Consider the following 120,158-nt stretch of genomic DNA (forward strand, 5'->3'; position numbering starts at 1 on the left):
CTAAGCTTTTACTTTTCACCGTCAAAGTGCTTTGAAAGTATGTTTTTGCCTTGAAAGCCAAAGACCACTTCATAAACAAAATGTAGCAGTAAGACTGCATTTTTGAACAGTAAGGCAGTAATAACTCCAGAGTTCCTGCCATCTGTTAAGTAGATGAACAGATATTGCATTCACATGCTTTTACCTAAAAGCATTTCAAATAGTCATGTAATAAAAAGGGAATTTTATTGCACACAATAAACAAACAAAAATGTGATATTGTTCACATACACTGTAAACATTAAGGTGCAAAATTAATGGACAGCAACACTAACAAGACAAGGCACACTACAAGTAAATCATGAAGAAAAAAATAACTATAGCACATCATTAACTGTTTCACAAAAATAAATTAAAAAACATCTTGGTTTCTGCTATGAAACTGCACTGCATCATCAATATCCATGTCTTACTTTTCCACAGGATAGAATGATACTTGCATGGCTTTCTTTTTATTGTGTTACAGTCTCCATTTGTGTAAGATTCTTAAAATAATCCTTCTCAATCCTTCCTGCTCCCTGGAAGACTACAACTTCTATGAAACAGAAAAGCAGTGTGTGCATGAATTAAATAAAAGCCTTTTTAACCGCAAACAAATCAGTTAAGAAAAATCTTTAATCTGTGCTCTTTAATCATAACATTTAAACATGTTTTCAGAGCAAAGCCGCTTTCTTCATCCAAATGTCTGTACCACCCTGTGTCGATCCTGCTAATTAAAACACATTCTTTCCCAGTTCTGAACTGTTTCCAATATTGCTACTGATATTTTGTGTTTGCAGAGCCCCTGCTAGAACTGCTTCCACTATAAAAAATGTTATTCAGAAGTGCCTTTAATACTCCATTTTTTTCACTATTCCAATGATAATAATCCAAATGAGTACTCCACAGCACATTTCACTAAAAGTTTTTAAAAGTGAAGAAATACTTTGCATTCTGTTTGAGGTGAACCCTTTCTCTACATATAATGTGATTTAAGAAGTAGGAAGGAATTAGGAAGCACCTGCAGATGTTCATATATAATACCTACAGTAATGCACATTTAGAATTATGAAAAACATGTATCACGTGTAAGGTTATCCACACATTGTTGTGCAGGGTTTATCAAGCTTTAAAGTAGTTCTGGGACTTTGTAGCGATGGAAGTACAAGAATGGAAAAAGTCTGCAAAAAGACTTTGGAAAAGGCTGAAGTGGCGGAATCAATCAAATGAATTGGCAGTATCCTGAGAAGAAAAACTATTTGAGTTTTCCTGGAGAAAAGGTACTGTAGAGAGTCCTTGAAAAGAGGGAATTTCCAATCTCTGTCTCTAGCAGTGGCTGCTCCTTATTTTTTTCTGTTTTCCCAGCCCATTTTCCCTCTTCCTGACTCACAATAGACCTTTCTCTTTGTTTGTGGTTTTCTGAGACATGTTGCTACAGAGTGGTCCAAAAAATCGCCCGTACTGACTGCAGAAGAGCTGCCTTGAATAGAAAATGAAGGAAGTTTGTTTTGGCACATTTTTGTCTCTCAGCTTGTGTCATGCCTTCTCAGGTACGTTTTCAGAAATTCATCAGTGGTGGAGGAAGAGGGTTTCCTGCTGTATATAAAGCGCTTTTGGATAGAAGGCACAATACAACTGCAATGCATTATTAATAACTGGAAAAATATTTTTAAGATTTCAGCCAGATTCCCTTTGTTTTGTATACTTCAGAGGTCTTATTATTTATTTTCAGAATCTGGAAACTAAAAAGAGTTCTGGAGGACTTGTGAATTAGTAAATAATATTAGAAGCGTTCTTTTTAGTTGCTGATTTTAAACCACGTGATCTGTGTGTCATTGTTAAGTGGCAGGACCTAGGAGGTTTGAATCTGAAAATATGTGGCATCACATGTTTGTGCGCAAAGGTAAACAAAATCCTCTCAAATAATTTACTTAAGAAATGAGAAAGTACAAGCTGCTGTTTTCACCGATGAATTAAGGGACATCATGTTTTTTTTTAGTTTGCTTTGCAGGGCTTATGTCAGTAAATAGTTAATAATTAGAGTCAGATGAAGCATACTGCAAAGTATCCGAGCACTAAGCTTGAGTATTCGAAGTAAATGACTGGTCTCTTTCACTACTGCTACTTACTAAAAGGTAAGGTGTTTTTTTATATAATCATGGCTTTGAAGATATATTGGTAGTGTCAAAAAGTTTACTTTTATAATTCAAAAGATGCAGAAAATAACCACTGGTTTATTGTGATTTAATTCAGAAACTCAGAAATTTTAGCTCCAAATTTTGTTTCTGGGAACTGTTTTTTTTCTGTTGTTTAGAAATTAAGTGTAACATATTTGTTACAAGTATGACAGCTGATAACCTTTTCAGTGGTCCTGTTTGCAACTGAAAAGAAAACAAAATGTTTCTAAATCTACTTAATTTTTTATAAGACTGGTTTAGTTTAAATCAACCAATCACTAAACAGAGCTTTTCTGTTAAAGTATTTTAATTTGTATAAGTGTCAATATGATTTAGGTTAAAGTAACTTAAACAAATTGTATTTCAGCACACACTTTAGTACTTTTATTTATTCACTTAAAGTAAAGATTGTTTTGTAAAACAATTGGAGGACAAAAGACTGTTAAAATGTGTAAGTGCATACTTGTGCTTGTAACAATTTTCTAGGTTTGTATGTCAGTCAAGAAAGAACAATTTTTTAAAGCTCTGAGTTCTAGACATTTTGGGTTATAAAACTGAACTGAACTTGTTGCCATTCATCTCCCTCAGTTTAACAGTTTCACAATATTACAGCATGTGAAACAATTTCATCACGTGTGTTGCAATTCGCTTTGTTAACCATATTGATAACAGCTCCATCTATATAAAGCAGGTGTTGTTTTCCACTAATGTATACCATTTTGAGGAGAAACTAAAAGAAATATGACCCATTCTCTCATATATATATTTGTTCATAAATATCCTTTCATTATCTTTGAAAAATACAAAAGTCGTGTAACAATAAATCATTCAGTGATTTGCAATGAATTGAGATAACAAGTAAAACCTGAAAATAAGCTCAGTAGAAAATGTTCTTGATAAAGAGAGGTTTTTGGCAGCATGAAATTGATTTTTTTCACCTTCTGATCCATGTGTAAACAATTCTGCCATGCAAATGTTCTGTGCTTTGTGTAAAAGTGTAAAGGAATCAAAACTAAACAAATCTTCTGAAAACACAAAGTGCATAAAGGAAAAACATCAGAACACACGGGTAAGCTGTCCTTTTCCAGGGAAACTACACAAACAGGTTTCACTACAGTGCCAAGAGTCAGGAGGTGCAACTAGAGGTGACTCAGATTGGGGTCAGTTCCTGCTCATTTGTCGGTCCATTAGCAGTGTCCGCAGGTCAGCAGTTGCCCTTGCCAAGACCCACCATTTTTTCTTTCATAATTCAAAGGATTTAGATAAGGTTTAAAGTCAGTATTTAAGTATTTAAGGTATGTATTAACTATGCATACTCTAAAATAAAATAAATACTATTTGCATCCTGTGTCCATTTCTGTGTGGGATTGACCTATATTCAGCCTAATTATGCACTTTTAAAGGTATGTAATGGTGTTTGCCTATCACGTTTCATGGACATGAAAGCAGTATAATCCATATAATGGAGAGATATTTGGTCATTATGGTGAATAAATCAAATTGCCTTATGTTTTCAGACCTGAATACCCTTAGTGTCTACTGAATGTGAAACCTTGTTAGCAACACAGATCCATTGCTTTTCTTTAACAGCCTATTATTTCAATAATAATTAAATATTTCAATTAAAGTAATTCACCATTTATCATTTTGAATAAAATTGATATAGTTAGCAACTGACCTAGAATATGTGTTCTGGGATAAAAAAAAAAATTATTAAGGAATCTCCTGGCTTTTGAATAATAAACATACAAGTAGTACTGGGGGAAAAAATGGAAGTCTAGACTGGTTGTCAGAAACAGACGAGAAGCTGAACAGACTCAGTGCAACCGCAGGTTTCATGGGAGAACCTGAGCTCTTCCCATGATGCCTCCCATTGATCACATTGCATTCTTCCTTTTTCTGTTTTTGCAGTTCTATTTAAGATACAAATGCTTCCAAAGGTGAGAAACCTTTGTTATCTCCCAAACAATGGGTTTGGAAAAGTGAATAGCTTTTTGCCAGACTACTGTATGGAATATTTCTGTCACAAACAGTCCTGCCCACTTTCATGGAGACCTGTAATTTTGTTCTTTATCTGTAAAACTACTGATTGCCTTTGTAACGGTTTGTCTGAATGATTAGAAACAATGGAAACCTAACTGGCAATTTGTGGGTTCAAAACCTACAGAAGGTGTGACACTGTTGTTATACCATTGAGCAATGTACTTTACACAAATTGTTCAAGTAAAATATACAGCTGTATAAATAAGAACAAGTGTAAGCTGTTTTGGGATCAGCAGAGTGGTGCAGTGGTTTTTATTGCTGCCTTGCAGTGCTGGGGCCCTGGGCTCAGTTCTGGACCTGGGGTGTTATCTGCATAGAGTTTGTATGTTCTCTCCATGTTTGTGCAAGCTTCCTCCAGGTGCTCTGGTTTCCTCACACAGTGCAAAATTGTCCAGGTAAGTTAATTAGTTTCTGGGAAAACTGACCCTGGTGTGAGTGTGGGTATGCCTCTGTTTGTGTCTGTGTGTCTGCCCTGCAATGGACTGGAGTCCTGTCCAGGGTGTGCCCTACCTTGCTCTTGTTGTTTGCTGGGATAGGCTTTGGATGATGATCAGTCAAATATCTTAGTTAATGAATTAAGTTAATAGAGAAAAAGCAATTAGCCCATCTATCTCATTTAGTTGCTTGTAGCTACAGTAAGTGATCTCACTTAGTTGTTTTGTTCCAGACCCCAAATGCTTCAGATTTTATGTACTTTCAAAATGCCTCACGAAGGTGTAAATAAATCTAATATATAGCATGAAGATGTCACATTGTGAAGTCCATGTAGCACCAACAGCTACAGTAGATGCTGCATGCACTTTACTTGTCTGACATTTACCATTCTAAGATGGTGATACTGACCATGCAGCCACAGTCAATATTTTTTTTTTCAAAGGAGAACATAACATTGCAAATTAATGAGTCCAGCCCTAGAGCAGGTGACATTAATCCCACTAATCTTACATGGGCTGTGATGCACAGCTTTGTTAAACCTAATGACCTAATGTTTTATATTCTTAGTAGGTATTTTGAAGGTGGCACTAGGGAAGAACACGTCGCACAGACATTGACCTCTAGGAAAGAAAATGGGTAGCACTTCAGGACTGGATGGTGAAAAGCTCACCAATAAAGAAAGGATTTGCAACACAGACATGAAGACCAAAACAGCCTGCTGTTCAAAATTAAAGGTACAGCTCTGTGAGAAAATAAACAGGCAATGACATTTATATGATTTCCTGCCAGCAGGGAGAAGCCAAAACAGTGATGCACTTTGTGCTGAACAGCAAGAAATACTCCAGGATTAGACAAACATTCCTCCCTAAAATAATGAATAGAATACCAGTGTTCCCTCGCCTGCAAGAATCAGAACAGCATCTGTCCTCCTGGGGGATCTTGAGGGGGGGGGAGATTAAATAGAGCTGACAACCCAGTATATGATCTCCTGTCACAGCATGAGGAACAGAAAATAAGCCTGTCTCACTATAAGGTTTTTGGAATGTTTTGTTTGTTGTTTCTGCTTTAGCGACATTGTAATTCATCGGTCATGCCAACAAAGTTCTTAGAATATGAATTAAATAAAAATCAACCAATTTTCAACTTTAATGTGCTTTTTCATGGTGAGTGCCATTCCAGAGATCCCAAGCTACAACAGGTCACCGTGAAAATGCAAAAAAGTGAATATACAGAATGAAGGGTAAATGAATATTACAAAAACTAGCAGAGAGACATTAATTCAAATTATTCTGAAAATCTAGAAAAAAAATCTGAAAATCTATATCTAGAATATACAGAATGAAGACCTGCAAGAAGGCCTTCACAAGAAAACGTATTTTACATTAGGAAAAAAATCATCTGAGGCAAGTTGATTTCAATTTTAAAAAGAAAGCTCTTGATGCTTTTAACAAAGCATGATTTTTGACAAAGAATGTTTGATTTGTTTTTATGTGCAAGATGATCTGGCGTTTCATATACAGGATGCTGTGTGGGGAGGCTCACAGCAGAGACACAGGTTCTAGGAAGGTTCCTGACCAAAGACACATCCCGGGACAAGTCTGAGCTCAAGAACAACAATCACCATTAAATCATAAATAATAATCAAAAGGCTAGGCATTATTTCGCCCCCTGTTTCCTAGACACAGAAGCCAAATCATCATTTCTGTCTCCATACCGATGACAGTTGGGGAGCAGAGAGCGCTGAAGAGCAATGTGTGGCCTTTATTTTCACGTCTTGTCCCACTGACCCCCGCCAGCTCAGTAAATAAACCCAAACTGCTTGTTGCGTGTGTGCTTTAATGGTCTTCTCTTGCTGTTTCCTAGATGTTCATTGTGGCACTGTCCTTTGCCTATTTTTCCAAAGCCTTGTCGGGTACATACATGAAGAGCTCCATAACACAGATAGAGAGAAGATTTGACCTCTCAAGTTCCCACATTGGACTCATTGATGGAAGTTTTGAAATGGGTAAAAGGCTTAATTTCTTTTTTTTTTCAGAATGATTTTTTCATAATGTATTTTAAAAAAGACGTACAGCAGGCCGAATCTAAATGACAATAATAAACCCAATCCCCGAGTTATGTAAGACATGACTGTAAATTTGACTTTATGTAAGAACCCCCATAATAAAACTGCTGAGTTAGGGAAACTTTATATATGTAAAAAGCAAGTAAGTATCTTCTGTGGTTGAATAGCGTGGAGTGAGCAGAATGCAGTCTAAATGCCCACCAGGGCACCCTTTTACACTCAATTCTCGCTTTGTTGTTGTGCTTGTGTGGCACTGCCTGTGTGTCACCATCTCACAATTGTTCCCTGAAAATTTTGAGCAACTCATACTACAATCATGTATAATTATTATTATAATTCACAACTTCCAAGAGATATCTCTCACACTCTGCATTGCTAAAACTTTACCTTTGCCACTCCCTTCTCCTCCAAGACAGGACAGGAGTCAATTTCTCAATTTTTCAAAACCAGGCAGCTCTTCAACCTCAAATTCTCCGTGGAAAACAACCGTCTCTCTGTACTTGTATTCTGATGTCATCAACCCTCCCTGGAAGTCTGATTTATTGCAGACACTTCATTTCCAGTTCCTCCCTTCCTCTCTTCTCCCAATCCCACTCACTCTGCTCTCTTCCTTCCCCTCCTTTTTCTTTCCATTTATGGTTAAATGTGCAACCCACTACACCTCTGGCCCCAGTCTATGTTTGTTGTTTTATTTCTCCTCTTTTCCTAATCCTTCTTTTCACTCTCCAGATTGGACACGTGCTCTGCCCTGGTTCCAGGGTGTTTCTTCCACAGCCTTTGCCCTCCCTGGTTCCCTTGCTTGCTGCAGTAGCAGTATAGGCTGCTATGGCGATGAGTCCCCCCCCCCACTTTACACTCCACAGTTGGCATCCTGCTCCCACTCCAGTATGGTTCTCCTGTTCTGAAGTCGCCACACCTTTTCCACCTTCCACCACAGAGTTCCAGTTTCACACAAATTAGGATTTGGTGTCTGCACTGCCACCTGTTCACTGACTAAAATTCCTTCGTTTGCATCGTCGTCATCGTCACTCCACGCTATGGTGTACTTTCTCTAATGGTTTCCTGGGGAACATTACAGATCAACCAACTTGCTTTTTTAGTGTAGCTCGGTGTTCCAGAAATCTGCACCAGGGTTTTTGTGTTTCTGTTAGGGGGTTGTGACAGCTCTGATGGTTGGCCTCAGTCATTCAAGATAACACCAACATATTAAGTACCCTATCCCCTTATATTTTTCATAGCATGTTAAAGTGGGACATGTATATATCTCACTTATCCAGCATTGCAATATCACCTCTTAAGAACATTGTGAGAGGTGTTGCTGGGGTCTGTTAATTTAGCCTTCAACAAAGATTACGCTAAGATGTCATAAAGCAGACTTGCTTTAGCAGCCCCAGTGACTTAACACTATATAATAAAAAACAGGAACAACACCCACAAACAGGATAAAGCAGATCAATGTCTGCTGCATATCAAAAGGACAGAACCTAGAGCAAGACAGAACAGGACAAGAAGTAATTACATATCAGCTTTGAGGTCATATGTAGAAAAGTATGTTTTAGATAAGTTTAGAGTTATCTAAATACTGATTGTACAAGAGTAATATTTAAGTTGTGCACAAAGCCTTGGTTTGGAAGTTGAGGAATTCCTGAATTGCTTGTCTTTATAAGTCGGATGGGTTCACTCATCCTAGTGTTTTTCCCTGGCAGGTAACTTGCTGTTTCTAGCTGTTGTGAGTCACTTTGGAGCCAAACTGCACAGACCCCGGCTGATAGGGGCTGGTTGTCTGGTCATGGCCATTGGATCAGGCCTGACTGGGCTGCCACATTTCTTCATGGGACGGTAAACATGTACATATATACATATTTCCACTGTACACCATTACAGGAGCAGTTTCACAACAGGACTCTGTTAAGTTAAGATTTTGTTGCCTACATCTTAGTTTGAATGTACAACATACAAATCTAAATCTGAATGATCACAAAGTTCTTGAGCCAGCATGGGACAGTCTAAGTGCTGTCGTAAAATGGAATAGGAAAATTTTAGGAAAAGGAGATTTTCTGCAAGCCATTGCTACTATAAATGTATAATTATTCATTAGCATCCAAATTACATAATTCTTATGAAAACTGATCAAATGTCAATTTCTGTTCTTATATATACTTCTTATTACAGCTATACTTATGACACTGTCATCCAAAGTGCAAACAATGAAACCGGCAGCATATCTCCTTGCCTACTGTTCCAAAACCAGTCTGGGACTCTACAGGGGCCTGAGAAACAGCCATTGAACCATAAAGCAGGTGTTGCTGATTTTTTAAATCTTTACATGTAACAAATTATGCATTTTACTGTAATGCCAGGTCTCACCAACAATCAAAGAGTAATTTTAATCACTTCTGCTTCTCTTTGGAAGTGCTACTTGTTTTTTGTCATCTTCACAGGTTGAAAATGCAAAGATTTACAGATTTAAAGATGAACAGAGTCCCACTCCTTTTTAAATTAATTTGCTAAAGCGCTTTCTTACGGAAGCTTATTAGTGCCAAGGAGCGAAAGCAATTATCTCGTTTATACCATACCTTTCTTTTTCCTTGTATTTTTTTCTTAATTGGCTTATTGTGTCATGCCCCACACTCTCCCTTGCAAACACCCTTCCATTCCTGTCACACCCCACACTCTCCCTCACAAACGCTGTTGCATTCCCAAACCCACTGTTTCACAATCACATTCCTAATTGAACCCATCACATTCCCACATGCACTAGATTCCACAAATTCTCACTCTCAAACCAATTATCCTACCACATCCCTTTCCTTTCAGTATTTAAGGTTCCCTCTCACTCCCTTGCTTGCTATTGTGAAGCCTGTGTGCCTGCCCTTCTGAATGATCTCCTGTTATTAACCCTTTGACCTTGCTTTTTGGATTTTGTCTTTGGATTGTCTTTTGGATATCTCCTGTTGCTGGACCCTTTTGCTTTCCTTATCAATGATCCTCTGGATCTTGTCTTTTGGATTGTCCCTTTGCTACTTTATGTTCTGTGGGATTCATGGTCACGCACAAGGATCCTCCTATTCTACTGATGGGTTCCCTGACATATTGCTTATCATGAAGACTAGGCAATGTATCTTCAAGACCTTTAAAGACCAGAAAACTCATTTCCAGACTTTTTTTTTTATTAGTTCTGCTTCCACATCAGTGTTGATGTGGGGAAAACCTACATGTTCAGCCTGTAGGGGTCTCTGTGGCTTTGGGTGTCAAACAGTGAATGTCCAGGACACAGGGACCCTATATCTCAGGGTTGGAAGTCACACTACCCCTACATAGCAATTTGATGTATTTTGAATTTGTTTGTTTTGTTCACTTGAACATTTATAAGCACATCTATTTAAATAAGGTAGTCTTGGCAGGACAGGTGTCCTACAGCCTGGGTAGACATGCACCAGGACATGCACACAAGAAGCTCAATTTATGGATGATAATTGATCTGCCAATTATGTTTTTGAGAGATGGGAGGAAACTACAATAACAGAGAAAAAAAACATGGAAACAAGGGGAGGAGATGCAAGACAGAAAGCCACCCAGTCTGGGATCTTGCCAGGCACCAGATGTGCCAAGGCAGGTGCCCTAACCACTGTGCTATCCTGCTGCTCTACTTTCTATGTGCTTTAAATGAAAATCTGTCAGGTCATCTACATTTGTGTCATGTTTCATGCCACAGCACATGATTCATAAATTAGTGCATCAAATGATGCAGAGTCATGGAAATAAACTGAACAGAACTATTTCTTGAAATCAAGAGAGGCCTTGCCAGAACTGTGCAATTCACAATGTATTTGTATTGAATTATTCAAGGTTATAGCCCCCATACTATAAAATGTCTGTCTGTGCTAACTGGAGGATTCCAGTGGCTGAGAGGTGACTGGAGGTTGAGTCTGAAGTGGGCACCCAGCTTTAGGAGATGTCTGCTGGCGTGGTCCAGATGATGCCTGGAAAATGGGTTTCATCCTCTTCCAGGCGCTGCCCTGGAGGATCGACAGTGCTTGTGGAGACCAAAGACCTGTCGCTCCCACTGGTCTGTCGCGCCTTTGCTCTTGGGTCTGTAACAGCACCAGGAGTGGCACTGGTCATGACAGTTAGTGGTTAGGTTCAGACTCTGAGAGTACACAAACAAGCTGCCACCTCCTGCTGTGAATTTTATCATGGGGGACTCAAGAAGAATCTATAATATTGGGATCATTACTCTGCAGCTCTGAAGTAACCAGATATTACGGGCCAAGTGATCACATCTCACACATTTCTTACATTCTTCTCATTCTTCATGTTCCCAAACGTCTTGAATTGTGATGCCTTGTTTGCGTTTCTCTCACTGTCACTAAATGCAGGGTGTGGCAAAGAAATAGGATCCAACATGTGGGTGTACGTGTTTTTGGGGAATGCATTACGTGGAATTGGAGAAACGCCAATCACACCTCTAGGAATATCGTACATTGATGATTTTGCCAAAGCAGAAAATTCTGCTTTCTACATTGGTACGTTTCTTTGTTAAAGCAAAAATTCTTAAAAATCCAAATTTGCTCTTAATTCTATAAGAGGTATAGTAGATAAGTAATTAAGATGGGAAATATCTTGTTTTATTAGGAAATAGAAAGAAAGCTTCACTTATGTTACTTCATATACTTTAAGGTTTTGTATCAAGAGTCAGTCCATGGTTTTGAGTAAGCTATTGAAATTCAAAACCTCATTGAAAATGTGAGCTTGGATAATTAATGTTGGTGCAGGTTCATATTTTAATTTCTGTTTTTCCAGTACTATTTCTTTAAGTGTAATTCAACTTTCTGAGTTTTTTTTTACAGCTTGTCTACAAACAATTTTTCTTCTCGGCCCTGTGTTTGGTTTCTTGCTTGGATCGCTGTGTGCCAAACTGTATGTTGATATAGGATTTGTGAATCTGGGTAAGAGAATCATCTAATACTCCATTAAGCAAATAAGTGTTGTAGACTATGTGTCCTTCTACTATTAATTGTCACACAAAAAATCTAACTTGTGGGTGTTTGTGATTGATAATTGGCAGTACTAAAGTTTGATGTGTAAAACGACCCATATTTAAAAAAATACAAAAAAGGTCTAGTTGTTACAGTCAGAGCTGTATTTATCAGTGAAAAGTGGTTCTACTACATTAGCACAGGACTTGTGTTTTGTAGTTTCACTTTCGAAACTGAATTGTATTTAGGTACCAACACAAAAACAGATAATTCAGTTGGGTTAATGCCCAAGGAATGTAATTAACTCTATTGAGGAAAAAGGTTTAAATCATTTCCTTTTATAAAAAACTAGACAAAAAGGTACTTAAAAAAGTGGACAAGGACTAAACTATTACAGAACATTTGGATTATTCATCTACTCTAATTCCATTCTAATTTATAGATAACCATTCAAATGCAGATTAGTATTACAACATCCAGTATAAAAAAATATAGTCAGTGTGAAAAATATTAAATGTAATCTGACATAATACATTATTCCTTCATTTATTTTTCCATTATGTGAGTTACTGTAGCAAATTTTAATACATTTAGGGCTGTAGCCTGGAAATATGGTTTCTAGAAATTATTCTATGATGAGCCTTATATACCATGTATAAAAATACTTAAGATTTTTTGTTTTAAATGAGTGTACCATAGTTCTAGCTGCATACTCCTACTGTACATGGCCAGTTTGTCCTTTGTTATGAAAGCCAGGTTAAGAATTGCTCTCCTGTTCTCCTATTAATAATCACAGCATTTCCAAAAATAAAATATTAAGAAATAATGAAAAATCAGTGCATGATAACATACTTATGTAAAAATGACAGCAAATATTAGTATTATAAGGATAGTTATGTCAACGCTATTATCAGTAGTCATGTTGTTTTTTAAAAATAATGTTTATACTTACACCCCTGCTGAGATGCTGTGCGCTGGATAGTAAAAAAAAAACGACTTTCTGCTTTTCTCTTTCCAGACAGTGTGACTATCAGTCCGAGAGATGCCCGCTGGGTTGGCGCTTGGTGGCTGGGGTTTTTCGTGTCATCTGCCATCATGCTGTTCGCTGGCATTCCATTCTGGTTCCTGCCGAAATCATTGCCGAACCCAGAGGAGGAGAAGGAGAATGCTGGGAAGCAGGAGCAAGCAGAGAGCGAGAGTCTTCAGCCGCAAGATGTGAGCGGAGGCAACACATCTGTGAAACTCGTGGATATAGCCAGAGGCAAGGACGCTTTCTTGTTCTTCTCAGACTCTTTTGCTCTTCGTGTTGTGAATAAAAACAACAGCTTTGGCAATGCAGTCCCAATACCTTTAGAAGGCACTGCACTGTGTATTCCTGGTCTCGTGAAGGACATACACAAACTTGCTCATTTTATTTATGATGTGTACGTGAATTTGTACTTAACCAGAATTTGGAAGAATGGCCTTACCCAAGTGTGGAATTGTCTTGAAGTGCATTACTGAAAAGCTTTCAGTTAATTTTGTGTGCCCACAAACTCAGTTTTTTTTGTCCCACATCAGGCTTCCTGCCGTCACTAAAAAAGCTCTTGGGCACTCCAGTCTATTTCGTACTGGTGTGTGGAAGCATTCTGAAATTCAACTCCTTTATTGGATTGATCACTTTTAAACCCAAATACATGGAGCAGCAGTTTGGACAGTCTGCCTCAGGAGCAAACTTCTTCATAGGTAAGTGCTCATCTGCCACACAGATCGTTTCTACTAAACAGTGTTCAATATTTACAGTGGGATGGTGAGCATGCTTTTGGTTTTTTTTAAAATGTACTCGCTCTGAGTTTGTTTTCTGTGTAGTTTTGCATCTTTCTTAACTTGAGATTCCATTGTATGCTGTAAGTCATTTGTATCCTTCACCTTTAAACAGAAAAGGGGTTTTACATTTGTTCCTCTAATGTCTTTTAAACATGCTACTTGTGGTACTGGATGCAATTCTTTTGCCATTTCTCCACGTATCTAATTCAATTTAATTATTTCCACTAGGGTTGCTTAATCTCCCAGCAGTGGCTACTGGGATATTTGTAGGTGGATTAATCATGAAGAAGTTCAAGATGAGTGTAGTTGCTGGTGCTCAGCTCTCTTTTGCAACTTCCTTTACTGCATATCTTCTCTCAGTGACCCAGTTTGGAATAAAATGTGAAAACATCCAGGTAGCTGGACTAACAGTCTCTTACAATGGGTAGGTACCTGTAACAGGAAAGTGTGTGTTTTAAGTATCAAACATTTGATTTTATTTTTACTAGTTTAATTAAAACAATAATTGCAGAGCAGCACTTGATCCTATCATTCATCTAAAAGCTGGAACCTGGAGTTCGAATGGAGAATCCTTTTTAATCTTCTCTTGCAGTAGTATCAGGTAGAGTTGTCCTCAGGCAATGTAGTTGATAATATAATGAAGTCTTCAGCAGTGTATGTATCTGTCACAGGGTCAATCATAAGTCTCAACAAGAAATCTCCCTCATATGAGGTTTGACTTTGACACACACAATGATACAAAGATCAATTCTACTGGGGTAGAGCTCTGATAGTTGGGTTTAGTAACACAGGGTTGCAGTATCAAGACAATCACATGTCAAAAAGAGCTTGACGACACTGTCAGATGAATGAACTACTGCAAATGAACAAAACATAATAAACTGCATGCTTTGTCTGCTTTTGTTTTCTTTTAATTTGGTTGCCCTGACCCGGAAAACAAAGTGCAGATATCTCACATTAATTTCACGCTGACTTTTTTTAACGCATGATTTCCCCCAATAGCACCAGCTAATTTTTTTCTTACTTATTGTTCCCCTGCAGAACCAGCCAGGTCTCAAACAACGACAGGATGTTGCTTTCAGATTGTAACAGAGGTTGCTCCTGCTCCCTGAGGGGCTGGGACCCTGTGTGCTCAGAGAACGAGGTCACATACATGTCTCCATGCCTTGCTGGCTGTAAAAGCTCATCTGGATTTGGAAGAAATATGGTATCTTTTCTAGCTTACAAAAACCACAATATAAATACAGCTGATTAATGTAAGATGTGTTGTAGCCATAAATTGTAAAATCCATTCTGGCGTGTCACGGAAAACAAACTGCAGTACAAAGATCAAAAGGATATGTGCATATTAACTCGCAATGTCCACACATTTTCTTTTTCTGTTTGTTATACATTGTATATCCATTGCACAGTGCCTTGTGATGGATTTTATGATGGCCATAAAACTTGCTTTACAAATTAAAAGTTTGATTGATTGATTGATGTTCCTGCTGCTACAATGTCAACTAACAGCCATAGCCGTATCCTTTTTTAATTAGTGCTAAGCAATCATAGCCAAATGTTCTAATTTCATAAGAACTTAGAGCTGAGTTCAGTAATAACTTTTGTTTGCACTTTATAACATTTATTATTCACTGGTCATGTGGCTAAATGCAATACTGCAATAGCTCTCAGAGTAATTCAGCAAAATCAGTCAGACTTTGCCAAAAACCTGTCTACCAACATCGATTGGTAACTTGGGTCTTAACGAAGATCTCTTGTACAGTACATAAGGAACAATAATCTGAATTAGGGTAAATAAAATGGTGGAGCTATTCAAAAAAGCATGCTGGCATCACATTTGCTTTGATATTTACTTTAATTGCTTATAAAAATGTACGTAATGATTTGATTTGGTTCTCAGTACTACTAATTTAACAAACAGAAAGCCTGGTATTCTAGTGTGGATGTCTCATTGTTAGAATTACTGTTAATATTATTACAATATGTTTTCTGCCTCATGAAATCTTGATTCATGTGATTCTTGGATCTTTTTTATAGGTGTTTCACAACTGCACCTGTGTGGCATCTTTTCCTCCTCCCTCTGGCAATCTGTCCGTTGTCGTGGGCCAGTGTCCCAGGAAAGACGAATGCAAGAGAAGCTTCATCGTCTACATGGCGGTATCCGTCCTCAGCTCCTTCATAAACGCATTGGGGATCACTCCAGGGTACATGGTCATCATCAGGTACAGTAAAGCCTCTCTGGGCTTCACACTCAGGGGTGAACTAACTTGCCTCTTTCAGTTCCTGCCGCCTTATAGAAGGCTGGTTCAACCAGTATTTCATACCTTAACTAATTAATATTTCATTAACTCTGCTTACCTAAATAATGAAGGATCAAGTACACGCATTGTCATCCAGCACAGAATGGTCACTTTGATGCCGTGAATTCAAAAGTTGTGAAAGGAATATATGTAACATAAAAACCCTTGCTGGAGGACACCTAAGTGGGTTACCCAGAAAAAGTGCTTGTCTGAGCTCAGGTTGAGCTCCAAGGCTCAGACATTACCAGTTCAGTCCCAGGTCATGTTACTAGCCAACTGTGACCAGGGTTGCCTGACTGATAGTGTATGACAGGCTGCTGCCACTAGGCTAGGATGGGAATTACTTGGACATGATCGTGTTGCTACTTGCTGAGACTGCGTCTCCTGTGACTTGGCTAGTGCTCGCACTGGCATCACCGAGGTATAATCTCATCCCTGCGATAATGACTCTCGTCAGGCAGGACCAGTGTTGAGGTGGGAGCAAAAAAATGGAACAGCTTCAAGGCCCAGCTTTAATGAAGGCCCGGCAAGGAGTACAAGGAGGACCGATGCCTCACAAATTGAACAATGCATTAAGGGACCAGATCCCCTCAAAGCATAAATTAAACAAGACAAATCCCCCCCCCCAAATGAAAAACATGCACAAGGGTAAATGTAGCATTGGCTCTGCTGGGCGATACTGTGTTGCAACACTTAAAATGAGTCTATAGGTGGACATGTCCACCTGTCTCATTCTAAATTGGGGATGGGGCACCAGTAGCTGCCAGAATCTTAAAACTGTAGGGAATTACAAATTGGGTGGGATTTTAAAAAATGTAACCCTAAAAATATGCTTGTGGGTCACATTTTGCAGGCTTTTCAGTAATTCTATTGGTATCATTATAATTGTGCTCTGATTAATACACATAGCTTTCATTTCAAACTCAATAGCTTAAACTTTTCTTTCAGGTTAAGGCTCACATACAGTTAAAGCAGAAAGAAAGAAGAACTCACTGAGCCCAACAGTGGCATTTTCTGAATTGCAGCTGTTGCTTAATACTGTTACTTTACATTGGATACTCCAGTTTTTAGTTGTGTATAATTTACTGCATTCAAATGTGAAATAACATGTTTATAACAATTTTTGCTTTGGCGTATTGTAAAGTTCCTTACAGGGTGTGTCATGAAAGGTGCAATATAAAAACAAAACTTTCAAATATTCTCCCCTTTGCCACATAGTACTGCACCCAAAAAAATTACTTGTTCTTCTTGTAAAATAAAGATTGTTATGCTTCTGTTAAAGAAGACAGGTGGTATACAGGTTTATTAAATGTCATGACAAACCCATAACATAGTATAGTAGTATTTAGTAGTTTGATGATAATTACTACTTAATGTAAATCTTTTGAATGTTTGCTGTTTTGCAACATTTTAAGAGCTTTGGGTGGTGCTTTGGGTTTTTTGTACACTTTGGATACATACGATAAAATGTGTTTCTTAAAAGTTATTGAAATGTGCTGTCATCCTTCAGGTGTATAATGCCAGAGCTGAAGTCCTTGGCTTTAGGAATCCAGACACTAATGATAAGAACTCTGGGTAAGAGACATTCCTCTCTATTCATCTATATTCTGTAATCATAACTACCTAAAATATCATGCTTTCTAGGGTTACGTAATACAGACACTTGGTGATACTTCTTTTCATAACATGGATTGATGGCTAAAATATTAATATTTATTATCATAGATGTTAATGTTAATTTAATTAGTATTTTGACAGGGACACTATTTAATCATTGCAGAGTTTTTTTCTTTAATATTACCATTGAGTAAGAAATCAGGCTTGTCATGTTAAGAATATAAGAACAAAAGGAAGTGTTTAAACCAATGAGATACTAGGATGGGAAGGCACTGATTGATCCAAGAATGTCACGCAGGACATTTACGCAAGAGTTAGGAGATCAGCTTCCCTTTGTATAAAGTAATACCCTCATAGTCTTATCTGAGGCTGTTATTTGTTATTTTTTTAATCTTTTGAAGAGAGCAGCTTTTGTGTCTTTTCTATAAGATGGTAAATAAAAAAAAAAACAGATTTAATTCAAGACTTGACAAATACCTGTTAGATGAAGAGCAATGCAGGCAAGTACAAATGGCAAAAACAAATGGATATACTGTACAGGAGGATGAGAAACAACATACTTGAAGAGGCTTCTTATGAAAAGTAAAATTCTAGGGGATATAGTTAAAAGCATACAGTAGGACTTAAATTAAGGGATGTTATGTTTATGGAATTGTGGCATTGCAGCACTGGGACCCTGGGTTCAATTCCAGATCGGGAATGCTATCTGCATGGAGTTTGTATGTTCCCCCTGTGTTCGCGTGGGTTTCCCCTGGGTGCTCTGCTATCCTCTGATAGTTCAAAAACATATGGCTTCTGGGAAAGCTGGCCTGGTGTGAGGGTGGGCCTGCCTGTTTATGGCTGTGTGTGTCCTGCAATGGACTGGTGTCCAGTCAGTAGGTCCTGCCTGGCACCTATTTCTTGCTGGATGGGTGGATGGGTGTCTTTTAAAATTGTCTAAAGGATTAGTCAGTAAGGCCTCATTTAGAGTATTATATATAATGTTGGTCGCTACATTATAAAAAAGATTTTGCTGCTCTGGAATCAATCCAGGCTTCAGGGAATATCCTGCACTGACAGGATGAAGGACAGTTTAGTCTTGAACAGAGAAGACGATCATGTAACCTGGTACGAGTATTCAAAATCCCAAAGGCATTGAAAAAATCAACTCAGTTCATTTCTGCAGAATTCACATTGTTACACGGTACAAAACAGAAGGATCAAGCAAAAACTACATGAAAGCACATTTAAAACCAGGAACAGCCCCTAATTCTTTATCTCAAGGATTGTGAGGGTATAGAACAAGCTACCCAGCTGTATTTTAAGCCAAGAGCATTGACTCTTTAAAGGTACAACTGAATGAGATCCTTGGATTACTTAATTTCTAATTACCAAAAGGGCTAGACAGGCCAAACTTATAGCCATTTTTATGTTCTTAATTATTGTATACCACAATCTAGAAAAATTGAATAAAAGAAGAGCAGTGGTCCTAGCACAGATCCCTGTGGTCTCTATTGATACCTTCACCCCATTTCGAGTATTTAACCCTAATCTGCACTCTCTGTTCTCTGCTCATCAGTTTTCAACCCAAGCATGCACAATACCTTGAATGCCTTAAGAACTAATTTTTCTCCAGGATGCTACTCTCACACCCTTCTTGCATTCATAAAAGGTGTCTATTGAAATGACTGTTTAATCAGCTGTTTTTGGCACTATCAACACAACTCAAATACCAAATGCCGAACGTTTTTATGAAATCACATAACTGAAGAAGATTGTTTTGTATTCCAGGAAACAATAGTACTCAAACAACTAATACTCCTATTTGCACACTGTTTAAAACCTAAATAGCATTATACTGTATATGTGCCCACTGAGTGATTGAGTTGAAAGAGAATGTTGCATTTCTGATTCTTCACTGTCCTTCACTGTCTCACCCACAGGGGGTATCCCAGCACCTGTGTATTTCGGAGCACTGATAGACTCCACCTGTTTAAAATGGGGAATTAAGAAATGTGGAGGGAGGGGAGCTTGCCGGATGTATAACTCCAACATGTACAGGTAAAAACCTCCACAGGCTTGCTGTCCCTGCAGAGCCAAGAGCTTGATTGATCAAAGCTGAAAAGAGCTCTAGTTTAATGATGCAGGATTTGGTGTGCAAATCTGTATGGATGGTTATATGGATGGCACAGTGGCAAGCAGGTTAGTGCTGTACTGTGCTGGTGCCAGGGTATGCACAGCTCTTGGCTTCTACACTCTGCATGTTCTTCCTGTGTCCACAGAGGTCCAGACACTCAGATGACAGCTGCTAGGTCAAAGACATGCAGCCCTGGTCAACTGTATGGCATCATACTTTGTGTGTTTGTCTTTCCATGGGTTTCTAGCTATTCAGTGTGTATCCTACAAAGCACATACTGATTTCAGCACTGGCATACTGTGACCCCGTCTTAAATTGGTTATTTAAAATGTATGTATGTATTTACAGCAATTCTGTCAAAAAGCATGTTCGTTTAATAAATGAAGCATTAATGTGCCCCCCTAAGGAAAGGTTCCTGAAATGCTGATGTTAATTAATGCCAAAAGAAGCAGAATTAAGGAAGCACTAACTAACCGTATACATCTTCTTAATGTCTCCTTCAAAACAGGCACGTATTCCTGGGACTGATAGTAAGTTTGAGTGGATTATCCTATTTTTTCACAATTGCAGAGATAGTGCTGCTGAGAAAGCAGTTTGGAAAGAAGAGGTTAAAAATAAGGGACACCGATAATATCAGGCGAGCAGAGATGGAGTTTGTGAATATGGATAACAAGATTCTGAGCTATGAAAACAAACTGTCTGACTGCCAGCACAAAGACACGAAGGCTAAAGACGGAGTTCAAGGACAGAGCACAGATACCGAGAACAACACAGCACCATGACAAAAGAGCTCTGAACTCACATTTCAAATCCTTCAAACAATTTTACACATTTTACCACAAAGTGTGCTAAGGAAAATGCTATTTTAAAAATGTTTTTTTTCTTTTTCAAATTATAAGAATACGTACAAAAATAAAGGATTTTCAGATGATTTCCAGTTTAGTGTGTTGTATATTTTACATAATCTTATGAGGCACTTTATCAAAAAAACAAGTAATGCCTGCAAGAAAAAGATCAGGTCAGTTCCTGCCTATCATTGCTGAAATTCAAGTAGCAAAGACCAAAGATTTTCAGGAGGTATTCTTGCAGACATGGAATCTGGAATCTGGCATTTTTTTTACTACAGTTCTGTAGTGCAGTGATGGTTTGATAAAAAATAAGAAACTGCAGAACTGGACGTTAGTTCTTTCAGGGCTTCAGGTAATTGATGAAGAAGGTAAATGAGTAAGAAGACATGCTCTGAAGCCAACTGTTGTTTTGAGCCAACCTTTTCCTTTCTAGAATGAATTTTTAAAATATCAGACAAAACATTTGGATATAAAACATCTTCAGAATACTGCCAAATTGAGAAGGTGAAGATTGTATTCTTCAAACAGAGTCTGAAGTGTCTTTGTAGTGCTCCACATTTTTCTGTTTAAACAATAATAAAAATTCTGCTACAAATGGTCGTTCTTCAGTAAAATTCATAGTGGCACTGTGAGAGAGAGATGCCAGTTAATTAGAAAACTCAGTAAATTGATCAGTCAGTTGATATTAATTATTAAGTAGCACTCAGAGGAAGAGAACTGAAATTCCATATAATAATAATAATAATAATTATTGCATTAGGACTCACATAAACTGCAGGGTGAGCGCCCCCCGCTGGCCCCACTAACACCTCTTCCAGCAGCAACCTTAGCTTTCCCAGGAGTGGGAAGGAGTTTGGGGCAGAAATAGACTAAATTGACTGATTTACCTTCAGGTAAAGAATGAGTGAGTTTAAGATCAGGATTGACCTCAATGTTGGTTTGTTTTTATGGGAGGTGCACTGGGAACATTTACTTGTTATAACTTTCTGAAAAGGTGTAAAAGTAAAATGACTAAAGGTCATTGAACAGTGATTGGTGAAGATGTGCAACTGGGTCTAATTGAATAGTCTAAGTCCTGGATGTGTTAGAGTTAGAATAAAGTAAAATTAAGAATTGGGGGATGCTGAGTTAATAAATGTCACGACCGCCAGCCAGCCCAGATCAACCCACAAAAGAGCTAACCAGTGCCAGCAGCAGGTTAATAATAACAAGCGCTGCTGCACGTGTTAACCCATCACCACATGCCCTACCGTGAGGCAAGCAGCGCCATTTAAACCATCCAAACCCATTTACCGTTGCTCGGTATTGAGTCTTCTCCTAGAGCTATTCCTCGCCTTTGTTTGTACCTCGCTTGCGATAATTCTCCCGCTTTCTGAACTACCCTTTAGCCCCTCTACCTTGAACCTCGCCTACTGCTTTGGATTGTACGCCTGTCTCTGTATCCCCTGGATTTCGAACTACCTTTCACCTTTCGACCACAATCTCGCCTGATGTTTCAGATTAAATACCTGTTTCGATACCTACCCGCTCCTGCGCCTGAATAGGATCCGCATACCTCCTAATTGGGGATTCCTTACAATAAAGGTGAATACGCCAGTGCCTGGTGGGTAATGAAGATGGCAAGTAAAGAATACAGACAAGGAAGGCTGTGCAGTCTGTCCAGCACTGAAGTGCAGCACATAGCTGATTGATGGCTGACAATGATTATCTTCCAGCAGCCTCAGATAACCACAGGTGTTGAATATTGAATATTAGATAGGTCAAAATGTGAGAGCCCAAAACAGAATTTAGTCAGCACAGCAAACTTAACATTCCTCCTCTTACAGTTTCATGAGGAGTTTAATCACCAAGCATTCAGGGCCTAGGTTTCATTGTAGTGTCCCTGGTCGCTGGCTTAGAAATTCTGGTCCAAAGGGAAGAAAGCCACCTACTGGGTCAACTTTGTTTATAGCAGGAACCTGGATTTCCTTGAGACCTAGTGAGATAAAGCTGCAAGCTGGTAGTTGCTGTTTTTAAATGCAAAATCTAATGTGCTGTTACACTTGATAAACAGATGGCCATTACCTTTAATTGTATAGTATATGGATTAACCAATTTAAGTAAAAGATTAAAATAAAAGTGTTCCGAGCTTAATGCTACAGATTATCTTCTTTGGTAGCATAATTGAAGGCTTGCCTGAAGTTAGAATAAATTAAACAAGCAGTGGATTGATGCTGTCCATAATTGCAGATGATAACAAGACATTTACATATGAGTGGCTTTCTCATTATTAGAGGTGTGATGACTTCATGTTTCTCATTTCCTAGATCATGATATTCAAGCTGTAAAGTAGCCCACTTTATTCACATGGCTGGCCTCCAAAGTCAAGGTTCAGAGTTTAAGCCTCAAACTTCCAATTACAAGGAGCTCTTCTCCTCTTGACATCCCAGCTATTGTGTGCTTTGCTAAAAATAACATCCTCTCCAACTGCTGTGATGTCTGGACACAGTATAGCAATCATCATTTTGTTTTTGCATAATAACAAAACAAGTATCATTTATTTAAAGGATTAGCTTTTGTAAAAGGATCATTAGCACAGTCCAGTCACTGAGTCAGAAACAGCTTCACTCCTAAATAAGCTTCAGTAGTTTGGTCAAGTTCTAAATACGATTTCAGTAGTTTGGTTCGATCCTAATGAATATGATAGAGGGGATGACATGTGTGGAGGGTATTTGGTATAACCCACCTAGCTAAAAGAATGGTAGCCTAGCTGTGAGGATAAGGCTGCCTGAACCCATCCTCACTATTGCAAGGAATGAACTAGGGAGCTGCTGCAAGGGTATATGGAGTGGTGGGAGGGGTGTGTGAGATGTGAGAAGGCAAGTCCGGGGTGTGATACTGTATATACATGCACAGGAGAGAGGACGTGATTAAGATTAGGATCTAACTTTCCTCCCATACCCCGGTTACAAACTCCACATCAGGAGAGGGTTTGGACACGTAGTGCACACAATGTTTTCAGGGATTTGGGCCTTCTGTTGCTGTGTTAAGGAGTCCAGCCATATTACAAAATGTGTTATATTCAGCAAGTAGTATCTAAACTATATTTACCAAACAAATTGATTTGTGTCAATCAAGTAAATGGTCCATTTTCAGAATAATAATAATACAAAAAAAATTGTGGTTACTTAGGTAATTTTCCAAGCCCATTAGTTTTTGTTCCCCCTTTTTATGTTTTAAAGAAGATCAATCACTTGAAAATAGTTTTTGTGTTGTTTTCTGATTTATATCTCCTGTCTTGTCAAAGGCAAAGTGATAAGTCTCTTACCTATCACTTTCTTTTTTATCCCACTTTGATTTTAGTAATTGAGTGTCCAAATATATTGGAACTCCTTACATCCATAAAAGCTTATTATATTCTGTACAGTTTAAATAAATAGATCAGAAGTAAATGGCATCTCAAAGAGGCATTTTCTAATTGCTGTATTTTGGGATTGTTTTATACCTCAACCTGCCTGAATTGCAGCAGTAAAACCGAGGTGAAAATCAGTCTGCAGCCTCTCCAAATCAGACACGTCCAGGCATATCCAACTACCTCCCCTCCCAGAGATTGCTGGTTGTTAAAAGCTGCAGGCCAGTACAGAGTTGCTGTCTGTGATGCTTTCATCAAACAGTTTCATCAGCAGCAGGCTCTGTATCTCTTTATTTACATAGTGGCTCATGTTTTTTAAAATGAAGCCCCTTTTATTATAGCCAAGAAAAAATACTCTATTTTACTGGAATAATGTACAGTAGATCTCTATAATAATTGACTTTGTATATGTAATATTAAACATAAGAATGCTCACAAATGAGAAAAGGCACTTTACCACATTTAGCACATTTCATAGTTAGTAGTTTTATTAATCCAAGCATGCGATCCATTTTGGAAAATGAATAGTATACTATATTCACTCACAATACAATTCTATGCCTTTGAATTCCTTCCTGTATGTTCAATTTTTAAATGTGTTTTTAAAAATAAACAACCTTTTCCACACTATCCAATAGGAGGGATGTCAAGGGCTGATCAAGGTTAAATGTAATCATTACAGAATGTCCTGTCATCGAGCAAAGTACTTTGGATGGCAGTTAACTTGCACAGCATAATGTCCAGGAGATTTGCTTTGGAATGACTTGTCATTGCTGGAGAAAAACTGCACATTGGAACTTTGTCACCAAGCCTTAATCTCATAGGCCACTTATGACATGCAAGGTCAAACAAACAGTCTGAGCAAGCTCACAATCTCATACATGTGGAAAGAGAAATTGTCATTTTCACAGGAATTGTAAAGCATATATATTGAACAAATAGTAGAATTGTTGAGAAAATTCTTTGTATAATCAGCAAATTTTACAATGAAACCATTTATTCCATATTTATTTATTTCAAATGCCATATTCATGATTTAAGACAGGGTTCATTATTTATACAAGGAATCGAACTGTGAGACCTGCTCAACAAATTATATTTTACTTGTAATAAAAACGTTTTGAAAAATAAAGTTAGGCCATTTTTAAAACACATGAAACAATGAACATGACGCAGTGGACTTAAGTTAATTGAAAATTAATTGCTTTTTTTAACCAAACGTGGCAAAATGCTACTGTATTTAAGAACTTCAAAGTCTATTTGCTATTTAGCTATGTTATTTACTGAGCCAATTACATACTGTGTATGTGACACTGTAACCCCCGTTACACTGTCAAAGTTCAGAATTGTTGTTATAAAAAAGTAAATTACATCTGTCATCACAAAAGATGCACTCTTGGGTATTAACCGTTAGCTATCGTATTTGGAAAAGAAACAAAGCATTTTAAGGCCAAAATCTTCTCGTATGTACAGTATGTATTTTTACTGGGACTCTACTGGGAATTTTTACCACGTGGAATTATTATGCTCATTTGGAAAGAAGGGAATGACTGTAACGGAACAGTTCTTTCCAGACCCTATGCAGACGACACAATCCGGGATGGAGTGAGGAAACACTGGGGAAAAAGTCATGCAGGAATACGGGGATGAAAACAGGGGGGGTTTCCTTGGTACACTGGTGTTCAGGGGGGGTGAGTCCGGGGCAAACAATCCAGTAGAAATCCAAAGGGGTAATCCAAACACGAGCAAAATCCAAAGCCGGGGGGTCCATCCAAGAACAGACAAGGTAAAAACATGAACCGGGTCGGAACCGGCGGAAGGGGAACAGGAACAGAGAATAAAACCTTAACGGGACCAGGCACTTCCAGGTCCCGGACTCCCACGATACGGAGATCAGATGCAGAGCTCGGATTGTCGTCAAAAGCGCCTGGCTTTTAAGGTGGACTGGGAACGGGCTGAAACAGGGGACAGGTGCAGAAAATCAAGTCTGAAGTAAAAGGGCCGGAGCGCCTTTAAGGAGGAGGGACTATAATCGTGACAATGACATCAACTGCTAATGGTTAATTATTATTGTAGTTTAGGCAGGGAAAGGGCTTAAAATTGTAAACTTGAAACCCAGCCAACAAGTGATCATTCTCCTGACTGGCACTCACAAAAGGTAAAGTTTCTTTTGGATTAACAAGACAAGGTATGGAATGCAAATCCTAAATTTTAATTATAACTGACATTTTAATTATATTAATTTGCTTAGCTTTAGGTATGAAAGCCAATGCAAAAATAAAACATAAACAGTAAACAATCAACTTAAAGTTTCAGGCTTTCTAAAATGTGGAAAGATATAGAAATACCGTTACTAAGAGGAAAGTAAAGGTTATAGTACAATTGTACTATTTATAATGTTTTTATTGTGCTAATATGTGATTTTAGATAGAGCTAGTGATTTAACATGATCTGAATATGGTGTATTCTTATGCTGTGCTGGAAATGGAACAATATAACAATTTATTGGCTGAAATGTAAATATTCACTGTACCTACCTCCCTGTCAAGCTACGTAGCTGGTAGGATAATAGACACAGAGATGTATCACACAATGCTTATGGCTTAGTATGTTCTTTACAGAAATCTTTAGAAAAGTGTTTATTAAAGTAAAAATACCAACAAACAGGAAACTGAGAAGTACAGGCATCCTAAGTTACACTGTGGGAAGAAGATGGTAGAATCAGACAGAAAATGTTACAAGCTAAGACGGATTTTGAAAGTTGATGAATTCCTGGGATTTCATCCCCCCCCCCCCCTACCTTTCTCACTCCCTCCCCACACTCCAGTGAAAAGAGACTTGCAACAAACAGCGATCCAGCAATCCACTAACTGGAGCACCATGACTGCAGAGGCCATTCCTTGTGGCTTTTCAGCACCATTGCCTGTAACAGACTGTGGGAAAGGATCTGGAGCCTCAAAGACAAGAAAATGCTGCACTCCTACTCTGAAGGTACTCCAGGAGTAAGAAATACATTTTAGCTGTCATCCACAGATACGTTTTTTTCTGTTAAAAACAATCTCATTTAACAAAAAGCATTGATTCTATATACAGTACATATTGAATTCCCATGGCAATGGATTCTTACTGTTATATTTCTTTGAAGTATTCTCAACATGTGATGTTTGTCTATCTGAATTGAAATATAAATAGTACAGTTCAGAAAATTAATAAATGACTGCACCATATGGTAGATATTTGTGTCACAGTTTAATTAAAATATGAGTATATAGTTAATGGTTTTCATATTTTTAAATTTATTGTTTGGTCCAGGTTTAGTTTAAGTTTGCCAAAATGCTTTTGGTCTACAGGGGATTTTAGAAAGAGTTGGGGGGGGGGGGGGGGCGATATATTTATAAATTAGTTGGAATCAGGTGGCTGGAAACTTAAGCAATGTTGTTGTCTGTGAGAAGGATATCATTCAGCTCCCAGACTGTTGCGAGCTACTTGTGGGTCTCATATACTGAGGAGTAAAGGCAGTAGAGCCCTATGTTTGTGAGGGAGGAGGGTAACACAGAGTTACTGTATGTTGCTGCTGTTGATGTACTGACATTCTTCCATGAATCATCTAATGCAAATGTACAAGTAATAGGTTTATTCCATGCTGAAAAGAGAAGGAAGAAAACACAACGTTTCAGCTGTGGAGCCTTCTTCAGGTGTGTGAAGAAGAACCTAAAGACACACACCTGAAGAAGGCTCCACGGCCGAAACTTTGTATTTTCTTTCTTTTCTTTTCAGCATGGAAAAAACCTGTTGCTTGTTCCTTTGCAGCCTACGCATGCTGATGCAGCTCCCACCTGAACTCATGCAAATGTAGTTGAATTAATGACCTACCTCTTTCAAACACAACATTAATATTTTCTTTGATTCAGTAGGCAACTCGCAATTTTTTATGCATACATTAGCTGTTTACACATAGTGGAACATGAAAACTTATTCACACAGAATTCTTGTAGCTGTACTTCTTGATTATTATACCAAGTACAAGTGCATTGAGTGGAAGTGTATATTTCCAAGTTTACAGTTGGAAATTCTTTACCCATAGTATTGTGAGAGTATGGAATAAGCTACCCAGCCATATTGTTGAGGCCAGTACCTTTGGTCATGTCACGTGACAGCTGTTTGAGATCCTAGGATCAGTTGACTATTAAGTACCAAAAGGCTAGACATGCTGGATGGCCTCCTCTCATTTGTAACAATTCTTATGAACACTGCATTGCACCATTCATTCCATCCAGAATGACTGAATGCTTTCATTGGATAATGGTATCCATCTGTTCCAGGTGAAAGGCAATGGTGTGTTCACAGCAGCCTTGACCTCTGCTTCAAATACAAATACTCTCAACCTTTAATCGGTACAAACGGCACGGCTTTCAGAATAAATATAAGAAAAAAACACATTATGTCATTCAGTTAGTCTACACTTTTCAAAGGCAGCAAAGATTTTGTTTGGCACTTTTTCAAAACAGTAACAGCAGTAGTCCTGTTGTAATTGGAAGCTTAAGAATTTTCCAATATATTTAGCAGTGTTTGGAAAAGTACCTGTAAGACAACTTGACAGCTTGACTTAATAATCCAGTGTTGTACAGCCAGAATAATTGAACTAACTGATTAAAGAGCTAGCAGTAATAATATTCAGCATGCAAAGTCAATTTCCAGTCCCCGTGCCTGGAATTTTCTCTTCAATCCATTCCCTGGCTTGCACTGTTCAATTTGAAAGCATGGCACAGATGAACTCTGTGGGACTTGTAACAAACCCTAACACTTTAACAGGACTTACAAACGTGTCTTTCTGCTGCCTGTCTTCTGCACCCATGCAGTGTTTCTGAGCTCTGCAAGTGTCCTGTGCATCCCTAGCACCCGAAATGAAAAAGCAATATCACACATATCTGTTTTCTTCTCAGATGTTCTTGGCAGCTCTAGCTTTATCCTACTTTTGCAAATCCTTATCTGCAAGCTACACCAAAAGTACCATCACTCAGATAGAAAGAAGATTTGAGATTCCAAGCTCCGTCGTTGGCATTATTGATGGGAGTTTTGAAATGGGTAGGTACGATTAAAAAGCACAGTGCTTTGCTTTATGTATGTTTTGTTTTCAAATCAGCATGACGGTTTTGACTATGTTCTTACCGATCTTTATGTTTAAGGGAACCTGCTGGTGATATCTGTTGTAAGCTACTTTGGAGCAAAGTTTCACAGACCAAAGCTAATTGGAGCAGGATGCCTGCTCATGTCCATGGGGACACTGCTCATGGCACTGCCACACTTTCTCATGGGACGGTACGTTTGCACATTGAAAATGACCTTTTAGTCTTCACACGTCTTGTTAGCACGCAAGATAGATGTAGGAAAATCCTAGAAGGAATACTAGCCCTATTTGAAGACGGTTGTGCTCTGGAATAAAACAGAAAAACAAGTGAACTCATCAGGAGTGCATTTCCAAGAAGCTGTGTTAAAAATTTCTGGGAGCTTCTACACAAAATTGCACATGCTGTGCAGAGTTTATCATTTCCACCCAGTTCAGGAATTTCTGATTTCCCAATCTTGATGCAGTGAGAATTATGCTATGAACCTGACAGGAGTAATAGTCCAACATGAAATCAGGAATCAGATCGTAAATTGAGGAAGAGTCTTACTGTAGTTGTGTAGGATGGTTATTAAAAAAAGGAAAATCTGTGTGTTGCTATATGCAATGTTGGCAGTTGACAGGTGGCAGTCTTCCTGCTGGTGTAGGATTTCCAAACTGTTGCCTCAGTATGGTGACAGGGTACACTTTTTGCTGCATGATGCTCTGTTCTTAGATATTATAATGAGGTCCTGAATCGTTAAAGATCAAGTTGCACAGCTTGAAAGAGCAGTAGTGTTAACCACTTTGTCCTGGCTCAATTCCATTCTAGGCTTGCAGAATCTGGCCATGCTAAAAGATACCTCTAAATTCAACTGGCAAAGCAATTCCTAATTTCTCTGCCTGTTCTGCTTTATAGTGTGACTGCCAGTGCAGAAAAGCTGCTCACCCATGTGGATTCTGCACATTGGGGTGAATGAAGTGATTCCAATAAAGTGTATAAAGTACTCTGGGATATGAGGTGGTACAGAAATGTAAAGAAATATTAATCTGAACTGAAAGGTGTTTTTTATACAGCTACCATTATGAGTCTGTTGTATCCACTTCACCTGTTCCTAACATCACGATGCTCACTCCATGTTCAAAAGACTCCAGTCCTTCGTTAGCCCAGGATGTCCTCCAACAGTCAGTAACTGGTAAGATGTTGAAAATATTAGTAATAGTGATAATAATGCACTTAATCAAACATGACTCTATACACAGGAACAAGTCAAGGTTAATTCCACACTGAACAGTAAAATAAAAAAGAAACAATGTTTTAGGTGTTGGGGCTTCTTCAGATGTGGAGTTAGGGTTAGTGCATGCACGAAGAAGGCCCAGCATCCAAATTGTTATGTTTCATATTTCAGTGTGAAATCAACCTTTATGTGTTCTTCCTCACTTACAATCTTTATTTGTTCCTTTACAGTTCCCCACGTGATCTGGATCATTTTAAACACTGTTTCTTTCCTTACTGGGCCTCCAAACTCAGGAAGGATTTCACTAATATTTGTATTTAACATTTTTTGGATTTGATGAAACCAAGAGACTCACATGAGCAAACAAAACACAGATTTGCGCCATGCTGCATTATAATCTGCATTTTGTCCTGTGTCCAGCATCGTGACTAATACTGGTAGTATAGTAGTGTGCATGCTTGGAGCTTGCATTCCTACACATGCCCATTACTCAGAACCTGAACCAGAAGTAAACCTATTATTCCAAATGACTGGTTGCAAGAAATCAACATTCCTGCATCTTGATGAGTCATAAATCTATAATCCATCCATCATAATCTCAACCTATGCCAAAACATTTGTCATACAGATTGTATAGTTATAGAGTGATATTATTTTTGTGCTTTGGCAATGTCTTAAACAATTTCTTAAAGTCTTACATTTCTGAAACTCCTTGATAGCTTTCAGTCATGCTGACATTACTGCTTTTCTCTCCTGACAAGTTGCTTAAATATACAACCTGACAAATAACCACATAGGAACATGTAACGGGTTTATTCCATGCTGAAAAGAAAAGAAAAGAAACACAACGTTTCGGCTGTGGAGACTTCTTCAGGTATTTCTTCAGGTGAAGAAGAAGGCTGAAGAAGGCACACCTGAAGAAGGCTCCACAGCCGAAACGTTGTGTTTCTTTTCTTTTTGGCAGGGAGTAAACCCGTTACATGTTCCTTTGTAGCCTACGCATGCTGACGCAGCTCCCTACATGAACTACAATAACCACATTTGTGAACAATAATAGCCTCACAAATCAAGTTTTATCTCTATAAGGAGTATTCTAATGTTGATACTTAGCCCGGTTTTCGTACAATATTTTGAAGCATTTTGTTTGTGTTCAGCTTGTGAAAAAGAGCAGAGATCTTCAATGTGGGTGCTCGTACTGCTTGGGAACATGTTGAGAGGAGTTGGAGAGGCTACTACAGGACCGCTGGGTATTTCATTCATTGATGATTTCGCCAGGCCAGAAAACTCAGCTTTTTACATTGGTAAGTCTAACACAATTGAGCTTATATTGATTCATAATCTTCTCAGTCTGATCTGAGCTCTGGTTTGAATTCATATTGGTCTTAGGTTGTCTCCATACCATTGCTGTGATTGGTCCTATCTTTGGTTTCACTCTGGGATCGTTCTGCGCCAGACTGTATGTGGACATTGGCTTTGTCAACCTAGGTAAGATACTTAACTATGAGAGAATGCAAAATCGTACAGTCACATATCACAATAGCACATCGCATAATGGAAAATTAGCTCGATTTGTATAAGGAAATGTCTGTTTTAAAAAACAAAAATTCATATCTGTGCCAAAACATGTTAGTTGACTGTAATAGTACACTATAGTGACATTCAATCAGACTTGAACAGTAGATCAAAGCTGATTTCCTACCTATCCCTTTCTGTGAGAGAAGGGTATTAAAAATGAAACATTAACATTATATTAATATTAGAAGTACAATGTCTGCATCAGTGCAAAGTAGAGTATTTAATGTGCAATATCTGTAGAATATATGCCCGGTTCTAAAAGAAACATTCATTTTGTATTTGCGTTTCTCTATTGCATTTTTGCATAATTTGGGGAGCATTAGTGTCATTAGTATCTCTAAATCAGAATGCTGCAAGTGCAAATCATTTTGCTCTGACGTATTTCTTCTTTGTGCCCAAATTTCAGGTTTGCAAAAAAAACATGGTTCATATTGTTTTGCATATCTTAACTTTTGCTGATAGATCATTCTAACCTTAGCCCATGGATTGCAATCTGAAACTACAGGAAGTGCTTTCCTTTGGAGCTAAGTAGCGTTGCATTTGTAAATGTACATGTCACAGTGAGGTGACCCCTCAAACAAGAATTATATCCTGCCTCGTAACGAATATGCCACCTAGCAGTACAAATATGGTTCTAGGGCCCCTCTACATTACCACAGGTTCTGTTCATCTCCCAGAATCACCAATGCACACAAAGACCACCAACAAGCATTAGTATGATATAAGTGTCCTTTTTATTTTCTAAGTATATCAGCATTTACTATCACCCCAAGACAAAGAGTACAGCATTCACAGCAACAAAATTATATTTCCAAGTGTCATAATGAGTTCCTCAGGGTCAGATGTCCTTTCAGGACGAGAAGAGGGCATTAGAAAGTCTTGGTGGTACAGAGTAGACAGCATTGCATAGGGGAGGGATGCCACACAGTCCAATTCCCCCAGTCTCCGTTTGGACCAGATCAGGAGTCCTCCTTTAGGCTGTACTACGTTTCCTTTGGTTCGGTATCGACTCACCAGGCTGGTTTCTTTGCTTCTTGCCTCCAAGTATTGAACGTCTCTGCACAGCACCTCTGTTCCATGGCCAAAGTCTCCTTTGGTCTGCAGCTCCTGGACCGATCTCCTCTGTGGTCTCGCAGGCTGTGGCTTTCCTTGCGCCTCCTGTCTTGTGTCGAGGGGCTCATCAGGATGTCATGTCCCTGATGTCATGGGCACTTATCCTTTCTTTGTTTGCTTTACTGCTCCCCTCCTCTGCCCAAGGTCTGATTCAGCTGGCTCAGCAACCCCTTGTACCTCCATGCGTCAGTACCTAATTGCTTCCTGGACGACCTGGGTGTGTCCATTGTTACTAATTGTTCCCTGCTCTACTGTCACATTGACATGATCCTGGCCATCAACACAACCCGATTTATCACAGCATGGTACTGCATCAATGGCCCACATCCTGCGACATACAGTGTACAGGTGACAACACATCCTGAGTCACATTGAAAGTGCATAGAGCAGAAGCTGGTGAATTTCTACTTGTGCTCACCCCAGAGACTGTGACTATCACTCTGAAGGACATGCGCTGGGTTGGGGCATGGTGGCTGGGATTCATAGTGGCCGGTGGACTCACCCTGCTTACTGCTCTGCCCTACTGGTTCCTGCCAAGATCTCTGCCAGAGGAGGGGGGAAGCAGAGAGACGTATGACAGCCCTGAAGAACAGTCCCACCGGCAGGCTGTTCAGACACACATCAAAACCAGGATAAAGGAAATAGCAAAAGGTAATGTGTTCCTAGAGAGCACTGGTAAAAACTGATTTTAATATTGGCAGCACGGTGATCATTTGTGTTGTGGTTTTATAGGTCTTGAGTACGGGATTCTGGCTAGGGGCAAATTCTGTGTGAAGTTTGCGCATTCTCCCACTTCACTTTATTTTTGTCCGGGTGCTCCAGTTTCTCCCCAGTCTAAAGATGTAGTGTTGAGGATAACTGGCATCTCTAAATTATACCCACTTGAATATTTGTATATGTGCCCTGTGCTCTTGGGGGTGATTTGATGTTCCCTCCAATGTACAGAAAAACCTAGCTCCTTGTGCCTGCTAGGTTAGACCCCACAACGCACCCTCTAAGAACAAAGCATTTACTGAAAATACAAAAGAAAAAACAAGGACACAACAATGTACAGAAGGTTATGGATAGTTGAATAAAATAGAAACCTGAAGATGCCCAAATGCATTTGTCAAAGTATGAAATTAAGGTTTTCTACCCTACTATCTTGTAGTATTTTTATTTTCAAATGACCAAAAACGATTATATTTTATTGGGTTGTGGTCCTCAGCAAATTTAGAGTATATTCTCTGCCTACCGTGACTTTGTTCAATACAAATTGCACAAGCAACAAAAAACTCTCTAGAAGAAAAAAAAAAAACATTGTATAAATATTGTGAAAAAAGCCTTATGTCCTTCATATTTTCATATGTTATTTTTACATTTTTACAGGTTTTTTGCCATCTTTGAAACGTCTGCTTACCAACAAAATATATGTCCTCTATGTGATTTCCAGTATTCTTATGTTCAATGGTTTTGTCATCATATTGACATACACACCAAAATACCTTGAGCAGCAGTTTGGACAAAGCGCATCCACTGCAAACTTTCTCATAGGTAAGGTTAATTATTTCAATTGTGTAACATAAGATCTAGACTGCAAACTACAAGACTACAAGAAGCTTATATTTGAAAAATTATACTGAGGTACGAAAGAAATGGAACACTTGGGAATAATGGATTTAACTTAATGGAAATTAAATTCAACTTTTTTAATGTAACCTTTTTTAATGAGAGACATTCCTGGGAAAGCTAAGGTTGCTGCTGGAAGAAGTGTTAGTGGGACCAGTAGAGAGCGCTCACCTGTCAGTCTCTGAGGTTGGTGTGGGTTGGTTGAGATGTAAAACTGACATTCTGACCCTCCTTGGTCATTAGAAATCCCAGGTCGTTTCCCAAAAAAGGTAGGGTTGTCAACTCCAGTGTCCTGGCCAATTATGGCCCGCCCATCTAGGAATTGGCTTCATCACTCTGTTCTCCTCTCCACTGATAGTTGATGTGTGAGGAGTGTTCTGGCACATTTTGGCGGCCATTGTATCATCCAGGTGGGGGCTACACATTGGCAGTGGTGGAGGGGAGTCCCCATTACTCGTAAAGTGTCCAGAAAAGTGCTATACAAGTGTAAGGAATTATGAATAATTCTTAGTAGTGTTAAAGGAGATTCCTCACTACATTGTCACAGTTCCACCCCCTACCTGTCAGCAAAACAGTGACCACTATATATCCTTCCATCAGGTCTGCCAAGTTAAAGCAGAATTTATCAGTGAACAAAATAATAAATGATGTACTAATTTAGCATGCTGTATTTTCAAGCCCTGAGAGAATTTAGCAATAAGATTGCCATGTTCTGTCAACCAAGCCGTCCGAAATGCATTTGTAAAATTCTTGATTCTTGTTTTTTGGAGGGGTTACTACTATGCCGTCTGTGTCTCTTGGGATTTTCATCAGTGGAATCATCATGAAACGATTTAAATTAGACATGGAAGGAGCTGCAAAGGTGGCTTTCTGGACATCCATTTGCGGCTACCTGTGCACCCTGCCTTACTTTGCTCTTACCTGTGAGAACTCGAACATTGCCGGGCTGACTGTTTCTTACGAAGGGTGAGGACGATAGGTTTCAGAAAACTTAATTTTAGCTACTTACATTTTCTGACATGGGATGGCACAGTGGCTAGCATTGCTGCCTTGCAGCACTGGGGCCCTGGGTTCAATTCTGGACCTATAATCCCATTTGCATGGAATTCATATGTTTTCCCCATGTTTGTGGGGGTTTCCTCCAATTGCTCTAGTTTCCTCCCACAGTCCAAAGACATACTGGTAGGTAATTTGGTGTGTGGGAAGATTGGCTCTTGTGTATGTGTCGGTGTCCGTGTGTGCCCTCTGATGGACAGGTGTCTCGTCCAGGGTGTATCCTGCCTTGCACTCATTGCTGGGATAGGCTCCAGCTCTCCCACGACCCTGTAATGGAAGGGCCGCTTGGAAAATGGATGGATGAATTCTCTGATGAGTTTAGTGACAGATAAGCCAAGCAGACCCCCTGAGAGGGTACTTCTATAGAAAAAACATTTCTCTTTCTCAAGGGTTATGATGGATGATTGTAGACTGTGTAATATAATACTTGTTATTCAGTTTCAGAACAGCACACAAAGACATCATTTAACAATGCTTTGACATGATTTCACATTTTGTACAGTTTTTAGTTAAATATTGCCCTGCTATATACAGTATATAGATTCTGGATGAGGTGAAAAATACTTTTTCGACAATTTAGGATGAGCTTTTGTCTTGTTTTCCAGGTCAGAGCGAATCAAGAGCAAAGATGGCAGTCTTCTGTCTCTGTGTAATTCTGCCTGTGCTTGTTCGCAAAACCAGTGGGACCCAGTGTGCGGAGAGAATGGATTAACCTACATCTCTCCATGTTTGGCTGGCTGTAACTCCACCAGTGGAACTGGAAAAAACACAGTGAGCTTCCTCAGCGTTACTCTACATTCCCCCTTGAGTAACCTTATCTTGTTGACACTGTGCTTTGTTTTGGCATTGACGAGAACTTGAAATATATTTAATACTGAATTTATGTTTGAAATGGGCCCCGGTGAGCTCTGTTGGTAGAGAATGAGACCCATAATCTAAGGGCAGTGGGTTCGTGTCCCATGTCGGGCGCCAGGTCATCCATGTTGGAGGTTAACCCTGTCCTGTAAAAAACGAATGCTAGGGTAACAGCAACGGAATTGCTGCCACTACATGCCAGAAGGCATAATGGGCAAACATCCATCCATATTTGAAATAACAAGTGATGTTTAAAAGTTTCTATAACATTTACCATTAGATATTTACCACACATGTTCCGTTTTGCACTCTAGGCACTAATTTCATTAATCCTGTCATACCTTTGTAGTGTAAAGGCAGAAATGAACTGTAACTGCTGTGGGGCTATAGGGATTCCACAGGAAGGAGACTCGCTCTCCTGCATATTCTTCTGTCTTTGCCCTTTTTGAGTTTCACCCTCAGTTTGGAATTACCAGTAGTTTCTTTACATCTCAGCTCACAGCCATGGTATGACCATCGATCCTGACCACCCAATGTTATTCAATCCTAGACGTTCCATGGATGCAGCTGCATTGAAGGCGTTGGAGCCATAACAGGGCATTTCTCTGCAGTTCTAGGACAATGTCCAAGAGAAGATAAGTGCACTATGATGTTCACCATCTTCCTTGCTCTGCAGTCACTGAGTTTCTTCATCTACTGCCTGGGAAGCACTCCTCTTTTCATTATAGTCCTCAGGTACTGTATGGTAAAACTCCTAGAGACATAAATAAATACTGTACATAGATTTTGTGTTTTTAGCCTACAGATTTAAAGTGACAAAGCCTATGAAGATAGATAGATAAGACTTTATTGATCCCGAAGGGAAATTGATGAAGTGCATACAATAAAATATTTATATACAGTACATACATTAAATTTCTTTTAGGACTGGCCCTGAGTTTTTATAAAGTATTTCTGAAAATTGGCTCTTTTTATTGAGTAAGGTTTTTCAATGTTAATGGATATTGTGTCATTTATGGACAGGTGTGTGGAACCAGAGCTAAAGGCACTCTCTGTGGGAATTTACATGTTGGCTCTCAGAGTACTTGGTAAGCGAAATATTCAGTTATTGCATAATGCTCAGGTGCAATTCCGATGAAAGAAACCTGGAATCAAACAAAGTGGTTATGTTATCTTATTTTTTTTGCTCACTTTGAAAACAAGAATTTCAAACATTTGAAAATGGCAAAATCTGCAAAAGAATAGAAGACCATCATGTTTAAAACAAGAAAAGACCATTCAGCCCATCTAGCCAGTTTGGTAGTTATTAGTTAATTGATCCAAGCATCTCAGTCAGCTGTTTCTTGAGTCATGGTATGGGCTTCAACATGGCTGGGCAACGTCTTCTCCCTCCACCTGTTACATAAAGCAGTGTCTCTTTTTCTTGTTTTTTGGTGCACTTCATTGCAGTCTCCAATTTACTCTCTTTAGTTCGTTTTTCACTGCTCATTCTTGAGAAAATGGTTGGGCTGACTTTTGTCAGTACTTTTGAGGATTCTGGACATCAGGTCCCCTCATAGTCTTGTATGTTCAAGACTAAAAAGATTCAGTTACTTTAGCCTGTCAGTGTAGCCTGTAGTTGCTGAACATTTTGACAGTTATTTATGTATGTATCTGAACAAAAGCGTTCATTCGTGTGATTTCAGCTTTCATTTATACATATATGTATACAGTATAATGTGATGGTACATACAATAATGCAAGGTTTATTAGAGGATGCTTATTTTGGGCAAGGGTCATGAGAAGCTTTGTTCCCTCATAATGTTTCCAGAAGACCTTATAAGATGGCTTTCAGTTTAACAAAGTTCTTCTGTAGACTATTTAGAAAGTGCCTTAGTGTGTGTAAGGGGGTGGTAGATGCATCTGCTTTGTTTTTGATAAGGCCGGCTGGCAAACTGGGAATATGGCCTGCCAATACAGCAGAGCATGTAGGGTATATTTTTCTTCTGTCTGATGGCTGGTAAAGAGACTAGCCACTTGAACCCAGGGCCCCAACTCTGCAAGCCAACAATGCCAATCACTGACCCACCATGCTGTCCTAATAGATACACGTCATGTGTAAATGTCACTATCCAGAGGACTGTATATGTAGTCAGAGAGCAGTGTAGATATGAATGAATAATGTCTTTAGGTAATTACAGAAAAAAAATATTAAAATGCGGAACTGGAAGACACCCAACCACAGTGGTAAGAGAATCTCCATACCCAGATGTGAAAGAAAGCTCTGTGTTTAACCACAAATAGACAGGCTCCTCGCGGGTCCTGATTTGTTAGGGTCCTTCAGGAAATGGCCTGCTTTTAAAGGATTGTTTCTATTTGGGCTGTACTACCTCTGACACATTAAACAGTAAGTGACAGAAAAAGTGGGTGGGTCGAAGAAGTCTGCCTGTACAGTACATTCTCACTGTGTGCTGTCTGCAGTTGGCACCTGATAGCTGATGTGTGAAAAAAAAACACAATTAGATTAGCGCTGCTGAAAGCAGGATGGGATTCATCAGTCAGGGCTCATCTCTGCTCTCGGGAACACAGCGCCCCCTGTAGCCTCCCAGACTTTTGCAGGCATATAGTATTGACAGTGGGGGTAGTGTCTCCCAATCCACACTGAAGCCCCAGTACGGGGTCTGTGATGTGTTAAAGAAGAAGTGGGAATATCAGAGGAGTCCACTCTCTCCCTTCTGTGAGGTGGCTGCGGGCTATTCCAAGTCAGAAGGGTATAAACAGAATTAACTGGCAATTTATTGTATATATAAAAGAGTTTTCAGCTTTCTCACTCCTCTTTTTCTGTTTTCCATCCATTCTGGCAGGTGGAATCCCTGCTCCGATTTACTTCGGAGCCCTCATTGACTCCACATGTGTCAAATGGGGAATCAGGAAGTGTGGCGGGAAAGGAGCGTGTAGGATGTACGATATCGAAACCTTCAGGTATCCTGGCTTCCTTTCGCACAACGAGCTGCACACAGTGCTGCAGTTAGTAAAAGGTCTCACTGAAATTGTTTTAAGAGCCTACAATCCATCCAATATCCTTTAAACAAAGCACCGCTTTGCTGTATTCTAGGACTGGCTAAAATAGTACTGTAAACAGCTCTTCATATTTCATAAAAATACCTTTGTAGTGTAAAGGCAGAAATATAAATTATTTTTAAATAGAAGTCAAAATATTTTTTTTCCAACAACTGTATCTGTGCCAATGACAGATGTGTTCTGATGTTCCGCTTTTTCAAAAGTAATGCATAACAATGTAATGATACTAAATGGTTCTTGCCTAGGTGAGAGTCAGTTTCAGTATCAAGTATGTCTACTCCTTCCACCAACGTCAGCAGTTCTCTAAACACATTCAAAGACGTAGCAGTAATGACACTTTTTGTACATCAGATAAAAGAAGTGTTAGAATGCTGGACACAATCAGCATGTTACACACTTTATTGGTAATTTTAGTTACGAATGTGTACCTGTTAATTTGTCTGCATTTATGAATATTTTTATAGGTTTTTGACCTACAGTATGTGACATACTGTATCTTTTTTTACGTGCATTATAATTTATATTGCAAAGGAACAAGTAATAGGTTTATTCCATGCTGAAAAAAAGAAGAAAGAAAACACAACGTTTTGACCATGGAGCCTTCTCATTTACTCAGGTGCTCACACCTGAAGAAGGCTCCATGGCTGAAACGTTGTGTTTTCTTTCTTCTTTTTTCATCATGGAATAAACGTATTACTTGTTCCTTGCAGCCTCCGCATGCTGACGCAGCTACCCACCTGAACTACTTAATATTTAAATGTCAACTATTAAGGAAAAGCCAACAGTGAAAAAAAGTATGCTTCTATATTGTCCATTTTGGTCTCAAACAATAACATACAGAAAACACATGAGAAAATGTCAGGTCTCAGGCTTTTGATAAACTGTAACCATGATAGAACACTATCAGCAAGTCTGAAGAGTAAAAGTTACAAAAGTGTGTTGGTACTATTATAATACATTTTCACCAAAATTGCAGTTTGATCATGAGATTATTATCAGAAAGATATCAAAGTTGCCATCTGGCCCCCGATTAACCAGACACATTGGGGCAGATGAGGAACATTACACATTAATTCCAAACTGAAACAAATTAACATCCAAGCTAAGCAGAATCACATTGCGGGTTAGATTTCTTTTTGTCAACCAAATTGTTCCCCTGATCAGGTAGTCTGAAAAGGTCATCCTTAGTACAGCCCACTTGCAAAGAGCCTGTACAAATTATGAGGATATACAAATTAAAAGAGGGAAAGCTCCAGAAGGTGCTCTATGAATCATTGCCAGCAGCTATATCAGATGCAACTCACAAGTGGCAACCCACTGAAGCTCAGCAGGTGTGAGCCTGGCCAGTACCTGGATGGGAGACCTCCTGGGAAAAACTAAGGTTACTGCTGGAAGAGGTGTTAGTTTGGCCAATAGGAGGTGCTCACCCTGTGATCTGTGTAGGTCCTAATGCCCCATTATAGTGAATGGGACACTATACTGTAAAAAGGTGCTGTCCTTCAGATGAGATGTAAAACTGTGTTTATGACTCTCTGTGGTCATTAAAACTTCCAGGGCACTTGGTAAGGGTGTTACCCCAATGTCCTGGCCAAATTTGGCCTTTACCAATCATGGCCTCCTAGTAATCCCCATGTATGAACTGGCTCCATCACTCTCCCCTGACAGCTGATGTGTGGTGAGCATACTGGTGCACTATGGGTGCTGTTGCATCATCCAGGTGGATGCTATAGATTGGTGGTGGTGGAAGGGAGCCCCCATTACCTGTAAAGCACTTTGAGTGGAGTCTCCAGGAAAATGCTATATTAGTCTAAGCAATTATTATTATTATTATTATTATTATTATGCAAAGGAACAAGTAATAGGTTTATTCCATGCTGAAAAAAAGAAGAAAGAGAACACAACGTTTCGGCCGTGGAGCCTTCTTCAGGTGTGAGAGAGACAGGGCAGTAGGCAAAGGTAAAGTAGCGGGAGAACAAAGGTTGGGAGGGAGGAGGAGTGAGAGACCGCCTCTCACTCCTCCTCCCTCCCAACCTTTGTTCTCCCGCTACTTTACCTTTGCCTACTGCCCTGTCTCTCTCACACCTGAAGAAGGCTCCACGGCCGAAACGTTGTGTTCTCTTTCTTCTTTTTTTCAGCATGGAATAAACCTATTACTTGTTCCTTTGCAGCCTACGCATGCTGACGCAGCTACCCACCTGAATTATTATTATTATTATTATTATTATTATTATTACAAAAGAGCGATAAAATTTAGATATAACCCAGATTCTCTTATCTAGCGGAGAGGTGACCAACCTTCTTGAGCTAAAGGTGTCTGGTTGATTTGGAGGCAAGTTTACAATCCAAAGAGATATTACTTTAAATGTCATTCCCTGTTTTAGTCAAAATACATTCAGTTCGGACTTCATAATGCATGTGAACGTATTGTCTTTAAATATCTCATTTGTTACTTTAATGTTTTTCATTATTTCTTTATGCTGAACAGTTAATATAAACTGTTAGCAAATTAACTACTTATCTTGCACTTTTCGGCAGGTTTCTCTTCCTGGGCCTGGTTTTGAGTCTCCGTGGAGTGGGATACATTCTGTTCTGGATCACCATCCTTCAGATGAAGAAACAGGGCAGAAAGGACAAACGACTCACAGAAGAGGTGGAGTTAAAGTTGAAGCAGAGTTCTAATGACAAAATTGACAAGGAAGAAAATAATAGTGTTGACCCAGAGTAAAAAAAAAAACTGTCAGGTACCCGAAAGACACTACAACACTGGAATGCTTGTCACTGATCTTTGTCACCCACCATTGCAAAGACTCATATATTCAAATAAATGGTTGGTAATTTGCTAAACCATTAAATGGAATATCTCAGTAGTGCTTACTCAGTTCATAATACAAGGCAATTTCAATAATTTACTTCTCTAAATAATTTATTTACGTATTTGTTTTGTGTGTGTCAGGATGTAGACTAGACAGGTAAAACATATTCTTTATTATGCAAGTACCTCAGAGAGTTTTGTTTAATGTGTGGTCAACACAGCATTAAATAAATAAGTCTACCACTAGGGAGCAGCAGAAGAACAAATTACTGGTTTTCCTGACGTGCTAAGTTCCATTTAACAATGAATTGTCCATATTATGGTATGAGCTTTCTCACCCACTGTAGATACTTTTGGCGAGTCAGTGTAGCGAACTTCTATCAGTTTGTTGAGACTATAGGTGAATTAATGCTAATCTAATACATGTACTCAATACTTTCCCAACACAAAACAATTACACTTTTGGGTGCCATTAGTGTAAAAACACATGTGAAAAGTGTTTTCTCTCAAGAAAAACAAACCTCCATTTTGAACTGGAGATCCTCATCTGATTTTATTTTGGATTTACCGTATGTGCTTTAAAAGGCAGAAGGACATGAGGAGGTAGGTTGCTGATGTTATTGGCACGTGTTTTAAAACTAAGAAGAGTCCAGATTCTTCTGTAGAAGGAATTCAATGAATCAATGACCATAATCAGAGTCTAAAAATTGGTGTGAAGCCTTAACAGCTCTGTAGAAGCATTGTTTCATACCACTGGGTCCCCTGGAGGTTTCTAATGAATGGAATCATTGTAAGGTTGTGAAGAACTGACATAAAAAGGCTAGATACTGTATTTAAAATGAAGTTCAGTATTAAAATTGTATGTATCTGGGATCCTGAATGACTCAACATGTAAAGACACAGGCCTGGGCTCTGTTGCTGTCTTGTCCTTCTCACAGTGATGGTTTTTAATAAAAATATTTTTTTTGGCATGTTGGTATATAAAGGGCTCATTTGTTCAGGGTGAAACACAGTGAGCCAAGCGAGGGCAGAGCCTGGAAACAGCTTGGTTACAAACCACAGCGTTCACTGTCACTAATGAGTGACAGCGGACAACTCCCTCGGTCTGGTTTCCGCCCTGAAGGAGAAGACCCCCTAATGAGGACGCACCTCGTTCGGCCCGGAGACAGACACACCTTGAAGTCTCTGGACGTGAACTTTGAGCAAACAGTATCACCCCAGCCTTGCATTGTACCCCAGCCTGTGCCCAAAATGCAGTGAGCCAGACAGTAATTATTATTACTGTCATTGGGTGGGACAGTGGCATATAGGAAATCGTAGCCCTGGGTACCTTCTGTGTGGAGTGTGCATGTTCAGTTGGGTCTTCCCCAGATAATCCACTTTCCTCCCACTTCACAAAGATATCCTGATTAGTGTATTGACTGGTAAAATGTGTCCTGATGTTAAGATCTTGTACTGTATGCGTTTAAAGTTACTAATGCCTAAAAAGCTTATTCAGCACCCGTGTTGCCATATTTAGATAGGAACCGGGTATTTCCCAAATAAAATATTATTATGCTATCCAAATCTATTCTAAATTTTAAATGTCTGTGTTTATTACAACTCAAAGGTTAATTGACACTCCCAAGGAAAAATGAGCTATCTAAATCCTCATAGAAAAAGAGATTAATGAGTGACTGAATAGGTCTCATTCACAGGTTCTATTAATTAAAATTACTGGCAATGCTTTCTTTGTCCATGTAACAAAGCCTAAGAGAGTAGCTGCAGATGTCATTTAGGTGTAACAGGTGCGTTTCCCATTATGTCCGTTTAATTATGCTTTATATTATCAGTGATAGCACATACTGTAAACAGTGAAAATATGTGAGGGGGAGGACTTCGGTGGATTTCTTGTTAGGCTAGACCTCCTACACAACAGAATACACATACAGACCATTCCTTATTGTTTATTAATAACAAATGTACATTGCTGAGATAATTAATTTAGAGGATAAAACAAAAGCTTTTATGTTACAAGAACACTTCTTTAATTTCACAGAAAGGAGGTTTTAATATGAAACTGTGTCAAACAAATGGTGTTTTGATAACGCTTCTGTTTGTGGGCAAGTTTAACTCCCTCCTGTGATATATTAATTAACACAGCAACAGGTCTCTGACCCAATATATTTGATCAAATTGAGTACATCTGATGTATCCAACGTACAGATTGCATTTAATTTTCTTGACCAGGGTAAGACGCTCTTATTTCAGCACACTCAATGTGATATTTTCCTTTTTAAAAATATGGAGAGTTCAATAGTTTCACGGACACTGATTAGCACTAATCTCAGACTATATTGTGTTACTATTGCTTACTAAGGTAGAAAGTCCAAGATTAGTGCAAATCAGGGTTCTTGAAACCAATAAGGACTTAATCTGAATCAGTTTCCTTTTTTTGTTTCTTTCTATATATAATAACATTTCTTAAAGGTAATTTTTGCTTCATGTTGTCTAAAGATAACCAAAAATAAAAATACCATTCTATATTTTTTATAAATCAAACTGTCAGATGTGTTGTTGTGATCAAAAGTTGCCACCATTTTAAAGCCATAACATTGTAAGAATACAAGCTTGGAATACAAGAATACAATACTTAGCCAATTTTATGTGATATCTTTTTAGAATTAAATACTCTATATACATGAACTTAATTAATTTGTTTACAACAAAATCACTTTAATTATGTGCTTATTTTTTATTTTAATTAACTTTTGTGGTGTGTTCATGATTTCCTAAAAGTACTACATCTAAAAAAAAGTGCTACAAATTTAGTAAAATAGCATTGTGAAAATACTAAATTAAGTTTCAGTTCTAATGTGAAAGCTTTTCAATTTTTGTCTTTGTTTTTAAGCTTTTTTCATAACACCTCATTCATAGTTAAATAGATTTTAAAATATAATAAATGCTTGTGTGAGCGTAGTACAGTAATATTACTAAGAAGAAACTCTTGATCTTCTCTTTCTTGTAACTCTAAGGAAAGTAATGTAAAAGACATTAAAATGTCCCAAATGATATTATATATTATATTTTAAATTTACTTTAGATGTGTATATTATAAATTGTTTTGAGCTGGAAATGACAAATTCTCAAAATAGGCATTTCCACAGTGCTGTCATTTGTTTTTATAAAAACCATTTCAAAATGTGCCTGGTAAGCTGAATGCTCTTTAGAAAGCATGTTTTTTGATAAAAGTGGAAAAAAAAACATTTACTCAGAGCCAAACTAAGAGCAATTATTGATAAGCCACATGATTTACTATTGTAAATAGTTCCTATGACATCTGAATAAAATAATATATGAAGGAAAATTATTAAGTGCTGTCATTAGTAAACAAGCCCACTCAACACATGCATAAGCTATGTACAATAGAGGCAACCCATTTAGTTTTTTTTACCTTTTTATTTAATTAATGCCATCCTCCTCTTAGACACTTGTGATGGTAATGATAAATCTCAACAGTCCATTGTAATGAACATGATTTCAATAAAGCTGTGGAATACCAAAATTAATAACAGGATGTTATGGAAAAGTAGATTTCAGATTTTAAGTTGGAGCCTCCTCAAACACACTGTCACTCACAAATATGCATAGACACACACAGAATCACAGTTAAACACAATCTGGGGATACATTCATCTCTCGCGGTGTCATAGGTATGTTCTATGGCAATGTCACTTCCACTCGCGCCTATATTTATTTAATCGGTGCTAGACAAGCCGCTATTAACACCTCTTATATCGGTTTATGAGATCTTAGATACCACCGCAAAAAAAAGTGTTGCAGCTATTTATCAAACGTACAGTACCTTGAAAAACCCCCCTTACAGTGATTTGCTTTACGTTGATTTACATAAGATGTAAATGAATTTAATGGACGGTCAGTATTGTAATTGTTTATAATTCAGAAAAATGGGACATCATTGGAGGGAGGAACATACTTTTCAAGGCACTGTACGGTATGTATATGTAGCGGAGCTAGTTTGGGCACGGTGACGTCAACGCTCTCCCTGCGCGTAGCAGGGACCTCAGCCGCCTGGGCTGATGGACGTCTCCTTTAGCTCATGCGGCCGGTTCCCTGTTGCGTTACCCCGGAGACCTGGGTTCGCGCCCTAGGTGTTGCGGAACTGGCGGGGTGAAGCGGCAGGGCAGGAGCCCATGTGGAACAGTGACGGTCGCATACAGTGCCTATAGAAAGTTTACTGACCCTTCCCAAACTAACACATTTTGTAGTCTAACAGCCAAAAATCAAGACACATTAAATCTGAATTTATTTTACCTTTATTTACACACTGTAACACACAACCTCCAACTGAAAAACAGATGCTCAACCATTCTAAAAAATTAGCCTCTGGCTGTGTTAAATTATAGTGATTCACTAATTATTCAGAATTGGTTTCGGAAACTTTTTCAATTTTTCTTCTCAAAACTCTTTTCCAAAATTCAGCTGTCACTGTAAGTCTCTCCTGCTAGGCAGTGCATCCCAAAGGGAATAGTCACCTATGAGCAATAAGAAGATATCAAAAGACCACCAGAATAAAGCTGTGGAAAGTCACAGAGCAGCAGATGGATATAAAAAGATTTCAAAGGCCTTAAATATCCCTTGGAGCACAGGCATCCCTTGGAGCAAGATCATCATGATGAAGCGAAAGGCATTTGGCACCATCAAGACCCTAATTGGGTCAGTTCGTCCCTCCAAAATGGATGACTAAGCAAGCAAGAGACTAATCACAGAAGGCACCGAGAATCTAGTGGCAACTTTGAAGGACTTTCAGGCCTTCATATCAATGACTGGTCAATGTACAGTATACATGTCACAACTGTGGGCTGTATGGAAGGGTAGCAAGCAGCTACTCAAAAATGTCCACATCAATTGTCGTTTGAGGTACAGCATGCAACACAACACTGTGAAGATTCTGAAGCCACATGGAAAAAAGGTTTGTGGCCTGAAACTTTTTAGCCTAAATGCAAAATATTGCATATGTTTGGCAAAAACCCAATACAGCACATCACCCACAGAACTCCATCTCTACTGTAAAGCATGATGGAGGCACCATTCTGCTATGGAGGTGTTTCTCTACAGCAATGACTGCGCACTGGTCAGGATTGAAGGGAAACTGGAAGGAGCAAAATACAGATGGATTCTTGAAGAAAATCTGCGTCCCTCTGAAGGGAAGCTGAAAGTTGGAAGGACATTTACCTTTCAACATGACAATGCACCCAGACAGCCAAAGGAACAGTGGAGGTGCTAAAGCACTAGAAAGGTAAAAACGCCCTCATGTTGCCCAGTCAGAGCCCTGACATCAGTTCTATTGAAAACCTGTGAAATTGTGTAAACTTTGCAATCCATTAATGGTCCCTCACAATATGACTGAACTTGATCAGTTCTTAACTGAGGAATGGGGAAACATTGTCAGATGTAGGTGTGCTACATTGGTACAATACTGCACATACCTATCCAAACAAAATTATGGAGGTATTTCAAGAAAATGGTGCTCCCATCAAATACTACCCCAGAGCTCTGCACATATATACTGTATCTAACCCATTTGTCTATGATTTTATTTGTAATTACTTTTCGGAATGCTTGAGCACTTGTTTTTCGCTTGAAAGTTATGTATTACAGTGTGTTAATAAAGGTACAATACAATTCTGATTTCAGGCTGTTATGCCTCAAAATACAGTATCTTACTTTGGAAAGAGTGTGTAGAATTTCTATAAGCATTGTAGCTTATTTGGATTGGGCTGACTCATTGGCTTTTGTAGAAAGCTGTAATTCAACACCAGCATTGTAAGCAACACAGAAATTAAATAGCTCAACAAAAAAACTAGACAGGACAAATGACCCCTCTATTTGAGTGCTGGTTTATGATATGCAATGATAATAGACAAATTAGATTCCACCTTGGAATTAACCCATCATCTACAGTATGCCTTCAGTAATATTACATTCTTATTTCCTTGTTTTGAAAACTAATTCTGACCAAATAAATATTTCACCTTTGTAAATATTTCAGTCATTAACCATGATTGGATTCAGTAACACTTTTTAATTGATTTGTCATATGGTATATTTTTTGGCACAAGATAGTGTTACAGAATTTCCCAAAAAAATAAAGTGAAGAGGAAATGTGAATGTGTATATAACTATTTTTGGCATAGGATTAAGTGTAGTAATGACTTAATGAAATTTTAAATAGTTAAAATACAAAGGTTTCATTAAATAATTGTATGTGATAAAGATAACAGGTTTTCCAACACTGCAGTGTATAAAATGCTTTTTTTCTCTAAATCCCACAATGGAAAAATCAAACTGAAAGTAAAGTGCACCTTATTGTGAAAGGTTTTAAGTAAGGCTTTGAAAACTGACAACTGTTGAACACAAACAGACAAAATGCATGACCCTGGTTCAAAATGTGTTGAAGTCACAAGCTTCTCTCAAATCACCTGTATACTCCCTTCTTTGTACTTAAATCCCAAATTTTAGTTAAAATATACTATTTATTACGTTTGAATTTCTGGAGTTACATCATGTCATCTCCGTATCTTGATTGCCTGCCTTAATTAAAAGGGACCTGAAGTTGTATCTTACCCCCTGCATTAGTCAGAACAGATTTTCATTCTGACATCCTATTGTCAAGTTACAAAAAGGCATGGAAGTGAGCCAAAAAGAGTAAAAAAAAATATTTATTGTATCATCTTTGAAAAGGTCTTTATGAGCTTTTTCTTTTTTCCTACTTTTTTTTCCTACTCAGTTTTTTTGTTTTCACTCCATGGAGAAAGATTTGACATTGTTTAAAGAGTTTAACCATTTTTAACAGTAGCTCACCAGGTCTCCATTACAGCTTCAAGTGGGTTTGCACTAGATCACCTAACAAGTGATAGAGCCAAGGACAATGATGATGATGATGATGATGACGTTTCTGCTACAGAGCACTGACCCATCCTGCATCTCTGAATTCTTGATAAAAGCACCTTTCTGTATAAATGGAAATTGCAAGCTATATTTGGAAGAAGTGATGTCACAAGTGGTTAAGGTGTGTAGCATATAAAAAACAGGAGCTTAATCCAAGCTGTGAGACACTGAGAGAAACATCCTGTAATAACACCAGGATCCATTGGAACCTCCAGCTGGATCTGATCTTAATTAATTGCAATTCCCAGCTACTAAAAGTAAGTGAATTTCTTTCTATGTCCTCTTTCCTATTCTAAGGTTCTTTACCGTCTTCTCTTTCCTGGGGGAAAAGGCTTATTTTGCACATCTTCATTTGCAATAACTACCACATTCTATCAAAACCTTCACAGGATGTGTTTAAACGATTGATCATTCTTCTGCAAACATCAAGCTGTAAACAGGAAATAGGAGCTAATTGTTGCTGAACAGATTCAAAAAGAGATTAAAACCGAAATATCAAACTGCATTACTTGTTTCTTTACTTCTTGTGAACCAGGTAAAGGGATTAACTCCCAAAATCGCTAGTAAGTAATGAAAAGTAACAATTTCTCATATATATCGTTTGAGTTTTAATAATACAATATTATACCATTTATAATATTTTATAATAATTTTATTTTGGAATAGTAATCATACTTGTATCTCCTTCTCCACGCCTTTAATACTGATGAAGAATCTTCTTATTTTGACACAGAAAATGTATTGAATACTGAGAAGTATTAAAATGTTTACAGCAAACTGAAGTCATGTTAACCCTTTTTTCTGATTTCAGTTATTTATCAGGCCGAGCACACAATGTGCAATCTGAAGCTGCCTGCCTTTGTATTGGTGCTATCTGTGGTCATACAATGGGTCAGCGCTGCACCCAGTAACAGGTCAGTACTGTAATATTAGCTTGCTGTTTGCTTGCACAGCCAGAAAAGAGGACATGCCAGTACATCTGTAATACATTCTTTGTACAATCGAAGAAAAATGTCTGATATTTTAGTTTGCAGTGCTATGAAAAGCCAAGCACTTTTTTGAACTCGAAGGAATTTGAAAGGGGGAAGCTCCTACATGCACATAATGGACTGCTTTCATTTATTCGGCCACACGAAATGTAGATCTCGATGAGAGAGGGATGTGGCTTTTTATAGTACAGCATCGCCTAAGGTAACATCAGGTCATCCTTCACTGATAAGTGAGCTTTAATTCAAAAATGAAAAAAGGGGTGATTAATAACTGACAGTATCAAGTTCAATTCATTGAAGATGTTTCATTTGTCTGTCAAGTGACTTTCCACTTTGCAAGTGAGAGTTATATTCATGAGTGCCTGTTCAAAGTGCAAACTCATTAGTCAGCCACTTGCCGTATTCAGTGATCCTGGCCGCGCTCTCTGAAAGCTGTTGTCTGTGGTGTCCCGAGCGGAGGAGCTGACTCCCTTGCTGTGACTGTGCTGCAGGTACTCTCCTGTGTACACTGAGCAGTCAGATGCGTGGCCAGAGAGAGAGAGATGGCTGTTGCCTGGCTTTTCAAAGAACTCTTTTCTCAGCTTCACTGGAGTATTGCCAGAAGGGGACCCTCCCAAACGCATCAGGTACCACGACTTCCATTGCTATTTAACAGCTTATAAATGCAATTCCTGCAAGCACAACTTTAGTCCTGTGTAGAGTCACAGATATAAAGTTACAAATTCACTTTAGTTTAAGTTCTTTATTGCATTTTTGCACTCGTGCTCAGAAAATAATTATTAAAAGAGGCTGCAGAATATATTAGGGTACTGATTATTATCTGTGTGATGGTTTGAGCCTGCTCAGGTGAAAATATTTTTTTTTTTGCCTTGAACATTTTAAAATGCCACTGCAGTGCGGTTATTTAGCCATATGGGGCTATAAAAATGGGTTTTAAGGTTTTGAGTTCCTTCAAACCAGAGAGGCTGTTTTTTAAATTGACTCTGAACTGAGTTGCGTGGATTAGCAAGTGTACTGTAGTGGGTGGACATGGTGTCTGATTTGTAAAACACAGCCTTTGCTTTACATGGTTGTTGAGAGAAATAACAGTACAGCAGTTTGTTACTTCCTTTTCAATGTGAAATAAAATACAATATCTTCAAAGGCATATGGCAAATGCATCTTTTATTTATATTATGCTCAACAGAGTGTGTATGGTAATATGTGTTGACACTTACACTTTCCTAAAAATAAATACTGATTCAGAAACATAATCTGAAGAGCCCTGATGCTGTATTTTGAAGTCTTATATTACTAAAAGCAACTGTCTTTTACATGTATTCTACTTAAATACTCAAGAAGTATGATACTGTATATGTCTACATGGATATGTATGAATTAAACTGAAAAAATAAAAATAATTCAGTACAATTTACTAATTGTATCATCTTATTAGTCTTCAATTTACGAATTTATATTAATTTACTATCAGCATCAGGTACTGTACCATGTACAGTATTATGCATTTTATATATAATATATTTCATATATTATTCTATAGACATATTGACAGTGAAAGCCGTCTTGTAATCATAAAAAAAGGATAATAAAAACACAAAGATAAAACTACCCAGCAGAAACAGATTTCAGACATCTGTTGTAATGTCAGTGTTTTATGGAATGTTTGATATAACAGTAAATATAATGCATATGCTAAAAAAATCAATTAAAAAGGACAAAATGGAGGCTTCCTAGATTAAGATCTAGATTAAGAAGGTCTTCGAGGACAAAAAAGTGAGTGACAAGTCTCAAGTTATCCTAACCTCTAAATCTATCTTCAGGGAGAAACAGTAGATGCCGGACCAGGAATAGAAGGCTCTTCTGTAGCTAAGAGTGGTGACTTCATGGAACAAGTGCTGTGCCTCTCTGTGGAGTCACTATTATCGAGACACTTCTGGAAAGTGCCTGATGAGGCAGTCATCTCAATTCTAAACTGAACATCAAGACAGCTGAACCACTTATTAATTGTAACTGGTCTTTTTTTAAATTTTACTACAAAAGGACCACAGCTGAACTTCTTAGAGTTCCTGACATTCTTTGTAATTCTCCAGTTTCTAATTGTTCTCATTTCTAATTGTCTGCTTTTGTTTATGTAGCCATCGGATGGAAAAGAGGAAGTGCAATACTGCCACCTGCGTGACTCAGCGCCTGGCGGACTTCCTTATCCGGTCCAGCAATACTGTAGGCACGGTGTATTCTCCTACCAATGTGGGCTCCAACACGTACGGCAAGAGGGACAGTCAGGAGCCCCTGAAATACTTACAGCTTTAGAGGACAACACCCCCGTAACGGGGAAAGAAACCGAAATTGTACTCTGCTGTAAAAAAACAGGACAGATGAAAAAAATAAATAATAGTCGTTTTCTAACTGTAAACGTCCAGTACCTTTTTTTCGTGTGATCTGCATGGTAATGAGACATGAGTGTATTCCATTGCACCTCATTTATAAACTTGACTTTGGTGAGTATTGCTTTCTCATGCCTTTCAAGATGCACTATAAAAAGCATCCACAAACACTCACACACATACAGTATATAAATGCCCGTCTTACTCTTACTTACCTAAGGATTGTGTGAAATCATTTACCAATTTCAGTACTTTTTGATACATTTGTTAAAGATGACATATGACACATTGAAATAGGGGAGATCTGGGTAGTGATTGTCCTAATAAATATTTTTAGCACAGTTTTAGAAAATTACTAAGCTGATTTAATTTCTAAAAAAAACTGACCTACTAGTAGCACTATAAAATGTGTACTTTATGTGCAAACCTTCTTATTAATATTTTATGGTGATTGTGCAAGACTCTCATCTTCTTTAGAAAGGCTGTGCCTTTGCTCCCTGTTATGGACACATTCTGCATGACTAGGTCTGGAAAGCTCAAGGAATGTGCTCAAGATATCAAACATAAGTCTAGATTAGTCCAATATATGTTTTCTATATATCAAACAGGTACTGATAATGAATATTAATGAGCTCTGGTGATCTCAGAATGGCAGAAAAGCAGAACCATTGATAATAGACTTCCAAGTATGATGTTTGCATCTATAAAGTTAAAAATGAACAGCCCCAGAGAAGTGATCTGCCCTTATTGTAGATCATCTTCACAGCATACATTAGCTCATTTGACCAGTGAAACTGAAATATGTATATATTTCTTTTAAAAGTAACACATATAATAGAGAAAGCAGTAAGTCTGAATAAGAGGAATGAAGTTCGTTATTCCATAGCATTGTAACATTCAGAGAGTGCCACATTGGATGAGCTGAAAAATTAAATTAACCTTTTCCACTTACAGTATATAAAGAAGGGAGGAAGTTATCTTAGGTCCTTATCTACAGTACCATATAGAGTGTTAGCAAATATTCTAATCACTCCTACTTTCTCTGAAACCCTCCTGCTGACATGCTTAAGGGCAACAAACTCCAGTTAGCCTGCAATCCTGCTATCCAGCTTTTCCTTCCCTGCTCTGCCAACATGCACAAGGGAATCATTGAGTGTCTTCCACTCATTGGAGTGTATTGTGAAGCTAGCTTCTATCTGGTTACTGATGTGGCTCTTCATTCTGGGCCAAAGCCAATTAGCAGCAGCAGTCTCTCTGTGCCCTTTGACAATGGAGAGAATCTGGTCGCAGCTTCATGCAGGAGGCCATCCATTATGCACCCCTTCTGAACATTAATGCAAAACAACAGCTGTCATTAGCTGAAATTATCTCCAGCAATATTGTGAATCATCCACAAAGAGTTATCTTTGACCCTGTCTGTGCACATTTAGCTTACCAATCTACTGTCTTTAGCATGAAGGCAAAAAATCACATTCCACCTCCAAAATATAGATATGATATAATCTTTCTAATAGATACACCTCATCTTTCTCTGTCAATTTAAGAAGGAGCACTTCAAAGATGCCTTTGTCACTGCCTTCTGGTTTTGTTTTATGGCAAATGCATCTTTTATTAATATTATGCTCCACGGAGTGTGCATGGTAATAGTGTGTGTTTGTGTTGACACTGACACTTTCCTAAAAATACATACTGATTCAGAAACATAATCTGAAGATGTGCTGTACTAGCCTTAATAACCTAGATCCTTTATTTCTAGTGTCACAGTTTTTGATTTCACTCATATCACATTAGTTACATTTTGATAATCAGTTTTGTTTAAATCAGGAACACGTTCTCGTGCCCTCGCCACTCCACCCCGCTGGTTCGTCCCGCAACACTTGGGCACAAACCCGGGTCTCTGGTGTAATGCATCAGGGAACCAGCCACATGAGCTAAAGGAGACCTCCCTCAGCCCAGGCGGCTGAGCTCCCTGCTACGCCCAAGGAGGGCGATGACATCACTGCGCCCAAACTAGCTCCGCTACATACAGAAGCGGAGTATGCGTAGTAGCCTACGCATCTCCATGATCACCAGGACACACCTGCCCTTATCTCAGTCCTGGAGCTCTAGCCAGGAAGTGTGTATTTAAGCTGTTCAGGGAGAAAACAGGGATCTGGGACACAGATAGCACCACTGGACACAAGAGAGGGCTTGGAGACCAGAGGAGGACTCCAGAGGCAGAGGATCATCCATTGTCTTTCCCCCGCTACCCTGAGATTCGTGCAGAGAAACATGGTGGGGAGATAGACCACATTGTCTGGCACTGGCCGGACCTCTTTCTTCCGTGTGGGGGAAAGAGGAACCCCAGGGCAGTAGATGGAGCTCATTCGTGAGAGGAGGGTGATGCTGTTTTTTTCCACTCTGTGGCTTTGTGTTCCTGGGGACTATGAAGTTACTGTTTGCTATATTCCTCTTGGGGATACTATTTCTGTATTCTTTGATACTATTTTTGTGTTCTTTGATACTATTTTTGTGTTCTTTGTATGGTTAGATAGTAAAGGATTGTAACTAAAAAGGGCAACTGCTGTATATAGTACAGGGAGAACTATTATGGCCTGCAGAAACCTAACAGCCCTAAAATTGCAAGGTGGAGTAGATGTCTTCAAGTATCTCGCATAGTGTGGGTACTGTATAGTTACACCCACAAATCTGCAACTTGTCAGTCTTTTACAAAAGAAGTGTGGTGGCTCTGTGGCTAAGGATCTGCACCTAAGGCTGGAAGGTTGCTGGTTTGTATCCTGTGGCCGGCAGAGGAATCCTAGTCTGTTGGGCCCCAGAGCAAGGCCTTTAACTCCAGCTGCTCCAGGGGCACTGTATAAATGGCTGACCCTGCTCTCTGACCCCAAGCTTCTTTCTCTGTCTGTGGGTCTCATGAAGAGCAAGTTGGGGTATGAGAAAAGACAAATTCCTAATTCAAGAAATTGTATATGGCCAATAAAGTGATCTTATCTTTGTGACAATTATTTGTTTATTTAAGTCCAAACCTGTGTAATATAACTGTATTCTCACTAGAGTGAACACATAGAAAAACAGGCTTCCTTCAGAAAATCACAATGGTGCCTCATCACCATTTTTTTCAGAAAAAACAAAGTGCCATTCCTTTGGGACATACATTTCAACAACTGATTTGAAACTTGCTCAGTTTCATCACACCCAGATACAGTATGTGCAATAAACTGCTAATTCAGAAGTTTGGTCAAAATCGATAAGGATGAAATGAGTCAATGACTATAAAGGGGATACATTAATGTGCATGGTTGAGGAAATGTCAGAGCTGTTTGAGTATCACTTAAAAGGTAAGAGCCAGGGGAGATAGAAAAGATGTGTGCAGAGTTGTGTGCAGCTAGGGAGCATTTATAATGTATGCAGGGGAGCAGAATTGTGACCTCCTCTTGAACCTATGTTCAACAACACCAGTAAACTCCACAAAACTCCCGTTGTTAGTTATCATTTTAATTTCCTGTTTATTTGCTGCTCACTTGCACTTTTACACTATTAGAGTAAGGACCTGCTTGGGAGCTTTCAAAACTGCTTGCAGTTTCTAGCTTTCATTATTAATTAAAAAAAATATGAAGACTAGTGCTGGCAAATGTTACTTACATTTCTCAATTTCTGTGTTGAAAGGTTATTAAAAGACTGTCTATCTTATGTCAATATTTTCTCTTTCAAGTGAAAAGAATACATTTTTGAGTTTGAAGAAAGGGATTTAGACTTCACATTCTGAAGTCTATATTTTCCTTATGAACAGGCTGGGAAAACTACTTACAATATAGTCAACTAAAAGCAATTTGGTCAAAATGAACACCTGGGCTTTGAAATCTTCATATTGTGACTCCTCAAGGCACATACTTTGCAGAATATAAAGATAGAACAGATAAAATGTTTGACATTTTCCCTTCCCCGTCTGTGATTTGATCCCAGTCGCTCACAGGATCCGCCTGAGAACTCCTCCACACCAAAATACCTCCGCCAGTTCTCCGGGACTGGAGCACGTACACGACAGCAGTGAAGTGGGCAGCTCCACTCTGTCCTCGGCTTGATTTCATTCAATCACGGTCACTGGCAGGCCCTCAACCACACAGTCTCGACTCAGGAGGGGGGATTTGGCTGGGTCCTCTGCCACAGCACTTTCACACTGTCTAGATTTTAGAGAGGGGTGAACCCTGGTACACTGATCTTCCAGTGCTCTAGGACCTGAGATGCGTAAAAAAAAGCTCGAAGGTGGGCTTTATAGCCTTAAACAGAAAAGACAATGAGTGGACCTGATACAAGTATTCAAAATCTTTTAAGGTACTTTCAAAGCCAGCGCAGTGGATTTGATCAGACATTGTGAAACACAAAAGAAAAACCATGAGTAGAAACCTCTGGGGAGTACATTTAAAACTGAGAACAGGAGGCATTTCTTCACCTAAAGTAAAGCCTGAGAAGAGCATGTAATGAACTACCCAGGCATCTTGTTGAAGCTGATACCTGGCTTCTTTCAAGTATCAGCTGTATGAGATACTTGGAACAATAACTTACCAAGTACCAACTGAGCTAGATGAGCTGATTTGTTCCCTCATTTATAATGCTTCTTATGTTCTTAGATTTCAAATGTATTTAAATTGCTGTCTTCATTTTTAGCACCTCTCACAGCTGTCAGAAATGTTGATATTTGCCCTAACAGGGCATGTGTCATTTTCTTGCCTGTGGCCAGTTGAGCAACACTGTTGAAAATAGAGATGATACTGAACAGCCTAAATGACGCCCTGTAGGAGAGCACTTTCAGCGCAAGCCATAAAACGAGAATAAATAGAATGCAGCTCTGAAAATAAAAAATAAACACAGCCTGAGTGGTTGAATTATGGGTGTACCAATTTACGCAGATGGCCCTGTGCTAGATAAGGTTGCTTGGGCACAGCAGCATGAGCATCTCACCTAATGGGCAGCCAACAAGGTGCCAAATTGAAATTCACACAAGGTCATCAGGAAGTGTCAAGCTGGTCCATCATGCAAATTTTTCATACAACATTTTTTGGTAGAATGATATCAGTGCTGTGCTGAAACCTAAATCAAGAATGAAACACAAACTAAAGCACAAAGAGACCGACGCACTTTAACCTTTTAGGTAAAGTAATCCCATTATTTCGAATGATTATCTAGTAGATTATTTACAATGAAAATAAGGACAAATAAAGTCACAGCAGTTGTTCGGCACTTTGTTTCTGTAGTTTCATTTGCAAATGTAGAAATCAAAATGTTCAAAGTTCAACAACATTTAGACCCTTTAGAACCTTTCAGATCATCTTTTATTTCTGATTCATGTTTGGCTTTAGGATCTATGACCTTAAAATACTTAAGTGGAGACTTTCCAAAACTCTCTGTTTTTCAAAAGTTGATCTTTTATCAATGTAACTGTGACCCAGAAGTCCACAAAACACACAAAAAAATGTAAATGAGTGCACAAAACAAATGACACTTACTGTCACATTTTACTGCCCTGGTGGTTTTTAAGGTTTTAGAAAACGTTTCATAAAGAACTCAACACATGCACTCCACTCAGTGATGCCCTCTCACATTACCGCATCTTGTCCGTTATGAGAACTTATTGCCATTTTGAATACATTTTTCTTTGTTTTTCTTTGTTTGTGCACTTGTTTTTTGAGTTGTGTAGGTTTTTTTTATGGAGTCTTTTTTGTGTGTTCTCATTTTTGTTTGTGTTGTATCATTTTTGTATGTTCACTCTTGGTTGTTTTTGTGTTTTGCACTTCTGGGTCCCCGTAGCTTTAGCTGTGATTCAACAAGATAACATATTTGATCTGTTTTGCACTTAATTGTTTTGCAAGAAATGTCCTTAGCCCAGTCTTCACATTATCTCTGCAAAGTAAGCCCAGTCTTCACATTATCTCTAAAAAGTATTGCACACTTATTTCATTAGCATTGCTTTGAAAAGGTTACAGTAGAAATCACATATGACTCATTGAAAAACTATTAACTTGTGATACAATAGTATAATTAATCTGGAAATGGAAAGAATTGCTTTGTTATCTGTGACATAGTTATGTGTCAGATCATTTCTCTTTAATCTAAAGTTATGACACAACTTTATAAGCACTATTCCGATTAGTTTTTTTCAATATTAGACAGAGGTTCCAGGCATAAAAGGAGATTCTTGTATTTTTCTATGAAGCTGTGCAAAGCATTTTCTAGCTTTTCAAAAACTGAGCCCTTTATATGGATGGCTGAAAGTTGTATTTCTAAGCTCTTTCACCGGAAAGCCAAAAACAGGTAGTTTGTCATCTTTAAAAAAGATGACAAAATAGACACTCATCCCATCTTGCTTTTTCCTTTTTTAAAATATTTGTATATTTTCACTTTCTACAGCAGGAATATGTTAAATTCTTGTATTACAGATTAATGTCACGGCAACAATTAACACCTTAAAAAGATATGAGAAGAAAATGTAAACATTAAGTTCACCAAGGACCTCAATGGAACTAAACACTGAGCAATAACTAACAGAAAGAAAAAATCTCAGATACAAACCAAGCTTCAGATACCATTGTCTTTAGCCTTTATCCATCTGCTACTGAATTAAGGCCTCCCCAAAATTCTTCCACAAACTTCTGTCTTTGGCTATTTCAACCAATTTACTCCTGCATATTTGTTTATATTCTATCTCTGTTTATTATTTTTTCCTCAAAAATGACCATGCATTCATCATTTATTTACAACATCCTGAGACGCAGTTCAGGTCTCTGAAAATAGCCTAATGTTGCATTGCATCTATGCAGCCATTATTATCATGAGATACACAATGACTTCGAAATCACTGTACGTCTTTATAGGCAAAAATAAGTACAAATCACATCTGTACGTTTTGAGCGAAGAGAGATATCTACAGATCCAATTATTTAACAGAGGAGCAGTTCTAGAACATACTTAAGACAGGCTTTTTTTTACACAGAACAGAACACTCCACCAACATGTTGTATATGATTAATAGCATTACCATTACCTTTGTAAGTTGATGGTTTGCAATGACTGAAGGTAATGTTATTCAATAACACTTGTTTTATTAATCACATTTTTCCTGAAATAATTTCATCACATACACTATGATTTGCAAAGACATAATGAAATGCTGTAAGCAGTGGTTCACTGGATAAAGCTTGTTTTCTTGCTTTCATCCATCCATCCATTTTCTAACCATCTCTTCATCTCTTCCAATTCAGGGTCACAGGGGAGCTGAAGCCTGTCCTGGCAAGCAATGGGTGAAAGGCAGGGTACAACTTAGACAATACACCAGCCCATCACAGGGGACACACAGAGACACACACTCACACCTCTGAGGTGATTTTCCCAGAAGCCACTTAACCTACCAGTATGATTTGGACTGTGGGAAGAAACCAGCACCCAGAGGAAGCCCACATGAACATGGGGAGAACATACAAACTCCACACAGACAGCACCCCAGGTCCAGAATTGAACACAGGGTGCCAGCACTGTGACACAGCAATGCTAGCCACTGTGCCCTTGTTGTTTGTCATTTTTAAACAATTCTTTAAAAAACAACAACATTGTTGTCACTTTGCCTTCCCTTTTCACACACACCCTTATTTCAATGTAGTGCTGTGTTATTTAAATAAAAAAAAAATAACATCTATCAATCAATTGAACAAAAATGACTTGGAAAGGTGAGGAACAAAAATACTGTTTTCCACCATTACGTCAAATTGAAAATGACATGAAAGCGGTAATGTAGTTTTGTAATCGTGGCATGGTGGACAGCACTGGGCCAAAGATGAAAAATGTGGCGTCCTGCTTTTTGAGCTCTCTGATATTATTTATATTGTTTCATTGTTATTAGTTTATTATTTCTACGTACTGTAGATGCTTCCGTTTTCTATTTATTTTCTGTGACTAAGGCTCGCGTTGTTGGGAGATCTTATGAATGGTGTGCTCTGTGTGTTGTGGTAACAGCTCCCGTGAAATATACTGTATTTCCAGTATTTTTTAAATGAATAAAAAAGAGTTGTTTGCTTTCGTTGCTGTTTGACAAGTTAGGAAACTTGTAGCTGAAAAATAACAGCTAAAAATTCATAAACATAATCTGACTAATGTATAATTAATTAAAAAAAAGAAAATACATATGTTTTAATTATTCACCTTTGAAATTTTTACAGGTAATAGAATGTCTTTGAGGACAAAAATTAGATTCCCTCATTCTCATACTTTTAATTCAGATAAAGATCCCAAATTTTACAATTCTTTAAAATTAATAAAATTTACGAGACTATCGACGTACAGTAAGCACATACCCAGTATAAGTAGAAAATCCAGAGGTCCACAGTATTTGGTGTCGGTGCATATCAATCATTTATACCCAATTTTTAGAATGATTACATTTGTTTTTCTGTGTGAGAGTATGTTTCGAATTTTATTGGCGAATTAGTTGATTATATCAATTATCTAATCTAATTTATTAGAATAATACAATATAGACTGTGTGTCACTGCTACCTGTATCGGGGGTGCAACCAGTACACACGCACGCAGGAATAAAAAGCTAAAAAAATGCTGAATAAACTGGAATCGATATAATAACAAGTAGCAGCCAATTTAAATGATTGCACCCAAAATCAAATGAGAACAAGCGGTAACTGTATATTTACAGGAAAAAGTCTCAGTGTTCTTTTGCTTCGTTATTAATTAACACTGTATATTTGCTGTGTTACACGCATTGGGATCAATAATAAAGGATTAAAAACTACTCTGCACAGAACTGCTGTGACTGTTCATTTTTAGACGATGCACAAGACAAACGTTCTTTCTTCGTTTAACTTGTTTTCTAAATATGAAAAAAAATCTCTTCTTTAATGTTATTTTTGGAAAAACAAGTAAGATCGCAATACAAATATCTAGCTCTTTAACATAAGCCCAATTGACTTAGAAAGTACTATTTTTACGTAATAGTGAACCTCCTTGTGTTAATATTCGACATCTGGATTCTATAAAATTAATCATAGTTGTAGATAAGTCCAAAATTGTTTTCACGTAGCAAAACATAGATTTTGCCTCCTTTTCGAAAAGTAATTTAGAAGAAGTAAACTAATTTTCTTTAACAATAAATTTCCAATTTTTGCAATATCAGGAAATATTTCCTTAAGGCCAAAGGTGTTAGTGCAATAATGTACAGGTATGTAATTAACTTGTAGTAATAGCGTGTTCGCTTTTTGTCCTTTGTTGATAAGTTGAGAAGTGTGGGCTTCTTAGGATACCGTAGTTTTGTAGGAGGTTTCGGGCATTGATAACTTGCGGGTGTTACACCGGGAAGTTTTAGGAAAAATATTGTAAATTCACCAGTGCACATATTGTGCAGTTTCTGTGTCTCTGAATGAAAGGTAAACAATGACATCGATAGACACAGCGAATTTTTTCCTGCGCAACGGCTGAAACCGTTGGTTAATTTGCCCATCCGCTGTAAGGAAGAGAGTTGTAATAAAGTGTAAACAGACCGAAACTAGCGATGACTACGACGGAAAAAAAGAGCAAGTTTTTAGTTGTTGGCGGCGGTATTGCAGGAGTTACATGTGCCGAACAGGTGAGATCTCTCTGCCGCCTGGTCCTTATCCGCACACCTCACTAACAACCCGCAGAATAATAGCGGAATTCGCTTTTCATCTTGTGTTACGTATATCTTTTATCCCTGGAAAATATCCATGGAAAACAGACAGTCTGAGTTCCTCGTGAGGTTAATTGTAGGCAGTGTTTGTAGCGTTAACATTTCTGCTTGACCTTCTGTGATGTATACTATTTACCTACGTTTTTTTATTTTATTTTATATGTACAGCTATTACGCCGTTAATAAGTGGAATGAATTAGATTACCATCCTAGCACCACTAGTACGCAATCACAGTGCGTTTTTATTATATAAGTCCCATTTGGTTGTGCTGAAGTTTAACTTTTCACGTCAACATCCAAGTTATAGGTGCTACCTGATGCCCAGCGTTGACTAGAAAATGGTCACGGCCTTCAAACTGTTGCTGTTTTTCACTGGATTATTATGGACAGTATTACAGTTCTTTTTAAAAATTATTTTAACCCAACTGTACGGGCGTCATACAAAACTCCTGGAGTTAAAACAGGTGTAATAGTGCTGACACAAACATTTTGTTAAAAGGTCAGATTTAATTCCAATAAAAGTTCCATAAGTGAATTGTGCATTGTCTTTCAGCTTGCTTCACAGTTTCCATCAGAAAGGATTTTACTCTTGACTGCTGCACACTTGATTAAGGCTGTGACAAATTTTAAACAGGTAAAACTGCTTATCTATCAGCAATTAAGTAAAAAATACTAATATTTAATTCAGTGTCTATTTGGAAGAGAATGTCAGTGTACACTTAGATATATATGTTTTTAAATACACAGGGGTCTGAACTAAACTTTTCCAATTCCACCATAGAGCTGATAGTGTCTTTTAAGCAATTAGTTTAAGATGTGCAGCTTTACAGCTGTGGGGAGGGTTAACCTGGTCTATTTTAAGTTTTGAAGTAATTGAACACTTCTTCACATATCTTAATTATTAAAATTGAACTTCTTTCTTGTGAAACCTATATACTGTAAATATATATAATGCATGACTTTGGATAAAGATTCTTCTAATAATAGATTACAGCTCAGGGAATTGCAGACATACAGGCCTTATAAGTTGTTGAGATCTATAAATCTTTGTGCAGTTTTAACACGTTTTGTTAGGAAGGTTGAAGGTTTAAAAGAAGAGTAATCTCACTGTTTACCTACTGCTTATTCAGAAGTATGTTGACAAGATATTTACCAATTGTTATAATGTGATGGTTTCTATTTTAAGGTTTCTAAGACACTGGCAGATTTTGATGTTGAAGAGCAATCTTCAAGTGTTTTGGAAGAAAAGTATCCAAATATTAAAGTCATCCAATCAGCAGTGAAAGAACTGAAAGCACACCAGCATGTAAGTCAAAAGCTTTGTTCAGCTCTTTGTTCAACCCATCTGAGTTGTTTTAGTATCTTATTGATCCAAGACGATAACGAAATAGTTTTGGTAGCTTGGCCCATATTCCCAAAACCCTTTGGGTAAAGAAGTGTCTCCTGTTTCTTGGTTTTAAATGTGCATTTGTGTAGGTACCCCTTATATCCTTGGTTTTCACTGTTTATTCTGAAGAAATCTTTTGGGTTTTTTTCTTAAAACGCCTTGAGGATTATAAATACTTGTTTTGAAGCTCTCATAGTTTTCTCTGTTCAAGACTAAAAATGTTACTTTCTGCCAGTCAGTGTAAGACATTCTTGAAAGCAGAACTGCAGCTCTATTAGTGGTTAGAAAGAATTGGTATAGATGAGAGCATTTCAAACCACAATGAAAGTAAAATGTACACAGTAACTTGTAAAACCTCCGATTTACATCACAAAATAAAATTTCCAGGTGTGCTCAGTGCCATATTCTGTGAATCCGAACTAGACAACAAAACTTCTGGTGACGTGAAAAGGCCCTATTACATTGTAAACAAGCAGGCTTGTGAATTCATCCAATAAAAAATATTGTTCTTGACTTTGAGACGATTTTACCAACAAATGCAACATACTTGTTAACTCTTCATGCAGATCACACTGGACCATTTCTGCAGTGAAAATGCAGCTGCACAAGTCCTATTCGCTTGTACAAGTGGGTGAAGTTCACTCTTCATGAAGGAAAATTAGACTACCTGTGTGATGTGTGCAGCCTTGCTTATAGATGAATTTGCGAGTTTTGGTTTAAACAAAGGGTACTCCACGTGTGCTTTAAAATTGTTTTTGGTGTTATTACACAGTACACAGACGTTCAACAGGATCGACATTGTAATCTCGCAGTTCCACTCTCCTACTCAGAAATCTTTCCCACAGCTCTGCGTGGTTCTGATCTAGCTCCCCTTCCTCCACTCCAGCTGCACCCTCACTTCAGCTGCGGCCTTCCTTGCTTATTCCTTGTGAGGGGAATTATGACATCTCCAACCCTGGGCCATAGATATAATTTCCATTTCCTTAGTGAGGCGAGTTAGTGTTGAACACTGAAGTATTAAGGACACTTTTTCTTCATATTCATTGGATCGTTTCAGTGTAATTAGATTTTGAGATAACTTGTGAAATTGCAATTGCCACATGTATCTATCACACAATCTCCATTTTGTGCAGCACAATGTTCTTCAGTCAGGGGTCCTGAACCTTCTTTTCGGTCTCTTAAAGTTTGAAGCGATAATGAAAGTGTCTGCAATACTGGGGGCACTGTCTGGCATTACCGACAGAAGCCCAGTGTTAATTCACACAACAGTTAACAGGATCTAAAACCAACTTCCTAAAGTGCTATAATATTGTTTTCATTTCAAGGTTAGTGCTTTACTATACATACGCTGCTGTAGTGTTGTTATCTAACTGCAGCTACTATCAGAAACAAACAGCGTGAAACTTTCTTCTGTTTAAGTATGCATTTGGTTCAAATTTAGCTTATAGTTCTGATTCTGCTTGACAACTGCTAATGGCAGAACCCCAGTGTATCTTCCTACTGCATGTCAGGGCTCTCGGAGAGTGGCGTTTCACCATGCTCTTTAAACAGACAGTTTTCATCTCCATTGCGCTAAGCCACGAGTGACAGCAATAACTACTGCCTCTGTGGGTAAGGTTGCTGGTTTGTATCCCGCGGCCGCCAGAGGAATCCTACTCCATTGGGCCCCTGAGCAAGGCCCTGAACCCCAACTGCTCCAGGGGTGCCATATAAATGGCTGACCCTGTGCTCTGACCCCAAGCTTCTCTCCCTGTCTGTGTGTCTCATGGAGAGCAAGTTCGGGTATGTGAAAAGACAAATTCCTAATACAAGAAATTGTATATGGCCAATAAAGTGATGTTATCTTATCTGATAACTAAGCCCAAACCAAGTATCCTGCTGCTTGTTGCCCCAAGAACCCCGTTACTATGGATGAGGTGAATCAGTCCTATGTGATCTCCTGTACCCTACTCTGCTGCCAAAAAGTAACCAAAGCAACAGGGACTTCTGGAGAAGTGCCTTTGTGCTCTTGCCTACAGCAGGCAACCTGTACTTGTTGTTTTATGCATGGAAAAAGTTGTCCTTCATCTTATCATTTTCTTTTAATGGCCAAAAAGAAGTTATTTTGAAAATGTTTTTTTTAACATTTTGCAGTTCTAACAAGCAAAATGGTGACCCTTTCTCATAAGTCAGCCCTGTTTAGAAGTCTGCCTCTAGCTCTGGTCTACTGCTGACCCCAGAATATGTTGGTTAAGGCTCAGGTTAAGAACATTATGTAGTTTTAAGCCATAACTACATATTTGTTAGCCAAAAATAATATGTAACGGCAAAGGAATTTTAAGTGTGCTGTTACTGTTCTTACAGTATTTTGATGTGAGAATGAATTTAAATACTTGTATGTAATAAAACTCAGATAAATTATTGTGATACTAATATGAAGGATATTTAAAACCAGCAGCATATCACCATGCAACTCAGAACTGGCAGCCCACTGAAGCTCAGCAGTGTGAGCCAGGTTGGATGGGAGACCTCCTGGGAAAAACTAAGGTTGCTGCTGGAAGACGTGTTTATGGGGCCGGCAGGGGGCGCTCACCCTGCGGTCCATGTGGGTCCTAATGCCTCAGTAAAGTGACGTGGACACTATAATTAATTTTGATTAATCAAGTCACTTCAAAATATTTTGTAAGGGTAGGACATTCCTTTAAGCAGAGAAATGTATCCGGCTACTCTTTTCTGGACTGATCAAAGGGCTGCAGAATCCTTTTTGTAATGTCGTGACCACAGTTTACACCACAAAATTCTAAATGACATGTTACTAGTGCACGTTTGTTTTCTACGTCCGAATCGGCAGTTTGTTTCATCGTACCCATCCCATTTTGAAAAGCCAGCTGTGTGTTTTTCATGGTTAGCTACAAGCCCCACGACCACACAGAGGAGAATGAGGGAGTGCAGGCCGGCTTCTCCAGCGCTCCCACCTTCGAGCCACTAGATCTAACGCCTCACAGACGCCATCGTCCCACTCTGGAGGTTCAGCTCCGACTGGAGGAGAGGAGTGTCTCCTCCCTTCGTGTGTCTGGGAGCTCGCAGGGTTCAGTGTTTCTCCAAGAGCTATGTCAGCCTTAGATAGATAGATACTTTATTGATCCCGTGAGGGAAATTGCAGTGCAACAGCAGCTTAACACACACAACACAGCCACAGTGTAACGAATTATATACTAATAGTACAATACATACAATACAATACAAGAGTTACTCACAGTCCGGACACACAAGAGGAAACTAGAACAGAACAGTACACAGAAAATCGTATCACACGTATGAATATAAATATAGATGTAACCATAGATATAAATATAAATGTATTGCACAGGTCCCTGGCATATATTGCACAAAAGTGGTTGTAAACGGGAAAAAGAAAAAGAAAGAGAACAGATGTAGCAGTATATGTGTATATGCGTTTAGTCCAGAAACAGGTCACTGTCGCTGTTGCCTCTGCCAAGACGCAAGGTGGATGCGTTGTACAGTCTTATGGCAGACAGCAAGAATGACCTCCTGTAGCGCTCCCTGTCGCACCGTGGATGAATCAGTCTATTGCTGAACGTGCTCTTCATTCCTGCAAGCCTGTCATAGAGGGGATGGGAGAAGTTGTCCATGATGGCCTCCAGTTTGGACATCATTCTCCTCTCAGCCACTACCTCCAAGGGGTCCAGGTCAGACCCAGTGACAGAGCTCGCTCTCCTGATGAGCTTGTTCAGCCTTTTGGAATCTACTGCTCTAATCCCAGAGCCCCAGCACACCACTGCGTAGAAAATGGCTGACTATTCCAAGGTCTCTGAACTAGAGCTGTCTACTTAAACCCTTTTGTTCCGTGTCTTTTTATAGCACATCTTGATGCGTCTTCTTAAAAAAAAAACCATAAGTATTTACATTTATGTTCATGCAAACATGCATTTATTTACAGGCCTTTGATTCTTGTGAATTTAGAAGCATTCAATGTAGTCTGGAAGTGTGACTTTACCAGTTTCCCTGCCTACACTCTAAATCACCAGTCACATGTTGCTTATGCTAAAACAGTCAAAATATCATCTTTATTTTCTGACTTCAAATAAAGTTGTATGTCTGCCTCTTATCTCTCTTATCTTATCTCTTAGTTTCAGAGTTATTTTTTAATGTTGAAAGGGCGCACTGAGATGACATTTCTCTGAAGTCATGGTGGTCACATTTTATTGCCGGGGGAGAATTAAGGCAGTAACACATAATCTGACTCAGACTGGTTTAGACGGACGTAATCGATGTTTTGGGAGAGGCCCAGTGCTGACCCTCACACCCACTGCTGTTAACAATGTGCTATTATTGTAGAGATGTGGAAAACAGCCTGCCTTCTGACGCCTGGCATACGATATGTCTGACTGTAGGCAGTTATCCTGCCTCTCACCTTCTGTGAATACTAATTTCACAAGCCTTAAATACATGAAACAGAGACTGAGGGTTCAGCAATTAGTGCTGTATCTCTGTAAACCTTCCTCATAATATGCATTTTGATACTGGGTACTGTATGATGGGTGATTCATAGCCCATTACCTAAGGCACTGCATACCTCTGCTTGAAAGTTTCATTAAAGCTTGTGTATAAATTGTATGGAAACACTACATATTATAGATTATCAAAATTTGTCTTTAGTGGTTTTAAGCTATGTAGTCTGTGATCTCTTTCAGGGTCTAGATAGAAACTGAAGTGACTTGAACACTTGATAAGGTTACAAAGGAATGGAGGCCATGTGGCAAATCTGGCCAAAAATATTTAGAGAGAAAGTTGCATTTGTGAGATTCTTTACGAGTTCTAGGAGAGTCTTTTGTAACTGAAGTTATTTTTTTTGCTGAAGAAAACTAACAAGCTCTACCTGCTTTATGAAAAACAGCTCACTGAAACCCTACCCATAGCAGCATTTCATACAAACATAACTGCAATATGGTTCATGATCCAGAAGCTTTCAAAAACGGGTATGGTCAGGCTTTAGTTGGATTATTAGGAAATGGAAACCTAAGCAAAGGGTCTCTATACAGTTTGGCCATTTGTGTCTCTTATGCGTGTGAGATCTCTATCAGCTCCACTTCATGCTGCCACACAAGCTGGGTTGGACTGGGTGAGAGGGGCAGTATTTTGTGATAAGTGCAGTAAACTGAGGGAGCATGTTCGTAATGTTCAGGTACCACAGCACTTTCCTTGAATGATGGTATTGAATAAACCAGGGAATCGAGGTGCAGTGTCATTCAATGGCAGACCAGCTCTTAGTGGTGTGGCTTAAGAGTAATCTTTTCATTGTTTTTGTGTTGTTAAAGAAGTTCAAGGTTGTAGAAACAGTTTAAAAATGGTGTCAATTATTTAACATGGCTAACTTCATGTTGACCTCAGGCTGGAACAGGTATTATGACTTACCTAATTTCTGTTAACATTTGACTGTTTGATTTTGAGGCCTGCTGTTCCCCTCATGATTCGCTTAGTTTTAGTTACATTTGGTTAATTCATTGTAATATGTAACTAAAAAATGTTCGTTAAACTGAATTGCAACATAGCTGAAAGTAGGGAAATATTTGGTCAAGACAACACTGCCCTCATGTGGATATTTTTTACTCAACAAATGCTTATTTTCCACCTCTTGTTCCTCATACGTGTTTTGTAATAAATTTAGAAAGTATAATTTTACATTAACTTAAATTGTGCCACTGTGAGGTGTATTTTAGACAACAATTCTGAAAGTACACAGTGTTCATGTGTTGTATTACCTCATTCTCTATTTCAGTGGTTAAGCCAGGAGCACTATTAGGATAATATATTGTGTGCGGACCTTAAGTCATTGATTAGTTGTAAGGAATATCATGTGTCATAGCACAATAAGGCCTTTGTTAGTTAAATGCATTGGGCTTATCACCAGATAGTGTTTTTTTTTATCCATTGAAAGAACTGATCGCTGTCTCCGTCTTGTGCTATCTGTCTAATACCAAAGCCTTCCCTTGTTCCCACGCCTTGTGTAATTGTGTTGTCTTCTGGGCTTGCAGAGAGTGCTCACAGAGGATGCCAGAGAGTTTCAGTATGAGAAACTGTGCATCTGCGCTGGAGGCAGGCCCAAGCTCATCGCCCACGACAACCCCTATGTGCTGGGAATCCGGGACACGGACAGTGCAAGGGTAAATATACCCAGCCGCACTGGGGCAACATTAAATAACTTTAATCCAGGAAACTTAAAGCTATTAAAGACTAATTTGTTACAGCAGAGGCGCCATGATGGAGCTGTGGTTAGCATTGCTGCCTCCCAGCGCTGGGGCACTGCGTTCATTTCTAGACCTGGGGTGCTATGTGTGTGGAGTTCGTATGTTCTCACCGTGTTGACAAAGCTTTCCTCGAGGTGCTCCAGTTTCTGCACACAGTCGAAAATCGTACTGGTAGGTTAATTGGCTCCTTGCAAAATTGGCCCTAGGCGAGTGTGTGCATTTGTGTCTGTCTGCCATGCACTGGACTGGCATCCCTTCCAGGGTGTATCCTGCCATGTGCCTGTTGCTTGCCGGGATAGGCTTCAGTCCCCTCAATACCCCTTATTGGATAAATCAGTTAGAATATTGGGTGGATGTTATAACAGAGGTATATAATCCTTAAGAACAAAAATTGTTACAGCTCAGATATCTGTTGCTAAATGCTGCAGTGTCTTGATATTAATTGGTGTAGAACTAGTTTGTGTTTCTGTCTGTGGACTTCTGTGTGTTCTGTATTTGCATCTGAGCAATTTTTTCCATTTACTTTGTTTTGCAGGAGTTTCAGAAGCGTCTGTCACAAGCTAGGCGAATAACTGTTGTTGGGAATGGTGGGATAGCGCTGGAACTCGTGTAAGTTGCTGCGTTTGATGTGTGAATGCATAGAAGTTTGTGCATCATAGCAGTGCTATGACCAGGGTCATGCTTAATGGTTGTTTTTTTCCCCACCCTGTGTGTCATTACTGCTGTGGAGTTTAAATTAGCCATTTGTCCTGTATTGAAGCAGATGAAGAAGGGGGCAGCTGAGTGTCCTCCAGCCTTGCTGTAGGTATAGCCTCTCTTACACACCTGATGAAATTAAGGAAAGGTGTTCTCTCGATATCCAATGCAGAAAGGGGACAGGGCATTCGTCCTGCGAGATCTTCACCATAATTAGCTGTTAGCTGCCAGGAATTCCATGATAAATTGATGTTTCTTTCTCCCTGCTGCACAGAATCCATGGTCCCTGTGTGGTATTTTTGTGGGTCTGAATCCAGATTGGAACATGAAAAGAGATGTTAATCCCTCCTGTAATATCTGACTTCACGAAATGTGCATTGTGCTGTTAGTGGCCCCTGTAGTATTTGTAACTGAACGCATATCCCTGTCGCTGTATGAAGGTTTTTAGTGTCTGTTGTTCATTTTGAATGGATTTTCAGCGCCTGTTTTCTCTCTGTAGTTATGAAATAGAAGGCTGTGAAGTTATCTGGGCCATCAAAGATCAAGCCATTGGGAACACCTTCTTCGATGCTGGAGCTGCTCAGTTCCTGATTCCCACTCTGGACGTAGAGAAACCTGAGAAACGAGCCCCCTGTAAAAGAGCGAAGTATACCACTGAAGGTACAGAACCTGCTATCACCACGCTGGCCCTCCTGGCCTTTAACCCTTTCAGATCGCTTGCACAGATCTTCCACCAGTGTGCTCTTCCTCCTTGATATGGCAGGTGACTCTTTAGAGCTCTTTTGAAGATTAGCGATTAAGTGGGCTAAAAGTTGGCTCCCCTCCTTCCCAAGATGTATGATATTAATGTGGAGAATTAACTTGGGAGCACAAAGATTTTGCAATCGCATCTCAGAGACCTGATTGAAATCTCATTTGCTCTCCTGAGTTGATTCTCCATATTAAGATGAGCTTGAATTAGATTCACTGGAATAGAAGTACATTTCTCTGATGGGTGACTCGCTGTGGATGATGTGTATGCCTAAGCAATTAGAAATGAAGCATGTATACTCCATTTGATGGCACGAAATGTGTAACAGTTAAAAAATTGTAGCATAGTAATAAATAAAAAACATGAGAACATATCACAAAGTTAATATGTATTTATTGCGCCCAACTTTTAAAATACATGATTTTTTCCTGTGAGCCATATATTTGAAACCCACCATTATTTCCAGGGGATTGAGTACTGCTTCATTGCTTCATGGCCTGAAGCCATTGTGTGTCTAAATGCTGCCCTCTACTGGATGCTCATATTAACCATATAAAATAATCTGTTCTGAAGCATGTAATATTTATACCTGCTGTTGGAATTCAGCTCAGCTTACTGCTTTCATCTCTGCCCCAGGCTCAGATGAACCCAGCGCTCTCACTTGCATCAAAATCAGGACAGAATTGTTGAGCATGTCAAGTTTCATTGCTTGTTGGCCACCTTTTTAATGTCTTTGTGTTTTGCTAGTGTTTTGAGCATTGGCTGCTTTTGTTTTCAGCTAGTGTATATGCAGACAGAAGATAGAACAGTCTGTTTGAGAAATGAAGGTCATATGCCATCAATACGCTGGCACATATGATGCTGCGTTTGAAAATATGGTGTAGAATTCTAAAATGTTTTTTATTGGGGGGGGGTTAATATACTTCTTGAAGTTTCAGCATTTGTAGGGAGTGTGATATAATTTCTGCATTGCTGTCTGTCTCTTTACCATATCACCATCTTAAAGTATTATTTGTTTAATAATAATAATTCAGGTGTGCATAAACATGTATACCCACTAGAATGGCTTCATGCCCCTGCATGTGGATGTGCGACCGAATTAAATGTAAATGTTAAATTACAGCTTTCTGTGTTCATAAGATGTCAGTCAGGGCTCCCCACAGCAATCACATGCTGAGGCAAAGGAGAGTTTTTTCAGTTTGTCATCATAAAACGAGTCTAGGTGATGGATTCGCTGTGATCTTCAGAGGAATAGCTGGAAGAGAGTGCACCTTCTCAGGCTGTGAACTCGGTTTTATTTCAGATCACGAACAGAAAGGGAGATGCTCAGCTTCTGCTGGAGAGCTGGGAAGTGCCCTGGGGCCTGACTGGCATGAAGGGATGAAACTACATGGAGCACAAGAGGTGGCTATGAGGAGGTTTAAAATAAACAGCAGCATGAATAGATCCGCTGTCTGCAATTAGAATATCCTGTAGCTAAAGACGGAACAATGTCAGAATTCGCTTGCTGTATCGCATTAGCCAAAATATAATCTCAGCATTCATGAGAAAGAAAAAAACGCTTCTTTTCTTGCCATTTTCTTCCTGTGATTTATTTCCTGCTCTTAGTGCCGATTTAAAATGCTAGACAGAATGTCGCCTTTGGGTTTGATTTACTAGCCACAGTTGAAAAACTGGGAAATTAAGGTGATCATGGATATTTTTATTTGATTGTGGCCTTATTATAGATGTTAACCTTTTTTTGTGAAACATCTCTGTCCCGTTTTCTGCCTTTGTAAATATACCTTGGGTGATTAAGTAGATAAAGCTTGGTTTCAGAAAGGCACTTTAAAAGAGAACTCCTAAACCATTTTTGATCTGCAGGTGTCGCACAAAGTCCATGTTGAGTACCAGTGTGAAATACAGAAAATCTACACACAGGAGGAGTTTCTGAAGTCTCAACAAATACCGCTGTTATTTCCTGACCACAGTTCAAATAAGGGAAAGTCACCAACTGACAAAGGTTAGTTAATAAAGATAATACTGCATCTGCTTTGCAAACTTCTTTTAGTTCATATTGGCCTTGGTAAACTGTTCGCTTATGTAAACCATGTGAATGTCTTGTTGTCTTTTTTAGTTGTTGTTGTTGATCATACAGCTGGGTCATTTTCACCCACCAGAATCCTCCCCCTGCCTCTGTAACTGAACTGGTTAAATAAGTAATTGCTTATGTTTCTGGCTCATCTCCTGTGTAGTGGGGAGGCTGGAGTACAATGACTTCCACACAACGCACAGGTGGATGCTGTACTTGTAGTGGTGGATGAAATGGAGCTCCTCCAGGATATGTACTGCTATAAGTGCTTTGGAATTCTTATAAATGGAAGGCGCTTTGTAAATATAGTATAATATAAGGTAATTCTCTAATAAAAAATGAGCAGACTCTATATACCTGGCTGGGAAGTGTAGTGAACGTGGCCCTGAGTGCTGAGGAGGTCTTCCTTTTTCAGGTTATTCCAGCAGAGAAAGGAACTGGTCTGGTGTTCCGGTCACCTGTTTCTGAGAAAAGCCACACTGCGGTCAGCTGCTTTGCCTTGTTCTTAAAGCTGGTGTTTGATAAGCCATGAGATGTTGTCTTCTGTCCTTGTAGAGGCGTGGCCAGTATATGTTCAGTTGACCAATGGGAAGTGTTACGGCTGTGATTTCATTGTCAGCGCTACCGGAGTTATTCCCAATACTGAGCCGTTCACCAAAGGTAACAGTGTAAGTACCTGTTTCCCCTAACAGTCTGTGCTTTGTAAAATGTGCAAATACTGTACAGAGCCTTGCTACAGTATTCAGATCCTGGCACAATTTAAACATTTTGTTGCTTTAACGCTTGCAGTCACTTTGAAGTGGTAAGTACATTATGTTCACAACACATTCCACACGTTTAAAGAAAAAAAAGTAAATGGATATTTAATATGAAAGAAGATAATTGTGTGGCTTTGTGTGCAATAATAGTGGTTCTTATGATTTCAAAGGCTCAGAAATTCAAACTTCGCCTTTTTCGGGTTCTCCACTAATGAATGGGGGTATTTTTAAGAGATTGTTCCACCAAGTACAGTGAAGGACCTAAAGAACATGTTGATCTGAGTTTGTTTTCCTCCTGTAGATTGAAGTAGCGGATGACTGTGGGATCAAAGTGGATGATCACATGCGCACGTCCGTGCCAGATGTGTATGCAGCCGGAGATGTGTGTACAGCTTCCTGGGAGCCAAGTGCTCTGTGGCAACAGGTAACACGGTCTCTCATGGGTTCCCTCAGGTTTGGTGTAGCCTAGTAAAGTCCATTGCCTTTGGACTGTAGGTGTATCAGTAGAGGACATGCTCACCGTCTGCAGGCATCTTGAATGCAGCTCTGCAGACATTTTCTGAAGAACAGCCGAAAGGTCACCCGGCATAGCGGGTTCTCAGCGGAATCCTGAACACGTACGAGCCGTTTTTCCCCAAGAGCCCAGGGAAACGGGGGTGGGTGGGTTTGACGGTGTGTTTTTCCTCGCCAGATGAGGCTGTGGACGCAGGCCCGACAGATGGGCTGGTACGCAGCGAGGTGCATGGGTGCCGATGCGCTGGGGGAGCCCCTCGAGCTGGACTTCTGCTTCGAGCTCTTCTCGCACATCACGCGCTTCTTCAGCTACAAGGTGAAGGGAAGAATGGGAACCCGTCCACACACTGACGCTTGGACAGGATTGCACGAGGAACGCCCCTACATTGCAATACACAATTGATCATTGATGACCGATGAAGGTCATTGACTGAAATGTGGGCCTTTCTGGCTTCATATGATGGGGCGTTTTATCTCCTGTGGTGTGAAGTTTTTTTTCCATTTTTCTTTCTTCAACTGAAGGCCATTAACAAACTAAATAATCATGGGCTTAAACCCTAACACTTCCACACCTCAGGCAAATGTGTTCTTTAAAAAATCATATTTGGAATATGCGAGGTGCATGTTTTAGTTCAAGTGTCAGTCATGGTACTTGTAAAATACCAATTTATTCTCTTAATTATCTGTCCGTACAGTGACATTATCACCAAGATAAACATCTGTAACAGACAGAATAGCAGATTGTTAGAAACACTCAAATGTTCTGAAATGTTAAAGATTTGTTTTTGCAGATGTGGATTTTTGCCAGGCTTAATAGTTGTGTCATATTTATGTAAAATCACACAATTGAAAAGATGGTGTTAGATGTTGGTGGCTCGTAATTTATCAGTACAGCAAAGGCATGGTGTGACACACCTGATACTAAGTCATCGTATCGTAGTGGGGGGGAAAAATATCTGCTTAATTGAACAAACATATTACACCGTTCTCTTTGACTTGAAATAAAATAACCATTAAACTAATTCCCTAATCCTACAGGTTTAATAGTATAAGAATCTGAGACAATCGTGCACTTGGAACAAAATGTATTAAAACTAAGGACATGTATTAATTTTTAGGATTATAGTAATTAGTATTATACATTAATTGTGTAATACAAATTACATATATTTTGACACAAATGTACTTGTTTTAGTAAGTTTTTAAATTACGCACAGAAATGCAACACAGCAGTTTATGTGGTTCAATGTGGACACTAGGTGGCAACATTTAATGTCTGAAATGCAAGAGAAAAGGGATTTATAAAGTGTGTTCTCACAAGAATGCAACTTATAATGATCAAACATTAGTAAATCTTTCTTGGCCACCTTCATTCTCGTTTTGATCGTCAGTTTTGCAATGTACAATGTTCAGAGCTTTTAATACATGCAATGCATTTTAAATCCCTGTTGATGCATGGTGTTGCGTTGCAGGTGGTGTTATTGGGAAAGTACAACGCCCAGGGCCTGGGCAGTGAGCACGAGCTGCTGTTGCGCTGCACGAAAGGCCAGGAGTACGTGAAAGCAGTCATGAGGAACGGCAGGATGGTGGGCGCCGTGCTCATTGGGGAGACGGACCTCGAAGAGACATTTGAAAACCTTATCCTGAACCAGATGGATCTCTCTGCGTATGGAGAGGACCTCCTCAACCCCAACATTGACATAGAGGACTACTTCGACTGACAGCATATGCTTGTTGTGTTTTAGGTACTGTATGAGAAGGACCTTCCTTGGTTAAGTTTGAAATTAAGTGTGGAAGAAAGAGGTGGTCTTTATAAATTACTGTTTAGCTTGGAAAAAGTGCTTTCTCCAGATAAATTTTGCTTCTTGATTTGAATATTTTATGGATGAGTTTAAGGAGGAAGACATTTTGAGGGAAGCCCTTTCAGCTTAAGTTTAAACTCAAACAGTAAGAAGCAACAATGTACAAATGGACTGGACTTGAAGATGATTCCTATTCTAATTCTTTCTGAAAACTGGTCTTCACGTCTCAATGTCCCTGAATATCTTACCAATCCTTTCATTTAGGACAATAACATGTTACTGAACATATGAGCTATTTCATGAAAGAATTCATGATAGATGAACATGTACTTTCAGATTACTTCATTATGGATCCTGCAAAGGAAAGATAATGGAAAATCCAAAGATCTGGAATATTTGGTATCCAATAAATGAAGTCCAATTTAAATCACACCATAACATCCATCATACATTTTTGCCCTATTATATGAAGCAATCCTTTAGATGGGTTTTGCCAAACACTAAGCCAGCACTGAATAATGTAGTATGAATTTGTAATTTGTGGATTGAATTTAATGCAGATCTAATTTTTTGTACCACATCATGGGCACCTCTCTAATGTTATTGTGCTGACTGTTCTGTGATTTCATGAGTCTAGACACTAACTCACCTCGAGTTGGAGTATGGATGGTACCAGGCAAATAATTGATTGATAAAAATACATGATTGTATAAACAGATCTAGTCTAGCTCTTAAGACCTCTCTGATAAACAGTTGCTTTCCAACAATAAAGTCAAAATACTTAAATGGACATATTAATAACTCTTAGGGAAGTTGTTTCCTTGTTCGTCTCCCCCTTCATCGTGTTTATCCTGACTCTAAAGTTTGCTTCAGAACATGAAAGGCGAGGGACAATGAAAATGACATTTGCACTACTGTGTCTGCTAATCTGGATAGGAAAAGAAAATTTGCATTTACCTTGGAATCACTGATTGTTCCCGTTTCACATGCAATGTTTTCTTCTCTGCAGGTAAAATAAAATCCAATAATATTCTGAACAGTGTTCTGTTTGCAAATGACATTCAAAATTTAAACAAAATCCTACACACTTTATTATAACTAGCGTGCTATATATTATAACTATCTTAGAGCAGCCATAACCCTAACCCTGCAGCTCACAACTGGCAGCCCACTGAAGCTAAGCAGGTGTGAGCCTGGTCAGTACCTGGATGGCAGACCTCCTGGGGAAAGCTAAGGTTGCTGCTGGAAGAGGTGTTAGTGGGGCCAGCAGGGGGTGCTCAGTGGGGGTCCTAATGTCCCAGTACAGGGATGAGACACTATACTGTTGCAACGCTCTGTGGAAAGCGAAGGGCATGACAAGGCACAGAAAGGCGTCATGGCCGTCCACTGCAACCAAGGAAGTCTCCAGTCGTGAAGACTACTCGTACCGCTGGACCCAGGCTTCTGAGGGCGAGAGAGTGCGACTGCCCCAGTCCAACGTCTTTCCCACTTAAAAAACTCTTCCGCACCGGTTTCTTCGGGAAGCTCATTTTCCAAATGGATGAGCTGCACAAAGTACAACCGTCATCGATGCACATCACAGACAACCATCATTTATATTTGAATGTCAGTACTGCATTAGCTACCTGAAGCAAATGCGAAAATCAAATGCTTTAAAAGATAACACAGGTGAAGACCAGTAAACGGCTTTGAAATGTCTTACAAAAATCAATTTGTATTACCCATTTTATTTGCAAATTTAAATCATTTCTAAGGGATAATTGCAGGAACAGAATATATTCAGATCAGGATGCACTTCTTCCATGTTTACTGATATTATTTTAAAGTGATCTCAAATGGAACATTTTTAATAAAAGAATGATGATAAAGAACTAATGTATTTTGATCTGTACAAGAATCACAACTTCTGTTGGAATATTTCATATAATACAGACAAGGTCTCTGGCTGTACTATTCCACTTTATACTGAGCTCACAGGACTTTAACATTTGAATGATTGTTTACAGTAAAACAAATTATCCAAAAACCTGTAACATGATTTAGAAAGTACTATTCTAATTAAGAATATCTGTTTTAATTCTGTAATAACAATGTCCATTTAAAAAAACAACAACTTATAAATACCCTGCTGGAACAAATTCAAGACCATTTTCCATCCATATATAAGGCAGTGGTTTACATTTGATTTTTTTGTACATCAACTTTAACTTTACTCTCCCGAAATGTGCAAAGACAGAAGTGCAGAACCCCAAGATAAATATACTTTCTTCAAAATTCATGAGACTTAGAAATTTGAATATTGGGGGAAGCCTGAAAGATTCCGATGCTATTAATTAAAAAAAAAAGTTTTCCGTTATTTTCGAACGAAATGTTTCCTCCGCATGCTGACTCGTGTCCATAGGCTACGAGCAGTTCTGATGATAGACGACCCCCAGTTCATTCTGATATTTTTGAGAGTTCCTGTAGTGCAACCAATGACACCAGAGTCTGAATCATGCAGGTTTTCCAGAGAAACATAATTGATCCTTTGCAATTGCTTGCTGTAGTAGCTGCGCAGATGACTCAGCTCTTCAACTGCAGCTGCAGAGATAATTGAAACCTCTGATGGTGTGCTGATCAGGGCTGCCCCCTGCTGGCTCAGGGGTACATCTGCATTGTCTGCTACAGCATGCCTTTTCTTTTTTTTACTGGGCACAGTAACTGAACTGCATTTTGGTTTAACTGGTAAGGATGTCTGAGATATAGGATTAGTTTCTTTCTTTTCATTTCCCGGGTTGTCTATATACACATCAACCTCTATGGCAGCATGGTCCGGACTCGTTTGTATCAACTGTCCGTTAGCAGGAACACTGGGTTCAGTGCTTTCTCTTTCATTATTTCCTTTTGGACTCGGATCCTCTGAAGTGTAGTTTTCAGCTGGGCCTTCATAGTATTTTTTAGCGCGATTGTGATTATTCTTTGCTCTTTTAGTAATTTTTTTCTGTTGGCGTGGAGGTCTGGCTTGGATGACCATAGAAGGAGAACCCTCCTCATCAGACACAGCTGTTAATGCATCCACCTAAAGAGATCAGAAGAGTATTAGTGCTGAACAATTCAGAAATACCAAGTACGCACCATCATGCTTTACCCCACCATGCGATTAGTGAATGTTAGTCATAGAATTACAAACTTTTTCCTAGATGTTAGTATACAAAGCATGATTGGTTACATGCATATGTGAACATGCTAAATTGCTACTGTAGCAACAGAGGTGAAAGTAATAGTTACAAATAATGCCAAATTCAGCTTCCCCCGAACATATATTTAGTAATTACTCTGGTTCTGTTTTAAGTTGTACACCGAGATTTGTTATGACCAGTTCTGGCCTTGCTCTTTTACAGCTGTTTGCAGAATCTAAAGTCTTTGGGAAGTTAACAAAATGACAATTATCAACAACGGCATCATATGATTAGTTTCATTCACTCATGCTACACAATAGTTCAAATAACGCTTTGAGCTTTCAAGGAAAGGTAAAAGGCCATTTGCAGGTTATAACCCTTTAAAGTAGCTTTACCATGCTGAACAATACTACAGAAATTGTGAACTGGCAAATACAGAATAATTGACTGTACTTTTTATTTGTTCTTCTGGAGGGTTCAAACAACCTCTTTCTTGATTTTCTTGGGTGTCCCGAAGTCATCAGTAAGAGTCCTTTTCCTGTCGCCCCCTTCCTTCTTTATCTGTGCACTATTTTTACCTCCGCTCTCGCTGGACAACTTTGGGGACTTTACCTGTGGGTCATTAATACAATCCGGGACCGTGAGAACGTTACTAAACAAAAACTGGAGAAACAGGGATTAGGAATTGAAGTCACAGGCTCAGTATGAGGGCTGGCAAAGCACTGCTGTTAGAAGCAAGTTGGCAGAAACGAAGTGCTAATCCTTGCGGTCTGTTCAGTTGGTCTAGACAAGTAGTTCTCAAACGGATATTTCTTGGCAATTTCTGAAATGGCTGAAAGCAGTTGTGGCTGCCCTGTTGGTCTCTTCTAAAATTAGTTGATCAAAACAGATTAGATATTAGAATAGAAATAAAAATATAACTGTGAAGACCCAACTGGTGGGGGAATGAGGAAACGGTGATGAGCACTTTCGCCTGGGGTGCACACAGCATTGCTTCAAACACAGAAAATAACCATGAAGGGGACTAGGACATGTGCAACAATAAGCGGAGCATAGTTTTGCAGTCGATAGTGACTGCATCAACATTTAAACACAACGGAGCATTTCTGAATATACATTCCTGTAATCAGTGTAGAAGAGCAGCTTGGTAAAGAGAACACATGAACAGGAGATGCTACAGAACTCCCTTTGGCTGAAGCTGACTTGCAATTCCAACTGGTGTAGGCAAATGTACCTGAATAACCATACTTCCAGGCTAGAAGAATGCACGGCCCCATTTAAAGTGTAGATTACAAATGTAAGAGTAGGAGCAAATTAAATCTACTGCCCAGACTACACATGAAAATGGAGTTGTGCACAATTAAGGATATTAATACAATAAAAATAAGCCATGTTCCTTCTTAATAAAGCCTGATCATTATTTAGTGCTCTTTACTCACTACTCTTCCAGAACACGGAGTAGTAGGCTCCAAATAACAGGCTTTGTTTTTTACATCTCATCTTGTACATAATTTAAACCAATATGTAACAAATGGGCAAAAACATTTCACCAACAAGGATATGATGTTGAGTGAGAGAATGACTTGATATGCCACTTCTTAGATCAACTGATACATTTGAAATTTTGCTTTCACAAACTACAGTAACCTTTGACGCAAGCTATGAATAAAAATTGTATCATGTATGATCCTTACTTTAGGCTTTCTTATCACCTAGGAATTTCTTGAGCGTATAATAACCTTTAAGGAAATATAAAAATAAATGCATAAGGTTGTACACGGACAATAAAAACTGCTAGCAGGAGTATGCAATTACCAAAACTCAAACTGGCAATTCACCCTCTATGAAGACAAGCTCTGCCTGTTCCACCAGGAAGTACAGTATGAGAACATTTCTCAGTACGAAATCTAATGATGGAGAGTTTCAGCACAAATCCAATCTTAAAAAAATATTAAGCATATACAAGATGTTATAATGAGAGCAGGATGTTGTCAAAGCAGACAACTTGGCTTCTGTCAACATGGTTGCTGGCTTGTTCCAGATTCCCAGCACCTCTTTGAGCAAAAAAACTGCCTCCTGTTCTCAGTTCTAAATGCTCTTAATCATTGTTCTCACTAGTTTATTTCGCTGCTGGTTCTACAGAAGTCCAAAAAGGTTAATTTGGTCAGTGCACTCGATTTCGATTACTTGAATGAGGTTCCCTCATAGGCTTCCCTGGTCAAGACCAAAAAAATGAAGTCAGTTGTTTAGGCCTGTCGCAGTACGATCCTCTTATCCTTTCTTCTTCAGCCGACCATGGGAAAGATCGAGGAGAGCGATGCTGGGAAGCAACATTTCAAGAGCATCCTACATGGCTTTGATGGAAAAGGAGACTGCACGTCTTGGCCACCCCACATTCAAAGGATTTCGTTTCTGACTATGCTGTTGGGCAGTGTTACTCAGAATGCTACCAATCCACAAAAAAACTGTAAGGGGTAACCGCTTCTTCAAATGGTCCAAAGATGGGAAGTTAAAGTCACTGCTGTGTATTACAGTAAACGTACTACTTCTCCATTTAGTTGAATACATTGCTGAAAAGGTCAAAAGTAACCTAGTGTCATTTTGTTATGAAAATACATAGCCACTCCAAACTCACCGTTAAATACCTTGGGAAAAACCCTAGAGGGCAGTTTGTGTGAAAAAAATTAAATGAGAATTTTCTTTGGAAAGACCAAGGTTACAGTTTCTCACATACTTATTCAGTTTTGGAAGAGTTTTCTTGGGATGAGGTTAAAAAAAAAAAACTCACTTACCCTTTCATTTTAAAGAACTGCGAATAATGAAAATGTGTAACAAATATTGCATTTGAATAAGATAGCATTAGCAACAGTTATAGAAGTTATTTACAATTAATTAAACCTATGTGTTGGCAATTAACTACTACCTGTAAAATTAAAAAAATAAAATACTGATATTATCACTTAAAAACACTGTACATTGTAGAACAACTGAATTTTAAATTTAAGACACTACTGAAAAAGATTTCATTATGTTATTAACGACTCAGCTATAACTGCAACATTATTGTTGAATTATAAATATGCTACAGTGTGAACTTGAGAAATTGAGCGATTCTGAAATGTTTGGAGACAATTTAATTCAAGTAAGCATATTTAAATATGATTTCCCATAAATGAACATTAATACATGCTCAATTTTTTCCAGGATATGTGACCATGTTTTAAATATTTGTAACAGTGGTTATATTTTCATTTTTGTTAATACCGGGTAGAATCATACATGAAACAGGGTCTCAACACATTAAGAGTCATTAAGAGCCCCACTAAAATACTACTAACTACTGTCATCATAGCCGTGACAGTACAACCAAAGTATTATTAAAATACAAAACAATGAATTATACAAACACCAATGAATTTTGCTTCATGGATCACTATGACTGTACATTTAATAATGCATTAGTTATGATATTATATCATTAGAACTAACAAAGTAGACCACAGTCATGTAAATTTTTTTGTATTGGTGACTATAACCCTACAATATAGCATTGTCACCTTTAATATCCATGTGCAATTCAATACAGTACAACTAAATTTAACAGACTACACTACAGATCTTAAGATATTAGTATAGACATCCATTAGAAATCCTAAATAATATTCTTCCTCATTAAAAGCATCTCCAACAGATACCAAAACACAAAACATCTTATGGCCAAGTCTCCTCCCACACACATTTCTATCACAAATTGCAATAAAGACTTAACTGACTCATTAGCAAAAGCTCCAGTAATCTATGTTCCAAAGGCAGAATCCTCACATTATAAGACTCCTCCAATAACAAGTTTGCAAAAGTACTAAACTGAACTGAAAAGTTGTGATAGGCAGCAGCACTTACAGTGCAACTAACGTATTTGCAGGCTATCCCTCATATACAGTACTAGTCTTGGTTAAAGTGCAGCTCTTCCCATAAGGCAGCGATGGCTCCAAGATCATCACATCCCGCATGTCTTGTAGACTTAGGGTCATCTTTGATCAAATCCCGGCTGGATACATTTTTGAACACCTCTCGTAGATGGATAGCTCAAAAGCAACATGTACCACTACTATTTTAGTGCTATTTTATAACTGAATTTCCAGAATCCAGAATCTGAGATTTAAAAAAGCATAAATATGTAACTGAGCATGTGCCTCAATCAGTGCATTAACCTTGGGTTCCTGACCTGGCTGACAGATTGAAGGCCTCTTCAAAGTCTTAAAGTTTAGGGATCAGGAGAGAATCAGCTTTGTGCTGCATGTACAATCACAAGGCTGGGAATCCCTATAAGTGGTGCGAAATTAGTTAAGTGCATCAAGACCGAGTAGGGGTCGTCATCAGACTGCTTATAGACATTACTTATAACGGTGCCCATAACAGATCCTCATCCATCCTTGGTCCCACCTTAAGACTCTTTTTTTGTTGCTTCCTTGCCTTCCTCCTTTCTTTCCTGAGTTCCTTCTTAATTTTTAGCTCCGTTTCTGTCAATAAGCTATCTCTGTTCTTCTGTCTCCATCTTCTCCTGCGAAATATCCTTTTCTTCCTTTGGATCTTTAGCAAAGTTTCTACTGATAGCTCCTTTGGGTTGGGGTTCTTTGTGGTCATGACCTTTCTGAAGAAGTAAAAAAACAGACAAAAAAGGCAAAAAAAAAATCTGTAAAAAAATGCTGATGCACTAGAAGTAGAAGGCATTCAGAAAAGTGTAGAAACCTTTTCGCTTTTGGTCCTGGAGTTTTCTTGTTCTTGCAGATTTTCCTGGTGGTTTTGAAGCTCTCCTCGATGAAGAAACAAAAACAGGGAATAGTGGACTTCCACTGAAACTTGGAATATGGAAATTGGGTTATACTGACATGGAGATGGCACTGTTTGAACCCAAACACAGAAATTAAATTCGAGACTTGTTTCCATTTCATCATGCTTCCTACATAGCTCTGACATCACTAAGGCAACAGTATAATTAGCATTTTTTTTAAATTATCTTACTCAACCGGGTGTGATCAGGCTGCACTCCCACAGTACAGTCATCAATTCATCCATCGGCAGAAAGAAGTTTACTTCTGCTAAGGGTCACAGTAATCTGAAGCAAGGCAGGACTGCACCAACAATTTAGAGATGCAAATTAAACTAGTCAGTGTGTTTCTAGAGGTGGAAGAAAACAAGCAACCATTCTGCAAAAACCCATATGAACACAGTTAACAAGCAAACTCATCACAGGAGGCACCCCTTGTCCAGACATTAAGTCAGGACCAAGGGGGCTGCAACACAACAACACTAACTAGCCTGCAACTCTCTTGCCCATTCTTGTCATGGTAGTGATAAAATACATAAAATATAAATGTCTCCACTTCCTTTGAACCACACAGCATTCCTTATATTTCCTCTGTAGCAACTGCAGAGCTCTTAATTAACAAGTTCAAAACTATCGTTTAGAGATTGTGAACACTCACTAGATACAGGTTCATTCAGACTAATGGCAGTTCAGTCTCTGAGGTTTCTCCAAAACAGAGGAAAAGAGCACAGATTTTGGGGTGTCAATTTTTTTGTGCAAACACACATTCCTCTCAAACTAAATCTGCGGACACATCCAATCATAGTGCCCCTATTTGACGGAGGCAGAGATCCCCAGGGGATCCCTATTATGGGAATATCTCCAAGGGTATGTGCACCTGCAAGTTCAGACAAAGTGCGACTTGAATCCCGGCTCTGAATGTACACGACACACAGGTCAGACATAGGAGCCTGGTGGACTGCAACTGGCCCATGGGCCACATTTTTGGCAACCCAGTTCTCCAGCATGACCTTGGGTATTCAAGTCAATCTGTGTTTCCACACCTAGGTAAATAAGTTCACCTCAAAGATGTTCGTCATGGAAAGCAGGCAATTGAAAAAGATTAAAGGAAACTTCCTACCATCATAAGCAGGAAAAAAATATAAATATGGATTCTGTTAGTTGATTGATTCCAGCACATTTCAACATTGATCTGCTCCTAGTGGAAAATGTATTCAATTATTCTTCAAAGTGTGCATGACATTTCCCACCCCAATTATTTCCAAAATATATTATTTTGATTTAATCATTACTACAAAGAGATGAAAGCTTTGTTTTTTGTTAATAAACTGCAAACTGCTCAGGTTAGTCAATTGCAAACATGCCAATCTTGACAGACTGGAGGATCAACAACAATGGACAAATGGAATGAACAACATTTCCAAAACAGGACATTGCTTACAACACTGATACGAGATGAAGAGAAACCTACCTTCAGGCACTGATTTCATGACTATTTTAGAATGTACACAGAAAAATTCAAACCATTTAAAACAGTTTCTGATGATGGTTACGCAAAGCACGAATCACTAAGGTCAGAATCACAGACAACCTAATAAATGAAGAGATGACATACATACACTTGGCCACATCTACTAAGGAAGAAGCGTCATATAAAGAAAAATGAAAGAGAAAGAAGAACAGTGAGCACAGCAGAAAAGCACAGTTTCAATTTATCAACTGTTGAGCATCATGAAAAGTGGGAGGATTTTTAAGTTAATTTAAGAAAAAGAATCAATGGAATTACCTGGACATTAGGAATTGTTCTATATACAGTATAAGAATAACACTCCCCTAATAGGCGGGCAGATTCCTTTACTTAATACTGTTATACCATATGGTATACCAATATCATAATACCATTTACGCTACTTAATTCAACTGTTTCATTAGAGTGGTTCATAAAACATACTAGTTGCATGAAAGCAACTGCTGACAGTTTTTGGAACATGACACTTCCAATCTATGCTATATTTCATTGATTGTACACTGTTTATCCCTTTTTGGGAGAAGGAAGAGAGAGATCATTACCAGACTTGGAACTTACAAGATCAATGGTCTGGAAACACTTTCTCATTTGCAGCATGATGGCGTGCTTCTCTTTCTTGAGAAGACCTGCTTTGGGTCCCAGCTTGATATAGGAAATGGTGGCGTATGGTGTGAAGCTGTAATCCTCCCTGTTGAAAGTTCAAAAGGACAAAAGTTAGTGCACAAGTTTCAGATTCTAACCTTCAAAAGTGGCTTCTTCCAACTTAACCATTTGACCCTGGGGTGAAAGGCCGGAGCATTCACATTGCCATGTGCAAAGCTCTCAACCTGCGGTGAGACCTCACCCCTAACTGCTTGCAGTGCAAACCCAACAGGGCTACATTCAACTCAGGCAGGAGAGCATGGAAGTAACCTCACACAGTGCACAGTCTTACTTTTCCAATTTAAAATGGTCACTGTGTCCATCGTATGTTTACAGTTGTAAACTGTGTATGTTTACAGGGCAGCTGCTGTAAGAAAATACCAAGAGGCAATTTGCTGTACTGCATAAAAACAATGCTGCTGTAATGAATGGAATGGATTTAACATTGTTCGCAATACCACCTTATATTCTGTGCAGTAACTGATACAAATAAGTTTGGTACCCAAATACAATAGCAAATCTTTAGTGCAGTAGTGTGTAGAAATGGTATATACGGACTAGTACTTCAAAATACAGGATGATCCTAAAAGTCGATTTTAGCTTGTGTCCTGGACAAATTTCTCACTGGCTTTAACAATCATGGCCTCCCAATAGTCCTAGTAATGTATGTAAGGATTTACTATTATTATTATTATATTATTTATGGGTAGTACATCTAAACAAAAGCTATGAATCCCATTAAAAACATCTTTAGCTGATCAGCTAAAGCAATCGATGTAATTACAGCATCTAGTTTACTTGTAAATAGCCACAGTGGAGATCAGAGAGTTAATTGATAAAGGGTTTTGGAATTCATATTTTCACATACAGTAGGTGCAACTTAAGCCTTTCTGTTATCTTAACTAGGGTACCATCCAACACCTTTACTATTCCACACCATATTGGCTACCATATTGATACTGTATAAGGCTTTTCTTACACAAAGTAAAACAAAATACTGTATGAATTCATATATCCCTTCCCAGAGCTTTTGGGGGAAATGGTATTTGGGTGATTCATCCCATGCCCTTTATGAAAGTGATTTCTGGACTGGAAAACATTATTATACAGAACTTGCTCAATATGACCTCCTTGAAATCTCCTTTAAAAAGGGATGTAACTTTAAAAAAAAGACTCGAAGGACATCTCTTACCAAATCCATACAATATAAAGCCTAAAAGACATAACAAACAGTGACATTATAAATTCAAAGCAATTAATTTCAATTAAAAGGATATGTCTTTCAATGCGAAAGAGGATCCACATAAAATGTATACTCCAATGAAATATGAACCCATTCTCAATGTTTTGCTAGAGGTACATGAAAAATGTGTAAAGGTTCCTGTTAGTCCTCTATCTAGCCAAGCCACTAAATTAAGGGATTTTTTCACTTTAGGGAGGGAAAAGAAAAACTCAGAACAATTCCATCCCAGGTAAAGAGCTGTGGTACCTGAAGTACTGGTGCACCAGCAGGTGTGCAATGATCATCTCTATCTCCAGCCGAGAGAGCCCAGGGGGCACGACACTCTGCACCCTGAGCTTGGCAACACCTTTTCCCAGCCAAGAGTCGATCAGCTTGAGGGGAGTCAGCTTCTCATTCATCTGGCTGGCCTGCTCCAGGATTTTAATCAGGTCTCTGGCATAATCAGCAATGTTCACAAGACTGCCAGCTATGAATGGAAGAAAACACAGATCACACACCTTCTCGTAATCCAGATGTGCAAGTAATTATGAGCCCTTTAGCTCATTAGACTACAGTGTTTACCATATATCTAAAACATACCAGTCTCTTTTACAGTACATACTGGAAGAGGACAAAAGCATGGAAAGACCTGGGTAAATGAGGGACACCAATTACAGAATATTGAAAGAAAGAGCTTCCACACAGGTGTGGCTCATTCATTTAGCATGAAAGTCCAGCTTACTTAGGGTCATGGATAAATAGGTCTGTTTGCTTATAATTAGACTTTGAAAGCAGCCTGATTGTTGGGGTGCTTATGGCAGGAGCATTAGTGGCCAAGGCAACTTGTCTTACTTATCACAACCAACAGTGTATAAGTTGATATGTTTCCCTCAGAGATCAATGCTGAGAGCATCAGCAAAGGGCAACTGTGGGCACAAACACTTTATGATCATGATATCCAAGAACATAAGAAAATTACAAACTATTCAGCCCATCTAGCCCATTTCTTAGTAGCTAACTGATCCTAGGGTCTTATCTATCGACTTCTGGGGGAACAAAATCACTGGATAAGATCAAAAGACAAAAGATGGGTATTGGCTTCAACTACATGGCTGGGGAGTCAACTGTGTACTCCCACAATGCACTGGGTAAAGAATGTGTATTAATTCAAACTACAGGGCAAAACAGGTGAGCAACTACAGATTGACTGCAAATTTCTTGTGGCGCCAACCTAAAAGAAATCCACAGCCCTGAGACCTGAGCCTCAGGTTCCATAATGTTGTGGGCCACATTTTTCTGGCATAGTTTGACCTTGCCTTCCAACGGGAGGTTCTCTCAATGTTAATCCCTACTTAATGATCACTTATTAAAATGATGCAACACTTTGATTTCTGCTGGGAGGAATGTCTTCCAGGATGACAAAGGTCCCATCGACAGAGTATGGTTGACCAATGGTATGATGGGCATGATACTGTTATCCAAATGTTATTGACTTCTCAATCACTAGCTCTGAAGTCAATTGAGTATGTATGGGATATATTGGAAAGATGTCCAAGTTGATTCTCTTGTGGAAGAATGGTGCAGTATTCCAGATTCTAGCAGAATATATCGCCCACCTGCATATGGTGGCCAAAACACCCTGTTGTGTGATTTTACACGGATGCTTCCATTTGTTTGCCCACTATCTATCCATTCAGTACACACACTAATTTGAAGTGTAACTGTTGGTTGCATGCAAAAAATAGACGAGAGGAACATGAATGAGCCAAAGGTCTTCATTCATAGCCAGCAGCTATATCACCCTGCACCTCACCACTGGCAATCCCACTGAAGCTAAGCAGGTGTGAGGCTAGTCAGTACCTGGATGGGAGACCTCCTGGGAAAAACTAAGGTTGCTGCTGGAAGAGGTGTTAATGGGGACAGCAGGGGGCGCTCACCCTGCGGTCCATGTGGGTCCTAATGCCCCAGTATAGTGATGGGGAAACTATACTGTAAAGAGGCACCGTCCTTCGGATGAGACGTAAAACAAAGGTCCTGACTCTCTGTGGTCATTAAAAATTCCAGGGCGTTTCTTGAAAAGAGTAGGAGTGTAACCCTGGCATCCTGGCCAAATTTCCCATTGGCCCTTACCAATCATGGCCTCCTAATAATCCCCATCTATAAATCGGCTTCATTACTCTGCTCTCCTACCTACTGATACGGCTGCCGTCGCATCATCCAGGTGGGGCTACACATTGGTGGTGGTGGAGGGGATCCCCATTACCTGTAAAGCGCTTTGATTGGAGTGTCCAGAAAAGCGCTAGGTAAGTGTAAGCAATTATTATTCTGCAGAGACTGTGGATGATTGTATTTAATGCCTTGTTGATGCCCAGTGTTCTTACAAAGAGACTGTAGTGGTTTAATGCATAATGTGAACTGTCACACTAATTGCAAGAAATAACCCAACAACAACACTCACAGCCCTCATTGCAGCAGTTGTCGCACATTTTTTTACATTCATTAGAGTCCCAAACTTCATCAAAGTGCTGCGCTATCAGGACACGCCGGCACCTGCAGCAAAATATTTGTGTAAGAATAAAATGACAAACTTTGCAATGCACGCAAAATGAAAGACAAATACCTGAACAAACACAGCCAGGGAAAGGCATTAAATTTCCCACATAAAATGCACAAGTGCTAAGAATGTTATTTCTGTCCCACACTATGTAAAATGCTATATTGCTGTCTGAAATCCATCACGTTTTTGCTATTTAGTTTAGTATGTTTATACAGCAGGGATCTCCAACTCTGGTCCTGGAGAGCCCAAGTCCAGCAGGTTTTATAGGCAGCCTTTTAATCAATGCCTAAAGAAGTAAAACAATTTAACTACAATCAATTAAGCAGGTGGCCTGTTCAATGAAGTAATTTCGTGGTCATCTGGAAATAAATCTCAGCTTGTCTGCCTTCAAGGAGTAGTGCTCGTTCCAATACAACATTACTTACTAACTATTCCTAATCTTTAAACAATATTAAATCAACACTTTTTCTTCGTAGTGCCGAGAAAAATGATACTTGAGGGGACATTTCTGGAATCAGCCAAGGTGCCTACAGTGCGTGAAGCTTATTACCACTGGGATACAGTAGATACACCACTCTACCTTACCAGAGCAATCAGTCACTAGAATAAGCTGTGAAATGACACATGCATTAATTTCAACCTCCCCCTCTCCCTCTGTGGCACATACAGTAACCAACCTCTTGGGGCTGCTTTCAAAATATTTCGTAAACCATGTTATATCTAAGTAAACATTCTTTTCTTGTTCAAGAATCCTAATGTTTATTACAGCACTATGTTTTGTACAGTATGTACACCATACAAACAAAAGTCTTTTTCTGTCTATTCCTTCTGAGCTTCCTTTTTATATTTTGGGTTAAAGGGGAAATCTGCAGTTTTTTTACTGCTTCCCAACAGCTATAAAGAATGAGGCATGTTACTAAGCACACCCTGTGGCTCTGCCTTTGTGGTGCCAGGAAGTATTTTAAGAAATTGATTTTTCTTAAATGCATGAACCTGAAATGTATTAATAGTAAACAGTCCTTTCACAAACCATTTAATTAAAATCACACTATTTAAATAAATGGTTTTGGATTATTTAAAATGGGAGGGAGAAAGGTAATATACCTGCTTGCATCCTGGCAGTACGAAACCATTTGGTAGAGTTTCTGTTGACCTACATTCTCCATTACAACCATCGCACTAACTTTAAAAATATCAGCAAAACCGTAGTACAGAATGCAGTCTGCTTTTTGATCGTCTCGTCCTAAAAAAAATAATCTTGTTAATAGAATTGTTCAAAGGAAAATAAACACCAGAAAATATTTTTTAGATCTATTCATGAAACTTTAACTCAAACACAAATCTTATCACTATTAAATATTTTATGTTCTTTTGTATAATATGATGTACAAGCTTAACGAGAGACAAAAAATGTGTCCAAAGAGTCTACAGAGAAAATAGACATTAAAGTATATCCTCATTCGGAAAATACTTTGACTTAAAAGGTATATTCTCTTAAGGAGATGGAACTCTACAGCTTAAGACATGATTCAGGGTAATGAAAATTCTGAAACACTGATATAGTGATATAGATTGGTATCCTCATTAAACAATTTTAGGTGCACAAAAAATTACTTTGAATTGTCTGATTCATTGTAATAAGTTACAGAATATTAAAACCTTCATACACCAAAAAGCAAAAATCTTAAGGATAAACAAAATTTAGTCCTCATTTTTACATGACCTTTTACATTTTTATACTGTTGCCTTAAATACGGCATTAAAATACATGTTTTTATTCCCTACTTTCACTTTACATTTCAGCAATAAAAGTGTTGTTCTTTTGAACACTAAACCAAAATCAAGACTTGACAGATGTTGCCACAATACAAAATTTTCACAGAAAAATAATTCCAGTTTCGCACTGCACTGAGGCTCTTCTGCAGTTATGTACCACAATCAGTCATCACAGGAACAAATATAAACTTCTCTCCTGCTTTCATCTTTTCTGCACAAGCACTAAACCATCTGACCTGATAATTTAGAAAAGGTGGAAATGCTATACCTGCACGCCCACTCTCCTGGTAGTAATTTTCCATCGACTTGCTCAGCGAGTGATGAATAACAAACCTCACATCAGGTTTGTCAATGCCCATTCCAAAGGCAACTGTTGCCACAACGACCTGAACAGGAAAAATAAAAAAAGTAGTTAAATATTTATCAACCTGAAAAAGAGCCATTCGTTATCATGAAGCTAATATTCCAGCCTAGCATGATTTCTTCACTTTTAATACTGCCTAGTATTTGTTCAATTGAGATAATTTATTTCTACAACAAGAATAAAAAAAATAAAAACCTAGGCCTACTGCACTATGCACGTTTTGTGGGCAAGGTCATTCAAACCTGTATTTTGTTGTTGGTCCACTCCTGATGGACAGCGGTTTTATCTGCAGCCTCCATGTTGGCATGGTAAGCCTTAGCTCGGATCCCCATCTTCTGCAGACTTACAGCGACATACTCCGAGTCCTTCTGAGAAAAGCAATAAATTATCCCTGCGGGAGACACAACAATGGAGACGGTTTCTTGGTTATAAGAAAAACGTATTTACTTCAGTGCGTTTTACAAGCTCATGTGAAACAACTGATTATTTATGTACATAAAATGAACAATTGATCTTATATGTAAAAAAAGAATCACTTTATTAGCCCTATACAATTTCTTGCATTAGGAATTCGTCTTTTCGCATACCCCAGCTTGCTCTCCATGAGACACACAGACACACAAGCAGGGAGAGAAGCTTGGGGTCAGAGCACAGGGTCAGCCATTGTACAGCGCCCCTGGAGAAGCTGTGGTTAAAGGCCTTGCTCAGGAGCCCAACGGAGTCGGATTCCTCTGCCGGCCACAGGATTTGAACCGGCAACCTTCCAGCCACAGGCACAGATCCTGAGCCACAGCGCCACCGCTCCGCCAACTCCGCCAGTTCGTATAATTAACTGAATTCATCTTACTGAATATAAGAGAGGTTGCAAACGAGATGTCATTGAGCCCATTTGGTAATTAATAGCTAACTGATCCAAACGTTTCCTGAAGGAAGCCAGGGTTTTTCACTTCAACAACATGGCTGGCTATCTTGTTCCATAGTCGTACATCTTGGGTAAAGTTTAAAACTGTTCTCAGTTCTAAATGCACTGCCACATAGTTTGCACCTGTGTTTTCCGGCTCATGTTTCACTGATTATTGAATTATTTCTTTAGTTTTCACATCTTAAAACCTGCCATCCTCATTTCTCCTTCATAATTCAAATTTCTTTAAATAAAGACTAATCTGTTCAGAATGCCTCTGCACCAGGAGCTAACTAACACTTCTGCAATGTTGAGAATACTCCTGTGACTAATTGGTGATCTAAATCAGAGACTCCACTTATAACATGTGTTGTGTTAGAGCTGTTTCTCAGACTAAATATTAATTTCAGAGACAGAAGCACTTCTGAAGTAAAAAAAAAAAGAAAATACACTTTAACCCATCAGAAGATATGATAAAAAAATTACCTGATTGATCTTTGTATCTTCCATTGATTAATTTCACTATGTCTTCAGTAAAATCTTCTGTACTTGAAGGTTTAACCCGGACCTTCAGGGTATAAATAAATATTAAAAAAAGTTTGAAAAGAGAAAGCCTTAAGTTCAAACCAAATCAATAAGCACCCAATGCTGCTGTATATTCTAATGTAAACATTTATACATTAATACTTATAAGAATGTTGTGAACTGTGGGAAGATCATTGACTACCTTTTGGAATGTACACAAACTACAGCCCCTTGATTGAAATAGGGATACTTTAAGTGAGAATAAAAACTTTAAATGACCATTTCAAAGAACAAAATGCTTAAACAAATTACTATATCTTACGTGCCTCAGATGCCAAAAGGAAACAATCTGAATTTAATTAAAAGCAAGGCTAGTTTTGATTTTGTTGCTGTTTCATTGATTCAGTTATGGCTAAATGCTTTTCAATGCAAATCGCCTTGTAGATTCAATTTTATGTCCAGTTGTAATCATACAAACCTCATAATAAAGGTTAGGCCTGTTGAAGGAGGCAGACAGAGTCAGGACATTTTCAAGACACAGGATCTTTTCACAGTCTTTCAAGACATCTCTTGTGGCAGTGGCAGTCAGTCCAATTACAGGAACTTTGGGAAACTGTCTTTTCAAGATTCCTAGGACTTTATAATCTGGATACAGAGGAAAAAAGTAATTGTAAACTACTGGACACCTAATAATATTAATTAAATACTGTGTGCAGTTTCTATAGGTGAATATCATAGCCAAGATAAGCGATGAGTATGTATTTACATTAAAGCCATTAAAGTCATTCCATTCCTTAAACACAGCAAGCTATTCAATGTCCTCAATATGTATAAATTCACAATGCTTGTAATGTTTCAGCCCTCAAGAAACCCTGAAGACAGACAAGAATACTAATTGTCAACAATACTCAAAGAAGTGAGCCACTTTGCAATATTGGCCTCACTAACACTGGGAATAGAATTAAGGTGTTTGGTATTTTAGTCACAGGCATGTTTCCAGACAATCCTTACAGGATTAACAAAGTTTTGATCTCCCAGTAGATTCCTGGACACATACAGTAAAGCAGTATACACCCAAGAAAGTATGGTTACCTGTTGCCAGGTAATCTCCAAAGACATATGAATCAAAGTGCACTGTACTTTTTCTGGGGAGGTAGATGGTATTAGTCTCTTATTTCAGGTGTCTGATCAGTGCTGGTATTTCTAGTCTTCTGTCTGGATCAGTACACCTTTATTTCTAAGCACACATGGTTCTATAATGCACACAGTTACAAAAGGTCTTCCCTCAAGTGTCCTCCCTATGCTGGCACCTAGATTTTTTTGAATTCCTGGAGACTCAGATAGGTCTTTCTAACCTTTCAATGTTCTCATTCTTCTTAGAAGGAGCTCTTCAATGACATTGGAAAAAGCAACTGGGTTTACCTAGTAAATTAAGTTGTGGATAAATGATTTACAATGAGCAGTCCAGAAACACACCATATTAGATCACATTTAGAAAAAGAAGAGGAAAGAAGAGAGGGAGAGGAGAGAAAGAAGGTCAAAGCTCAAGAGAGGAGTCAGGAGGAGTTGGAACTTAAAGCATCCACCAGGCAAGAGCCCCTACTTCATGGTCATCTAAACAAAATCTGACTGGAGCTACAGTAAGTATTTGAACTTTGCTAAAGAGAGCTTGCTATTCTGTGTTTTTATGGAACTTGGGTTTCCTGGGTAAAAGATACCTCAGTTAGAGATGTCTTTCCTGTTCGTGGGTGCATTTTTAGAATAGAGGGATAGGCTGCCATTTATTTTGTGTCATCCAGGTTCGCAGAGAGAGGGACTGAACCGCAGGTTGCACTGCATTTATTAAGATGGCAGTTTATCTCTTATTGTGGCCTCTATGGGTATTATTTAATAGTTCAATACTTAGTAGGAGTCTGAGGTTTTCTGGGTGATTAGGATGTTTGGCCTCTGAAACGCCCTGTTGGTAAATTCTGTATACACACAGTAACTTGTTTGTTGCAAGTTTTGTTGTTCATAGCATTGTGTTTGTCTTGTCACTGTTAAAAACATTCATTTAACCAACTGTGCCTGGATTATTACTCTTTTTACCAAAGCTGTGCCAGAGAATAAAGAATTCACATGCCTCTAATTATACCAACCACTTAGGTATATTCTGGAGAAATAATTTACAAGTTTGGGGTTATGAATAGTTATTTTACTTATTGACTAAACCTTTTGGCCAATTCATGATTTTCACCATTTTCATAAGACCCATTTGTAAAAATATTCTAAACAAATTACCACTAGTAACACTATCCGATTACCAACACCAAATATAACAGATCTTTTACCCTGGCAGAGTGACTTGAAGGACTAAACTGACATTGCAGTCTTTTAACCACAATCTCCAGAACGTTTGAGACAATAACACTCTATGTTAAGGAGTTTCCTAAGAGCTTCAGAGAGAGGTACAGTACTCTCTTCTAACGATAAATTGTCTCACCCTAGACTTTACCAATCTACTACCATGGGAGTAGATGCTGCTCTTGGTTTGGTTCAGTTCTCTTTTACGGGGAAAGACATCAGCTCACTGCAGGTGCTGCGGATCTCTCCGACAACCCCATATGGAAAACGCACTGACAAGTTCTCCAGTATCTGGAATGATTACACACTGCTTTCAGAGATCTGACCTGAGCTTGTCATTATCGATTCCTCTACTTCATCACACCTCATTCTTCAGCCATATAACAAAGTATTAGTAACCCTCGTGGTTTCATACTTCTTGAAACACTGCACCAAAGGCATTACTTTTAAATTCAGGCTACCTACACTTACTGTATGAGCGAACGCATCAGGAGTATTTTAGTTCTTTAGAATACTGCAACAAAGCAAAGTGCAAAATAACTCTGAGGACTGATCATGAGAACTGCATTTTCCTCCAATATCTATTTAGTCCAATTTCTTTGCTGACTAAAGCAGTTCACTGGAAAACATATTTGGCAAAAAAAGCATAATGCCAAAGCACTTGAATCTTAAATAAGTTTCTTCCGCTATTATATTAAAAACAACATTAACATGTTGTCCTCTCACACAATATAATTTTGCTATCCTTTGTTATCAATAAAAGCAATATATACTTTCTGGAAAGTGTGACTGTCCATTAGCATGTAATGGTGTTAAACCTTAAGGCTCATGATAGCCTTAACATTAAGAAAAAAAACAATACAAATCGACATCTGTCAAGGAGTATATAAGGTTCTTAAAATATCATGTTTTTCACCCATCTGTTTTTTCTTCTTCTTAGGCCTGCTACTTCATTTGATTCACAATTCAAATGTTTTTTTTTCTGAATTAAAACACTGAATTAAGACTAACTTGTCATACACAATAAATCAGCTATAGCTCAAAAGCCAAGATATAGATATATACAGTAGCCCAGGAGAATAACCATAGCATGAACACAGCTTGGTGATGGAAATCATACATACCAGGTCTGAAATCATGTCCCCACTGACTGCAACAATGGACTTCATCCACTGCAATACGAGTAAGTCTGCCCGAGTGGTACGCTTTCTCCAGCTTGGACATAAACAACTTGCTTTTAGCAATTTTCTCTGGGGTTACATACAGGAGCTTGAACTTTGATGACTTGTCAAGCATTGCATTCTGTATCCATTTAGCATGTTCCTGAAATGAAAGACATGGAACAGAATCACGTTTGGCGTCATTCACTTGTTGTACTGATGTTGACAGGAGTCCGTTTTCAGTCTAGGGTCTCAAAATCAAAGACCTGAAAATTGAATAGAAAATAGAAGCATGTGTCTGTTTTTGTGATGGCCTTTCACCACAGAAAGGTTCTAATGTTTTGGATAGTGTTTTTTTATAGATGTAATATTGGTTATCAGTTGGAGATACCAATGTTAATATTCAAACAATTCCACTCTCTAATGCTCAGTCTCCTGAATGTGACAGCACAGGGCAGAAGGCACATGGCAAAAGACAGAGTAAAGGAGCCCCACACAGGCTCACAGCCTTCTACAACTGGACACATTACCTTGGTGCTGGAGGCATTGAGAGTAGCTGCTGAAATGCCCACTTTATCCAGGAACATAAGCTGATCCTCCATCAAAGAAACCAGAGGAGCTATCACAAGGGTAAAGCCTAAAATAAAGACATGGATTTTGATACTGATCATTTTGATCTCGCGAAGCTACCCTGGACCTGCTTTATACAATTTGAGAGACTGTGGCCCATGTCTAAATGGCCAAGTTTGAAAAATAATCCAAGAAATTTAGGAATATGTTGGGAAGAATACAAGGGAATTAAATTCATCTGGGGCTAGGGAGGAAAAAACACGTTTCTAAAAGTTCCTCTGCAGCTATGGCATATTCAATCAAAGATCCCAGAAGAGCACAGTTTAAGAGCTCCCAACACAGATTCTAGAGAGGGTCACAACCTGGCAGCTAATTCTAGTTAACAATGGAATTGTTAATTCTAAAGATTTGTGGTATGCTTTACAATTGCATGTCAGAAGGGATGCATATTCTACGAACAGCCTACGTTACAAAAATCATGCAGAGTTAAGAGGTTTATCATAAGCAAAACATGTAAGGACAGCAAGAAGTTAAAATAAATTGTGCACATAAAGGCCTAACAATTATGCCACAAGCAGCATGATACTAAAACTGCATCTTGGCAAGGTGTGCCATCTGCAGACTTAAACAAGCTGAGCTTCAGAGAGTACCTTCGGAGCACACTGCTGATAACTGGTAGCACAGGCTCTTGCCACCTCCTGTGGGCATGACCAGAAAAACGTCTTTCCCAGACATGGTAATGTTGATGATCTGCAGCTGCAGTGGTCGGAATGAGGACAGGTGGAACACATCGACTAGAGTCTTCTGGACCTTCTTGGACCACGGGAATTCTAGTTGGACATGTGTAAGTGTTTAACAATCCAGATATCGAAGGGGCCGACCACATAATTCTTGTTCCAATAAATTGAAGGAGGGCATCTGGCCCAACTAGCCCATATATGACCACAGGCACGACGCAATTCAAAAGTGTCTTAAAGAAAAATCATAAATCCATGTAACACCAGACTGCTTTAACATCCTTCAAAAAATGCAGTTTGATCCATTTCAGGCTTTAAACCCAGTGGTCTTATACTGTATAAGCAAAGTCACAATTTTGACAAAGTTTTGAAAAGTACAACAACCAGCTTCCTACAAAAGAGTAGGAAGCTGGGTATACATTATGTTTTACTTTATGGGTGTGTCTCTGCAGCTAAGTTAGCATAATTCTAAGCATTTATACATAAGTAACAGAAAACAACTGTCAGTAAACTTAAATACAACTGCATAGTTCTCTGTATTTACAGTACCTGTGTAGTACCTTTTGAAACATTTTGATCAAGACCAAGAGGGATGTATATTTCAACATTATTGTTCAGAGATGAGAGAAGATGAGTGATATTTATCTGTACATGCGGCACAAGAGTTGCATCTGTCATGCAATAAGAGTGCCATAAAAACCAAACAAAAAAAACACAACAAAATCAAGACATAGCAACCTTCTTTAGCGAAGCTCTGCAAATCCAGCTGCTCCGTTTTGCTTGGGCCAGCGCCTCTTTCAGAAGCCTGTTCCAGCTTTTTCTTCAGTCGGGATCTGGTGTCCCTGAGCTCAATCTCTCTCTCATGCAGCTCACTGATCTGCAACTCCACCACCTTGAGCTCATCGTCCACAAAGTTTAACTCCTGCTGTATTTCTGCAGAAGATGACAGGGACTCTTTGCATCATACTGACCTGAGCTCTAAAAGAGCATTCACATGTACCTGTAAAGCTGTTAGGTGATGGACACTAAAAACACTCATGTAATTCAATCTACTTGCGTTGCATGACTTTTTAAATTTTGCTCTCATTTCACTGCTCACAAAATACAAATCTCTGTTAACTTAGAGAAAAATCATAACCTATGGAAATGGAATGGTGATTTATTAGTTTACTGATATAGAAAAGTAAAATCTATAAATCAATGCACATATCGCATAAAAGATTTATAATTAAGATCAAACATTGAAACTATTTTAAAATGCTGATTTATTTTATGCCCACAACTAAGACTAATACTTCTAAACTACTAGTTTCACTGACCCTTGTATGCACAATTGTTGAACTACTAAAGAAAAAAATATACTATTAGCATGTTTATAAATCATTAGCTGATGTTTTAATCAATTTTATCTAAACCATTTGTACCCATTTAAACAGCACTACATTTTACTGGAGCAAACAGAGTTAAGTGCCTTGCATAACAGTATAACAGCTGTGCTTCACATAGGATTCTTTCCCAAAATATTTCAGTTACAACTCATAACCCTTAACCATTCTTTACATATTATATATTACTGTATATGGCAGGAGTGTGATTTACAGTTAGGTCTGACATTATTTGGATGCAAATAAAAACTGGATATATTAAAAGAAATTAGTTTATTACATTTTATAATACTTAAAAATACTTTATCTGCATAATCTATATTATTATGAATAATAATAGCTACTTTCATAGCAAGGTTAATGTTTTAGTGTGAAAGCTTTGGAATCATGAATTCCTTAGAAAGACATAAAACCAGAGAATCAAATACTCACATGCTAGTAATTGTTTACCACCACAGTGGAAATTGATTTTGATTACAGTGATAGATAGATATTTGCTTTCTTGGTCCACCAATCAAGTTGTGCTTACAAACAATCTAAAAGGAAATGCATTGTTTTTTCTTTCATGTTATATCAATATAAAAACATACCTTCAATACTCTCCATGTCATTAAATCTGTCTGATGGGTAAGGTTGTTTACAGCTTCTTTACAGTCCTGTGAGACATAAACAATGAGGCTAGTTTTTCCATTTTGGTCTCTTGCTTGACAAAAGCACAGATTAACTTGATAATTATAAAAAGAAAATAGCATGAATATTTTATGGGACATAGACATTAACAGAGAACATGAGGACTACAGGGCAACAGATTCTCACAAAAATAAATGATGAATGCTAAATTGTCCTTGGAGACTACTTCAGCCTTCCTTCCTACAATTAACACCTTTTTATCTCCTCTTGGAATAATGACTTGCAAACTAGTCTTACAGTCGTCAATCAGTCAAAACAAAAAGCAATTAATTTACGTTTGTTGTTAGCTACAACAGCTACTACTAGCTAGCAAACAAATTCTTACCCAGAAAGGATATGGGCATTATGCCAAAAACTGTATAACACACTAATAAATCAATTAGAATACTGTGTACAATTGTGGTCACCACATTATAGAAGAGATATTGTTGCTCTGGAATCAGTCCATAAAAAGGAAACCAGATACAGTCAGGGACTAAAAGGAATATCCAACACGGACAAGCTGATCTTTTTAGTCTGCAACGGAGAATACTGGGCGGAGCGGTGGCTCTGCGCCTGTGACTGGAAGGTTGCTGGTTCAAATCCTGCAGCTGGCAGAGGAATCCTACTCCGTTGGGCCCCTGAGCAAGGCCCTTAACCCCAACTGCTCCAGGGGTGCTGAACAATGACTGACCCTACACTCTGACCTCAAGTTTCTCTCCCTGTCTGTGTGTCTCATGGAGAGCAAGCTGGGGTATGCGAAAAGATGAATTCCTAATGCAAGAAATTGTATAGGGCTTATAAAGCAACATTATTATTAGTAGTAGTATTATTATTGCAGAGAGCATTGACAAAATGTACCCTGTGGATTTCTTCCAAAAGAACAATGAAACACGAAACAGAGGATACAAGTGAAAAGTATGTGAAAGTGCATTAAAACTGAGACCAGGAGGCAGTTCTTTAGCCAAAGAGCTGTGGAAGTATGGAACAGGTGGCTCAGTCATGTTGTTGAAGACGATACCTGGCTTCTTTCAAGAAATAGCATAATGAGAGTTTCACTTTCAACTATTTCTAAGAGTTCCCCAGCAATTCCTAGGCACCAGTTTGAAAATTAATACAAGGTGCCTTTTACCCTAGTGTTGGGGAAATAATATTTCCTGGCTCTTGGAGGGCACACATCACCTTCAGTTGGAGTACAGCATCCAGCCGGCTGTCATGCAGGAGTCATCATGCACCAGCAGCCCCACTACATCAGGTGGAGGAATGGGAAATGACCCCAGTGGAATAAAGGGAACTGCCATGCTTTCTAAAACGCTATCTGCAAGACTCCAATTAGTCAGAGCCTAGGTTTTAGGTCTCATCCAAAAGACAGAACCTAATACAGCACAGTGTCCCTGCTCATCGATTTGGAAATTCTAGTCCAGACAGAAGAGCGCCACGTACTGATCTTGCTACAACACTTAAAGTATCAAATGAATGATTAAACAGCTTAAACGCGATTAAACAGATTAAACGCGAAATGAATGATTAAACAGCTCTATGAGGACCGCTGCCGTGGTAGAATTCTGGCCATCACAGAGGACAGTCACCACCCCGGGCATGAGCTCTTCACCCCACTGCCCTCAGGCAAGAGATATAAGAGCATACGGACACTTACAACTAGATTCTTCAATGGCTTCTATCCACAAGCAGCGAACACATTTAGCCATCCCCCTCGGACCACACCTACACCATCACCATCTACCTCTTTATGATATCTTATCTATTGCACATCTCCAGTCATTGTTTACACATCTTTATTGTTTACATTCAAACTGTCTACATGTTTACTTGCACATTGTCTACTGTTTGTTTGTATATTGTCTTGATGCACTGTTTGCACTTTGTTTTGTTTTTTACACTTGTTTTACAATCGAGAGACTTTCTGCAAGTAAGAATTCCATTGTACCAGTACCGGTTACATATGGCAAGTTCAAGTTCAAGTATCAACCCAATTTTCTCTGGCATCTCCCATTGTGTAGATGGCGTCCTGGCCAAATTTCCCATTTGGCCTTTACCAGTCACTGCTGGCCTCCTAATAATTCCCATCTATGAACTGGCTTCATCACTCTGCTCTCCTCCCCACTGAGAGCTGATGTGTGGTGAGCGTACTGGTGCACTATGACTGCTGTTGCATCATCCAGGTGGGGCTGCACATTGATGGTGGTGGAGGGGATCCCCATTACCTGTAAAGCACCTCGAGTAGAGCATCCAGAAAAGTGTAAGGAATTTATGATGATGATGATCATCGCATAGCATCTGAGAGCTTACAAGATCAGGCTAGAGGTGCTGCTGTTATTCCTGTATTTTGTTCCCCAGTAATTTTCACAGGGTTTACCATTTATAGACAAGTAAACGCGAAATGAATGTTCAAGTACGGGACTTTCCATAACGTTAGAATTCACAACATTGATTAACGTTTTGACTGTGTAACAGGGTTTCAAACGCCCACTCAAGGAACAAAGTAAATCATGGACTCTTATCAGTCCATTAGTTATTACACCACAGAGTGTGCGGATGTGTCTAGGGACCCACCCTCGTTGATGTTTAGACAATAGCTTCCTATTTGCTCGCAGCTTAAAAGAAAAGATTCATAATAACTCATTTTAGAATAATATTCTGCAGACCTATAAAGCCCTTCACAGAAACCAAAAATTATCAATAGGGGTATGTGACGTTTCAGTTCAAACCACAACTTGTAAGAAAACACAACATTCACTTAGAGGCAGGATTTAAAGCGAAGCCATAAAAGGCAGGAGTTACTGTGCAGTAGTTGCTCCGCCACACAGCAAACCCATGTTAATCACTCAATTAGACAGATAATACTTTATTAATCCCGTAGGGAAATTGATGAAGATACGGGAATTAAACTACGGGGGAAAAAAACGTACTCCGGTTAACCTACCACGTTTGTTTAATTTCTGAGGGTGTGAACCTTTCTTGTCCTGTTCCCATTCTAAAGATAACGGCAGATTCCTATATTTTGCTAAATAAACCTCATTTAAAGAATAAAAAAAAATGGTTGGTCTTACTTCGGCAGTCTGAATTCCTCCTATAAATCAACGCAAGTAGAAAAGCGCCAAAAAGAAAGTAAAAACGGATCGTAATAGGACAAGGTAAATCTGCAAATGTACTCATGAAATACATCAAAAACTACCCTGACGGAGAAGTTTACTTTTAAAAGAAATTTGCATCCAAGGCCCCGCATTCCGATCAGCGAGCACCTGCTATTGGCCATTAAAACCAACCTTTGCAAGTCGGGGTTTTTTTTTTGTGCTATTAAGAGAGGGGGATTTCCTAGAACAAAAACTTTCTCTTTCATGTTTGAGTTTGGGTTTTTTTTTCCCCCAATCACATTTAAAATCTCACATAAATTTCTCTGATCATCGTGGCACAATACTGAAGAAATCTAACAAAAAAGACAAGATACTCCATTATTGCTGTACGAGTTAGCGCAACAACTGTAAAAACGCAGAACGTCAGAACCGTTAAGCGACGACGTGTCGGGACGCGTTTTTAATTCTCAAACCCCATCTCATTCCACGGCCTCATCATTTTTTAAAACTCAATGTATTAAGATTAGAAAACAAAGAAGCCCGCCGCATTTAAAAAATAAATAAAAATAAAATACGTTTTGCAATTGGTGGAAGAAGCAGACTCTCTTCAGTGATAACCAACTCTCCAAGCCGTTTCACTCCAGACCACATCAGTTTGGGCCACTGATCGTGATATTTAGCAACCTTCAATTCATACGTCTATTACTAAACTTATATTAAGCACGAAACCAAAAGGGGAATTCCAAAGTAATTACTTCCAAACCAGCTGTATTCGTATATCCATTCATTAAAAAAGGCTAAAATCTGAATCTGATACCTAAGTGACATTTGGTGGCACATGTATAGTTTTAAATGCTGACTAAAACACCGCTGCTCTGAGCGGCACGACCATTCTGCGTCTACTTAGAAGTAGCGAATTTAAGGCAATAGCCTTGTCTGTATCGAGACAGTTTTCCACGAGAGGCAGAGGAAAAACTCCCACAGCAGGTACCGATACTTACTGCTACTGCAGCTACCACTCCCGGCTCATTGTTTGGCTTGGTTGACTCCACACGGGAACGCCGGTTACCACAGCAGTTGACCTTGTGACTCGAAGCGCCAGCCAATCAGAGGGGCGGCCGAGCTCGAGCGGGCGAAGAAACTGATTCCATTTTGGCTCCACGCTAGCGTGCCTCTCACACGTAACAGGCAGCTTCTTGAGCCCAAATGGCGAAATAACTTACGTCAGTTGCATAACCTTTGGCACCCTAGAAACCTTCCTCTGATTGGGTTTCTTCCGGTGGACCAATGCCTGCAAGGGTTACTCCGTGAGTGCGTGGTTCCGGAAGACGTGGCGGCTGCAGTAGCAGCAGCAGTAGTCTGTGCTGGAAGTGCTTGTCTTTATTTATTGTGTTTAGCTGTTACCCTGGTAGCCTTTCATCCATCACTGCAAAAATGATCTCCTTAACGGATTCACAGAGTAAGGCAATGTAGTTTTACAGACGGGTGCTTTGAATTCAGTGTTTGTCTCTTTAGGTCTATAAACTGGGACTTGTGTTTGTGCTGTAGTGAATGAATGGAGACCTGGGGCCTGTGTTGTGTTAACTGCATCCAGTAAATGTTAATCATGCCTGTCTGCTTTTCCTTCTTGTATTCTTGGGTGTCCATTAGTCAAATGCTTCGGAACTTGAGACATGAACAGATTTGAATCATGTTACAGGTGGTCCCTCATATAGACACAGCTAGGGGGTTGTAGCAGAAACAGCCGGCAAGATGAAAAGTATAGTGCTTTAATTTCGCGGTTGCTCAAACGCTCAAGACTTCCAAACATGTAAATCTGGAGAAAAATATTGCCCTTCCGGTTGAGAACAATTTCGCGAAACCAAATCGGCGATTAAAAAAAAACAACTGCAGGTACCACCTCAAAAGTGTTGTCACATTGTCACATCTGTTTCTTTAAAGTAGATTAAAGATGTACTTGTTTTCTGCTTTGGGGTAGTTATAAACTCCGTTATCTGATGGGTGAATTTGGCTTTGCCTTCATAAACGATGTCGCGGGTATTACGCTTCTACAGACTAATCTAGATTTCGCTGCACTGACAGCCGAATCAATTTTAGTTGGGAAGGGACATTTTTAAGGCCTAACGTTTTAACTGGCACCGTTGTTTCATAATTAAAAGAAATATTGTGAAGCACTGATACAAATGAACCTTCTACTTGTTCCGATTGCATTTTTAATGAGTTTGACTAAGGTCATTAAAATTGAGGCGATATGACATATCGTTTCACAGCTACAGTATGTGCACGCATTTCAGTTTTCTAAAAAGAAACGGGAGATTGTTTTCCCTCGTAGAAAAGAGTGCATCATATAGTGACATATGATTCATTTTTGTTTTATGTGCTCATTACAAAGGTCTGCAGTCTTAACACCTCGATTGACCTCAGTACGTCAGCAGTAATGTGAAAGTGTATATGCATTTCTTCATTTCAACAGTCTTGACCTATTCATACTGAAGGATACAAAAAATTACACGGTATTTTAAAAAGTATGATTCTGTTGTGTCTTCAAAAAGCTCTGTACAAAATGTTGAATTTGTGTTTTTCTACTGTTTAAATAATGGAATTCCATGTTCTTTTATACAAAAACTGTATAGCAAAATTCAAAACCTAAATGAACATTGTAATTATCTTCTGAGCTTGACTCCTTTCATTTACTACAGTGTACTGCAAAGCTGTGATTTGACAAGTTTTGGTATTTAAATATTCTAATATCTTTCCACTTTCTCTCCAACCCAGAAATCGGAATGGGATTAACAGGCTTTGGTGTGTTTTTCCTGTTCTTTGGGATGATCCTATTCTTTGACAAGGCTCTCCTAGCAATTGGAAATGTAAGTTCTTAGTTCTTCCTCTTTGTAATACACTCATCAATTCTGTGCTTTTAATTGTTCCGAGAAACTGAGAAGCAAGTGTATTGATCATCCGCTCCTCATTGCAGTATAAAACTGAATAAAGCCTTTAATTTATTCACTTTAATTTAAATTAATAGTTGTTAATTTAAAAACATAATGGATTTAATTTGTGGCTGTCTGGTTATACACTCACTGGATACCCCCCACTACATACAACGTTCTTGTTGCCTCATTAATTACCTTTTGGATGGTATTACCTGTGGCAGAACCCTAGCTGGGTGTGAAATACTATTTCAGGGCTGTTCATAATGGACTTGTTTTCACTGTGCATCTAAACCCCTGGGCCACATCCTGAGGGTGACTGTGTGATGAACACGAATTGGCTTATTAGTCAATGAGAAAATGCTGCAACAAATAGAACCTTATAAACATTATACAGCTAACTAAAATAGAGAGTACAGGGGCATTGCACTGAAACAAATCTTTAAGTCATCTTGGTTAAGAATTGTTTGGAAGCACGGCAGAGAAATTAGCTTCATTTGCCTCCTGTTCTCAGTTTATTGGTACAAAACACCAAGTTCCGGTAAAATCTTCAGTATTAAAGGAAAACAAAGGGTGAAGGAAACTGTCACAGCTATAGTATTGCAGCCTCGCAGGAAAAGTAGAATCCGTAGGTAAAGAAAAATGCTGTATTTGACTTTCTGAGGTGATGGAAATACATATTTATTGGAGTATGAACTCTTTGCTTATTTCCACACACTGATTGTGAAACAATTGGTATTGGTCTTGTCATATTGGCAAGGATTTTTATTTTATGATTGAGAAATGCAGAAAAGACCTTTTATACAGGAGAGACTCGGTCCTTGGAATTTCTATAAAAAATGTCGGAATAGTAGTCTGTTTTCTGCATTAGGGTGATCAAATGTTCATGATTTCTGTGCAAATTTTTATGTGCTGTTGTTTAAACAAAATGTTAAAAGTTGAACATCTTTTTTTCAGAGAAAACCAAATAGGTGAAAAAAAACATTGAGGTCAGGTTCTGTTCAGAGAGAGGTGAATGTTTCTTTATTTCTTTTGTTTCCCCTTTTTTCTTCTGCATCATAACAGTTTAATATTTGTTTGATGTGCTGCCTGAGTGACCTTTTCAGAATCCCTGCTTGTGCGTCCAGGTGCATCGCTCTTCGATAAAGAACCCCACTCAGCACAGCCCGCTTAGGTGTCTGTGCGGATCAGCGAATACGAGCCTGGACACTGCGTGCAAGCTGGAAATGAAGAGTGATTCTGAGAGTGCAAGGAAGGCCCGAGACCGGGAGAATCCTCATTAATAAGCGGGGCTTGGTTGAGGCGAGACCCCCGGCCCCATCTTTTAAATCCGTCTCTCTCTCTCTCTCTCTCTTTCTGCAGATTCTGTTTGTGGCCGGCTTGTCCTTCGTTATTGGACTCGAAAGGACATTCAGGTTCTTTTTTCAGAAGCACAAAATGAAAGCCACTGGTTTCTTCCTGGGAGGCGTGCTCGTGGTGCTGATCGGGTGGCCCATGATTGGAATGATCTTGGAGATCTACGGATTCTTTCTGTTGTTCAGGTAAGAGGAGAGGTGGTGCCTGCAGCATTCCTTGTCAAGCCGCAGCAAAGTTTTTACTTTGCTTTTTCACAGACATGTTTACCCTTTGAAATCACATTTTAAAAAATGCTCTTACTCGAAGAGTGCAGCCATACCTAGAAGACTAGAGTGCAGTAATTGTTCTGTTTCTAATGTCCAATATAATATTTCCACATGAAAATATAACTTTTTTTTATCGTTCCATCGAGTTTTGGTGTCTGTCCCAACACTCCAGAAATAAAAAACAAAACTAAAATATACTGCACATGATATAAAAAGCCTTTTCCTGTGTACACATATTGTCTGGACAGCCCTCCACTGTGTCCATTATCCTGTGTAGTGACCGGGGATAGGGATGTGCTGACATACTGACGAGCCTTTCTCTGAATTCCCGTACTTGTGCTGCCAGAATGAACCATGCCATATCAGATATTTAGATATTTTTTTTTACTTGTTACGTAATTGATTGAATTTAAGCTTTTGCTTTTTACAAATCCATGAGCTCAAATGTTTTTACTAGACATGTTAATTGAATTGAACCAAGTTGCCTTCTCTGCAAATTGCCACTTTCCATGCTGTGCTTTAGGTTTAAAAGATATAGAAATCCAATTTAAAAAGCAGCAGTGGCCGCAGAGCCTCCTGCTTTGTAGCCTGAGCTCTTCAGATCCTGGATGATAAGGAAAGCTGGGCCTGGTTAGTACTGGAGATGGGGGCTGCTGCAGTGGCGTTGGTGGACCAGTAGGTGGTGCTCTTCCCTCCAGCCCAGCTTTTTTAAACCAGTGCCTCAGCACGATGACTGGGTACAGTGTGGTATAGGAGGTGCCATCCTTTGGCTGAGACCTTAAACCATGGTTCTGTCTACATGGTCATAAAAAATTCCAAGGCATTTTTTAAAGAAGGCGGAGGCAGTATTAACCCCAGTGTCCTGTCTAAATTCTACTCTGGGATTGTTCAATCTAGCCTTCCTAAAGTTCTCCTTTAATTTACTTGCTGAAACCAATTATTCACTTCTCCACCTGTTGTAACGTGTGGTAGGGCTCCTGATTTATAATGGTGGCCGTGCATCACCCTACTGGGTGCTGATGTCTGTGGGTGGATGAACGTGGTCCCCCTTTACTGTATATGTAAAGCGTTTGGCTTTGTATATGTAAGAAATGAAAATGCTTATTAAAAATACAGGAAAGGGCAAGGAACAAAAGTTTTGTGGTGAAAACATTGCAAAAAAAAAATCAGAAAAAAGGTGATTTCTCCTCTTTCTGTCACAGGGGCTTCTTTCCAGTGGTTATTGGGTTTATAAGGAGAGTGCCAGTCCTAGGATCTTTATTGAATTTACCAGGAATCAGTGGGGTACGTATTAGTTATACTTTGTCATGCAATACATTTTGTGTTATTACTGTAACAGACTTGAAGTAAATAAATACTAAAACTAGAAAATACTTTTAAGTTTTTTGTTTGATGACTGAATGGCATCATTGCCATAGAGGCCTTCTTATTGAAATGTACATGTCTTTCTTTAAAGTAAATGTAATTCTGTAATATTTTTTTAAAGCCTACGTAAGGCTGAGAAGAGAGTCTACAGTAATGGTCAGTCACTGTTCATCTTTCATTAGGTTTTCGTACTGCATGAATATCCGGTTCCCTCCATTGATACAATATATAGCCACACTTTAGTTGTGACCTTTGGAATATTTTACATTTCACAAAAAAGTGACTTCTGCATTTCATTACCTTGTTTATTTTTGTTTTAACCAATTTGTATTACTTCTTTTTGTGTTTACATAATAGTTCTGTTCAGCATTTATAATTTAGGCGGAGGGGATTGATTCTACTGAATGTGTAAAAGGTCTAGCTATAATGATGTCCCTGTTTCTTAATTAAATGCACACACTGTCAGGTTGTTTTCTGTTCATCTTAAATTACATTACAGATCGACAATCTATAATGTATGCACACAGTGCAAAGATTGTGGCATCTGTTTCTGACGCTGCCTGGCGATACAGGAGTCAAAATGTTGTTAGGAAAGCTAAAGTGTCTAAATTAATTCTTGGTTAAGGAGTGAAAACGTAATTAATGTAATTGCACAATTAGTAGCCTTTCCCTTGAATTTAATTAAGAAGCAGAGGCTATTCAAAAGGCAGGTACTAGCCTGTCCAAGCCAGTGATTCTGGTCTAACTGACCACTCAGTACATTACACTTTTGCAGATGAATCCTGAAGGTTTTATAAGAAGCTTGTCAATTTGCGATACATATTAAAGGCCACGGTGAACTCGGAGAATGCACCCACGTACAACTATATTTTTATTATTTTTGGAAAATATGCTTAGGTTCTTCTCAAGATTTTATTTTTGTCATGAGATAAGAATTTGAACCTTAAATGGTTTTGTCACTGCGTCTTGAAACAAAGCAGCGTTTGAATCATGCTATCCTGGGTGTATTTGTTTTTGTTCCTGCAGTAGGTTATATTTACAGATGCTTTGATTGTATGTATACAGCCTTGTGATCTGAAAGGTCAAGAACGCAATGTCTAATCACATTTTCTTCGGCGTTTCTTCTTTTGCAGTTTGTGGATAAAGCTGGAGAGAGCAACAACATGGTATAACGGTTACTTCAAGTTTCTTTGGAAATTGCTTTATTTATAATAGTTTCCTAAAGTAACTTTATCCCCCCATTTTTCAGATTTCAACCAAGGAGTTCATGTCAGGAAACCCTTTATTTTGTTTCAGTTTGAAGAAATTGAATTTCATTTGCTTTCCCTTTTGAATAGTTGCAAAACTTGCTGATGTGCCAAGCAAGTCTGCAGTGTGACTGCTTTCATAGTTTTGAAAGTGTATTGGATGCCCGTTGCTACCTTATAATAATGAGGGGACACAGTTACTCTGAAGGAATGTCTAGCACAAGGCACAGATTATGTGTAATGTTACATGGTCCTTTGCTATAAATGTTCTTTCTACACATACATTTATTGTGGAAGATAGTGACTGAATGAAATATACCTGGCTGATCCTACTTTAAAATTGAACTGTTTTAGAATGTACATTCTAAAGGCTACTGTTGAGTTACTCCATTGTACATCGGTTTCTTTGAAGATGGATTTGGACTTCTGTTACAACATGATCATACAACATAATCAGCCATGCTATTTTGCTGTGCCTGCACTTACTTCTCAGTTGGAGAAAGCCTGAGTGCTAGAAAACAAATAATTTGTGTTTGTTTTATTTAAGTGCCAGAACCAGCAGTTTTTCCTTTCTTAAGTACAGTAAATGAATGCTCCTGTGTAATATAACCTGCAATGTATCTATGTAAGTGATACAGGAAGGTTGGACTGCATTAAGGTTTTTAAAATACGATTTGGGTCACTTTTATTAGTGTAAAGTATTAAAAAACTATGTTTTGCTGTATGGAACTTTTGTAAATACACATTTAAAAGGAATAAGAGTTGTGTTTTTTAAGACAATCCCAATAAATACTGCTGTATTCTGAGAAGAATTGCACATTGTTTCTCTAGTGTTGATGACAATAATAGGTTAAAGTCATCACTCATCCAGTAAGGTTTTCCTGCTTGTTGTGGCATGGGTTCCTTAACGTTGATATTGTTGGATGTGTTTTATCAATGAATCTTTTTATCATTAATGTTGTCTGTTATTTTTTTGTAAAATACAACATTACTTAAGAAAAGTATTATTCAAATATGTTGACAATACCTTAATCTTTGAGAAAACACATGCAGACAATACAGTTAATCCTAAATTTACATAAGGGCAACCTTGAATAAGACTAAATTTATGTGACTCGGAATGCACTCTTATACTATGGGTTTTCTCCTACAACTGGTGTCATTATTGCATTACTGCAATAGTAAAAATTACAGTATTACTTCCACTGTATAGTATTGTAGTGTTCTGTCCCCCTGATAATGGGCTCATGGGAGAGTTGTTTATACTTCCTAATCTACCCCTGCTAATAGGGCTTCACTAGGAATAACACCACCCATGAATTAAGTGTACTGAAAGGATTATGAACTGTTTTAGTCAAATTGTGGCTTAGAAAAAGTTCAAGTGGGTAGCTGCGTCAACTTCTGCGGGGCTGCAAAGGAACGAGTAAAAGTTAATTCCATGCTGAAAAGAGAAGAAAAGAAACACATAGTTGTTTCTTTTCTTCTCTTTTCAGCCTGATATAACCTCTTACTTGTTGCAAAATTTGGCTTAACCTGCTTGGCTGAGGTCTAAGCTCCTGGCCAGGGGACGAGGAGGCTTGGACCCCCTTCCAAAAAGGCTGAGGGGTGACCAAGGGGCAGCGGCAGAGGTGGGAAGGAAAACATGTATTCAATAGAGAGAAGGGGATGACATACCGTATCTATAAACTTTAGATGAGGAAATGAAGCCGAGTGTCATTGCGAATTACAGACAGTTGAGGCTGATTGAACCTGGCAGTTGTCTTCAGTCCCAAACTTTTAGAAACTCCAGGAAGGTAGACCTCTTCCTTTTGTCTTTTACTACATGGGGTGTGAGCTAATACTATGTTCTTTCTCTCTCAACACCTCTCAGTGACTAGCAGCACCTGTTAATTATTAGGGGCGATATACTGCACCCAGGGCCTGCATCCAGCTGTCCTGCTTCTACTTCTCAATGCACGATTTCTAAGGGACAGAGGAACAACAGCTACAGTACTTTAACAACTAAACTCTAAACCAAGTAAAGAACACTGCAAAAGAAATGACATAACTTAGAACTTCACATGCATTCCTAGTGTTGGCTTGCTTCTCGCATAACTAGAGCACTTTTCAGCTGTGAGGACAAGGGTAACCTTGCAGACACAGTGGGAATTATTCCTGGCATTGCACCAGTAAGAGAACATCTGCACACACGGCAATGTGGGACTGAGTAATGGCCATAGGTCTTTAGATGTAGACTCGGTAGTTGTGCATAGTTTCTGTTGCATTTATTTAAGTCAGGAAGTAAAGTATGTGTATTATATTTTATAGTTTGTATTATTGTATGTCCATGCCCAGCTGTTCTTTTATAGAAGTTCATAAATCCACTGTTCATATTTGTTTTTAAGACGTTATTGCTGATGATATGATCTTGCTGATTGGTGCCAAAGTAGGGGATAATTCATGGTATGCAAGTATGAAGCGATCTACAGTAACTGGACTGCTAACCTCTGCTCTAGCTTGTGTGATGCTGACATCTTATCACTCCCTCAGTGCTTCCAGCTTTTCACGGTGTCTAAGATGTGCGCTCTACTAAGCAACCAAAGTCTGCTAGTCAAGTGTCAGGGAAACGCGTCTCAGTGTTTAGTGAGGGAGGTCCTCCGTGTGCTGTTTGATCAGCACAATTGTACAAGTATGTTTGAATACTTATACGTCGGCCACACATGAAAAGACTACTTACATCGCACGGTGTAGTGGTATTAAATTATAATAATATAGTGTACGAGTTTGATACACTAATACTAGTGGTAACACTGTACTGTAGTAGTTATGTACTGAAGTTTTAGTACATTATTTATAATTTATAACTATAGCAATAGTTTCTGCTAATACTAAAATGTACCTATAGTACAATATAGTAATAACACTAGTGAAATACTCCAGATACAGAAATGCTCTAAAGCACCAAATAGTATAACACACAGTAGCCAAGCAGAGGGGTGGGACTGTGGTTACTGATGTGGTAGCTGTGAGACTACAATTGGCTGTAAGTTATGTCCTATAGATCAGTGGCCTTAACCTACATGCTCTCATTAATAAAACAATGGCATGCAATAAAAAAATACCTAATTTCTTTCTCACTGTCTTGAGCACCTTATTTTCTGTAAGTATACTTTTCATTTCAGCTCTTCCATATGAAGGAAAGGTAAACACCTCTAGGAATGTACTTTTTCGTTTCTTGTTCCAGCATAAAGCCATTTTTCCACCAATTTTCAACATGCATCCCCTTCCATGCCATACATTCAAGAAGTTGTACAGCACACTTGGGATTAACTGTTTTATAAAACAAATGAACATGTAATTGAATCTGTAAATCTACAGTGTCCATGTAGGGATGGTTCCATACCTTTAGTTCCAATGCAGAATTAGATCAGAAAGAGGAAAATAAAGCTAATTGAATCAAATGAAAATTGCTATAACGATTTTGGTTTACACAGCCTGTCATTAGGCTCATGGGAAATAACCCATCCTCTTTAATGACATTACCACTGTCTCCAAGTCACTTTAGTTATTGTGTAACAGTAATCCACTTTAAACTGTTTCCAATCCAATACAAGTAAACTCATGGCACAGTGTTGTGCTGGTGTTGGCTAAATTTATTCAAATAAGAATCCCTTAGCTGACACTAAGGATACATTCATTTAATAATCCTACAGTTCTTGTCTCATAATCTCCACAATTGCTATAGACTGGTTGTCAGTTTTAACTCAGAGAGAATCTTTCAAGTTACATTAACCTTTCAAGTTACTTTGCTCTGAGTAGCTGGTGATTTCTTTCATATGATATTGCTGACAGGACAAATTTTAAACAGGCTATTTGGCAGGTCTGATTTTCTAATTCATTGAATGCCATGTCTGTAAAGACATTCACAACTGTCCTGTCTTTAACCTCCAGTCCTTATTACATTTGAAGAGAACCCACAACTGAATTCTCACCTCCCATTCTTTTCACATTTGCTTTCTCTTAGAAAGGAAAGATTTTCTTGATGAAGGACAAAAATTAAAACATAAAGAAGGTGTTGTGAATAATTAAGCATTTTAAATGCAAAATAATGTAATTTTACGATTTAATCAAGGGATGTAGGAGTCTAGTGAAGGGTTTTAATAAGCACTTAGAATCATTCACAGTCAAGGATGACTGTCTGCCATTCACCCATTGGAAAAGATCAATGCGGCATCTGCACACTCTCTGGCAGGCCAAAGAGAAACTGGCTCCCTGAATATGACTTTGTACAACATGTGATGGACACAGTATTTGTGTAAAGAAAGTTAAAGGGGTCAAGGTTTTGGACATATGTATGTATTCGTGTTTCTTTATTTGGAATACAGGAATACAGGATAATCTGGAATTAAAGCAATTTATTTTTTAATATCATTATTTGTGATATTTCAGTTTCAGTTTTGTGAGAAAAAAAATATTTACATAGTCCCAGTTCTATTCTGGTCGTTTCATTGCAGCTTAGAAACATTTTGTAAGGTTTTAAAATTCAATTTTCTGGGACATAGAAGCCTAAACATATGACTATTCTCTAGTTTTTGGAGAAAGGCAAATACAGTGTACTAAGAGTCCAATCTGCAGTAACTGGATTGCTAATAAAGAAATGATTTGGGGCCTTTGTTTTTTCAATCTAAGATGCATTTTTTCTAATCACCGCCAGGGGCTCTTGGAGATTTGAGATGTCACACCTCAACTTAAAGGGCATGCAATTGAGGCCAATCCCAGCAGATGTTTTTAAGCCCTATGACAGACAGTCTTCCTTTATTACTTGTAAAACTGAACTGAAGATTCTCTATCTATCGGTAGTTCGGTGGTGAAAAACATATACAGTACATGCTTACTGGAATATCTTCTAAGGTACTAAATAGGCTTCAGTATGTCCAGATTTAAGACAGACTGGACAGACCCTGAGGTCCCCAACTTACATATGAAGCACTGCTTAGTTTTGCTCCAGGTTATCTTCAGGACAATAAGAATAGTCCAGCTCTGATGATCTGTGATCTGATAATTCAGGCATAGATAATTCTGCTGCCGAAGATCAGGCTCCAGACAATGTCAATGTCCAAAATCAGCATAATGTAGTCTCTTGAAAATGTGTTTGCACAGAGTGACAAGTTTCTTTTAATGTTTATAATGTTCTTAGTGAAGTCCAACTGAAATGAAAAATGATTTGTTTAAACAACAAATACTTCTATTCAATCGGTGGTGCATGGAAAATGTCAGATTAGGAAGTTCAATGTGCTGGGAAGTTTTTAAACTATAAAGAAACTATATTTTGTGAAATCTAAAGAACATACATGAGAATAGTTCATTATAGTTGATTAGTGGAATAGCTATATTGTGGTGGAAAATACCTGTTGATTTAATGAGAAAGGCATAATCACTTCTGTTGATTATTTAAAGCAATGATAAGAGATTCTCTACAGAACAGGAAATGCTAGTGTTTTGTGGATAAACCCTTAGGAATGATTTGTAGAATTCTCTGGTGTAACTTACTCATTGATTAATTGCCACAGGCAACTTTTGGAGATGGTAAATAAGTGTGAAAATGTCAGTGTTGACATCATATCAGAGCAGCTCTGATCACTTTAAAAAATGCTTGTTAAAAGGGTTTCACAGAAGTCTCCACCCAATTAAAAAAGAGGAAGATGTACAGTACAGTTGCAAGAAAAGGTTTGTGAACCCTTTGGAATTACCTGGATTACTGCATTAATTACTCATAGAAAATGTGGTCTGATCCTCAACTAAGTTACAATAATAGGCAAAAACACAATTTGCTTAAACTAATAACACACAAACAATTGTACTTCTTATTGTCAGTACTGAACGCTTCGTTTAAACACAGTTCACAGTAAAAACACAGTTAAATTCACAGTCTAGGTTGGGAAGAGTATGTGAACCTCTAGCCTAATGACTTTTCCAAAAGCTAATTCAAAGTCGGGTGTCCCAATCAATGAGATGAGATTGGAGGTGTGGGGTGGAGGTGCCCTGCCCTATAAAAAAGGCACACAAAGGTTGGTTACTGACAGAGTCAAACGAAAAATCAGAGGATTTTAGAAGAAGAATTGTAGAGATGCATAAAGCTGGAAAATGCTACAAAAGCATTTCTAAAGGCCTGGGTGTTCATCAATCAACAGTAAGAAAAATTTTCTGTACATGGAGGAAATTCAGTACTGTTACTAGGAGTCTAGGAGTGGGCATCCTGCAAAGATCTCAGCAAGAGCGCAGTGTGCAATGCTGAAGGAGGTGAAAAAGAACCCTAGGGTAACAGCAAAGGACCTGCAGAAATCTCTTGAACTTGCCACAAGTTTCTGTTTATGTGTCCTCTATAAGAAAAACACTGAACAAGAATGGTTTTAATGGAAGGACACCACGGAGGAAACCACTGCTCTCCAAAAAAAAAACATTGCTGCACGTCTTACATTTGCAAAAGACCACCTGGATGTTCCATAACGCTTCTGGGACAATGTCCGTTGGACAGATGAGACAAAAGTTGAACTTTTTGGCAGAAAGACGCAAAGCTATGTTTGGGAGGAGGAAATATCCAAACTATCACAGACTTTAAACTTAATATTTTGAGTATTCACTTGAAAACTTTAAAGGGCAAGAGAAGTTACAGTTAAATGTCAGTTAAAACAAAAGGGAAAAAAATAAAAATGTTGATTATGTTAATATTCAGACGTGTGAACTCAATATGTTGTGGAAACACTTTTGACAACAATTACAATTACAAGTCTTTTTGGGTATGATTATGACAACTTTGCATACTGGCTTGGTACACGTTTTGTCTATTTTTCTTGGTAGATCTGTTCAAGTTCTCTCAAGTTGCTTGGGGATCCCTTGCAGCTTTTGAAGTTTATAAATTTATAAATTGTCCTTCAGATTTACTTTAGGACTGAAGTCAGGACTGGACCCCTCAAGGAAAATCACAAGTCAGTCCAGTATAGCTTTGACCTTGTGCTTTGGATCACTCTCGGACTGAATGGTGATATTTTATCAAGTTTTTACCATGAAGATTTTTTTTCCTCAAAGGTTTGTCAGTACTTTGCTCCATCTAAGCTTGTCAGTCCTGACAAGCTTCCCAGTTCCTGCTGATGAGAAGCAGAAATTAACATTATACTGCCTGTACCATGCTTGCCGGTAGGGATGGTGATGACTGAGGGATGTACTATGTTAGGTGTATGTCAAATGTTAAGCTATAAATGTAGACCAATTTTATTTTGTCTGATCAGAATTCTTTTAACCCAATGGTTGCAGTACCACTTGCAGTCATTCTTGAAAGGTTGTGAACCCATTGCATAATTTGAGATTTGTGTTTTTAACCACAAAATGCATATTTAATCAGGATTTGTCACTTCCTAATTAAAATAAAGTATAATTATTCACCAATTTGAGTGTTTTGAAAGAAAATGTCCATGCAGCAAAATAATACACACAGTATACAGAAATTGTGCAGGTGCAAAAATAAGTTCTGTGACTTACATCAAGGTAAAGCAGGATCAGGTGGGTCAATGACAGAGTGTTAACCAGTTAATCGAGATAACTAATGAAATTGAAGATCTGAAATGAAGTGTTAGGGAGGAACAAACATAAATAACTGCAAGAAAGCAGGTCAGTTATTCTTCCTGCGAGTCTAGCATCATTCCTCGAACTAAGGAAACATCAGCAGAACTGAGGAAAAAAGTAGTGGATGCTCATCAATCTGGACAAGGTTGTAAAGCCACTGCAAAAAGATTCGGACTGCTTAAATCCACTGTTAGGCAAATAGTATACATGTGAAGGGCATTTAAAACAATGGCAAGCCTGCCAAGAAGTGGACAACCTCCTAACATTTCACCCAGGGCCACAAGGAGAATAATAAAAGAGGTAAAAGGTAATCCTAACATAACATCCAGAGATCTACAAGCCTGTCTAGCTGCCTCTGGAGTAGTGGTGCATAGCTCAACAATAAGAAGAACCCTGAACAGAAATCCCATCTATGGAAGGGTCGCCAGGAAGAAGCCTCTTCTGAGAAAAAAGAACAAAGCTGCCCGTCTGAACTTTGCCAGAGACCACCTGGACAAGCCTGAAGAGTTCTGGAAGTCTGTTCTCTGGACAGATGAGTCCAAAATTGAATTATTTGGGCACAACAAGAGGGCCCATGTTTGGCGAAGAGCCAACACAGCCTACCACCAACAAAACCTTATCCCTGCTGTCAAGCATGGTGGTGGGAGTGTCCTTGTATGGGGCTTTTTCTCTTACTCTGGCCCTGGGCAACTTGACATCATTGAGGGAATCATGAATTCTGAGAAATATCAAGGAATTCTTTAGAAGAATGTCAGGCCATCAGTTCGAAAACTCAACCAGGGCACAAAGTGGATGTTTCAACAAGACAACAATCCTAAACATTCAAGTAAGTCCACTAAAGAATGGCTTAGGAAGAAGATGTTCTGTGTCCTGGAATGGCCAAGCCAAAGCCCTGACCTGAATCCTATTGAAATGCTGTGGCAGGACCTGAAGAGGGCTTTTCATGCATGACATCCTTCAAACCTCATAGAGCTGGCAGAGTTTTGTAAAGAGGAGTGGGAAAATATCCCTCCAGCAAGATGTCAGAGACTGATAATTGGTTATAGGAGGCGACTTTGTGAAGTTATTGCTGCTAAAGGAGGTGCCACAAGTTATTGACTTAAATTTCAGTCTTTGAATTCTATAGTCATATAATTCAGTATTCTTTCAATGTCACCATTGGACTCACAGTTACACCCAAAACCAGTTTGTTTCTTGCCCAGCTGCTCAGATAGGAGGGGCAGCTACTTCTAGGAAGTGTCTGAATGGTAAACACATTCCACTTCTTAATGATCGACTTCACAGTACTGAAGGGATATACAGTACAGTGTCTTTGTTATACCTTTCTCCTGATATGTGCTTTTACTACATCCTTGTCCTGAAATGGTTTTGAAAGCTCCTTTTGTCTTCATGGTTGAAACCTTGCTTTTGCACCTACAGGTACAATTTAGTAGGTAGGTCCCTTTTCAGGCCATAAAGGGACAT

General features: G+C 38.7%; 6 protein-coding genes across 16 annotated transcripts; 5 read left to right on the plus strand and 1 right to left on the minus strand.

The window, feature by feature from the left end:
* The first annotated feature begins 1,415 nt into the window (after positions 1–1,415).
* LOC148655278 (solute carrier organic anion transporter family member 1C1-like) lies at positions 1,416–20,490 on the plus strand. 7 transcript variants are annotated; one of them, XM_088645710.1, is made up of 16 exons: positions 1,628–2,153; positions 4,508–4,633; positions 5,241–5,407; positions 6,537–6,678; positions 8,445–8,577; positions 8,911–9,038; positions 11,118–11,264; positions 11,589–11,687; positions 12,736–12,978; positions 13,278–13,442; positions 13,752–13,947; positions 14,565–14,730; positions 15,564–15,748; positions 17,337–17,401; positions 19,366–19,483; positions 20,068–20,490. In XM_088645710.1, exons 3-16 carry the CDS (start codon positions 5,306–5,308, stop codon positions 20,339–20,341), a joined length of 2,163 nt encoding a protein of 720 aa, XP_088501836.1. In that variant the 5' UTR covers positions 1,628–2,153; positions 4,508–4,633; positions 5,241–5,305; the 3' UTR covers positions 20,342–20,490. The 7 variants fall into 7 exon arrangements, with proteins under 7 accessions (XP_088501835.1, XP_088501838.1, XP_088501839.1 ...); XM_088645709.1 differs by lacking the exons at positions 1,628–2,153; positions 4,508–4,633 and adding an exon at positions 1,416–1,568; XM_088645712.1 differs by lacking the exons at positions 1,628–2,153; positions 4,508–4,633 and adding an exon at positions 1,433–1,568 and having other exon boundaries at positions 5,244–5,407.
* A 5,315-nt stretch (positions 20,491–25,805) lies between these two features.
* Positions 25,806–43,190, plus strand: LOC148655279 (solute carrier organic anion transporter family member 1C1-like). 2 transcript variants are annotated; one of them, XM_088645717.1, is made up of 15 exons: positions 25,806–25,956; positions 26,626–26,789; positions 28,742–28,883; positions 28,985–29,117; positions 29,980–30,098; positions 31,295–31,441; positions 31,527–31,625; positions 33,252–33,479; positions 34,197–34,361; positions 35,207–35,402; positions 36,098–36,263; positions 36,898–37,082; positions 37,371–37,435; positions 39,191–39,308; positions 41,943–43,190. In XM_088645717.1, exons 2-15 carry the CDS (start codon positions 26,679–26,681, stop codon positions 42,130–42,132), a joined length of 2,064 nt encoding a protein of 687 aa, XP_088501843.1. In that variant the 5' UTR covers positions 25,806–25,956; positions 26,626–26,678; the 3' UTR covers positions 42,133–43,190. The 2 variants fall into 2 exon arrangements, with proteins under 2 accessions (XP_088501843.1, XP_088501842.1); XM_088645716.1 differs by having other exon boundaries at positions 25,889–25,986.
* Positions 43,191–49,293: 6,103 nt separating this feature from the next.
* iapp (islet amyloid polypeptide) lies at positions 49,294–52,572 on the plus strand. Its single transcript, XM_088646609.1, has 4 exons — positions 49,294–49,427; positions 49,982–50,084; positions 50,651–50,785; positions 52,295–52,572. Exons 2-4 carry the CDS (start codon positions 50,005–50,007, stop codon positions 52,467–52,469), a joined length of 390 nt encoding a protein of 129 aa, XP_088502735.1. The 5' UTR covers positions 49,294–49,427; positions 49,982–50,004; the 3' UTR covers positions 52,470–52,572.
* Positions 52,573–61,828: 9,256 nt separating this feature from the next.
* On the plus strand, positions 61,829–78,342 carry pyroxd1 (pyridine nucleotide-disulphide oxidoreductase domain 1). The gene is made up of 12 exons (XM_088645722.1): positions 61,829–62,164; positions 62,799–62,879; positions 63,432–63,551; positions 69,668–69,796; positions 70,416–70,489; positions 71,076–71,236; positions 72,631–72,731; positions 73,191–73,329; positions 73,954–74,066; positions 74,458–74,580; positions 74,848–74,985; positions 76,142–78,342. The coding sequence occupies exons 1-12, from the start codon at positions 62,090–62,092 to the stop codon at positions 76,388–76,390; spliced, it is 1,503 nt and encodes a 500-aa protein (XP_088501848.1). The 5' UTR covers positions 61,829–62,089; the 3' UTR covers positions 76,391–78,342.
* On the minus strand, positions 78,183–105,063 carry recql (RecQ helicase-like). 3 transcript variants are annotated; one of them, XM_088645720.1, is made up of 17 exons: positions 104,933–105,063; positions 100,758–100,823; positions 99,521–99,715; positions 98,696–98,875; positions 98,006–98,112; positions 97,440–97,638; positions 94,451–94,617; positions 93,934–94,015; positions 92,789–92,937; positions 92,451–92,568; positions 91,511–91,649; positions 90,308–90,399; positions 88,117–88,336; positions 86,544–86,673; positions 84,379–84,443; positions 84,073–84,280; positions 80,083–80,241 (listed from the first exon to the last, which is right to left on the minus strand). In XM_088645720.1, exons 2-17 carry the CDS (start codon positions 100,771–100,773, stop codon positions 80,107–80,109), a joined length of 2,202 nt encoding a protein of 733 aa, XP_088501846.1. In that variant the 5' UTR covers positions 100,774–100,823; positions 104,933–105,063; the 3' UTR covers positions 80,083–80,106. The 3 variants fall into 3 exon arrangements, with proteins under 3 accessions (XP_088501844.1, XP_088501845.1, XP_088501846.1); XM_088645718.1 differs by lacking the exons at positions 80,083–80,241; positions 84,073–84,280; positions 84,379–84,443 and adding an exon at positions 78,183–79,529; XM_088645719.1 differs by lacking the exons at positions 80,083–80,241; positions 84,073–84,280; positions 84,379–84,443; positions 104,933–105,063 and adding exons at positions 78,183–79,529; positions 103,908–104,100.
* A 167-nt stretch (positions 105,064–105,230) lies between these two features.
* On the plus strand, positions 105,231–111,907 carry golt1ba (golgi transport 1Ba). 2 transcript variants are annotated; one of them, XM_088645729.1, is made up of 5 exons: positions 105,231–105,390; positions 106,707–106,798; positions 108,224–108,402; positions 109,686–109,767; positions 110,982–111,907. In XM_088645729.1, the coding sequence occupies exons 1-5, from the start codon at positions 105,366–105,368 to the stop codon at positions 111,018–111,020; spliced, it is 417 nt and encodes a 138-aa protein (XP_088501855.1). In that variant the 5' UTR covers positions 105,231–105,365; the 3' UTR covers positions 111,021–111,907. The 2 variants fall into 2 exon arrangements, with proteins under 2 accessions (XP_088501855.1, XP_088501856.1); XM_088645730.1 differs by lacking the exon at positions 110,982–111,907 and adding an exon at positions 109,970–109,993.
* Positions 111,908–120,158: the final 8,251 nt, after the last annotated feature.

The sequence above is a fragment of the Lepisosteus platostomus genome, chromosome 9 (assembly GCF_059453375.1).
Source record: "Lepisosteus platostomus isolate fLepPlt1 chromosome 9, fLepPlt1.hap1, whole genome shotgun sequence".
Classification (NCBI taxonomy): domain Eukaryota; kingdom Metazoa; phylum Chordata; class Actinopteri; order Semionotiformes; family Lepisosteidae; genus Lepisosteus; species Lepisosteus platostomus.

Excerpts from the sequence above, each read along its gene's own strand:
- recql (XM_088645718.1), bottom strand. Across the intron at positions 88,337-90,307 it reads CAACTGCTGCAATGAGGGCT|CTGGCAGTCTTGTGAACATT; the intron begins GTGAGTGTTGTT and ends TTCCATTCATAG. Across the intron at positions 86,674-88,116 it reads CTGGTGCACCAGTACTTCAG|GGAGGATTACAGCTTCACAC; the intron begins GTACCACAGCTC and ends AACTTTCAACAG.
- LOC148655279 (XM_088645717.1), top strand. The coding sequence starts at position 26,679 with ATGACTGCAGAGGCCATTCCTTGTGGCTTTTCAGCACCATTGCCTGTA. Across the intron at positions 30,099-31,294 it reads CCTCCAACAGTCAGTAACTG|CTTGTGAAAAAGAGCAGAGA; the intron begins GTAAGATGTTGA and ends GTTTGTGTTCAG. Across the intron at positions 39,309-41,942 it reads TACGATATCGAAACCTTCAG|GTTTCTCTTCCTGGGCCTGG; the intron begins GTATCCTGGCTT and ends ACTTTTCGGCAG.
- pyroxd1 (XM_088645722.1), top strand. The coding sequence starts at position 62,090 with ATGACTACGACGGAAAAAAAGAGCAAGTTTTTAGTTGTTGGCGGCGGT. Across the intron at positions 63,552-69,667 it reads AACTGAAAGCACACCAGCAT|AGAGTGCTCACAGAGGATGC; the intron begins GTAAGTCAAAAG and ends CTGGGCTTGCAG. Across the intron at positions 69,797-70,415 it reads GGGACACGGACAGTGCAAGG|GAGTTTCAGAAGCGTCTGTC; the intron begins GTAAATATACCC and ends TTTGTTTTGCAG.
- iapp (XM_088646609.1), top strand. The coding sequence starts at position 50,005 with ATGTGCAATCTGAAGCTGCCTGCCTTTGTATTGGTGCTATCTGTGGTC. Across the intron at positions 50,085-50,650 it reads AGCGCTGCACCCAGTAACAG|GTACTCTCCTGTGTACACTG; the intron begins GTCAGTACTGTA and ends ACTGTGCTGCAG. Across the intron at positions 50,786-52,294 it reads GACCCTCCCAAACGCATCAG|CCATCGGATGGAAAAGAGGA; the intron begins GTACCACGACTT and ends TTGTTTATGTAG.
- LOC148655278 (XM_088645709.1), top strand. The coding sequence starts at position 5,306 with ATGGGTAGCACTTCAGGACTGGATGGTGAAAAGCTCACCAATAAAGAA. Across the intron at positions 9,039-11,117 it reads GCCATTGAACCATAAAGCAG|GGTGTGGCAAAGAAATAGGA; the intron begins GTGTTGCTGATT and ends CACTAAATGCAG. Across the intron at positions 14,731-15,563 it reads CTGGATTTGGAAGAAATATG|GTGTTTCACAACTGCACCTG; the intron begins GTATCTTTTCTA and ends TCTTTTTTATAG.
- golt1ba (XM_088645729.1), top strand. The coding sequence starts at position 105,366 with ATGATCTCCTTAACGGATTCACAGA. Across the intron at positions 105,391-106,706 it reads CTCCTTAACGGATTCACAGA|AAATCGGAATGGGATTAACA; the intron begins GTAAGGCAATGT and ends TCTCCAACCCAG. Across the intron at positions 106,799-108,223 it reads CTCTCCTAGCAATTGGAAAT|ATTCTGTTTGTGGCCGGCTT; the intron begins GTAAGTTCTTAG and ends CTCTTTCTGCAG.